This window comes from Anabrus simplex, chromosome 5 (assembly GCF_040414725.1).
Source record: "Anabrus simplex isolate iqAnaSimp1 chromosome 5, ASM4041472v1, whole genome shotgun sequence".
In the NCBI taxonomy this organism is placed as follows: Eukaryota; Metazoa; Arthropoda; class Insecta; order Orthoptera; family Tettigoniidae; genus Anabrus; species Anabrus simplex.
This window is the reverse complement of record NC_090269.1, coordinates 361,732,612-361,876,790: the sequence shown is the minus strand read 5'-3', so window position 1 is coordinate 361,876,790 and position 144,179 is coordinate 361,732,612. Positions and strand designations below refer to the sequence as shown.

The 144,179-nt window shown below is 40.3% G+C and overlaps 1 protein-coding gene across 1 annotated transcript; it reads left to right on the top strand.

The window, feature by feature from the left end:
• Positions 1-48,260: 48,260 nt before the first annotated feature.
• Nup37 (nuclear pore complex protein Nup37) lies at positions 48,261-113,402 on the top strand. The gene is made up of 6 exons (XM_067148621.2): positions 48,261-48,763; positions 56,125-56,346; positions 77,083-77,233; positions 92,656-92,887; positions 111,623-111,791; positions 112,488-113,402. Exons 1-6 carry the CDS (start codon positions 48,500-48,502, stop codon positions 112,596-112,598), a joined length of 1,149 nt encoding a protein of 382 aa, XP_067004722.1. The 5' UTR covers positions 48,261-48,499; the 3' UTR covers positions 112,599-113,402.
• The last annotated feature ends 30,777 nt before the right edge of the window (positions 113,403-144,179 follow it).

Here is a 144,179-nt window from a genome sequence, read left to right as displayed (position 1 = left end):
CAAAGTTTCAGACCCATTGGATTGTTGCTACAGGTCTCCCCACGTGATTTGTCGCGGAGGAATCAACTCCAGTATACGAACTCTGGTGTAGCGTAGTTGACTTGCAGTCTATGTAGTGAAGTGTTCCCCGTCAAACATGCCTCGACGACAGAGATGAACACGCTATCAACAACTGTCGCCGTTTGAGAGGACTCGGATAATTGGGCTGTGTGAGGCTGGATTATCGCTAAGGAGTGTCGCTGCACGTGTTGGCCGACAGGCATCTACGGTACAACGTGTATGGCAGCAATGGTCAAATGAAGGTACCCACACTCGCAGACCTGGCACAGGCCCAGCGCGACAGACAACTGTGAGAGAGGATCGCCGCATCATTCGGATGTCCCGGATGGAACCCCATGCAACAGCAGCGCAAATTCGAGCAGCTGTGGCACCCCACATTACACAACAAACAGTTGGTAATCGCCTGCGTGCAGCTGGCTTACGAGCCCGTGTCCCTGCAGAAGGTGTTCCATTGACCTCACAACAGGGACGTGTAAGGCTGGCCTGGTGTCGAGAAAGATCGACGTGGGTCGACGAATGGCATAAGGTCGTCTTTAGTGATGAATCGGGCTTCTGTCTTGCCCGCAGTGATCGCCGGAATCGTGTGCGCCGACGTACCGGGGAGAGGGGCCGCCCAGATCTTATTGTCGAGAGGCAAATAGGGCAAACACCAAGCATTATGGTTTGGGGAGCTATTGTCTTTAATGTGAAATCACAATTAGTGCTTGTTGAGGGCACTATGACTGCGCGACAGTACGCTGATAGGGTACTCAATCCAGTGGTTGTCCCTATGATGGCGAACATTGCTAATGGGATGTTTCAGCAGAACAATGCCCGGGTTCACACTGCACGCATCTCCAGAGAAGCTCTCCACGACATCACAACCTTAGAATGGCCTGCCAGATCCCCGGACCTCAGTCCTATTGAGCATGTGTGGGACACGATGGGTCGACAACTGGCCAACCGTCCTCAGCCACCCAAAACTCTGGAACAACTGACCCGTGCAGTGCATCAAGCATGGGCCACAATTCCTAAGGAAGCGATCCAGGGCCTTATTGACTCCATGCCTCGACGAATTCATCAATGTATTGCAGCTCATGGTGGGCACATGCTGTATTGATTGTTGTCCAAACTTGCGGTCAGAGGGACCTGAAAGCGTAATCATCGAATCACAACCGAACACTCGTCCTGCATGTTCAATTGCAGCAATGTACCACCAATCCTTCTGGGTGTTGCAATTTCCATTTTCTTCAGTGTATGTTCTAAATAAACATTATAACCTTTATTTGTATTGAAAAGGTGAACCCTTTAAGATACCTATCTTAAGTACTTCTACAGGTTAACACTAACAATTGTCTTTCATCCTTGCTTCAATTCCACCTTCCTGTACTCTTATCACTGCTCCCTAGTCCACCCCCCTCCCCGTAACCCTTCTAAACAGTTCACCTACCTTATACGGACCATTGCGGTTCAAGAGAGAACCTTATCCACTACTCACCCATTAGGATCACTCCCAGTTTCTCATATACAAAAACCGGGCGAGTTGGCCGTGCGGTTAGGAGCGCGCGGCTGTGAGCTTGCATCCGAGAGACAGTGGGTTCGAGTCCCACTGTCGGCAGCCCTGAAGATGATTTTCTGTGGTTTCCCATTTTTACACCAGGCAAATGCTGGGGCTGTACCTTAATTAAGGCCACGGCCACTTCCTTCCAACTCCTAGGCCTTTCCTATCTCATCTTCGGCATAAGACCTATCTGTGTCGGTGCGACGTAAAGCCACTAGCAAAAAAGAAAAAAATCATATACACACTCCATTGTCCCATTTAACCCTGAGTTGGTCGCTCGTTGGTCCTTTCGCAACCGTTTTCCCTTAATCCAGCGATAACACTGGTTAAAGTCTCCTACAGTGTTTTTTCCCATTGTAGCTTCTGTTCCTTTGTTAAACTATAAGTTGTGGTCGATATTATTTATATTTGTTGCTCTGTTCTTGAGTGAAGTGTTGATAAACACAGTGCGGGTCGTTTAGGCCGTGGAACGCCCTGCAAGGAAGCTGAGTGTTTTGTAGCAATGAAGGTTTAATTCTGCGATTCCGAATTGTACATTGTATATTTTCTTTATAGCTGGCCGATTTCTTAATTTTTATGAACGCTTAACGAGTGATCCTTGATAAAGACGAAATTAGTGGGTATGGGGCGGGAAAAGAAGAAATTTTGCAAGAATGGGATCATGACACGGACACCGAGAATTAATTTTCTGATGAGAAAGCTAACGTGGGAGTGATTTGCCATACACCGATGGGACTTTTGTTTTACAAAAGGATAATACGACAATCTGGACAAATTTACTACACCCAACATGTTCTAGTTTACTAACGCACAGAGGAGGAGGGGGTAATATCAATCCTAAGGGAAAGTAAAAGTCGTGCCAATGTCTGAAACAATTTGTACTTCATTTTTTCAGTCCTCTTTATGACTTTACAAGGCTCTATTAAACATGGATAAGATTTACCCGGCAATTTCGACACAAGAACCAAGGGTGGGAAACGACCGACATGCGACCACTGGCGTTATATAGTTTGGTCCTTCTCACTAGGGGTTAAATCCCCGATAAACTACCACCTTCTCGTTACTTTCCTCCTTCCCTTCCACATTCGTGAGCATATGGCTTAACCTAATTACTGGATAACACTCTTCCCTGGTTCACTTTCCCCACATGGCTAATAATGGAGTCAATCACCACCATCACCTCCCTCATGACTAGAGCCTTAACCTCACCCACCTCATTTGGTACCTCCCATCCTGGTCTCCTCTATCAGTCCTGACGGCTGCAGAACCTACTTTCTCTTCCCTTTCTTCCCTCCTATGACTTTTTTCAATTTCCTTTTCCTATCTTCTACTCTACATTTCCTTTCCAGCCAATTCCTTTCCTCTTACCTCTCCCGTCCTCTGCAACACTTCCATATTCCTCATCTTCCCTTTGCTGTTCTACCTTCAGTGACCCATATCGTTTTCTCACTGATAATTGTCCTGCATTCTGCCCCCCGAACTGACCTTTTGGCCGCAGTTCCTGAAAGTTACCAAATGAATAATATTATCGTAAAAATTTAAAGGTAAATTTTATAAATTATATTTCATTAATTTTATAGAGACATAGGGAAAAATGTCTTCGGATGGCATACTGCCTGTGGTTTCTTCTCAATTCCTTCACTGATTGTAATGTTTTAACCACTGACACAAAAGAGTCACCTTTCAGTGGCATGTCATTATTAGATGTGCTCTCTTAATATTTTCAAGTAACCCAAACTATTTAAAAATGCGAAAAATACACGAGAGTTTTTAAATGTACAATACAACAGGCGCTTCAAAATTGTGGTGTGAAAATTACGCCACTATATACTGAACTCGCAACGCTATCACGGTATTCTGTGTTTTATTTGAACATCCTTTATAAATTAATAGTTATGAACTACTCGACATGTGACAATGCTCTATTGTGATTTCAGATATAGTACTGAGATCTTAGACAGCTGCAGACAACATTCGAGGGGGTTTCCCTGTAAGCAAACCTCAACAGTATGAATCCCGTCGAACTGAAACCTAGAAACCTACTCGTTACTTCAACAAAACTGTATATCTTTTTATAAATGTCATGTATTGTCTTAAGGTGTATTCAACGTGATTAAAGTATCATTTATTTATACAAGGCGGTAAGAGTCGGTAGGTATGTATATTATTAATTAAGAGTTTGTTAGGCCTAATTATATGTGTATTTCAGATCATAAGTTTTCTGTTATTAGTAAAACGTGTTATAGAAGAACCAAGTTAGTAACGAATCTATATAAATAAATTTGTAGGGGTCCGCTGTCTGTAACTTCGTTCTTTTTGCCTGTATTTGAGATATTTATTCGTTTTAGGTCAATTCATTAATGTATCAGTGGGTTTTAGCTTTCGTGGCTGTCTGTAAGTCTGTTTTTTGTTTGTTTGTTTGTTTGTTTGTTTGTTACTCCATCAAGGCGAAACGTACAGTATGTACCTATTCTATTCGTACGGGGCTGTTTGCGTTAGTACCTCAACGTACTGCCAGAAAATAATAAACCAGAAAGGATTTTATTCACTGAAGATATATTCAATAAAGCTTACAGAAAACGTATATCTACTATATCTCTTTACAATTATGTTTACAAAACATGCAGCTTCTAATAAAAAAGCGCGCCCATAATCGTGTGTCTTTCCTATTCGTACAAGCGAATTGAACACTTGAAATAAACATAAAATAAAGGGTTCCTGGTACCTGTTAGTATCTAGTGGAATGTCCGCTAGCCTTTATAACTGCCTGGCATCGTCACCGCATAGAATACACTAATTTCTTGCACATGTTCGGGCTGATTTTCTGCCATTCCTGAAGAATCAAACTTTTAAGTTCCTCCTTCGTACGCACACGTTGTCTACGGATATTCCTCTTCAACGTAGCCCAAAGATGTTCGATGTGATTTAAATCCGAAGACTGGGGAGGTGTTCTACGCTGCTTAGGTGTGTTCCAGATCAACCATGCCTTATCAATGTCAGCAGTGTGTTTTGGGTCGATATTATCATGTTGGAACATATAAACAGGTGACAACCCCATTTTTTCAGAATTCTGCTTCACGTTTGGCCTCAGGATTGCATTATAGCCCTCTTTGTTCATTATTCCGTTAATGAAATGTACATTATGTTGCCCACACCTCCGGCTGACATACAGCCCAAGAAGCATTACAGACCCACCACCGCATTTTACAGTTGGGAATGTATTTGCCACATCACTGCCCGTACCAATTTTTCTCCATATTCTGTGGATGCCATCTGACACGAAAAGGTTTATTTTTGTCTCATCAGACCAGATAACTTAATTCCAGAATTCGTTTTCCTTATTTATATGCTCCTTAGAGAATGCAGTTTTAAGCCGTCTGTTTTTTTCTACTTACGTATGTCCTTTTCCGAGGGATTCTTCCATAGTATCCATGCCGATACAGGATCCGACGGATGGTGGAGTTGCTGATCTTCTTTCCAGTTCGTACCTCCCTCAGTACTGGTGAATTTAATATGTAATCTGACTTTATCAGCCGAACAAGAAACCGTTCTTCCCTTTCAGTTAAACACCTTCTCCTGGATTTCCTTGACGTGTTCTTAATATTTCCTTTGTACTTACATTTATCAACCACATATTGCACCGTAGAATGTGTGCTATTAACCTGCTGCCCAATCTTTCCTCTTTAAAATCCTTTAAGTGCCAGTTTAAGTATAGTGTTCGTAAGCTTTGTACTACCTCTGCACTCCTACCCATGTCTACCACAGATACACTAGGAAGAAGACTAATGCACTTGACCAGTCGTATGTCGTCACTGGGACTATTCCGTGCATCGCGAACAAACGGTGCGCATCGCCAAGACCATGTGTACGAACACAACTGGTACACCCGTTTGTCGATGCCGGCACATTCATATCAAATCTTCCTGCCTGTATGTAAATAAGTATGGTTTTGACTAACGAATTATCATTGACAAACCATATTTTTACCCGCAATGTACGTTTTATTTCAGTTTTTCAGCCGTTAATGTGAATACACGAGACTTAATAAGAAATTGAAGCCTGTACGAATAACAGAGCCACATACTGTATCTCGACAAAACTTCATATTTAGACTTCACTCATCCAGGAAGTAGACTTTGATAAGCATATGACTCAAAAATCACTGACTAGAGAGGGGATTTATAGGAAGACAAGCCAAATTATTTGATATTTTCTCATACACAATTGATTTTCTGTAAAATCTGTAGACTATATGCGAAACGCCTCTTTATTTTAAATCCGATTTTGTGTGTACAAAATGTCACTTATTCTTCAAATGACGGAGACAGTTATTATTTTGTACGGATTTAATGCTCTGCCGTATATGACGGCCACCCTTGCAGACAGTCAGTGAATAAGAAATTGAAGCCTGTACGAATAACAGACACTGTTCAATTACAAGAATCTTCCAGCTGGCTTTGATTTGCCCCGCAAGACATGGGTAGCCCTCAACAGAGTACGTACTAACCACGGGAGATGTGGATCAATGTTGTTTAAATGGGGTATGAGATCATCTCCAGCCTGTGGCTGTGGTGCAGTTAAGCAGACCATCAAACATATTGTCTCCGAATGCATTGGAAGGGCATTCGCTGGATCCAGCCAGGACTTTGTGTTGGCTTCTTCTGACGCCATACAATGGCTATAGAACTTAGATCTAACTCTTTGAAACCTTTTGCTTGCACGACTGTTTTCAATGTTAAGTGTTTATCTTGTAATTAGGTATATAATATTTTGTGCTGTATATTTAATCTTTGTATTGTTTTGTGTACGTTACCATACGTTAATAATAATAATAGTGAATCTACTGGTTGCCATGGCAACGTCTCAGTGTGCTTGACAGCAGATAAGTCACTAACGCCATTTTCGTCATCTATACTAATATTATAAAGAGGAAAAATTTGTATGTTTGTTTGAAACGAATAGACTCAAAAACTACTGAACCGATTTTTTTTGCTATTGGCTTTACGTCGCACCGACACAGATAGGTCTTATGGCGATGATGGGACAGGAAAGGGCTAGGACTGGGAAGGAAGCGGCCGTGGTCTTGGTCAAGGTACAGTCCCAGCATTTGCCTGGTGTGAAAATGGGAAACCACGGAAAACCATCTTCAGGGCTGCCGACAATGGGGTTCGAACCCACTATCTCCCGATTACCGGATACTGGCCGCACTTAAGCGACTGCAGCTATCGAGCACGGTGAACCGATTTACAAAATTACTTCACCTATAGAAAGCTACACTGCCAGTGAGTAACATGGGCTGTTTTTCATTTTCAAAACAATTCGAGAAGGGGGCACGGGGGGGGGGAGGAGATATAAAAATAATAGGCTAATATAGGCAAAATATCGAATTTGTCGTATAAGGACGAGACAGAACTCAATTTAATCCTCTTGACGCAAAGAACAAAACTCGGTCAGCCCTACGGGCCCGAAAACCATGTTTTAAGGCCCTGAAACTAACCGTTATGGAGATATTAGCACCACACTACCCCTGTTCTAGGAATCGGATAAAAGATATGAACTGCCGTAACCATGGCAACGTCAACTCCAGTATTCTAGAGGAGTGAGATTATGCATGTACGTCTGGGCATAGCTGCCAACCAAAATTGGTACACATAAGACTGTACTGTTGTGTAAGGCACTCATAGGACTCCTTTGGGCGGGGATGGAAAGAAGGTGAAGTATAAAAATCTTACTATATATAAAAATGGATGTATGTGTGTGAATGTGTAAATGACACATCTCCTAAACCACTGGAGCAATTTGAACCAAACTTGGTACTCGTATTACTTACTATCGGGAGATGAGCACTGCGGGGGTAAGCCATCCCTAGCGCCTTTAAGGGAGGGGGTAAGGGGGGGTAGTTATAAAAACAATCGAGAATAGTGTCGAATTCATAGTTTTCGGGGTCGCTGAATTGAAAAGTAATACTCCAGAATTTTTTAAAATCCAAGTTCAGCCCCCGTTTAGGTGGGGAGCGAAGGGGGGGTGATATATAGAAATAATTAAAAACAGTTTCGAATCCATACATTTCACGGTCTCTGAGATGAATAGTAATACTCCGGATATTTTACAAGTCCAAGTGGGCGGCGAAGGGGGTGAGATATAAAAATAATCGAAAAACTATATTTAAAATCGTATTACTATATATAAAAATGGATGTACTGTATGTGTGTGCGTGGGTGTGTGGGTGTGTAAATGACACATCTCCTCCTAAACCACTGGAGAAATATCACCCTTATGGGCAGTGGGTTAGTATAAAAATAATTTAGAATAGTATCGAATCCATAGTTTTCGTGGTTGCTGAAATGAATAGTGACACTCCGATTTTTTTAAAATTCATGTTCAGCCCCCTTTGGGGTGTGGGTGAGGGGGAGTGAGATATAAAAATAATCGAAAACAGTGCCGAATCTACAGTTTTCTGGGTCACTGAGATGAATGGTGACAATCCAGATTTTATATCTCTTAGTGGTGGAGGGCGGGAGGGGGGCAGTCTCATTGACAGTTGAAATCCTGTACATCGTATCTACAGTGCGATGCCTAAATACATATAGTTATCACTTATTAATTTTTTAAAGGGTCAAATACTTCCCAGTCGATTCGAGCTTCCATAAGGACGAAGATTTACTCGAAAATTAAATAATCTAAAATTTGAAATCCAGCACATCTAAATAATTCTAAAACTACATAATAGATCGTAACATATCAATCTGCAAGTCAAAAAGGAATTCTATAAAAATTCACTTCACACATAACTAACTGGTAATGCAAATCTTAAAGGTAAATATTCAGAAACTATCCGGGCAACGCCGGGTACTACAGCTAGCCATTCCTATAAACTCGTGGTTGTCCGTTGGATAGAAGACGAGAGATGAGTCAAGATAACATTCTGCGGGTTGTTTGTGGAATGCCGTAGGAGAAGAAAATCGTCTTCGAATAGTGGTAGGGGTGGCTGTTAATATTTGAACAGTGCCGCGGAATTTAGCCCATTATTTCAAACTCTAAGGTGTTTTCGGACATTTACTACAATTGTTAATCTGATACTCACGTGCTTCCATTTCCTGTTTTAAATTTCTTGCCTATGTTTTGCCTCTTTAGGCGTAAGTAATAACAGCATCTGAATACTTGGCATGCCCCGCGCCTAAATTTCTCCCTTGTTACCGCTTTCAAAAATCCGTAATAAATATGATCAGAATTTAGCGAGGGACATTTCATTTTTCCACATGCTATTTACATATTTGTCCTATGCGGCTGTCCCCAGATAGTATCCTATCTTCAGTTATTGTCAACTTTCTTAACTGCCTTAATTACTCCATATGTGTGGGAGTGTTAATCCCGAAACCCCCACTCTCCCTTCTTTGAGTGATATTATGCACTGTTTCTTTCGTGCATTTTTCCTTCGCAGGCTGTGATTTCCTTGATTCACGTAACGCATCGTCAACTGGAACTTATTAGATGGTTGTGACACTTTTGAGAATTGGTGTCTTATGTTACGGCCATCAAAAACGACCTGCTCTAGAAAATTATCGTTCAAAGCTGAAAAACACCAGTCCACGTCTAGGACGTCTGAGAATGCTTCTGCACGTGAAAGTGATTTGAATGAGGACATATTTAAGAAAACAGTGATGCTGATAGCAGGCCAGGTTCAGCTCTCAGAGAGAAGATCATTTTAAATATAAGGTCTCTGAGTGCTTTTATTAATGTTGATTTACGTCCCAATGTTTCCGAAAACGCCGAGGAGCCGGATATTTTGTACCGCTGGAGTTCGTTTATGTTCCAGCTTTTCAGGAGTGACACATCTTCACACGCCATTGAACCGAGGCAGGATCAAACTATCTTGGGACAGCTAGCGAACTCTCTACTATCTACCCCGTTTAACGCAGCAAGACTGCTTCAGAGCGCGACGCCAGGTACCGGTACTCTGCCGACAGACTTAAAAAGACCGCTGCTCGTTATTCAATGTGTGATGCTGGTCGTGTGCCAAAGTTCCGCTCTCAGGAGTTAGTACCGTTCAAGCGAAACATGGTTGGATGGATTCAGTAATACTGATAGAAAGGTCATTTAATTTAGACGAAACAACCCAACCACCGAGGAATAGGCATTGGCAGAACGGCGAGTTAGCTAAATGTCATCAAACGAAATAGAGATTGCTCAGCAGAAATAGAAAAGACGTCCGTATGAGTAATACAGACCAGAGACAACTGATGACCACAAACGCTTAAAAGGAGACAGAGCAATTGTTAGAAAATTAAGCTCAACCATAAGTGAAGCTAGATATCTTACAGTTCCATGAAGTAAAAAGCACAGAGGTGCATTGTTTGGCATATGCACATCTCATAGATTGCATTCAGCATCTCAAAAGAGATCTCGAAAGCACGAATCGGAAGGAATTTCCTGTTCCTATAGCAAAATTGATTGGATCCCATGGTTCACACATCAGAATATCAAACTTCTCTACTACAAGGGGCATATGCCAACACTGAACATTTCCTTCAGAGTGTGACATCCTGCAATTTTACATTTCAAATCAATGGCTGCCCGCACATGAAGCACCTGAAGATTCCTGCAAGATATACTGATGCCGCTATATCCGGTCGTCAACGGACAAGGTACTCGTGTTGCTGGCGTGGAGGGAATGTGACAAGCGAGTCTTTCCGGAGTAAGAAAGACTTCTCCAAAGAGTATATATGTCTCTTTGTTCCGTATCAAATTATGTTAAGACAGGGCGAGATGAACTACTGACATTTACTGTATTTCACCTGTCTGATCACTTTTGGGAAGACATTTTTGCAACTGTACGGTCAGTCTATATGAGAACTCATGACAAGCGCTTTAACTTCAAGATAGTCGGGACAAGAGAGCTTTATTTTCAAGCAGTTTCACCGGACGACCTTGCTATATATGAGTACATGAATTAATTCAATATGTTAGAAGGTTAAATATCCTTGGTCTGATCTTTGCATTCCAAGTACACGAAGTGGGAAGAAATGTCGTTTAAAAGTGTCAATCACATAATGATCGACGCAACACTATATAACGTGTAAATTCCCTTGAAATTGAAAGCTCTCATGGACTTACTGAACAAAGGTCAAATATTTGGACAAATTTTGTGTTTGATGTCTTCGGCTAAGTGGCAGATGCGAGGTTTGCCCGTACTGTTAAGGACCGAGTTTAGGATACCAAGTCCCAACATTAGTAAGGCCATTAGCGCTGAATTGACAGAAAAATATAATGATACAGGGCTTTCCAGCTTTGTTGAAAATGCCGTATACTGTAGTGCATAGACTATATGGGTCTCTGAAGTGGCAATCGTCATATACTGTATGAACGACGAGCCACGTTCATAACGGTCCAATTAATACTTGACTGGTAGCTTCTACACTACGATTTATTGTTTCTAATAACCGCTTACACACAGTTACACTCGTTAGCGCTTTCTAACTCTCTCACTCAATTCTCACTGTTCAATCGCACTAGTGTTGCAGTCTAATACTTATAGGCTAAAACAGTTACGTTACGCAGTTCACGTACACACACTGTACACTATCACTTATAACCTAGGGCATTTTCAGAAATAAGCTTGCCGTAAATATGCGCATTGTTCGCAATTTAAGCGCACGCGCAACAGTCTAATAAGTCCGCATGAGACACACGGTTCGCACTCACACTGCAGTTACTCTTCTGCACTGTAATCCCTCTTTGTCCACTTACAGATCTCTGCAGCACGCTGATCCAATATTCAGCGGTACATACCTCACAGTACTGTCTCGATGGCCGAAATTATCCGCTCAACTATCGGTGGCACACTCACTCAACACAATGAACTGTCACGATCGTTCTCAATCGCTGACTGACTGAGCTCACACTGAACTGAACTATTTATCACTCTATCTCGCCCTTATAAATGGCACCGAGCCTCCCAAATTAATGGGGCACTAGGAACCCGTGGTTACCTCTGGAACCTCGGTTCGTGATTCTCGTTGTTTCCGCACTGTCAGGGCGGTAAATAAATTGGCAGCAATGCCAGTCCATATCGTCTCTGATAGGTTGTCTGAGTGCAACTCGGCGATTCGCCAGCTGTTGAGCCAGCGTGACTTGCTCCACCCAGGCTCACTCCGTTAAAAGTCGTCTGAAATCACGCAAACCACCCTGGACTGATTTTGAAAGTATCAGTTCTTTCGACATGATCTCTGAGTGGCGACAGCGTTGGCATGAACATCCACCCAACAACGCTCACTTGGTTCAAGATCCAACAAAGAAGGTTGAAGGATTCCAACTGCCGCGTCAAACCTGGTCGAAGCTGAACCCAATTAGGACGGGTCAAGGGAGGTGTGGCTACATGTTGAAGAAATGGGGTTTCCGTTCGTCTGCTGACTGCGACTGTGGAGCGGAGGAGCAGACAATGGAACACATCGTTAAGGAGTGCCCACTTCGAGCATTTAACGGTGATCTGAGGCTTCTACATCAAGTGACTCCGAGTGCTCTGGACTGGTTGTCAAATTTGGACATTTCCATTTGATATATTTTTTTGTGTACTTGTAAAGCCATACGATATATATATACTCCGTTAAAATGCCGTCAGAGACCTTCTGTACCACAATGCCCCTCTCATTAAGGTTGCTCATCCCGAGCTGCTCCGCGATATCAGGCGTACCAGATGAATAACCATAATCTTCTTCCGAGGAGGCCGCTGGATCCAGTAGACAACGTCGTTGATCCTGGTGGTGATGGAATACGGGACTTCCCATGGAGACTGGAACTTCGGTGACTTCCCCTTTGTCCGCACCGAGTACAGCCAAACCCGCTCGCCTTCCTGAAACCCAGCAGTTATAGCGAGCTTTCATCCTGTTACTGGCTACCCTCAGATGTCGGGCATAATCGTGGATGTTGCTGAGCCGGTCCACCAACTCTCCGTCGCTGGCTGTTCCTGACTCGAAGCCGGCCCGAACATTGGATTGCATGGCAGTTGGAGTTCCCTTCCGAAGTCCATGTTGACAGGTGTCATCAAGTGTCATGCCCATCACCTCGTGGGTGGACGCTCGATGGGCCATCAAGAAGAAGGGACCCTCTCATCCCACTCGCTCTGGTGGGAGATACTCCTCGATGGTATTCAAAAAATCTCCGCCATACCATCCGATTCAGGGTGGAGAGGCGACGTAAATCTTACATCAGCCTCGACTCAAACTGTTTGCCTTGGCCGGTTTGCAGTTCCCTCTGTACACAGAAGCGACAGAAGAAGTTCTTCACCAAACACCGGCAGTGTCGACACTTCTTGGTTAGGGATGGCGTAGAACTCTAGCCACTTGGTGAGGTATTCCATGGCCAGGAGTAGGCAATGATTCCCGGCGTCGGATTTGGGGAATACTCCAGCGATATAAATGGCGATCCTTTCGAAAAGTGCTCCAACGCTGTACTTCATCATCTGGCCCCTAGTCTTGGTACGTGGGCCTCGGCTCGCCGTGCAGGTGTCACACAACTGGCACGAGGTCCCGACATCGTTCCGCGGGTGAGAAGGTGGTGGTGGTGATTTTTGTTTTAAAATGAAGTACACCCAGTAATAACGCTGTCGAGCACCGTCTAGCGTCTTATTCACTCCCAGGTGGCCAGCAGTAATGCCCACATGCAACTCGGTCATCACTTCTTTTCTCATGCTCCTGAGAATTACCTGCCGGGCAAGCCGTTCCTTCCGTCGGTAGACTCCCATACATGGGTAAGCACCCCGTCACTAATCCTGAGAGGTGAGCAGTGGACCCAGTACGCCTTGTAGGTGGGACTGAGTTCGACGACGACCTTTCATTCCGGCCGCTGCCTAGACTAGACTTCCCGTAGGATCTTCAGCTGCTCCCACCTCAAAGCGGCTCGTTCCCTTCCTTCATAGGCGGTGGCCCTCACAGTCCGGACGTCCACGGTGCCGCTTGTCTCTCCACTTTCTGGCAATATGCAGAGTTCTCCATCCTTTCTAGTTTCGGATGCTTAGGAACCAGGTCAGCGTGGAGTGGTCGATGAGCGGATGGAAGGGCTCCCCATACAGATACGGTACTTATGGAAGAGCTCCAAGTTCTTCACGACGGCCAGCAACCCTCTACGCGCCACACAGTAATTTCGCTCAGCTTTTGATAACGTCTTGCTAAGGTAAGCGATCATCGCCTCCTGGCCATCCTGCACCTGTGACACCACACCACCAATTCCCACGTCGCTAGCGTCGCTGTCCGCGATGAACTTCTCCCCAGGCTTGAGGTATCCCAAGATAGGTGCTATACACAGGGAATCCTTCAGCGGACGGAAGACAGCTTCCACCTCACTTGACCATCGGAAAGGTATCCTCACCTTCGTGAGCCGTGCGAGTGGATTTGAGATGTCCGCATAGCCGGGTAAAAACCTACGGTAATAAGTGCAAAGGCTGAGAGAACTCGTGAGGTCTCGCTTGTCCTTGGTTACCGGCATGTCCCTGGCGACTCCTAACTTCCCCGGATATCCGTGGCTACTCCCTCCGATCACAAGATTGGACCAAGGTAGCGTACATTCTTCTGGAATAGCTGGCATTTTTCAGGGTTTAGCTTCAGGTGAGCCCCTCGTAGTCTCTGGAACACTCTCCGCAGGACCAAGCTTGCCGCGAGAAATCCTAGGGCCTGGTACCTAGTCCCCGATCCCGGAGAACGAGGCCACGCTCGCCAAGGCGTGGACCTGCAGGATGGTGGTGGCATATGACCCGGGGACTACATCCTCTCCGCACGTGCCATGGTCCTGTATGCCGGGAAACTGCAATGAAAGGCTGGAAGACGACCCCCTCCCTGCAGCTGGCGCACAACGGCGCCTCCCTGTGAGCGGATCAAGCTGTATGGTGGTGGTCACAAGCGCTGCGACTGCAGTGCACTTGGGACCACAGCCAACCTGACGGTGGCTCCACCTCATACAGAGGAAACGTACAAGAGCTTAGAGTTTAGAGGAATGCGAGTTAGGCTAAGTAACATATTTATTTGATGAAAGATTCCAGGTTACAGATTGAAGTATGCGCGAGAAGACATGTGACACGGTGGTACATTAATACCCCTGTAGCCACCAAGATTTTGAGCGTAAGCATGCAGATGTGCCTGCATTATGTCATAGAGGTGCCGTATGATATTTTACGAGATTAAGTTCCACGCTTGTTACGCTTGGTCAGTCAAATTAGCAACGGTTAATGCTGGTAGTAGTGGAGACGCTGGATATGCTCCATACGTGATAGATGGGCGAAACATCGGATGATCTCGCAGGCTAAGGAAACTAGTCGAAAAACTGTAGAGCACGTTGGGTGACAGCAGCGTTATGAGGACAAGCGCTATCATGTTGGAAAACACCCCTTTGAATACTACGAATGAATGGCAGAACAACCGGTACAGCCACCAGTCTGGCGTACATAGCCTGTGTCAATTTTCTTGGGATAACGGCGAGAGTGCTCCTGCTGTGAAAAATAAATCGCTCCCCATACCATTACTGCTGATGTAGATCCAGTGTGTCAACGCCGCAGGCAACTTGGTTCGAAGCACTCATCTGGCCACATTCTTACAAACCTATGGCCAGCAGTGGCATCAAGACAGAAGAATGGCTCATCTGAGAGCGCAAAAGATCTCCACCCCGCTCTCCAGTGAGCTCTAGCTTGACACCAGGAGCTATCCGTCATGTAATCGATTTGTTACAGTTCGCTGTGACCGTCTGGTGGCCACTGAAGCTGCAATGACTGCTACAGATGCAGTACGAACCACCACAGCTATTTGGCGTAGAGGGTGGTCTTCCCTCACCGTAGTGGCCCCTGTAAGGCCTTACCCCGGTCTTCTTGAGACAGTGGCTTTCCGTAAACATTGTTGTCAACACAGATGCACTGGGAATACATCCCTGCCAAGTCTTTCTGCAATATTGTGGAAAGAACTTCCACCTCTCGTGACCCTATTATACGGCCTGAAGCAAACTCAGCAAGCTGCTGATACTGCCTTCTTCGTCCCCTTAAAGGCATGTTTGCCTCACACTTACCGTACAACGTCAATAGCGGACGATGACTAACACTCACGAAGTATAGAGAACGTGCTTAAACAAATTTGCTCTGCAAGGTCATAGTGACAGTGCTAGCAGTATTCTTCGTCGACTAGCTCGCAAATTTGAATAAGCGTCATCTGAAAGATGTGCAAACACGTCTCCCGAATTTCATTCGTCTAGCACAACTCGTTCTTGGTGTTGGGATTTCATTTTCCGCTAGTGTATGCCAAGGACATAACGCGGAGTATTGATTCATATGCGAGCAGTTTGTTTTACAGATGATACTACACACTTAACAAAAGGTAAAACGAATGCAGCTCTTCAGTACGCGGTTGATTTTGTTACAGAAGAATTATCTGAATGGTTTCAAAACAATTGTTTCATAATACATTATGAAAATGCTTAATCGCCTAAGTTCCATACCAATCAGAAGAGTAATCTTGCAACTTCAAATAAAATTTCAAATGACCATCAAATAGAAAACTTAAAAACATTATTTTTAAGGATAGAAGTAAGCATGCTCTCAAACGGAATAAGTAGATGTCGTATTTAAATCAGAATACAATGCATTTTGCTTCACACATTTTGAAATCTTACACAACCATGCTAACATTAAGAAATTCATATTTTGCGTATTTCCAAGCACACTTAAAATATGGAATAATATTCTGGGGCATGTCGTCAGATGTCTTAAGCTCTTTCAAGATTCAAAAGATAGCAAGTAAAATAATGATGAATTTTAAAACTATTCAGTCGTGCAGACCTCTATTTTCCTCCCATTACACTGTACTGGTATATATACCGTGGAAAGTATTCAAATCACAGTACAAGAGTGAATTGCTCTCAGGCACAAACTATATAAATTACCATGCTTTCGGACACACTGATCACGAAAATAACATTAGTTTTTTCGTATCACATAACACTGTTGTGATATTTGTATCGCACCCTATAGCGGGAGTGTTACTTTCTTCGGGAACGGAAGACGCTAATGTCTTTCTGTCTGGGCAACATTCTTATTATAGCTCTTGGTTTAATTAACCCCCTAGTTGCCTATTAATATGAAAGAAACATATGATAGTATGGAAACGATTCTTAAGGCTTTGAACTATACAGAATACGGGTGATAGGTATGCTGACAGGAATTCAGCCAGGATTCACATAATTTGGTTGTTTTCTCTGTGAGTGGTACAGTCAAGGTGAGCGTAATCATTATGAAATTAAAGAGTGGTCATCAAGAGAAAGTGTAGTATTAGGACAAAAAAGTGTTGAAAACTTGCTACTTGTTGATGCCACCAAAATAATGTTACTCCCTTTGCGAATAAAACTGGGCTTGATGAAGAACTTCGTTAAAGCAATAAAAATATCAGGAACGGCATTTGAATATTTAAGGAGAACATTTCAAAGGTTGAGTAAGGCAAAACAAAAGGAAGGTATGGTATCTTTATAGGGCCTCAAATGTGCGATCTCTTACATGATTCTCTATACGAGGGAACTCTCATTCCTGTTGAAAAAGGAGTCTATCTTGCTTTTAAATCCGTTTGTGTGATTTTTTTGATACTATAGAGCAGACAATTGCAGAGATATTGAACCATGTAGTAATAGGCCTGGAATTATTTCTAAGATCACTGTGGCATAATTTTATTGAGCGCGTCATAGTGTTGCAAGGAGTGAAGGCAGGAACCCAGGATGGCCGTGCCATAGGCCGTGAGAACCCGCATTGGTCCGGAAGGAACGAACTCCCCGAGTTGGAATTGAGCCGCAAGCCGTGATTTCATTCGTACGGACCCCTACTGTATCACCAAGCCCAAGCGCAGAAACATGGAGGGTGAGATTTAAACGAGGGGATCTACAGAACAATTGTCACAGGTTGACAAACCTCTCTTTCCCAGGGCTGGAATCATGTGAATATAAATGAATAATCCGCCACTATGCTAAATTCCACAGATCTCCACACATAATTAAGAACAGAATTATCGAATGCCAGAAGTCGATAATATAAAATCAGAATCTACGGAAACACACATACCGCACAGCTAACACGCTCAGTAACTGCGAATACATCACAACACGGGTTGTCGAGCAGAATATATGCATACACATCACTCCTTTTTTCGAAACACACGCGGACAAGAACCTTGTGAAGTAGCACTTACGCACACACAGATATATGAATTTCCTAAGATACCTGAAAAAAGGGGAAGGAAAAAGATTAAATCATAATTTTTTATATGTAGTCTGCTCGAAGTTATAGAGGCAAATGAGATCAGTACTGCTCCTGCTTGTGCGGAAGTGACATGTTATCTCAGCCAAAACAATGCACATTACTTTGTTCGCCTTCTGCTAGTGCGTGAACGGAAGTGACACAGTAAAAATATACATTACCTTGGTCGCCCACACATGATGGATACTGCGATTCAAAATCCCGGTGACTTAACGTACTTAGACCTTTGGTGTCAGGAAAGGCATCCGGCCGCAAAACAGATTCTTATGTTTGTTTCTGTTACTTGAAAGACTTAGTTTCCAGTAATTACATCTTTGCGTTGTTGACAGCTAGGACACAGCTCAGGGGCCCGAGGATTGCTGCTTTCAAGTTAAGAGTCCTCTGAGGTGTCTGCATTAAATTCGAAACCACCCTGCAGTGCTCATAGGACATATGACGCTGTTGATCCGTTGGATGGGGGCGTTGAGCAGACCCCTTGGTGCTGGAGCAGGCTATGTGCAAACCGCTACGACAGATTTATCTTACTTCACATCCGTCTCCGTAGGGAAACGGGACAAGACATGAACAAAAATTTGTTATGATATTACGGTACTGAAAGTTACTGAGCGAATTAGCTACGCGGCGTAGCTGTAGAGTAAAGTTCTAGTTGTAAAGATGCCTTTCCGTAGTTTTGCATTTTTGCTAGCTAAATGATAGGAAGTTCGCCTCTGTAGTTAGTGTAATTAGCTGCTACCCGGAGGCGTGTGTTCGATACCCGGCTCTGCTACGAAATTCGTACGAGGGCTGGAACGGGGTCTGCTCAGCCTCGGGAGGACTGCTAAGTAGAGGTAGGCTCGATTCTCTCCTCAGCTATCCTGGAAGTAGTTTCCCAGGCAAATGTCGGTATAGTACCTAACTTAAGGCAACGACTGCTTCCTTGTTTATCCCAGAAAAACTAACCCTGAACGGTAAGCAGATTAAGAAATAGTAAGAAGCTATACTGAGCGAATTGGCTACGCATCGTAGCTGTAGTGTAATTCTAATCGCTAATGATTCTGGCTTAGGAACACCGTGTTTTAATTCTGGCTTGGGAACTCAGTGTTTTGTTCAGCCTCTTACTAGCACATAAAAACTTCAGTTTTGACAAGGTTCTTGTTCAGCATAGCAGGTGAGGCCGCCTGGGCGAGGTACTAACCATTCTCCCTAGTTGTATGCCCCGACCTAATGTCTTACGCTCTACGTCACTGCACTCCCGTAGGAAAAATTTCGTACACCTCAACATCTTCGAAAACCGCGTAAAAAGTTAGTAGGACGTAAAGACAATAATTATCGCTCAGGAACTCAAGTTTGTTTATGTTCAATAGTAGGGTCTGTGTCAGGAAGGACATCCGGGTGTATAGTCGAAGATATACAGCTTTAGCTTGTAAAGGCCCTTGTTCAGCATAGCAGGTAAAGCCGGCTAGGCGAGGTACTAGCTTTTTTCCAAGTTTTATTTCCCGACCGAAAGTTAGAACACTTTCTTTGGGGAAGTATCTGTACGTGTTACCGAGTTAGTCAGAGCTAGAGTAAGGAAATGTAGTACGCGTCAACAGAAATTGTACACTCTTCCGGCTGTCTCGTTGTCAGCGAGTAGCGAGGACTCTGTGTGTATGATTAATCATAATGCATTTAGCTCGTGTAAAACGACGGCCTAGTGCCGGCACATAGCTTACTCCAGCATCAAGGGTTTTGCTCAACGCCTCATCCGACTCGGCCCGGTGCCGGCACATAGCCTACTCCAGCACCAAGGATTCTGCACAACGCACCCATCTGACGGATCAACAGCGTGATATGCACTCGGGCAGTGTAGAGAGGATTGGAATTTCATGGAGGCTTTTAGAAATAGTATACTACCACATCCCATACCCTGCCAGCTAACATTCTGATGCTTCGACCAACAGGACTCGAACAGGCTAACCTCGGTGTTAGATGGTTAACGTCCCCATCTGACGGTTCAGCAGCGTCATATGCCCTATGAGCATTGCAGAGAGGTTTGGAATTTAATGCAGACACCTCAGGGGACTCTTAATTTGAAAGCAGCAACCCTCAGGCCCCTGAACTGTCCTGGCTGAGACAACGCAAAGATGTAATTACTAGAAACGAAGTTTTTCAAGTAACAGAAACAAACATAAGAATCTGTTTTACGGCCGGATGCCCTTCCCAACGCCAAAGGTCTAAGGACGTTAAGTCACCGGGGTTTTGAATCGTAGTACCCATCATGTGTGGGCGACCAAGGTAATGTAAATTTTTGCTGTGTCACTTCCGTTCACGCAGCAGCAGAGGGCGAACAAAGTAATATGCATTTCTTTTGCTATTTGTTTTACGTCGCACCGACACAGATAGGTCTTATGGCGACGATAGGACAGGGAAGGGCTAGGAGTGGGAAGGAAGCGGCTGAAGCCTTAATTAAGGTACAGCCCCAGCATTTGCCTTGTGTGAATATGGGAAACCACGGAAAACCATATTCAGGGCTGCCGACAGTGGGGTTCGAACCTACTATCTCCCTAATACTGGATACTGATGTGCATTATTTTGCTGAGATAACATGTCACTTCCGCACTAGCAGGAGCAGTACTATTCTTATTTGCCTTTATAACTTCGAGCAGACTACATGTAAAAAATATTTTTAAATCTTTTTCCTTCCCCCTTTTTATGTATCTTAGGAAATTCATATATCTGTGTGTGCGTAAGTGCTACCTCACAAGGTTCTTGTCCGCGTGTGTTTCGAAAAAAGGACGAAATGTATGCGTATATCAGTGTTCTGCTCGACAACCTGTGTTGCGATGTATTTGCAATTACTGAGCGTGTTAGCTGTGCGGTATGTGTGTTTCCGTAGATTCTGATTTTATATTTTGTAAATTATCGTTTACCGAGCGAATTAGCTACACGGTATGTGTTTCTACGGTTTTTGATGTACACATAAGCAAATGATAGAAGGCAAATCATTTGAAGTTGTACGTTTGATATATTCATATTCTCGTTTACCGAGCGAGTTGGCTTCGCAGTATGATTTTTGTTCTGTACTTCTTGATTTTCGCACAAGACAAATGATAGAAGGCAAATCATTTGAAGTTGTAGGTTTGATATATTCATATTATCGTTTACCGAGCGAGTTGGGTACGCAGTATTGATTTTCGCACAAGACAAAATGATAGAAGATAAATAATTGAAGTTGTACTTTTGTTGTATTCATATTATCGGTTTCCGAGCGAGTTGGCTACGCATTATGTGCACTGCCTTATGCATAAGATCCCGTTGTTATAGTAATGTATGTTCGATAGAGATATGAAGCTATGCCTTAACCGAGCTGAAAGAGGAGGAGGACGTTATAACAGCCGCTATCTTGCGCAAGCTGTTCAGAATTTTAGTTTTATTACTTTTTCTCTGTTTGGAGGAGGTGCCCTTTCGTCCTTTTGCCAGGAAGAGAAGCCCTCTTGCCCTACAGATGAGAAGGATCTGTTCTTTCTGCCCATTTCCTAGGAAATGTCCTTTTGCATTTTTGTCAGGAAGAGTAGCCATTTTGCCCTACAGATGAGGAGGAAGTGTTCTTTTTGCCCACTTGCCCTTTTGCTATAAGGAGGTGACCTTTTGCCTTTTCTAGAAGGAGGTGCCCTTTTGCCCTTTTGTCAGGAAGAGTAGCTCTTTTGCCCTACAGATGAGGAAGAAGTGTTCCTTTTCCCCATTTTCCCTTTTTCTATAAGGGTACCCTTTTGCGCTCTTGCTAGGAGGAGGTGCCCTTTTGCCCTACAGATCAGGAGGAGGTGTTCTTTTTGCCCATTTGCCCTTTTCCTAGGAAGAGGTGCCCTTTTGCTATACGAATGAGGAGGAGGAGGCTGGCTGTGTCCCTTTGGAGGAGGAAGAGTCCATAAGAGCCTATGTATAGCTGCCATCTTGTGCAGTAGCCCCCTGGGCTAGCTTTCTCCGTAAGAGCAACCGCCATCTTGCACAGTAACTTCTGACTAAGAGCTAGCCTCATAAGAGCCTGTGTATAGCAGCCATCTTGCACAGTAGCCTCTAAGCTAGCTTTCTCCATATAAGCCGGTGTATAGCCGCCATCTTGCGCAAGCGCCCTTGGCGTCATCTTTTTCCATAAGGGCTCATGTATAGCTGCCATCTTATGCAATCGCCCATGGCCGGCATCTTTCTCCATAGGAGCCTATATATATATATATATATATATATATATATATAGCAGACATCTTGCGCAAGCACACCTTGGCCGTCTCATAAGAGCCTATGTATAGCCGCTATCTTGCGCAAGCGTCTCTATGGCGTCTCATAAGAGCAGCCGCCACCTTGTGGCCGCCATCTTGAGCATGCGCCTCTAAACCGTCTTATAAGGAGCTATGTATAGTCGCCATCTTGTGCACTTAGATAGCCGCCATTGCGCATGCGTCCCTATGGTGTTTCCTAAGAGCTTATATATAGCGGCAATCTTGCGCGAGCACCCTTAGGCCGTCTCCTAAGAGCAGCAGTCACCTTGCGCAAGCGCCCTTAAGGCGTCTCATAAGGATCTGTGTATAGCCGCCAAATTGTGATATACGCGTCGAGAAGGGCATCCGGCTCTAAAACTGGGGCGAGGCTCCTCCATGCAGTTCGGTGTGCTCTCTTAAGCTAATCTCCATTGCCCTACTACTCAAAATAACGTCTCGAGAATACCCATTGCGCTACTACTCAAGATTGCGTCGGGAAGGGCTTCCGGGCGTAAAACTGGGGTTAGGCCCCTCCATGAGGTTAGGCTTGCTGTCTTGCGCGTACAAAGTAACGTTAAGCCCCTCCACGATAGAGGATGTGAGGTTAAGCTCTCTCTCTTAGGCGTCAGAAAAGGCATCTCGTCGTCATTTCGTATGGCAGTGTGTTCTCCATTGTTCACCAGCACCTTGGCTTTCTAAACCGTGTCAAACATCGGTCCCACGTCTGCTCACAGATGTTCACAAGGGAGAACGTTTCCAATCGTCAGTGGCATATTTGCAACTGTATTCTGTGGAGGGCAACGAGTTTCTGCGGCGAATCATCACGGGGGATAAAACGTGTGTCCACCACTTCACCCCCAAAATAAAGACAACATCGATGGACTGGTGCAAAACACATCACCGCCACTAATGAAGGCCAAGGTCCAACTTTCAGCAGGAAAGGTAACGGCTACAATGTTCTTTGGCATGGAGAATGTGCTGCACGCGGAATTTATGCCGAAAGGCAGGACAGTCAAATCGGCTCCGTATTGTCAATCATTGAACCGGCTGCGTACGGCAATTAAAAAAGAAAGCGGGATGAGAAAAATGAGAGTCGGTGTGATTTCGTTGCACGATAACGCAACAACTCACACGACCAGCCAAACGTCTGAACTTCAGCAGCGATTCAAGTGGGAGGTATGGCAATATCCTCCGCACAGTCCAAACATAGCGCAATGCAATTATCATGTGTTCGGTAAGCTGAAAAAGGATCTCGGTGGATACGTTTCCGAAACGATGAGGAGGTGAATGCAGTTGTCTCCAGGTGATTACATAACTCTGGAAGTGATCTCTATGCATCCGGAATCGAAAAGCCGTTTGACAGTTCCGAGAAATGTTCACTGTCTCTTCGAGATTATATGGAAAATTGGTCTGTTGAGCTCATAGCCATGTTGCCTATGTGTAGGTGGTTTCATGAAAAGCCGTAACTTGGAGCCTCCCACAAGGCCAACCCCTCGTCCACGTCGTGGGAGGTGGGCAACGGCATGAAGTAGGGGATTGCCTGTAGGGGTGATGTACAGTGGGGACTGTGTGTGCCCCATGACCGCTACGGTAGCTGTGAAGGCGGTAGCAACGGCGGAGAAGGTGTCCTTTGGTACGGCGAAGCTGGCGGACGAGGCAACCCTTCATCTTGGGGATAAATAAAGAAGAAACCACTGCCTTGTGGTAAAGAGGAATCTTTAAAGGCTAAGGGAAATAACCCCTACAGAAAAATCCTGCGGTCTAGCGCAGACAGGAAGCAGCCCCTCCACTGGACTTAGGGTGCTGTGGGCTAATAACTCGCACACCTGAATTAAACTTATTACACAAACCAGACGAAATTTATACCGGCCGGATTTTATGTAGACGACGTTTGCAATGAAATACAGAACACGTATTGGATTCTGGAATGTTAAAACTATGTATGAAACTGGCAGACTGAGAGAAGTAGTGGCAAAAATGAAAAAGTATAAACTGGAGATACTTGGGTTGAGTGAAACAAGATGGACAGGCTACGGAGAGGTGAGGACAGAAGAGGGAGGGTGTCTTCATTTACTCTGGAAGAGAAGAAAATGATCAGCATTCAAGTGGAGTGGGTGTTTTACTCACAAAGAAAGCAAAGAATAGCATAATGGAATGGACGCCTGTATCACACAGGATAATTACTGTACGAATAAGAACCAAAGTTAGACCTATGACCATAGTACAGTGCTATGCGCCAACAGAGGTAGCAGAAGAGGAAGAGAAGGAGTTTTATGATAGGCTGACATCAACACTGGCAGGGATAAAGAAGAAGGACATTGTTGAGTTGATGGGGGATCTAAATGCAAAAATCGGTAATGAAAATGAAGGAAGAGAAATCATCATGGGTAGACACGGAATAGGAGGAGAAAACAATAATGGCCAGAGATTCATAGACCTATGCAGTAATTTTGGATTGGTTATAGGTGAATCATTGTTTCCACATAAGTAAGAACTGCCACAAGATCTCATGGTTGTCACCTGATCTCCGCACAGAAAACCAAATTGATCACTTGGAGATAAGTAAAAGATGGAGACATTCAGTCTTAGATGTGAGGAATAAACGTGGAGGAGATGTAGGCAGCGACCATCACCTTATGATTGCTGATGTTAGATTGAAGGTGGCAGCACCAGTAAAACAGGCAGCACTACGAATGAAACTTTTCAACTCCGGAAAATTTGGGAAACTTGAAGTGCAAAATGAATTTAAGGTACATTTGAAGAACAGGTTTGAAGCCCTTGCCGAACAACCAGATCAAGATGTAAATACCAAATGGAACACAGTCAAGGAACTCTTTCATGACACATGTGAAGAGATAGTGGGCTACACAGAGCCAGGGGGGAAAGAATGAATATCGGATGACACTTGGGAATCAATCCAAAAGCGAAGAGAGTGAAAGGCACTTGTCAACTCCAATAGAACAAGAAACCAGAAAGCAGTAGCAATGGAAAAATACAGGGAGGCCAACAAGTAGGTTAAGAAGAAAGTGAGGACAGGTAAACAAGTGTTTACAGACCAACTGGCAACACAAGCAGAAGAAGCAGCATGAGTCGGCAACAGCAAAGAGGTATATGCCATTACGAGTAAGCTTTCGAGGAGGAATTTTAAGGGCAGAAACCAGTCAGAGATGCAAACGGAGTAGCCTTGACATCTGAGACACAACAATTGGAAAGATGGAGACATCACTTCATGGAAGTACTCAATAATCTTGGTGAGGAATCGAGAACTGAAGAAGTTGAAACCATTTTGGAGGATCCAGATATCTCGGTAGAACCACCAACACGACAAGAGATTGCACAAGCAAATGAAGAGTGGCAAAGCACCCGGTGTAGGTAACATTATCCCAGAAGCATTAAAGGTAGATCCAGATTTAACAGCGGAAATCATGGAGCCACTTCTAACACTAATATGGAACGAAGAACACCTCCCTGAGGAGTGGAAGGAAGGTGTCCTCATCAAGATACCGAAGAAGGGTGACCTCTCAGATTGCAATAACTGGAGGGGAATAACGTTGCTCTCATATGGGGGAAAAGTGATGTCAAGAGTCATACTGAACAGAATAAGCATAGCTGTTGACAGGAGACTACGTCAAGAACAGGCAGGTTTCAGAGAATGTCGGTCTACTGTGGATCAGATTAACACACTAAGGCTAATCATTGAACAATTTGCTGAGTATCAGACATCTCTGTATATACTTTTCATTGATTTTGAAAAGACCTTTGACTCTATCAACCGGAGGAAAATGTGGAAGGCTATGGAACAGTTCGGAATTCCACAAAAGATTGTCCGTCTTACACAGGCAATGTATAATGGATATACTTGTCAAGTAGAACATAAAGGGAAGCTGTCTGAACCTTTTGCTGTAAAATCTGGAGTAAGACAAGGGTGTCTACTGTCGTCAATCTTGTTTACCATGACAATGGATTGTATGCTGAGAGAGGCAACGAATAGAAAGCGTGGCATTCAGTGGGGATTAAATAACCGATTGGAAGAACTGGCTTATGCGGATGATCTCTGTCTTCTTGCAGAATGTTTTCGGGACATGGAAATCAAACTGAATGACTTAAAAATAGAAGCTAAGGAAGTAGACTTAAAGATTAATAACAAAAAGACTAAAGAAATGCGCATAAACCATCGTAACAATTGCAACTTGACTCTAGATGGATTGGATATAGAAAAGGTAGAGGAATTTTGCTACTTAGGAAGCATGGTAAGCCAGGATGGAGGCGCTTTTAGAGATGTGGTCAGTCGTATAAATAAAGCCAAAGGAGCTTTTGCACAGTTACGACCAATATGGAGATTCCCTCACACTCGTATAAAGACGAAGCTAAGGATATTCAACTCATATGTTAAATCTGTGTTACAGTATGGAAGTGAGACATGGAAAGTGACCAAAGACATTACCACAAGGTTCCAGACTTTTATAAATCAGTGTTTGAGGTACATTATGAGAATATGGTGGCCAAAAACTCAAACAAAGACCTTTGGGAGGCCACAAGTTAAAGTCCTATACAGGAACAGATAATGAGAAGAAAATGGAGATGGATTGGGCACACCCTGAGATGACCACAAGAGAGTATCACAAGGCAGGCATTGAGTTGGAATCGACAAGGCAGTCGCAGGCAAGGCAGACCGAGGATTACCTGGAAGAGAACCATAGATAAGGAGATTGCTGGAGTTAACAAGACATGGAGGGAGGTGAAAGCATTGGCGGCAGATAGAACAAGCTGGAGAAATTTCGTCGAGGTCCTATGTTCCACATGGAATTAAAGGAAATAAGTCAAGTAAGTCAAGTCATTACTTGGAGGTGTAACTTACTTTCTGATTCGACCTCGTATATCAAAAATAGTGATCAAATTGTACAATAAACCACTACACATATATTTTTTTCCAAAATGAAAACATCTGATCCAGTAAGTAAGTTTATTAATACTGTAAATATAAAATTAGAGTATTGAATGTACATAACAATTTATTTATTCCATATTACGTAGCTTTAACACTTGTTCAGTATAAAAATCTACTGTGTATACATGCATTTGATCCTATGGATAATGAGCAATTTATCCAGCGGTATAGTTTGTCACCGTTAATATCTCCCTGGGTATTTTCCTTAGACAAAGATTCCTTCGAATTTCATCCGCAGGAAAGGGGAATACCGGACATACGTCGTATTCTCCTTTATAATAACTACTCATGCCGCCAAGAACATAACAACTCAGTCCTATAGTTCCAAACCCCATCTTACCCCGAAAAGTCAAAAATTCAGCTAACTATACTACTGTACTCTATGACCAATAAGCATTATGTTATCTTACATAATATGCTCCAAAAGGTCTTCTCCAGCTTACTGTAATGTAATAGGAGAAATACGAATATACCGTACGTGATGTTCCAACATGCGCCTTATCCTCCAATTTTGTTCCATAACTTTCCTTCTCCATGCATTTCCAAAATTGGTCTTCCCCAATGCTACAATGGCAGCTAGTACTACAGTGTAGTTCCAAAACAAGTCTCATCATCAAACAGTGCATTTAACATTATTAGTTGCTGGATAAATAATTTCAAACGTTGGTTATCCTGTGTTTGCTTAATACTGAACATCTGATGCTTAAAGAAAACTTACTGGTGTATTTAACAGCATTGAATCACGATATAATCATTGATATTGCAGTTTTCTTTCAAAAATGTATGGAACTACATGTGGCAAGGAATCTAGTGGACAAGGAAGGAAATGGAGATCTATTTGATTATTATCACATTTGGTTCCTTCAGCGCGAAGAGCATAGGGCAGGAAGCTTCCTCCAAGGAGTCCTATTCCAAGCGGTGTTCTTCATATCGTCCCACCTGATATTAACTATTCGTAGTTCTTCTTCTTTGAATGTTTGATCTACTTTACAGAACTGGAATAAAACCTAGACAAATTGTAAGGTAACTTAATACGTGTTTTCTTGCTGCATATGATTGCTTGATTAGGCTAATCCCATGCATCAACAATAGCCTTGTCCAGTATAAAAATGTAGGCCTACTCTGTATACATGCATTTGATCTGACGAATACATAAATAATCTCGTCCTATGGAGAATGTGCAATTTACCCAGGTGGTGGTAGAAGTCTGAAGTTTCACCTTTCATCCAAAGACTTTTATTTACTGAAATGTATTCATTTTGTTGTAACATAGTAGTTAAATATATAGTTGAGCCCACCAGAGTTGGAGTCTTACATTTGAACATATTATAGCAGACAGTTGTAGACATATAATTGTACTATTTACGGAGGTCCCTCAAAAAGAAACATTAGATTTAAAAAAAAATATCTTCATCTCTAACTAGCTTGAGAGTGGAATATGCGAAATGTGCTAACGAAATTGCTAGTACTCTCTTCTATTATTTGAAGACAATGATAATCGGAACTGAAATAACAATAGCAGTAGCTACGAAGTAGATGCGCCTCCATCTGCGACGTATCACCCTTCGTAAAAGGCTGAGTGTTTAACAAAACATGTTGACCAAATGCAATTCAATAAACGTTGACCCGTTCCTAAGCTCATGCTAGTAATTCCAGCATTTAAGGCAGAACACCTCATTGCCGATAAATATGGGATTTCATAATCACTAACAAAATAGTCAGTTTCTTATAATAACTTCAGCAAATTCACATGTTAAAATATAGAACAGAACACTACCAACACAGAATGTTTTATTTACCGCCAATTGTTTACGGTACCGGTACACTTCAGGAACTACGGCATAATATGCACAATAGAAAGGCAATACTTTATCGAGAAAATAAACATAATCAGAATATGAATGAATGAATGAATGAATGAATGAATGAATGAATGAATGAATGAATGAATTTCAGAAAATAACAATAAAATGTGCAGACATGTAATGGTCACAAAGCTCTGAGTTGGAATGTTCGTAAAATATTTGTACTCACCGCTCTGCCCACAACAGTCATCTAGAAAAGCTCTATCCCATCCATACCTTCTCCTGCACTATCGCATTCGTTTGTCTCTGTCACTTTACTTCCATTGGAGTTTGAAGAACTGCCTAAGTTAATAATTTAATCGTCCACACTACTGTCAATAAATCCTTCCCGTTAGGTACTGCGCCTTTTCTGTTTCCTTCTCCATATGTCCTACGGCTTTCTTCCAGTTTTCCCGGCCTACACCATCAACGCCGTCAGTGATGAGTCTTGCGACCTCTGCCATGGTGGATGTTTCGTTGTGCTGACAATTTATTTTTTACTTGATTTCAAGTCATGTCTATGGGATTGAATTGGCAGTGGTAAGGTGATGCACTAATGACTTCGTGGCCATGCTTCCTAGCATGTTCACCTACATAATACATAGGAATCCTGGGATTAAGCTAATCAATGACACTAAAAAGAAGTCCCTTGGATATAGTGCGGTGTACTTTAATGACATGCCTAATGAGCCACTCAAACATCTCATTCTTTCTACATGACATTGTAGATGCTTTGTCTATCTGAATAGAGCGGTATGGGGCATTGCCCATTATAATTACAATGTTCGCCTTTATGTTTGGCAGCAATTGTTGCTCGAACCACCTCAAAAACCTATCGTAATCTATCTCTTCGTGGTAATCTCTGTTCTTTTTTATTTAAATAGAAGGTGATCGTTGGTTGCAAAACCGTCAGTTGATCCGGCATGCACGACTACAAATCTCCTTCCCTCCCGAAAGCACCAGCGACAGTGCCTTGTAAAGTGCCATCAGTCCATCTCTTTTGACTTTTTGTGTCCAGCATGCTGCAAAGTTTCGTCTAGCCAAACGATGTTCCTATACTGTTTGCCCCAAATTTTCCTTAATTTTCCTTAAAAATTCACATCGTTTGGACACAATGTCAACTCTGTTGAGTAAGATATTCCTCCCATTAATTCGCCTGTACTCGAAACCAATTTTATATAATAATCTCTGCAGAGAGTTTAAACTTCCACGAAATAAACTGCAACGTGTGAGATAGGAAAGGAATTTCTTAACAGTGGGATACTTCCACCTAAAATAAATCATAAAGATGGCGACGAATAGCATTCTCCTTGAATGAATCAACCTTTCAAAACATGCTATTGTGTAGAAGGTCTAGTAGAATATATTTGTCATTTTATACTTCACTTAACAGACTGTGGCGGTGGTACACTGCACAGTGTGAAATTATTGACTCGAGAGTCAAGAAGTACTATTTAGGAACTATGTAAATCATACATACAATATTTGATTTAGACAACCAACAACTGATACGTACTCATACTGCATACAACTAGCAGTTCAAGTAAGAAAGTCAATAATGAAGAGGAAAAACGAATTGTGACAGATAAACGCATTCATGTTCTTAAAGACCAGTCTTTCTTTAAGACATTGAAGTAAAATTAAGATTGCGTTCTGACACCTTCGTATGGCTGTCAGGAATATCTTGTTCTGTCAAAGTAATCGAACGGACACAACATTATAGCAGACAGTTGTAGACATATAATTGTACTATTTACGGAGGTTTCTCAAAAGATCCATTAGGTAAGAAAAATATCTTCACCTCTAACTGGCTTGAGAGTGAAAATATGCGAAAGGTGCTAACGGATTTGTTAGTGCTCTCTTCTATTATTTGAAGACAATGACAATCGGACCTGAAATAACAAATGTCAGGCTTCTGCATATAGGTGTGGTGGCCAGAAAATAGTACCTTTATTACTGGAATGATTTCTAATTAGCTTCTTTTTCATACGCCTCCACATGTAGAAACATTGGAGTTCTTTCTGTAACTGGTGTTCCTTTCCCACCTACAAATAATGTTTGGTTGGATTTAGAAGAGGAAGAGGGAAAAGAAGAAATTATAAATCCTCAGGAGTAAGTAGATATGTTTGAAGAACATGTGCAGTTTAAGGCTTGTAAGAGGAATAACTTACAGTTCAATACTGTACCATTACGCTATTAGTAAAACGGAAATATTAAAGAGACCGAAATAAATACAATGGCCCAGTAGCGTAGCCAGGATTTCAGTTTGAGGGAGGGGGGGGGGGCATTCATCCAGAAATTTCTTTTGATAGGTGTCCAAACTTCCATCGTTTAGGTGGTGTAGAATACCTAAAAAGGAAATGAATGTCCTTGGATCCAAGTAAGAGTGGTGGATTCGTGCGGATTCCGGAAGCTAATAGTAATCTCATTCTTCTTCTTCTTCTTCTTCTTCTTCTTCTTCTTCTTCCCCGCTTTTCCCACATGTGTGGGGTCGCGGGTGCGAACTGTGTCGCACATGTGGATTTGGCCCTGTTTTACGGCCGGATGACCTTCCCGACGCCAACCCTTTATAGAGGGATGTAATCAATGTTGTGTGTTTCTTCGGTGGTTGGCAGTGTAGTATGTTGTCTGAATATGAATATGTTGGGACAAAAACCCAGTCCCCAGCCAGAAGAATTAATCAGATGCGATTAAACTCCCCGACCCAGCCGGGAATCGAACCCGGGACCCTATGAACCGAAGGCCTCAACACTGATCATTCAGCGTATGAGTCTGACTCTGGAAGCTGATATTAATATACATTATATATAAAATGCTTAATAAAAGTACATTCGTTAAAACTCCTGGGGTGTCTGGACTCCTTGAACGACAACCCCGCTCCCCTCCGGCTACCTCTGTTACTCCCATCCCAACATAACTGCAGCATTTCATATATTCCGAGTACAAGTGAAATGAATGCAAGAATAAACAGTTTGAGTAAGGATACAATATCCTGGTTTAGAATAAATACGGTAATGTTATTATAATAATGGCCATGTGATAAGCAATAAAGAAGTGACATTTTATACAAATAATGCGGCAAAGATATATACACACACACGCATCAAATACAGGTTTCTCATCCTTCTTGTCCATGGCTAGATGATGAAGGCAAGAGAATGATGGCCCACCGTGGCTCGTTATTTGGACATTATAAACAAACCCTAGATGACACAGACTTCGAATGTAACCGCATCTTAAGAAATCGCACAAAGCAGTTATTCAGAAATAAAATATTTATATATTTCCGGAATTTAGCTAACAACTTAAAAATTCTAATCGGGCATGGCAACTTAGAGCTCTGGGAATTGGAAAACATCAACAGAGACAGACAACTCCTGACATTCCACTTGACGAACTGAACGATTACTTTAGTAGAATAAATATTCAACCTACCCAAATTAACTGCACCGACTCACACCGCCCTCCCCTCCAGCCAATCCACCATTTACGTTTCACAGTGTCACAGAAAATCAGGCTTTGTACTCGATTAAAGCAGAGACTACAGGTGTAGATGATATTCCTATTACTTTTATACATAATATTATGGGTGCTATCTTGCCTATACTGACGCACATACTGAACTACTGTTTATTAAACGGAACTTTCCCTACTGTCTGGAAAACAGCCAATATTATATCGATACCTAAGAGTTTAGACCCACAATCACCCTCTGACTATCGTCCTATGTCCATACTATCTGCGCTTTCTAAAGACTTTGAACGTTTAGTATACGAGCAAGTTCTGGAATACCTAAATAAAAATGCTCTTTCGGAACCTTTGCAATCTGGATTTGAGAAGGGTCACAGTACCGCGACAGCACTTTTGAAGGTTACTGAAGACATTAGAAACGCTATGGACAAACGACTGCTCACTATACTTGACTTCAGTAGCGCCTTTGACACTATAGTAATTCCGACTATGATAAAGAAAATGGAACTGCTAAATTTCGACCTGGCTGCGCTTAAGATTTTTAGTTCTTATTTGAGTAACCGTCAACAGCGTGTAACAGTAAACGACAAGGCCTCTAAATGCAAAATGAAACTTAGTGTTGCCCCACAGGGCAGTATTCTTCGGCCCCTAATTTTCTGTATTTATATCAATGACATATCATCTGTGTCAGGAAATAACACCCATGACCTCTGTTATATTAACAGGGACCTCCGACGACTCAGTGTAGGCCTATATGCACTACGAAGCTCTCTTACACTAAACTGCAAAAAATCTCAGACAATTATAATTGGATCACGAAAATTACTGAGCTGCTGAAACAATGTCCCAATCCCGCCTATCCTACTAAATGGTAACATTATTCCCTACAATAAAACGGTTAAAAATCCCGGCGTAATGATGAATGAAACGATTGGTCTGATCACACGAAAGAAATACGTAAAAAGATTTTTGGAGTTTTTCACCCTCCTAAACGGCAGAGGGATGTATTTCCATTTGAGCTACAGTCCAAACTAGTACAGACACTCATTCTCCCTATTCATGATTATTGTGACGTTGTTTTAGTTGACATGACGAGAGAAGAAACACTTAAACTTCAACGAGCACTGAATTCCTGCCTGCAATTTATTTACAATATCGGGTACGATGTTCATATCACCCCATACTATCAGGCTGTCTCATGGCTGAAGCCTAATAAACGTCGGCAGCTACACATTCTAACGATGATGTTTAGGAGTGTTAGCTGAAAGTCAGCCACTGTATATTTCTTCTAAATTCATCTTTTTTATCATCATTTCACAACTTAAATACACGTTTTAGATTCATTATTTGTATTCCACTGCACCGCACAAATAAAATTAATAGATCATTTGTGGTGACTGTCGCCAGGTTATGGAATTCCCTGTCAGTTCAGATCAAAGAAACTAGCTTTTCTTAATCACGACTTAAGGTCACCTGCCGAGACTACCTGCTGAGGACAGCGGACTGAAGGGTTGAAGTATGAATTTGTGCGTTCCTGAGGATTAGTCATTTTTAAGAGTTTTTAATATTAATTAGTTCTAATATTAATTTAGTTAGTAGTTTATTTAAATTTATTTTCAATTCTATTAATTTATGTAGTTTTAACTATTTTAAATATCTCAGTATTTTATTTATGATTCTAATTAGTATGTGGTTAAGTGTACGAGAGGGCCTGGAGCCCTAACTTCGCCACTGTACTGAAGGCACTAACAAATAAATAAACAAATAAATATATAACGGAAAGCGTATGGGTATAGATATTTTGTTAGTTGGTAAAGAAAACTACACGTCACAATATATGCTATGTAGGGTTTACCTTGTCCTATTAGTTTCCATCGCGGTTAAGGCCACGCAGCTGTGAGTTTGCATCTGGCAGATAGTGGATTCGAACCCCACTGTCGGCAGCCCTGAAAATGTTTTCCCGTGGTTTCCCATTTTCACACCAAGCAAATGCTGGGGCTGTACCTTAATTAAGGCCACGGCCGGTTCCTTCCTACTCCTAAGCCTTTCCTATCCCACCGTCGCTATAAAACCTATCTGTGTCGGTGCGTCGTAAAGTAAATTGTTAATTAGGTACTTTTCCTCGCAAGCCTGGGATACAGAATATAGTAGTATAAAGTTAGAGTTTTGTGGCGCTAATATTCGTATGTATAATTTTTATTAACGTGCCAGAAACCAACGACACTGAGCTGTTGCCATTTCAGCACCGTTTTAAGAGCCACCGACCCAAGCCGGGATTTGAACCTGCGAACTCGGACTCAGAAGGACAGAGACCCAACCAACTGAGCCGCATGAAAAGAAGGCGTTTGTGATTATTGGTATAAATAGCTGCAGTTAGTATTTTTTACAAAGGTATTATGAGGAGCAATTATTAAGGCGTACGTTTTCTTACTGTCCTAAATGCACGAAGCCGGACAGAAGAACTAGCTGGAAGCTAAAGAGCTTTGCAGGGGTGTCGCTTCCGTCTCTATTCACTTTTCCAAACCAAACTCCATGGCGTAATAGCCCCGAAGGGCCATCGCCTGCCAAGCGACGGCTGTTCAGCTCCGAGGCCTGCAGATTACGAGGTGTCGTGTGGTCAGCGCGACGAATCCTCTCCGCCGGTCTTCTTGGCTTTCTAGACCGGGGCCGCCATCTCACCGTCAGATAGCTCCTCAATTATAAACACGTGGGCTGAGTGTACCTCGAACCAGCCCTCAGATCCAGGTAAAAGTCCCTGACCTGGCCGGGAATCGAACCCGGGGTCTTCGGTAAGAGGCAGGCACGCTACCCCTACATCGTGGGGCCTGCTGGTTACTTTTAGGTCTCCTTATTTTATAATTTGACTTAAGGCATCCTGCATTCGATTCCCGGCACTGACAGAGTTAAGAAAGTCATGGGATGGGGAGGATACAGCCTTGTTTGTGGGTGCAGTAGAGTTGGCCTTCAGTCTCCCGTAATCGAAATATCTACGACCTGGAAGGTAGTCAGTCACCTTCACGGGGCGTAGTACCAAAGTGGTTCCTTTTTTTAAGAAGACAAATTAAATGAAGATTCTACTTCCTCACAAACGAAGAACGATATTATCAATTTTACGAACAGTTTCAATAATGCAACCGGTTTATGTTAAGAGTACAGAAGGTATCATTGTACATGGTAACAATCAAAACCTACAATATCTACTGACGATCCGTCACCGCAATCGGTAGGACCAGCTATCTTTTCATATCCACCGGGCGAGTTCGCCGTGCGGTTAGGGGCGCACAGCTGTGTGCTTGTATCCTGGAGATAGTGGGTTCAAACCCCACTGTCGGCAACCCTAAAGATGGTTTTCTGTGGTTTCCCATTTTCACACCAGGCAAATGCTGGGGCTGTGCCTTAATATTAAGGCCACGGCAGCTTCTTCCCACTCTCAGCCCTTTCCTTTTCCATCGCCGCCATAAGACCTACGGTGCGATGTAAAACAAATTCTAAATAAAAATTAAAAATCTTTTCACAGCCTCTTCCAAGGAAAAGTTTTATCCACACTACTGGCCTGGACTTTTGAAATTATTTTGTGGGTACGCCACTGCATCCACTCACCATTTACTGTACAATGTAAGCCCGAAGAGTGGTTGGATACTCAAAATACACCACCATAAATGATGCGGTTCTGGCTCAAAAGTACCCTAAGGAAAGGTAAAGGACGGGATCTAGTGCTTTAAGTAGAATCCGTATCAATAGAACGTGATTTCCCATTTTAAAAATGTTTCATGTATCGACTGCGATTCAAGCCTGGGCCACCTTGATGAGAAGATAGAACCATTGGAACTGAGTTATCACGCTCGCCAATTACAAAATAGTTACCCGCACTTTTGATGGTGCCATTTGTGGTTCCAATCTGTCCCCGCGCATTTGACAAAATATATAGGCCTAGCTATCGAACTTAGGCACGTGTCCGCGATTGTCTTGCTACTGTAAGAATAAAAAAAGGTTTTCCATAACTTACTGAGGATGCACACAGTGTTGGCTTCTCAGTGACAAAACGGCCCCTCTTCAAAAAATGTTACTTATATGGCAAAAAATGAGGAACTAACGTGAAGTTCACAATCCTGCCACAGTCTTTCCTGCGCTGCAACTTAAACACAGCACACCTCTCAACCACGGCATAACCCGAGGATCCCTAGGATATTGTTGTTTCCTGGAACCGATATGCAAAATCTGACATGATGTAAGCTTGCAACTGTTTATGGACGTGGCCCCCGTTATCTCGGTGGTCACGTTCCGGCCATCTACTGAGAAATCCTTTGCTAATTGCCCCTTTCTTCATGTCTTGACATTTGTCAATACACGGTTACATTCCCAATACTGAGGCCTCTACAGGGAAATATCTCCGCGCATCGCAATCCTAAGTGTTTTCCTTTCATTCAAACAGTACAAATATTGAAAATTATGTACGGCCCTACTGAGCCTTGCTAGTAGATTCTTTGTCGCTACGCTAAATTAACATTTCGGCGTAAGTTTTTAAGTTGTTCGTACCGTACGTAAAACAACGGCTGATCCTCGCTCTAGTTTCAGGAATTTTTTTTGGGGGGGGGGGAAGTGCAATGGCCGGCAGTGGTATCAAACAGAATAAATATGTACGCAATGTCACTGAAGTCCAAACTAACATCATATTAGAACGCATAGAATCATAACGGCCATGTAAAAGACAAGGAAACGGGAGCTAAATGGTTAAAAACAACAAATGAAAGAAAAAATTACTTCTGAATCGCTTTTTTCTAAAAGACACACGCAAGTAGGCTGGAAGGATAAAAATGACATTAAATCATCGCTGTAGAACAAGAAAGCTCCTGTAGGAGAAGACTAACAAGAATCTCTAATCCAATGGACTATAAACAGCGAAAATTACGTGGTGAAAATTCTAACATTCCAGAAAAATTGATCCATAACATCGGAAGGAAACGAGAATGCTATTCGCAACTTCAGGCAATCCACCAAGAGAAGAAAAAGTTGAACAGACTGTTTAATGCTCATACTAACTAAGAAAATCGAAGGCAATACTTAGAAATCTCATATTCACCATAATATACTTGGAGAAATAACTGTATTAGAAATTGAACAGCAAATATGTTGGAAGATACCATCTTCCAACATATTTACTGTTACTAAGTCAATACGGATCCAATCCCGACCATCATGGTCAAGATTATTAATTAGAAATTTAATGAACGGCACCAACATGTATTATTTCATACAAACTGTATCTTATGATTTCATGAATGAGATCGTCACCACGGAGTCCCTCTAAGTCGAGGGATTGGACTGCCCAAGATTGCATAATTTAGCTCAAGATGATCGACCATGATCAGAGATGACACTTGGAGGAGCATCTGCCAGCCGCGAGGGTTGCATGTAGCAGCCGATGAGAAGAGACCATCCCAAAAAAGGTGGAGGAAACGAGATAAGTTTCTTGTTTTTCCAAAATTTTATGTATCATTTGGTAGAGAATAATTTCAATAGCTTAATTGCAAGTGACATATAATCAATGTGCCAAATGTGATCTTCAAAGCTAACCTATTTCATTTGAACTTACGAATGATTATTGTGCTAATCCATGTATATTGGTGTAGGAAGTCATAAGGTTACAAACGAATTCCAGTCCTAGCCACGGTTCTGTTCATGCTATTGGAGAATATGTTATGAATAGATATATAGACCCCAAATCATATTGGAGGTATAGATGGTTGTCATTGAAAGAGTGTTGGAGAGATTACATGCTGTATGAAATTAAGATGGATTCTAGGATATAATAACATTAATGGACAGGACGATGGCTGTATAATACAAAGAAGAAAAAGATCCTATGTGAATTATGGGCAAGTGTACAAGCAATAACGTCGAGGGACGTTATATGTTATGAAGAATGAGAAATATTAAGGAAAGGCATAGTCTACGAAGTGATAGATTTGAATAGAGTCAATATGGGAACGTAAAAGATATGAAGGTGTACCCGTCGTCGATTTTGAAGAAAAATGGAATAATTGTGATATTAGATGAGACGAGAATAGGATCACACTTGGTAGTTATTATATCGCAATGGTTTTGTTGAGAAGAGTGTATAATACTGTGATTACAGCGTATTCCAACCTTATAATAGCGGGATAAAATGTATCAGAAATAAAGTATTAAATTTTTTTAGAGTTGGATATCATTGCCGTAATGGGTCGGATGGAGACCTCCATCAGTGAGGTCAAGTTTGATGACATGATAATCGGCACATCGAATACTTTTTCGGATCCCACGCTAAACTGAACCAAATTCGACATTCCCCGATATGCTGGCTGGGAATCCTTTACGTTCACCAACCTGGACACAGGAAGGGTGTACTACGGTATTCAATAACATATCAAAATAGGTCCTTATTCGTGGTAAGTCTTATTTTAGATCAAACTTGTGTAAGTTTAGAAGTCTTGTTAAGGAGGGCAACACCATTTCTGAAATTGAGCCTGAAGTTATTTCCAAAGGGAACGACATTAGAAAGGAAAAACCGCGGCAACCACTTTACGAAACATTTTGATGCTGAATGGAAAGATCAGGCTGAAGTATCTTTCTACATGTGTTTCCTGGATGAAAATCTTTCTGACAAAGCCTCGGCGTTGAATCAGGTGTTGATTGTCGTGATAAACCATCCTACGAATCATTGCATTGTGGTTAAGAACATTTGGAATTACCCCTTCGTTAGGAGAGTATTATGAGCAAATATAGGCAAATACACCATAGAAAATACATGCCACTTTGCGAGATATAGCAAAACATTGATTTCCACCGCTCTTAGCGGTCAGTCCTTGTATTAAGAAAACGGAGTGAAGTAGTGATACCGATCAGGTGGTGGTGTACGAATTTTTTTTTTGTGTGTGTGTTTGCAAAACGAAGATTTTCATGAAAAGTTTTTGAATTACAAACACACAAGCATCGAACCATGTCTTGCAAGGTTTGTGCTGTTTTTGGCTGTAGTAGCTTTGAATTTGAAACATTTTTTTCCACTTTCCTCCAGACAGAACAATGGAAGTGTAAGTAAATTCCGTTATTATAAAATATTAGTGTACACAACACATTAGGTTTAGCATTTCGTTGTTCAAAAATTTCTTATATTAGATTTTTATATAAATTATAAGTGGACAATGGCCTGAAATTTGCTATAATAAATAATGTTACAGATTATATGTCCCAATAGCTATTTTTATTGTTTTCGGAGACACCGGGGTGCCGGAAATTTGTCCCGCTGGAGTTTGTTAACGTGTCAGTAAATCTACGGACACGAGGCTGACGTATTTGAGCACCTTCGAATACCACTGAACTGGAACCTGCCAGGTTTTGTTCAGAAGACAAGTGCTCTACCGTCCAAGCTGGTACCTAATTAATTCAGTACAGGGTAGTGATGATATCCCTCTAAATATTGTTCAGCAATGTGCATATTCATACGTATACAGCTGGATATGTGCAGAATTGCCTCATGTGGAACATAGAAGTAGATTGGTATACTTTGATGGGTCTATTTATTTGTCGTTCGGCTTTTAGGGTGGGTGGCATTTTCCATGTATGGAAACTGCGTGAGCTTGTAGTGGAGGATTGTATTCTGTATGAGTTGAGGGAATTTGGGGGATAGGACAAACATTGAGTCGTCGATCATTTCAGGGTAAAATCTCCATCTCGGCTGGGAATCGTACCCGGATCTCTCTGAACCGAAGGCGGTTACGATCACCATTCAGCTAAGGAGCTGAAAAAAGTGATAAATTGAATGATGTGCACGTTGCCCTGAAGCAGTATGAAAATACTGTATTCATTTCTCACAGTGATTCTGTTCATATGATGTACAAGGGAATTAATAATTTGTTTATTTACTATATTTCTGACAGTAAACCCAGTTTGAAGTTAAGACTAAAGAATTCTGTAAATTGAGGTGTGTTACTCTCTCACGTACGTGAAAACTGTACATATGTGTTAACTGACAAATAATTCAATGTTTTAATAAAATGTTATTTGAATGAAGATAATGAAAGAAGAAACGGGATTCGAGGAAGAAACATTAAAGAAAAGAAGATCATGCAAATACCAACAATTGCATTGGAATATTCGTCTCGGCGATGATGGCTCAGTCAGGACATGCCATATATATTTCTCTATTATACTGAGAGAGAGAGAGAGAGAGAGATTATTGGAGATATCATAATTGACAAAGCATAGTGTGTTAACATACCGGTATTGTTATTTGACGAAGAAAAGAAAACAACAATACATAAAACAAAAATCATTATTGAGTTCCCTTATTTCTATCAGTATTAACGCCAACTTCCGTAGTTTCAAATCTGCCGCCTGTTTTACAAGGTCAGTCAGCCTGGTGCGCCACTATCAACATGTCTCTCAGTTTAGTACAGGAAAATGTGGAAGCGTCTAGCATTGTCTGTAGTCTATTTTTTGAAATTATTTCAATATGCTTTCACTTGTTTTACTATTCTTTAACATAAAATTACTTCCTTAACATTGTATAAATAACCAATTTTGAGTTATATAATGAAAATTTTCACTTATACTGAAGTTTCTTTTTCAAATCATGTCTTATCTAACTATTTATTAAGAAGAAGGGTTCGGCCGAATGGGCATTAGATTATGAACTAGGTTTTACAATAGTCACTTAACTATCCTACTATGACGTTTCCAAAACCTGCCTTCTGCTAGGCATAGTTCTAAAACTTACCTGATACAAATTTAAAACTTACATGAAGAATATTTTGACTACTGTACAAACAGGCCCCGATTTACAAATGGGCGGACTGGGCATTTGCCCAGGGCGCCAGTTTTTGAGGGGCGGCGGCCGGCGGAACGAGTAATTATGGCCTGCGTAATTACGTCTTAAATTCATTACACTCAAATTAATTTTACATTCCACAAATTATTCCAATTATATTATTAGCCTATATAAAATTCTTTAAACTATTCTAACTTTAAAACCTGAATTTAATCTATATATTTAAATTTTATGAAGAAAATGTGTCTTATTTCTAAAATTATTTACTTACATACAAACTATCAAACTGAACCAACGGCTTTTTAAATAAAAATAAAAACAGCCCGATTCTTATTTGGCTGTTACCTTTATTTGGCTTGATAAGTTTAATTATGAGAATTAACTGTATTTGCATCATGTGCTGTTTTAAAACTCATAATCTTGAAAATTGTAATATTTAATTTGTAAACTGTTATTTTTTAGAGAAACAGGAAAACGAGCAGAGAGGGGGTGGGGGCTGATAAATATAGTTTGCACAGGAAGCTAACTACTTGAAATCGGGGCCTGTGTACAAAGTGACCTAATGAACTTCTAATCCTGACTTGCTTGACATGCAATGTTTGTTTTAAAAGGAATACGTTTTGTTACTGTAACAGAAGAAATGGGTAACGCACTTCTCTGGATATGTGAAAAGAAAGAAAAGGAGACACATTTTCAAAATCAAAATCTCTTTATTTGCAAATGAGGTGTCTACCTAGGTGGCAAATGGTACACTAAAATACATTATTGTGAAGCACTGAATTTTAAATTAACAAGAGAAGAACAAAATTTTTCTAGAATACAATAATATACAATTTATGCTAACTTTTTTAAAACAAACAGATCATCCTTAATATATTGTTTACAAAATTATACTTTTAATATCTCCTATACTTACAATCATAGTCAACTCATATACAGTATGTGGAATACTTCAAATAATACTATGCAACTGGTATAAGATTAAAATTTACATTGCATTTATTTACTTTTTCTTTTACCCATTTTGGAACTCAAGTAGCATAACGACCTGCTGCGACTTAACCAGAGCCCCTTTTGCCACCACTTTTCAGAGTTCCTGAAGGGCCTTAACAGATACCGTAGCGGTCCCAGGGCCCTCGAAGTCCCCACTGTACTTCACCCCTACAGGCAGTCCCCTAGTTTGGCTGTCCAGACTCCATGGACCAGGGAATGGAATTAATTTTTTCACACACATTTTTTATTTACAATAGCCTGCACTGGTCGAATGCCCTCGGACATTTCATTTATTTTCCCTGTTGTTTATTCTCTTCTTGAATATCTGTACATATTTTGGAAAATGATCAAACACTGCCCCTGGTAAACTGTTCCACTCCTTCACGCCCTTCCCAATGAATGAAAATTTACCCCAATCGCTTCTGCTAAAATTCCTTCTAATTTTATACTTGTGGTCAGTTCTGCCGATATAATTATTTTCCAACTGAAGCCTCTCACGGATTTCTCCCCACGCTTCTTCTCCTGTATAGGCTCTATATAATCATATAAGTCTAGTTTTCTCCCTTCTCTTAGAGTTTCCCACCCAAGTTCCTCTAACATTTCTGATACACTACATTTTCTCCTGAAATCCCCTGATACAAATCTTGCTGCTTTCCTCTGCACACTATCTATTTCTTTTATTAGGTACTAGCTGACCCGACAGATGTCGTTCTGTCAAAAATAAATGACAATGGAACGAACTCAAATTCAGTTCGTACTGCACGCAAAAATCAGAATAATGCAAATGACTACATTATCAACATCGAATGAGTTAATTTTCTACTGCTACCAAAATTTAATAACAAACTACTGGAAAAACGTGTTTTCATTACCTACAATCACTGATCTCTATACATGGATCGCTGATGGCAGGTCTCCGCTACAGGAGAAAGTACGCCAAGTTGAGCGCGTGGTTCGCCATGTTGGCGTACCCAACCTAGAGCTCTCCTTATGGGGAAGCAATGATAATATAGTCAATTTTAAGTCTCAATTAATGGCGCATTGGAATAATTAAAAATATAGAGACATGTTCACTCAAAGCATAAGGACATTGGGATCACTAATACGTCATTCCGAGGTCAGTAAACCTCCGGGATAGCAATAAACATGAGTGTATTGTAACGGCCGACAAATATTAACTTAGGTGCTGAATACATGCAATTAGCGATCGGTAACACAATACGAGTGAAAATCAGTTTCTGGAAACATTGCTGCAAATTGTATACGTGTATGCCACGAAATTATGCATTCTTAAAATGATGTACCTATAAACGTAGCTCACTATACAGGCCTAGATTCGACATATCGTAATCGGTGCTTGATAATGAATTTCTGTTTCCTGTTTCCATGAAGTAACGCGCATATTATCAAATTAAAGTATCATTGAAGCAAATGTACACATTTATAAAACCAGCAAATATTCAAAACTTGTCAATATATCACATTACCTGCAGCTTAATTTACTATTACAGACCTCTTTAATTAAATTCAGCTAGCAAAGCGATATTGATAGTCATCATCAGAAATATGTAACACCAGTTAAAAGAGTCCCAAATACCACGAATAGTATAATGGGATAGCCCCAAACACCCACCACACTTTCCCATCTCCCACCACTCCAGCGTCTGAAACCCATAATTATTATTGATGTAAATAAGGTCTACAATTCCTCCAGACTTAATTTTCTAAGATTGTTATAAAGTCACGTCAATTATTTCATCGAAACCGTCAGTTTAATTATGAGAAACAAAAAAAAATATAAGTAAATCTTTACTTGCAGTTAATGTTCAGTAAAATTGAAAACAGTTGGCTGTACAACACTTCTAAGGTGTACAATTTGTCCATTTCTATCAAAACATTCTTCCTCTAAGTGATCCGAGCAGAGAACAGCTGTTTTAGAAGACTCCCAATTCTCCCGCCTGATACTCCTAATCGATGATCTTAGATGTTCGGGTCTCGAGAAAGGAAACCTACAAAAATTAATTGCCATTTTGCTCCCAGAATGTGTGAAATAAGATACAATAAACCTAAAACTCAAAACACAACGCTAGGAAGATGCTTATGTACAGTATAAAACTCCCCAATGAAATGATTTCTCCTTCTCCTGATCGGTTCTGTTTGTACATCATAAGCTGAACACTGTGGTATGTTAACACCCCGCAGAATGTTTCTTCATTCATATTTCAGATAAACACGTACATATTTCAATTGAATCTTGTAATCCACAAGTATACTACAAGGCAACTAACCTAGATTCGTAAAATACACTACTATTTACTTTGCAATAACACAGCACACAACACTCGTGGAACTACAATCAAGAGGCCTGGCGTCACTGAACTAAGCATAAACAAAGCAAGCGCGCTCCTCGTGGTCTATTGCACCATGAGCTCGCTGCCATCTTACTACGCCAGTCATCTTCTATTCGGCTTACTGCTACCCAAGCTACCAGCCATCCAGGTATAGAGATCAGTGCCTACAATATTAATATTTTGACTGTGAATGAGGAAATGCTGAAATAGGTAACAGCATATCACTACCCAGAAATAACCCTGATAGATTATAACGTAGATGGGAACTGTTAAGTAGGTCTTCAAATCCCTCACGGAGCCATGATTTATCCCCCGTTGTAAATCAAGTAATCTGATAAGTTGATGGTGTGAAGATATGGCAAAACTTACTCCTCTTTCTTCGTAGGAAATAACTATTATAGAAAACACTGATTCCTATCAACACTACGAAGATACACAACATTTTTTGTTTGATTACCTGGCGCGTAAATAAACAAAGTTGATGGTTTTCCAATACGGGAACAGGCAACATACAATTGGCCATGCGAAAAACATGGGTTTTCAAGATTAATGCTGCAAACATTCAATGGCTGCCCCTGGGATTTATTTATGGTCCTAGCAAAAGCGAGCTGCACTGGAAACTGCAGTCGTTTAAATTCAAATGGGATGTCAGTCGGAATCATAGGGATGCGTGGTATCAAAACGTCTTCTCCTTTATACTTCCCCGTTAGAATGGTTGCTTCTATCACGTTGTTCAGTAATGTTATCACCGCTAGCCGTGTGCCTTTACAAAGACGCGGTTGGTTGATATTTCGCAACATTATGACCATTGATCAGACCTTTAATTGAAGAATGTGAGGCGGCAATCCTGGCAAATCCAGCGAGTTCAAAAATTCGGATGGATAGTTCTGATTACAATTTTGTGATTAGGCCTATCAGATGGCATGAGATCCAGGGCAGTTCTGAACACTGTAATCAACTGATTGTGTTGATGAAAAAGTTTGTAATTGTTCTACAATAGACCTCTTCACTGAACTTTTATGAGCACAACGCAGATCAGTTTCTTGTATTGAATTGCCCATGAAATAAATTTGCAGAAATTTGTAGTCGCCATCTAACACCGACAACGGTGAACCTGCTCTATGATATATTTGGCCTTGTATCTGTAAATTAAGAAGGACAGGTTTATTATTTTTGTCACCAAATCTATAAAATAAAGTAAACAAAGCAACATGGGGGATAAGTCTGCTTGTTGTATGTTACCTTGAAAGTTGGCATGAAATTGTCCCGAAGTACATTTGTTTCCCCAAATGAAGTCATTTGAAAGCAGTTGTTATATTTTTGGATATTCGTAAGGAAATATATGAAATCTGTTCCTGTTTCTGAAACCAATGAGGACAATGGATATGGTGGTGGAGTCAATGGCACTAATTTCACTTTGCCATTTGCGCAACACAATCCAGCGGATTCATTTTTGTATTTCAATGCCTTACAATATTGGCAAACTGAGTTCATAGATCCAATAGCAACGCATTGATAGGCACTGTAGTCAATTGAAACATAGTAACTGAAAGCAGCTCGATTCAAACTTGCAAGATTATTAGCTGAACGACGCGCTGCACCGGTTTGTGATATCCGAATCCTTCGTTTCCTTTCGCTCTTAACGTTGTTGTGCAGTTTTGATTAGACTGAAAATTAGCTTGGCTTGTAGCATTTCGAGTTCTTCGACCGAAGTTGCTCCGCCCGCGTCTTGTAGGCGGCATGAGTCTTGAAATGAGTATACTGTGTATGGAAGCACATACAAGATAAATCAGTCAACCAAAGACATCGATGAACTTGTTTGTTGAGAAGCGAAGATTTAAAAACAATCAGGGTAGACAAAGGTCTCCAACTGTAACAAAATACGACACAGCATGCGACTGTCTGGAGAGCGTACGTTTGGGTGATCCGTACCGGCAGTCGAGGCAACGAGACAGTCAGCCATCCGACTCTCGCGCGAAACCAAAACCCAAGGAGACGTTCTTCCTGTCACAAACTGAGAACTAAGCGAGATAAGAACTTGGGGTTTGTTTTAAAAATAACTTCCATATCTGAAGACCAGTTGCTTCGCTTTGACCACCCATGAAAATTCAATAGCAAAGAAGTTGGCCAGCGACTGACTTTTTCGTGCCTGAAAAAAAATCTCTGAACATGACTAAAAGTAAACACAAATAGTGCATGTTCTTATCATTTAAATTTCAAAACAAACTTATCTACGTCGAGCTGAAATGTTCCTTTACCAGCAGTGAAAAAATTACAAATATAGTGAATATTAAATAGGAGTTATGGCATGATAGGTTCTATGCAATGAAGATTTTGCATTTGAGGTAACATTCCATTATTTTAACATTTTCACACTCGATCATTTTGTAAACTCCTTTTTTTTTGTTAATGGCGTCAAATGCGACTTAAAATTTTGTACATAATCCGATATTCACCCATTTTAACTGATAACATTAAGATTTACGGACATTTGCCAAACGCGCTGGATTAGAGGAGGGCAGCGCTAAGCGCAAACGTGGGAGAAGGAAAGAGAGACGAACAGTTTGAATGGAAAAAGAGAAATGGGGATTTTACGTTTTTCCTGGCATTTTTCCAGTTTTTCTCTTCGTAAAAACCTTACTCGGACTTCGACGAATATTTAAAAAAAAAGAATTAGCCGAATTGGTCCAGCCGTTCCCGAGTTTTGCGCTTAGCAACACATTTAGCGATTCATTTTTATTTGTATAGATTCTTGGTGAGGATTCCAAACACTGTTTGCATATTCCAATAATGGACGAACCACACTTAAGTAACTTTGTTCTTTTAGTTCTTTGTTGCATCCTTTAAGTAGCCTCATTATGACATGTAACTATCTGTATGCTTTCCCAACAATGTCATCAAGATGACCCTTCCAGTGCAAATTACTTTCAAATCTCACACCTAAGTATTTGCACTTGCCATCTTTTGAGATAACTACCTCATCCAAAGTATATTCAAATTCAGTTTTAAAGCTCCTGTTTGTAAATGTTGTAACAGTTGATTTGCTTCCATTAACCTTCATATTATTTTCTTCAGCTCATTGATGGATACTCTTAAGGTCCCTTTGTAATTCTGAACAATCCTCAATGTTATTTATTTTCCTATAAACAATTATGTCATCTGCATACAATCTTATTTTTGATGTTATATTGTTCCCTAAATCATTTGTGTACATTAAGAAAAGTAACGGATCGATTACACTACCCTGTGCAATTTCCTTCCAAACTTTCTCTTCCTGTGATATATAATTTCCTACTTTGACTTTCTGAAGCCTTGAATTTAGAAATGTTCTTATCCAGCTTATAACCCTACAGGACTGCAGGACGCATATTCATTTAATGAGGCAAAATTATATATTTACAAGAATATACGTGGAAATAAAATATCATCACTAAAACCCAGCCTCTTTCACTCTGCGCTTTCTCTGCCGTCCATTATATAGCTGACTTTGTTTTCTTAGTCACTACCTGACGGCCTTATGTATTATCAGGAAGGCAGTGTTTTGTCCTATTCTAATTTTTTTGATCCGGTGTGCGAAAATTTGTGGCATTGCTCCAGGTGAACTTGGGAATCTCTGTAGGCCTATTTAATTTATGACTATCCCGTGCCTATGATTCTCATTGCCACTGCCTACTAGATACGCACCCGGTGGCTTTTATAAGCAGCCATTGAATGCAAACAGCCATCGGATACAAATCGAGCAGGCAGTGCTCATTCCATACCGTTTTTGGCGGGTATCTTGGATTTTAAATGGGGGTAGTGACGATATTTGAGAAGAGCTGTCAAACGATAGACAAAAGTTGAAGTTTCTGACAGATAAATTTAGCTGTTGAGCTATTGTGACTGTTTAAATTTATTCTGTGCCTAGAAATCGTTTATAAATATTTGCCCAGTACAGGACAGTGTTTTACACCACGTGAAGTGAGGTTGTGGTTGTAGTAAGTACCGGTTAGGCGTTTGAATAATATGTTTTACTCTTCATCAGCCCTACACGTTGAGCGAGAATGGTCCACAGTAAGTGTGGACAAAGAATGGGGAGCGCAAGAAGACGTGGAGGGATCAGAGTCCGATATCCGTGACACTGTTTTCATTTCAAATCAGAAACCTTCGTTTGCATTATCGTGCACAGACCCAGTTTTGTTTGCTGAATTCGCTCCATTTGATTGGTGTAGTGATTTGATATGCATTACTTTTGAAGAGAGGATTGTTATAGGCCAACTTAAGAAACAGGTAGGTATGTTCAGGTCTGTCTGCTAACAAGACTCTTAGAGGTTAAAATATAACAATTAGCTCTCCATCTGGTAATTTTATAAACTTTCAAGACTGATCATGTGTATGAAATTTGTGTTCTTAGCGTATATGATGAGCAGATGTCATCTTTTGAGAAAACTAAATAATGATGTCACTGAAGTAGTCAAGGTAGGCTTACTTGATGGGATGGTGTTCTAGTTCCGCCGATAGAGAGGGAAAAACTGGGTTGGTGGATGGCAGTTCAATGTCACGAATGCTGAGTATTGCATGTCGCCAAAACAATAACAATGAGTTTGTGTGGAGCGCCTGAGTATTGCCCAGCTTTCAGTAGTCCTATATGTGCTGAGCAAAGTGAGTTATACATTGTTGTCCTATATTAATTAAGTTCTTGTGAGTAGTTTCTTTTTTTTTCTTTGCTATTGGCTTTAGGTTGCACCGACACAGATAGGTCTTATGGCAACGATGGGACAGGAAACGACTAGGAGTTGGAAGCGGCCGTGGCCTTATTTAAGGTACAGCCCCAGCATTAGCCTGGTGTGAAAACGGGAAACTACGGAAAACCATCTTCAGGGCTGCCGACAGTGGGGTTCGAACCCACTGTGTCCTGAATACTGGATAGCCTACTGGCCGCATTTCAACTGAGCGAGTTGGCCTTGCAGTTAGAGGCGCACAGCTGTGAGCTTGTATTCAGGAGATAGTGACTTTGAACCCCACTGTAGGAGTGGACGTGTATTTCGGGGTGTGCAGTTGTGAGCTTGCACCCGTGAGATAGTGGGTTCAAATCCCACTGTTGGCAGCCCTGAAGATGATTTTCTATTGTTTTCCATTTTCACACCAGGCAAATGCTGGGGCTGTACCTTAATTAAGGCTATGGCCACTTCATTCCCACTCCTAGCCATTTCCTATACCATTGTCACCATAAGACCTATCTGTGTTGGTGCGAAGTGGAGCCAGTTGTAAAAGAACTTCCCGTTTCAGATTCTTTAACCTTTCAGGACTCAAATGTCTAACTTTCCACGCTCCAACTTGCAGAATGTTAGCATTCGTCTTCCTGATGATTGCCCCTCCCCATCTCACGTTATCCCCACCTGGAGATCCAAATTCGGGACTATTTTACCTCTGGAATATTTCAGATGGGAGGAAGCCATGATGAGTATATTATTCATTCATACAGATAGAGACGCATGTTTTCGGGAGTTAGTTATGGCCGTCCCTTTCAGCCATGTAGCAGTATCAACACAGCTAGGCCATGTTAAAAATTATTAGTGGTCCATATCAGTCGATTGTCCAGACTGCCGCCCTTGCAACTTCTGAAAGGCTGTTACCTTCCTTTCAATAAATAATTTATTTGTCTGATCTCTTGGCAGATACACTTTCCATATGGTTGCACCTTTAGCTTTGTTACCTGGTTCATTGGGATCCAGAAGCCTGCCCACTGTGGCAGGGTTACATGGTTCACAGAGGAAGATATCATCATCATCATCATCATCATCATCATCATTGGAAGATGCAGTTTACTGCACTGTAAACTTTCTTATCTTACCAGGGATGAATCTGCAATAAAATTTTAATTTTGTTTACCTGTAAACTATGAAAAAGTGACACCAGGATTTCCCATTAACTCTTCTGTAGACTATTTGTTAGAATGTTTGTGATGGTTCTTCTGTAATTGTAAACTGAAGACTACCACTACACTATTACTGAAAGAGACAGAGTGCTATGTGTTATTTATTAGTAGGAAGTATGAGCTGAATTAGTTGGTCAGAGGAGCTCAGCGACTTTGAACTTGAATTAATTATTGGTTGTCTCATCAGTAATAAATCTGTAAGGGACATTTCAATGCTTCTCAGGGCCATTTTTTAATAAGAACCATAGTGTTAAAGATAGTGGCTATTTGTAGTCTCCCAATATTGAAGCTGTCTACTGTGAGTTCCATAGTGGTATTAATTTGAAAACCAACATAATGACTGTGCATTATTTGTTGAGAGTAATGGTAAACAAATGCTAAATATCACTCAGAGTTATGTACCATACAGAGTGAGTTCACTGGAGAGAAGGAAGGAGCAAATGTGAGATTGGGAGTGGTGAATCATGCTGTACAATGTGACAGTTCTGTGGGAGGGTTTGAGTGTGGCAAGAGCCTCGAGAATAATTTAATATGGAGGGCATGGCATTATAGTGTATGGAATGGACTTGACTGCACAGAAATTACAGTTGGGCCCACGAGAGTTGGAGTCTGATACTTGAGTGGTGAAAAGATTAATTGCGAAGTATGCTGCGTTGTCATAGTTACCTTCATCTGCGGCATATCACCCTTTCATACCGGCTGAGTGTTTAATAAAACATGTAGCCTAATGTAATTGATTAAACTTTGACCCGTTCCTTAGCTCGTGCTAATAATTCCAGCATTTACGATGGAACACGTCAATGCCGACAAATATGAGATTTTGTAATCACCAACAGAATCATCAGTTCCTGACAATACCTCAACAAATGCACATGTTCAATACAGAATAGAACTGTACAACTAGCCACTGATTAACTTACAAAAAAATAAACAATCAACAAAAATAATATCCAGAAAACAAACAAGTAAATACATACAGCAGCAACAGCTAACACAGTACCATACCAAATAATATCACAAAAGCAACTTAGAGCAAGCCAACCCATGTGGCGATAGCTTCCTTAAATGTGACATTGTTGTTATCGTTGCCATAGCAACAGACCATTTTCGAGCAGCGCTAGTCAACTTTTTCTTGCCAGTGGGGCTGATCATCAGACTCCGTCAACTCTTGTGGCTTTAGTATAAATGTAGAAGGATAAAAGGTAATTTTGCTCAGTTGCATATAGGCCCTATTGTTGTTGGTAGAAGACCAGTTCTATAACGTGACTATTTTCTATATCAGTATGACGATGCTGCTTTTTGAAGCAAAGTCTGTGTGGGAATGTTTTGTGGGCAGTAAGGCCATACATACGGCTGACCTCAATTTCAGGTGCATATGTGTTATATTGTAATCTATGTCAACTCTGCTCCAAATATTAATCATGCAGTGTTCTAGGTAAAGCTCTTCAGGAAGAATGGGCTGGCATTTCCTTAGAGACATCAGATATCTGGTAGTGTGTTCCCAGTAGAGTTAGAGCTGTTTAGGGTAGCCTAATATGTATTAATGCCCACTACTGGGAATAATAATTATGAGGGGAATTCCTCAAGGCAGTATTATTGGACCTTTATGTTTTCTTATATATATCAATGATATGTGTAAAGAAGTGGAATCGGAGATAAGGCTGTTTGCAGATGATGTTATTCTGTACAGAGTAATTAATAAGTTACAAGATTGTGAGCGGTTGCAGGGTGACCTCTATAGTGTTGTGAGATGGACGGTGGGCAATGGTATGATGATAAACAGGGTTAAAAGTCAGGTTGTGAGTTTCACAAATAGGAAAAGTCCTCTCAGTTTTAATTACTGCATTGATGGAGTGAAAGTTCCTTTTGGGGATCATTGTAAGTACCTAGGTGTTAGTATAAGAAAATACCTTCATTCGGGTAATCACATAAATATGATTGTTAATAAAGGGTACAGATCTCTTCACATGGTTATGAGGGTATTTAGGGGTGGTAGTAAGGATATAAAGGAGAGGGCATATACGTCTCCGGTAAGACCCCAACTAGAGTATGGTTCCAGTGTATGGGACCCTCACCAGGATTACTTGATTCAAAAACTAGAAAAAATCCAAAGAAAAGCAGCTCGATTTGTTCTGGGCGATTTCCGACAAAAGAGTAGCGTTACAAAAATGTTGCAAAGTTTGGGCTGGGAAGACTTGGTGGAAAGGAGACGAGCTGCTCGACTAAGTGGTAGGCCTATGTTCCGAGCTGTCAGTGGAGAGATTGCGTGGGAGGACATCAGTAGACGAATAAGTTTGGATGGTGTCTTTAAAAGTAGGAAAGATCACAATATGAAGATAAAGTTGGAATTCAAGAGGACAAATTGGGGCAAATATTCATTTATAGGAAGGGGAGTTAGGGATTGGAATAACTTTCCAAGGGAAATGTTCAATCATTTTCCAATTTCTTTGCGATCATTTAAGAAAAGGCTAGGAAAACATCAGATTGGGAATCTGCCACCTGGGCGACTGCCCTAAATGCAGATCAGTAGTGATTGATTGATTGATTGATTGATTGATTGATTGATTTTTGTAACGCTATTCTTTTGTTGGAAATCACCCAGAACAAATTGAGCTGCATAGTTTTTTGTGGATTTTTTCCAGTTCTTGAATCAAGTAATCCTGGTGAGGGTCCCATATGCTGGAACCATACTCTATGTGGGATCTTACCAGAGACTTATATGTCCTCTCATTTAAATCCTTACTACAAACCCTAAACACCCTCATAACCATGTGCAGAGATTTGCACCCTTTATTTACAATCCCATTTATGTGATTTCCCCAATAAAAATTTTTCCTTATATTAACACCTAGGTACTTACAATGATCCCCATAAGGAACTTTAACCCCATCAATGCAGTAATTAAAACAGAAGATTTTTCCTATTTGTGAAACTCACAACCTGACTTTTAACCCTATTTATCATCATACCATTGCCTGCTGCCCATCTCACAACATTATCAAAGTCATTTTGCAGTTGCTCACAATCTTATAACATATTTATTACTCTATACAGAATAACATCATCTGCAAAAAGCCTTATCTCTGATTCCACTTCTTTACTCATATAATTTATATATATGAAACATAAAGGTCCGATAATACTGCCTTGAGGAATTCCCCTCTTAATTATTATATGGTCAGGTAAAGCCTCGCCTACTCTAATTCTCTGAAATCTATTTTCTAGAAATATAGCAGCCCATAGGGTTGCTATTTTGTCTAGTCCAGTTGCACTCATTTTTGCCAGTAGTCTCCCATGATCCACCTTATCAAATGCTTTAGACAGGTCAATCGCGATACAGTCCATTTGACCTCCTGAATCAAAGATATCTGCTATATCTTGCTGGAATCCTACAAGTCGAGCTTCAGTGGAATAACCTTTCCTAAACCCGAACTGCCTTCTATCAAACCAGTTATTAATTTTGCAAATATGTCTAATATAATCAGAAAGAATGCCTTCCCAAAGCTTACATACAATGCGCATGTCAAACTTACTGGCCTGTAATAGTATACACAGGGCTACTATAGCTATTCTCACTTCATTTGGTATAGCTCCTTCATGCAAACAATTATCAAATAAGTACTTCAGATATGGTACTATATCCCAATCCATTGTCTTTAGTATATCCCCAGAAATTTTATCAATTCCAGCAGTTTGCCTAGTTTTCAACTTTTATATCTTATTGTAAATGTCATTGTTATCATAGGCAAGTTTTAATACTTCTTTAGTATTAGTCTCCTCCTCTATCTAGACATTATCCTTGTAACCAACAGTCTTTACATACTGTTGACTGAATACTTCTGCCTTTTCAAGATCCTTACATACACACTCCCCTTGTTCATTAATGATTCCTGGAATGTCTTTCTTGGAACCTGTTTTTGCCTTAAAGTACCTATACATGCCCTTCCATTTTTCACTAAAATTTGTATGACTGCCAATTATGCTTGCCACTGTGTTATCCTTAGCTGCCTTCTTTGCTGGATTCAATTTTCTAGTAAGTTCCTTCAATTTCTCCTTACTTCCACAGACATTTCTAACTCTATTTATTTCCAGTCTGCACCTCCTTCTTAATTGCCTTTGCTTCTCTGTTATAATATTGTGGTTCTTTGCCATTCCTTACCACCTTTAAAGGTACAAACCTGTTTTCACATTCCTCAACAGTTGCTTTAAACCCATCCCAGAGTCTGTTTACATTTTTATTTACCATTTTCCACATATCATAGTTACTTTTTAAGAACTCCTCATGCCTGTTTTATCAGCCATGTGGTACTGCCTATAGTCCTACTTTTAAGACCTTCCTTTCTATATAATTTATTTGTAAGTATGATAAAAACAGCTTCATGATCACTAATACCATTTATTACTTTGGTTTCTCGATAGGGCTCATCTGGTTTTACCAGCATCACGTACAGAATATTCCTCCCTCTAGTTGGTTCCATCATTTTCTGAATCAGCTGTCCTTCCCATATTAACTTATTTACAATTTGTTGATCATGCTTCCTTTTGTTTGCATTAGGCTACCTTCCCAATTGACATTTGGTAAATTCAGATGTCCCACTACAATCACATTCCTTTCCATGTCGTTTCCCACATATGATTATATCACCAAATAGTTCTGAATCAGCATCAGTGCTACTCTTTCCCAGTCTGTACACTCCAAAGACATTAAGTTGCCTTATTGTCTTTAGAAATGAGCCTTACACCTAGAATTTCTTGTTTGTCATCTTTAACTTTTTCGTAGCTTACACATTCTTCTTTGAGCAGAATGAATCCTCCCCCTCCTACCATTCCTATCCTATCTCTACAATGCATACTCCAGTCCCGTGAGAAAATTTCTGCATCCATTTTATAATTTCTCCGCCATGATTCATTTCCTATTACAATATCTGGTAAGTATATATTAAACTACTTAATTATATTCCTTTCTTTTCAATTTTATGTCATCCCTACTTGACTTCCAGATCCCTGTAACCATATCACCGCTCCCTATGCCACCCTGGTTCCCTGAATGTACCTCCCTATAACCCCTTAAACTAATTTCCTAACTTATATGTACCGGTACCACTACAGTTTAATTGAAGGCCATCTGAACGCAGATCCCTATCTCCTCTCCACCCATTAGGATCTAGAAATCTCACTTCCAGTTTCCCACATACCCAATCCGTAGCCTCATTTAAGTTCCCAATCACCTTCTAGACAGTATCCCTCCTACACGGTATTCCGCTGATAATCTCTGCTTCCTTAAACTTCACCTGTGCTGCATTTACCAGATCACACACATCCTCAAGTATGTTGGTACTTATACCTGCTTGCTTTACGTTGTTTGTACCAACTTGAAAGACTACCACCTTCTTCTTTCCCTCCTCCTTCTCTTCTACTTTCCTCAACATCTGCCGCTACATAATTCCTGAATAACACTCTACCCCAGTTCTCTTTCCTACACACACACTCACACTTGCACTTGCACTTGGGCACTCTCTCTCTCTCTCTCTCTCTCTCTCTCTCTCCAGCCCTATCTTTATTGACAGGGCAGAATCTACTTCCGCCCTTTCCTCCATTAACATAATGAACTACAATAGTGACAACACATTTATATTCCAAACCCATCCTGTCCTCCTTGCAGGGGTAGTTCAGAGTGCAATGAGAGTAAAATGTGTGTTTTCTTATCTTACAGGATCGTAATAGTGGTACGGAGGGTGGTGGTGAAGGCAAATACATCAATTTTTTACGTACTTTTGTTCATATCCACGGAAGTCCAACTTGTCTTTGTTGGAACCCAGCAACTCTAAGTCATGCAGAACCATCTAAAGTCTGTCTGTCTGTTTGCATAGGGTGTAAGGATCATAAGTTACGAGTCTTCAGTAGTAATTTGGGTGACAAGGAGCATAATGTGGTGGTAAGTTTCACTTTTAACCATGAAAATTTTAATTTCATTAGTACTGTACGTATTAAGCTAGACAATTAACATTGTAGTGAAGTGGTTAATAGAAATAGTAATTACTTACTTTTGTTGTGCTATTGCTGTAAGTTTTGAATTACTTAAAGGTATTATTTGGATTAATGTAGAAATTCATGTCTTCGTGTCTTGTTCAATATTTTATTTCATCCTGTGATGTAATTACCTTCCACCTGAACTTGGAAAGTATGGAAAATGAATCTTTACCATGCTGTAATTTGGAGGATTTCTGGCGAAAACAACCAGTGTCAAAAAAAAAAAAAATCAGTTTATTAGTAAAATGGAAATAACAGATTCTCGTCTCTCTATGTACATCACAAATTCTACAAAAGCAGCTATAGTCACTGAGATACTTGGTACTTCTGTAAAAACAAACAATGTTGGTTGGCTTTCCAGCAAGAACATAGTCAAATGACATTGTTTGTTTTTGCTTGCAATCCATAACATGTTCCACTATGTTGTGTTGCAGCCATCAGCTGTTACCATTGCATTATGTCGAAAGCTGAGAGGGATTCTGAGCGCATTGTAGAATGGCCTCTTAAAAGGCGGAAGAAAAAGAAGAGATGTGTTGAGTTAAAAAGAATATAGAGTGAAGGGAGTGTTTCATCAAAGCAACAAAAAGGAATGACTGGAGATGATTGCAGTTATTTTGCTTGTTAACTTTAAGGTTGTGTGTGCTCATTTACAAAGCTCATGGTTCAGTATTGAGCGAGTGCTTTTTGCTTTTGGGGATTTATTTATCAATAATCATTGCGTTTCACTTACAGTAAAACAATATGATATTAATTATTACTAACGGTTCTGATACATTTGCAGCTGCAGAAGACTGAAATGCTTTTCATGGATAGGTCTTGAGAACAGAGAAAAACTCCTGACACGTGGTGGTGATTACTGTTTTAAGAGGAAGTACAACTAGGCAACCATCCTCTGTATAACACTATGATTCAGTGGTATGTCATCTAAGAATGAACTGAATTTTTACCTCTCAGAACTCATAATTTTCCAACATAAAACAGAAAAGGCATTGGTGTAAAGAGGAAACTGGCCTTTCTTATAACTTATAACCATGATGTCATCTATTCTTATAAAGTAAGAGTTAATGGCATTGAGGACGAAGTGTGCCACAATTCTATGATTGCTTTACATGGAATAACTAGAGCTAGAAATATTCTGCATTCCTTAAAGGTAACGGGTGTTTCACCCAAGGATATGAATGATAAGTACCATTCACGACCAAACAAGGGCACATAAAGTAATTCAGGGTCAGACAGTCTCAATATTCCTGTCGTGATAACCCAAACAGAGTATATTTACCGGAGTGTTTGAACGTGAGCCGTATGCTCAAAATGTTCTTTGATGAAGTAAGACTGAATGTGCCAGACAAGCTTTATTATAGTGTTTTCAGTGAGCTGATTGCAGAAACTATGACTAGTTTTAAGCGTTAGAAAACGTCTACCTAAACAACGTCTAAGTCACGCATGATACTCCATTGCATCAAGAGTGTTCAGCTGGTGTTCAGCTAAAAATCATTTAAAGTTTCAATATTGGTTTGAAAATGGAAATAGAAGTATCCTCCATGTAATTCTTTGCTTGTCGCAAACAGTGAAATTCGTCGTTAGTCAGCTGTTGTCTTCCTGCACATTACACAAATATGGCTAAGCATGAGCATGAATTGCCGACAGATACGGTAAGACCAATATAAATGGTCCGTTATTGGACATTATAAATTTTCCAGCTAGCTCATTCCAGGTTGCCAGCGTTTCGCCCCCGTGTGCTAGGCTGGGCTCATCAGTTGGTACCTAGCACACCTACCAAGACGCATGGCCAGTGCATACCGTGCAGGCCACTGCGTAGGCTAATTGTAGCCACCGGCAGTGCCAATGCACTATGAGACACTGTCTCACTACTAAAAATTGATGCCTGCTTGGCCATCAGATGATACAGATGTCGATTCCCATAGGGGATATGTAATATTTGTTCCGAATGAGTAAATTTATAATACCAATATAAATGGTCCGTTATTGGACATTATAAATTTTCCAATTAACTCATTCCAGGTTGCCAGCGTTTCGCCGCCGTGTGCTAGGCTGGGCTCATCAGTTGGTACCTAGCACACCTACCAAGATGCATGGCCAGTGCATACCGTGGAGGCCACCTGGAATGAGTTAGCTGGAAAATTTATAATGTCCAATAACGGACCATTTATATTGGTATTATAAATTTACTCATTCGGAACAAATATTACATATCCCCTATGGGAATCGACATCTGTATCATCTGATGGCCAAGCAGGCATCAATTTTTAGTAGTGAGACAGTGTCTCATAGTGCATTGGCACTGCCGGTGGCTACAATTAGCCTACGCAGTGGCCTCCACGGTATGCACTGGCCATGCGTCTTGGTAGGTGTGCTAGGTACCAACTGATGAGCCCAGCCTAGCACACGGGGGCGAAACGCTGGCAACCTGGAATGAGTTAGCTGGAAAATTTATAATGTCCAATAACGGACCATTTATATTGGTATTATAAATTTACTCATTCGGAACAAATATTACATATCCCCTATGGGAATCGACATCTGTATCATCTGATGGCCAAGCAGGCATCAATTTTTAGTAGTGAGACAGTGTCTCATAGTGCATTGGCACTGCCGGTGGCTACAATTAGCCTACGCAGTGGCCTCCACGGTATGCACTGGCCATGCGTCTTGGTAGGTGTGCTAGCTGCCAACTGATGAGCCCAGCCTAGCACACGGCGGCGAAACGCTGGCAACCTGGAATGAGTTAGCTGGAAAATTTATAATGTCCAATAACGGACCATTTATATTGGTATTATAAATTTACTCATTCGGAACAAATATTACATATCCCCTATGGGAATCGACATCTGTATCATCTGATGGCCAAGCAGGCATCAATTTTTAGTAGTGAGACAGTGTCTCATAGTGCATTGGCACTGCCGGTGGCTACAATTAGCCTACGCAGTGGCCTCCACGGTATGCACTGGCCATGCGTCTTGGTAGGTGTGCTAGGTACCAACTGATGAGCCCAGCCTAGCACACGGGGGCGAAACGCTGGCAACCTGGAATGAGTTAGCTGGAAAATTTATAATGTCCAATAACGGACCATTTATATTGGTATTATAAATTTACTCATTCGGAACAAATATTACATATCCCCTATGGGAATCGACATCTGTATCATCTGATGGCCAAGCAGGCATCAATTTTTAGTAGTGAGACAGTGTCTCATAGTGCATTGGCACTGCCGGTGGCTACAATTAGCCTACGCAGTGGCCTCCACGGTATGTACTGGCCATGCGTCTTGGTAGGTGTGCTAGGTACCAACTGATGAGCCCAGCCTAGCACACGGGGGCGAAACGCTGGCAACCTGGAATGAGTTAGCTGGAAAATTTATAATGTCCAATAACGGACCATTTATATTGGTATTATAAATTTACTCATTCGGAACAAATATTACATATCCCCTATGGGAATCGACATCTGTATCATCTGATGGCCAAGCAGGCATCAATTTTTAGTAGTGAGACAGTGTCTCATAGTGCATTGGCACTGCCGGTGGCTACAATTAGCCTACGCAGTGGCCTCTACGGTATGCACTGGCCATGCGTCTTGGTAGGTGTGCTAGGTACCAACTGATGAGCCCAGCCTAGCACACGGGGGAGTTAGCTGGAAAATTTATAATGTCCAATAACGGACCATTTATATTGGTATTATAAATTTACTCATTCGGAACAAATATTACATATCCCCTATGGGAATCGACATCTGTATCATCAACAGATACGGTAAGTGTATCTCTTTCGTTGGAAATGAAATCTCATAATATTATCAAGACTAAACTGACGTGCAACCGAACAAGGAAGTGTAGCCTTGATTATAATGTTGTTACGGTGAGTGTAGCCTAAATGACATTGGCGAAGGGAAGATGAAATTGTAGTACTGTGTAACCGAATGAGTTGTATGGGCCATATAGTTGTAGCTTGCTTTCTCGAGATCATAGGTTCAAATCGCACCACCAGCAGCCCTGAAGATAATTTTCCATAGTATCCCCATTTTTACACCAGGCAAATACTGGGGCTGTTAATATGGCCACAGCTCTTCCTTCCCACTCCTTGACTTCTCCTATCTCCTAGTTGCAGGAAACTTATCTAAATTAGTATGACGATTATCCAGAAAAATACATGCGCAACCTACTTTATAGTGCCACTATTATGTGTGCTTGGCAGTAAACATAATATAGCTGTTTCTCTCCTGGTTGATGTATGTGATAGCCCGCTGAAGATCGAGACAAGTTATTCTGATATGGATGTAGTCAATGTGACCTGTAATTCCTGGGAAATTATCCCAGATATAATAAAATATATCGGTTGCCAAGAATTGTTGTTAAGTTGACAGTTACCGGACTGTGCCTTATGTCAGTGTCAGGCTCAAGAAACAAGTTCCTGGTCTCTTGAAAAGTGAAATCATATTTTAAAATGTATCTGCTCGATCATTTCAGATGAATTGCTGCATTTTCACTGCAGACGATCCACAGGTTGCCATTGGACTAACCTTTCTTCCCGGAATCGTCTCAATATGATAATAAAAATTATAGGCTATGTTTCATGGTACATAACCTCTGATTGTGACTCACTCCTAAAATTTGAGGTTAAACAGTGTCCTCAGCAGTGTTTAAACATGGCCGGTTGAACATTGGTTTTAGACAGTGTCTAAGTGATAAATAACGTCTTAGCAATGTGGCAGCCGTACTTCAATATTGTTTAACCGTTAACATTGTCTAAATACCGTTTCTGCAGTCGGCCCAATGAATTTAACATCAAGTTCGGTATTCCCAGAACAGGTACTTATTGCACATGTGATGCATTACAGTTACAAATAGAAAATGCATCAGATCATGAAGAAAAGAAAGTACTCATGCCAGTGGAGGAGTTGCATCAGAGGAGGGCAGATCCATTTTTTGAAATGAAGAGAGCATACAAACAAGCTGTTAGAGAAAGGACTTGCAAGGTAATTTAATTTAATTTCATGCAGAACCTGCCATTGCCTCATATAGATACTAATGACGTACTCTTCTGCAGGCAACTCTAGTATTATGTGTTTGGTGTACACGATTTGGCAGGTGACAGTGGTACGAGATATGTTTACAAAGAAACAGTAGGAAGAAAGGGGGAAAATGAAGTCATGTCTATGTTGTTACATTATTTTAATAGCAAAGCCATCACTGCCAATCATTTAGTTCTGCTGAGTGATGGGTGCTCTGGACAGAATAAGAATCATACATTGGTCTGTTTCCAATACATACTAGTTCACTGCCTCCATCTCTTCAAAATAATAACTCGTGTTTTTCCCATTAGGGGCCATTCCTTCCTTCCTTCCCAGTGACTAAGACTTTGCACTGATTAAGAAGAAAAAAGAGAAGTACTTCACCAGAAGTACCAAATGGCTGGAATGAAATAACGAGTTCAGTAAAAGTACAGTAAAGTAAAAGTCCATTTACACAGTCTACAAATTCCAGTCATTCAACTAAATGGCGTTGCTATCCCATTCTGTAAATCAGTAAAAAGCCTTGGAGTCACTGTAAATGAAACTTTAAACTTGGATGAGCATGTCACTAACTATGCAGGAAAGTTCATTCATCACTTCATCCCCTTAAGATTCACCAGACCGTATTACCTCTCAACTTAAAAATAAAACTGGTTCACACATTGATAGTTCCAATTTTTAACTATTGTGATGTTGTGTTGCTGGATGCTACCAGTGAACAAAATAGGAAATTGCAATGAGCTTTAAACTCCTGCATTAGATTTATTTTTTCATTGCATTTTGCCTCGCATGTATCCCCTTTTTATGCACAACTTTCTTGGTTAAAAGTAGAGCAGCATAGAAATCACCATGTATCAACCCTTATTTATCGACTCTTGACTGAAAATATACCTGAATATCTCTCCGGTAATTTCCGTTTTTTATCTTCCTTTCATAACCGTGACACGTGATCTGGGTCAACAATTGCAATACCTCCACAACATACATCTGCCTTCAGTAATTCTTTCCTTGTGTCGGGCGCTAGAATATGGAATGCTTTACCCCATGAAATTAGAAATTGTTCCTCATTAATTACCTTCAAAAGACAGTCTAAAGATTTCCTCTTGAATACGTAGGCTATGTGTGAATGTGTGAGTGAATGTCTTGAGTAAATTGTTCCCAAAAGTTTACATAAATTACTGTTATATTATATGAATTTCACCTAGAGCAGTTAATATTGAATTTATTTTTCTCATTTTAGACTTAGGATGTAATCTTTTAGTTTTAGTCTATATTAAGTTATATTATTATAATATTATATACAGTGTGTTAAGTTTGAATATTAAGTTTGTATTCAGTATTAAGCCGCATAATGTGGTTAAGTGTAAGAGATGGCCAAGAGCCCTAACTTCGCATTAAATAAATTCATCAATAAATAAAATAAATAAATAAATAAATAAATGGTTCATGTTTGTGGGTTACTGTAGTCACGTCCTAGTACGTGAACCATGGGAAATGGCCGAGTGGCCTAGTAAGTGGTCCTGAGAGTTGGGATACCAGTTGCTATGGAATGGGAGTGGCCATCTCGGACATGTGAGTCGTGGCCCTCCTTGTGCTTAGGCGCCTAGGACTATACAATTCACCGGTGGTCCATAACCCGTTAGAGGAGAGATCCTCACTTGGACTATGTGCAAGTAGGGTAGCATCCTGCTTCATGAATTTACCGAGCTCAGAACATTTTAAGCAAGCCTCGGACCTGTGGGAGTAATGGAGTCCCATTCCCATTTGACAGGCGAGGGACTCCTTGGAAACAACTTGGCGAACGAAATGGAATTCGTTGGGGAGCTATCAATATTAATGGGGCTTATGGAAGAAAGACGGTAGAACTGGCTGTGTCAGCAAAGAGGATGCATCTGGATGTGCTAGGAGTAAGTGATATTCGGGTAAGGGGAGATAATGAGGAAGAGATAGGAGATTATAAAGTGTACTTGACGGGTGTTAAAAAGGGAAGAGCAGAGTCTGGGGTAGGGCTCTTTATCAGGAATACCATTGCACGCAACATAGTTTCTGTTAGGCACATAAATGAGCGAATGATGTGGGTAGACTTGTCAGTTGGAGGAATTAGGACAAGAATTGTGTCCGTGTATTCACCATGTGAGGGTGCAGATGAGGATGAAGTTGACAAGTTTTATGAAGCATTGAGTGACATCGTGGTCAGGGTCAACAGCAAGGATAGAATAGTGCTAATGGGCGATTTCAATGCGTGAGTTGGGAATAGAACTGAAGGATACGAAAGGGTGATTGGTAAATGTGGGGAAGATATGGAAGCTAATGGGAATGGGAAGCGTTTGCTGGACTTTTGTGCTATTATGGATTTAGCTGTTATGAGTACATTCTTCAAGCATAAGGCTATTCACCGCTACACATGGGAGGCTAGGGGTACCAGGTCCATAATAGACTATATCTTAACAGACTTTTAATTCAGGAAAAATCTGTTAGGAATGTATGAGTTTTTCGTGGATTTTCGATGATACAGACCACTATCTGATCTGTAGTGAACTAAGTATCTCTAGGCCTAGGGTAGAGAAAGTGAAATCTGTCTGCAAACGAATAAGGGTAGAAAATCTCCAGGATGAGGAAATTAGACAGAAGTACATGGATATGATTAGTGAGAAGTTTCGAACAGTAGACAGTAAGCAGGTTCAGGATATGGAAAGTGAATGGGTGGCATACAGGGATGCTGTAGTAGAAACAGCAAGGGAATGCCTAGGAACAACTGTGTGTAAAAATGGGAAAAGGCGAACATCTTGGTGGAATGATGAAGTAAGAGCAGCCTGTAAACGTAAAAAGAAGGCTTATCAGAAATGGCCCCAAACAAGGGCCGAGGCAGACAGGGATTTTTACGTAGATGAAAGAAACAGAGCGAAACAAATAGTTGTTGAATCCAAAAAGAGGTCATAGGAAGATTTTGATAATAACCTGGAAAGTCTAGGTCAAGCAGCAGGGAAACCTTTCTGGACAGTAATAAAGAATCTTAGAAAGGGAGGGAAAAAGGAAATGAACAGTGTTTTGAGTAATTCAGGTGAACTCATAATAGATCCCAGGGAATCACTGGAGAGGTGGAGGGAATATTTTGAACATCTTCTCAACGTAAAAGGAAATGTTCTTGGTGGTGCCACGAACAACGGAGCTCATGCAGAGGAGGAAAATTATGTTGGTGAAATTATGCTTGAGGAAGTGGAAAGGATGGTAAAAATCTCCATTGTCATAAGGCAGCAGGAATAGATGAAATTAGACCTGAAGTGGTGAAGTATAGTGGGAATGCAGGGATGAAATGGCTTCATAGAGTAGTAAAATCAGCATGGAGTGTTGGTAAGGTATCTTCAGATTGGACAAAAGCAGTAATTGCACCTATCTATAAGCAAGGGAACAGGAAGGATTGCAACAACTATTGAGGTATCTCATTGATTAGTATACCAGGCAAAGTATTCACTGGCATCTTGGAAGGGAAGGTGCGATCAGTCGTTGAGAGGAAGTTGGATGAAAACCAGTGTGGTTTCAGACCACAGAGAGGCTGTCTGGATCAGATTTTCAGTATGCGCCAGGTAATTGAAAAATGCAGCGAGAGGAATAGGCCTTTGTGTTCATGTTTCGTAGATCTAGAGAAAGCATATAACAAGGTACCGAGGGAACAGATGTTCACTATACTGGAGGAGTATGCAATTAAAGGTAGATTATTAAAATCAATCAAAGGCATTTATGTTGACAACTGGGCTTCAGTGAGAATTGATGGTAGAATGAGTTCTTGGTTCAGGGTACTTACAGGGGTTAGACAAGGCTGTAATCTTTCACCTTTGCTGTTCATAGTTTACATGGATCATCTACTGAAAGGTATAACATGGCAGGGAGGGATTCACTTAGGTGGAAATGTAAGCAGTTTGGCCTATGCTGATGACTTGGTCTTAATGGCAGACTGTGCCGAAAGCCTGCAGTCTAATATCTTGGAACTTGAATATAGGTGCAATGAGTATGGTATGAAAATTAGCCTCTCGAAGACTAAATTGATGTCAGTAGGTAAGAAATTCAATAGAATTGTATGTCAGATTGGTGATACAAAGCTAGAACAGGTCGATAATTTCAAGTATTTAGGTTGTGTGTTCTCTCAGGATGGTAATATAGGAAGTGAGATTGAATCAAGGTGTAGTAAAGCTAATGCAGTGAGCTCGCAGTTGCGATCAGCAGTATTCTGTAAGAAGGAAGTCAGCTCCCAGACGAAACTATCTTTACATCGGTCTGTTTTCAGAACAACTTTGCTCTATGGGAGCGAAAGCTTGGTGGACTCAGGATATCTTATTCATAAGTTAGAAGTAGCAAGTAGCAAGAATGATTGCTGGTACAAACAGGTGGGAATAATGGAAGGAGGGTACTCAGAATGAGGAGATAAAGGCTACTTTAGGAATGAACTCGATGGATGAAGCTGTAGGCATAAACCGGCTTCGGTGTTGGGGTCATGTGATGCGAATGGAGGAGGATAGGTTATCTAGGAGAATAATGGACTCTGTTATGGAGGGTAAGAGAAGTAGAGGGAGACCAAGACGACGATGGTTAGACTCGGTTTCTAACGATTTAAGGATAAGAGGTATAGAACTGAACGAGGCCACAGCACTAGTTGCAAATCGAGGATTGTGGCGACGTTTAGCAAATTCTCAGAGGCTTGCAAACTGAGCGCTGAAAGGCATAACAGTCTATAATGATAATGTATGTATAAATAAATAATAGAGAGAATTCTTAATGGCAAAAAATTTACTCGCTATAACAAATTGTCATTATATCTGATTTTTCGTTAAAGTAGGGGGGAAAAAAAACACACATTAAAATCAGTATGAAATGGCATTCAGTTTGTTCAAAAGTTGCATTTTCGCAGATTTCCATACTGCAGCTTACCTGTTAGTTATCTTCTAATTCCGAGAAACCTTAACCCGTATTTTCAATCTCTTTCTGAAAATTGGACTATTATCACTCCAGTGGGGTCTGTGACAAACGTTTCGGTTTACTTATTCAAATTGCATCATCTAACCTAACCTTATATGCATAATGAAAACAGATTTCAAGCAACAGTAAAGTAATGACTACCTTTTCGCTATAAATTTACATGGGAATAGTCTTTCCACGTTTAACCACACACGGGAAAATATGGTGGTATCTCATTAGGGATTTCCTCATAATGACGATTTCTAGCTTACAACGCTGTAAATTCGAGGTACCAATTCAAGTCGTATTAAATCTGCGGTATATAAAAATACATCACTTATTGCATCACAAGTTTTCAATTACTGCTTTGTACGGTCACATTTTTTTGCAACTTGTTTTTACATTGCACCGACACAGGTAGGTCTTATGGCAACGATGGACAGGAAGGGCTAGGAGTGGGAAGAAAGCATCCATGGCCTTAGTTAAGGTACAGCCCCCAGCATTTGCCTGGTGTGAAAATGGGAAACCACGGAAAACCATCTTCTGGGCTGCCGACAGTGGGGTTCGAACCCACTATCTCCTGAATATTGGATACTGGCGGCACTTAAGCGACTGCAACTCTCGAGCTCGGTCTAATCACATTTTTCCTAACCCTGAAAACGTTCTTTGTCATCTCTTGTCAAAGAAAGGTGATTTCCAGCACAGATTAGAGCCTTCGCCAATGGAGGCCTGTTGGAGAAAGTTGCGCGGGTGCGTGAAAACGAGTAAATGGCCTTGAAGTCCTGATCTTTACAGGGTAAATTACACCTTCGGGAAGCAAGTCATTAGCCTCACAAAAGTTTAGTTTGCTCTCTGGTTTTTACTGATATTGCTAAATAACTCAGAAAGCCTCTTTGTGCTTGTATGTCACGTTCCATTCAGAAGTTAGAAATTTATTGTGTTGAGTTATACAGTGAAAGGTACTGAATATCTGTCACGTGATAGCCTATGTACCGATTGGGAACATAATAGTTGGAAATTGACTGGCGTGGTCATATTATTGCGTAGACCCGTTATGGATACTGAAAAAGTCGTGATATCGCTTACTAATGAAGACAAAATTAAAATCCAGGAAGTGGACAGGCATCCGCATTTTTCAATGGTTGTTTATGTGTTGAAACTCGCACCTCAAGTTTCGACTCGAGTTGATCCAATTGATATATATATATATATATATATTGATTCTCACAAGGAATCTGAAATATTTGTTCCGAATGAGTAAATTTATAATACCAATATAAATGGTCCGTTATTGGACATTATAAATTTTCCAGCTTACTCATTCCTGGTTGCTAGCGTTTCGCCCCCGTATGCTAGGCTGGGCTCATCAGTTGGTACCTAGTACACCTACCAAGACGCATGGCTATTGCATACCGTTGAGGCCAGTGCGTAGGCTAATTGTAGCCACCGGCAGTGCCAATGCACTATGAGAGACTTTGTCTTATTACCAAAACTCGATGCCTGCTTGGCCATCAGATGATATATATGTTGATTCCCACAGGGAATCTGAAATATTTGTTCCGAATGAGTAAATTTATGAATTTAAAATACCAATATAAATGGTCCGTTATTGGACATTATAAATTTTCCGGCTAACTCATTCCTGGTTGCCAGCGTTTCGTCCCCGTGTGCTAGGCTGGGCTCATCAGTTAGTACCTAGCATACCGTGGATATTTTTAAAAAAAAATTTTATTTACGGGGGGCCCCATAGTCCGCTCCCCCGCCGTGGCAATCGACTCAATCTACATTGCCTCTGACATGCTATTAACCCATTAGCGCCTGAATTAATTTTTTTTCTGAGATTTGCTTATTTATTGTGTTTTGCCGCATGTTTGAGACCAAAATAAACTAATAAAACAAGTTTCAGAATTTTGGAATCGCTAGGTCATAATATATTTGATGTTGCCATATGGCAACGCTAGGCGCTTGCACTACCTATTTTTAAACAATGGTTTTGAAAGTCGAATTTAGGTTGCAAAGTGTTTTTTGTTTTTGTTTTCGTGCAATAACAATTTTGAAATATCTTAGCATTATTTGTTGTAAGAATATGGAATATCAGTTTTTATTCACATCACAGCAAAAAGAAAATAGAATTATTGAACAAGGGAGAAAATATTTGTTTGCAGTACATAGACACATATGTACAGTTCATTGCCTGTCAAAACAAAAAATCATTGGAACAATATAATAACATCAAAAATAAAGAAAATGAAGAATCAAAGAACTTCAGGTGTAGTTGCAAACTATAGAGTAACTACAGTAGTCTATATTTTCGGAGGCCCACCCTCAGTACTTGCACGTTAGCCACAGAGATAGAGAATGACAATCTTTCACTGTCTTCATATCATTCTGCATGTCCCAATAAGAATGCTTGGAGGGCAACCTATTATATCCAGAAATGAAAAGTATGGCGATAAAGCAACGAATTTTATCAGAAGTTATTTGTGGGTACGTACAATTTAAATACACTGCATATGTTTTAGTCTCTCGAACTAAATGTTCGATCAGCTGGTTATCTAAGTAATAATAATAACAACGTAAACGTTTCCACCTTTTCAATACTAAAATATATTCACAAAATTATAAATTACACGGTACTAGTTTCGACCCATTATTCTCAGTTCAATACGGACCAAAAACATGAAATTCATAACCATTAACAGCTGGTCATCTGTAAACAATTCAAAAATGTCAACAACAGTCAAGGATTTTCACTTGCTATAACTAGGCTCCAGAAATGTCAACAGTCGCCCAGTATTGAAATCATCCCCATAGGTCTATCTTAGTTTATTTGATTTATTATTTCCTCTATCAGTTATCCGCTCTTTCGCAGCATCGGGTATTAAAACAGATCTTGCATCAGTAGACAGAAAAGGCACTTCGTCCTCTGGTAACACACCTTCACCATCGTAACTAATCCCAATTCTTTCATTATTTACAAGCTTCATTTCAGCACTGCCACGTAACTGTCAAGAGAGATATTATCATTAAGCCCACCATCATCTTCATCACCAGGAGCCCTCATCTGTAAGTACATTTACATAGGGCGGTTCCACAAAAATATCACTATCGAGATCTTCAGTCAGTAGCATGTCCAGTGCTTCTAAAAGGGAAAATCCTTTCCTGAAGATGTATGAATCAGTGTAAATTATCATGATCTGACAGCTGCAGCAATTTTACTGAGTATAAACGCCTAGCATTGCCATATGGCGATTTTGCAGGAATCTTAAAATAACCAAGAGTCCACCAGTCTTTGTGTCACAACAATAGATTTTTAAATTAAATAAACGTGATTACTCGATTCTATAAACTCTTCTCTAACTGTCGGATGACACAACAATCTTGCAGATTATTTCTTGTTGCCAACAGTATTAAAAGAAAAAGGTGCGAAAATCGTTACCATATGGCAACACAAGGCGCTAATGGGTTAATTTTGAAGTAGAAAAGAGAGAGCAGGGAAGAGCGGGAAGTGATATAAGGAGTATCTGCCTGTTTCCAGGTTAGACACGTTACCAGGCGAGTGTGTATTGGTTGGATGGTGTTAAGGTGTACATACAGAAATATTGAAGGGTCGGGGAAAAACCACATAGGCAGAAAAAGAGAAAGAGCCTACATGTAAAACCTGACATCTTTTGATAGCACATGCAAGGATGTAGGCTGGAAAAGTCCAGAGGTTTTGTAAGTTAGGAGTACGTGTCATGCAATCATAACCATTTTCCTAGCTTTGTCAATTAATATGGTGAATCAGTCCTTTTTGTCACTGCCTGGTGTGACTTGGATCTGCTGGCATCTGGGCTTTGGGCCACGGGTTAGTCCCTTGGTCCAATAGCCAGCGGTCCCTGGTGCCAAGTGTCCTTTATGGAGAAGGGGAGTAGAGCCAAGCCTTACTTGGGGGAAGGGGCTTCTTCTTCTCGCCTGCTGACGTCCCTTCTTTGCGGTGTTGGTGGCACACACTTGTCTCCTGCAACTATACACACACATATACTCATACATACATCATTATCATATATACATTTATACGTTTCTTGGTAGAGTGCGGGGCGCTCCTCCGCTCTCATGTCCTGTAAAACAAGTAAACAATTAAGTAGTTAGATGATAGCTTCAGGGATGGGTTTTCTGTCCACTCCCTTGTCACTGGCGGGAGGCATAGCGAACATCATCAGCCGTTAATGTACAAAGACTAGGCCCTGTGCTTAAAGTGTTCAAAATTGTTAAAAGAATAACAATGTCGTAATAAAAAGTAATATGATAACATTAGACTTAGATTGTAACAATATATACAGATTAACAGCGAGAATTTGTCGTGGAATACATTGAACGATTTGTTGTTTTGGTGCTTGGGGTTATTCTCATATTCCTCTGGGTTCGCTTCCAGTGTAAATATCACTAGTTGATGCCTCGATCCTAGGTCGTTTATGACTTTTATGCTGTGTCTTTGAGGAATATGTCGCAGTAGGGCTATGTCTAGTATATCGGAGACCTGATCTTTTGGCGCTAGGAACGTGGGTTTGCTGGGGGCTGTTACCACAGTCCTGGGATAGCATGTGGTTGTACAGCCTTGTGCCTTCTGGGTTAGGTCTCAGGCAGCCCCAGCTGGCGTGTTTCAAATTTAGGTCTCCTCCTAGGATCGTGTTTCGAATTTAGCCTTAGTACCGTTTCAATGTCTTTTGTGTTAAGGCTTTCCAGTCTGGCGTATACCGATATGACATTGATGAGTGTTCCTTGCACTGGCATGGCAATTCCGCATGCCTCCAGCTTGACTGGCTCTGGTAAGTCTAGTTCCATATGTTTAATATCCTTCCTTACCAGAACTGCCACCCCTCCGACTATTAGCCTTGTCGCTTCTGTGTGATTTGTAGCCTCTTATGGTGAACTTCCCCGGTGGGAGGAAGGTTTCTGTTAGGAGAACTACGTGTATCGTATTCGCGGCTAGTAAGGCTTCGAGTTCGTATTTTCTTGACCTGACGCCCTGGCAGTTCCATATTAGAACTCGAAGCCCTTGTGTGTTGTTGGTGTTATTATTATTGTTATTATTATCATCCTCATTGGGTTGTTCAGCCATCTAGGGTTAGGAGTTCGGAGATCTCGTTCGCCAAGTCCCCTAGCCATGGGAGTGATAGGGTCGCAGCCAGCAGGTTATGATCGCGGTTAAGTTCAAGTTCGGGAAGAGGTTTTCAGAATTTCGTCTATCTTTTCCTTGTGAACACCCTTCCTGCCATGTTCCTTCATGGCTGTTACACCTGTGTTAGTGTTTCAGTTGTAGGTGGTGAGATGGGTGGGACTGTTGTTGTGCCGGGGGCGGGTGTTGGGGGGGAGGGGTGCCTCAGATGCTGGTTTATTGGCGGCAGGTTGCGTGCGGGGGTGGAGCTGGCATGGGGCGGGCCCTGTGGCAGCTCGGGGGGGAGCTAGCATGGTCTTAACCTGCCTTTGGTTCTTTAGTTGGGGCTGGGCCTTCTTTCTGTTTTTGTCGGAGGTCTTGGCTTGGACGGTAGTGGGGGCTGGTTGGGCTGAGGGCCCAGGGTTGTGTTCACCCTCCGTCGGTATAGGTTTAAAATTTAAGATGCCTCCACCTGATGGATGCTGCGTGCCTGAAGGGCCATGATTTTGGCCCTTTGTGCCTGAAGGGCCTGCAGGACCTGAAGAGTCCTTTTTGCCTGAGGGGCCTGATTCCTGCTTGCTTGAAGCGCCTGTGCCTGAAGGGCCTGCTTGGGCTTTAGGGTTGCCACGCTTGTCGCCCTTTAGCCCTTTGTCTTGATAGGCGGCTTCGAAGTCCCTGCGGCTGGGACAGTCCTTAAAATTAGCCGCGTGTTTCCCCCCCACAGTTAGCGCACTTGGAGTATGCGGGGTCGCTGCCGTGGGGGCAGTCGTGGGACAAGTGGGAGGCGGCGCATCTGCGGCATCTGGGCTCCAGTCGGCACGCTGCCCCTGGATGACCATGCCTCTGACACACTCCACATTGAGGGCCAGTGGCTGGGGGGCGGTATGGCTAGACCGACACCAGCGTGTTCGCGATCATCCGCATTTTCCACAGGTTGTCCGCTCCTGGGGTGTCCGCCACAGCAACTAGGAATAGGTTACCCTTGGCTGGCCTATTCCCTGTTGGCATCCGCACTATGGAGAATGCGGGGATATCCTGCACTTTCAGAGCTAGCTGGAGTTCATCCGCATTACTTCCGTTAATGGTAGTCCTCACTACGAAGCACTTCATAGTGCTGTTGGGCAATACTTTTACAAAATTAATATTCAGCCCTTTTAGCACTTCGATAGCGATTTCATAGCTCTCAAAGCTGGTCATGTGTAGCTGGATCGCTTCATGTGCATCTACTCTCGGCCTAGAGAAGTAGTATTTTCTCTGTTCATCCAGCAGCTTTTTGAGGAGCTCCATTTCAAGTGTCTTTTTGTCCTTGATGTATACCGTAAGGGGTGGGGGGGTTGACCCATTGCGGGTGATTGGTTTTGTTTGTTGTGGTGGTTGAGGTGGGCTCTGGCGAGTCTGCCTCTTGTGTGTAGAGTGCTGTGGCTGGGTTGAGCCGATAGATGTTTCTGTGCTACTATCGGCTTGGGTACTTGGTTTATGTGTCCAATCCTTCTGGGCTTTGCAGCTCAGGGGCTGGGCCACTTTGCCTTTCCCCTTCCCCCTCTTCCTCCCTTTGGCCTCCCTGAAGCCATCGCCCTGGTTTCCTGGCTATACCGTGGAGGCCACTGCGTAGCCTAATTGTAGCCACCGGCAGTGCCAATGCACTATGAGAGACCTTGTCTCTCTACCAAAACTCGATGCCTGCTTGGCCATCAGATGATATCTATGTTGATTCCCACAGGGAATCTGAAATATTTGTTCTGAATGAGTAAATTTATAATACCAATATAAATGGTTTTTCAAGGGACAGAAAACATCTGTCGTTACAACAGAATTCTCACTATATGCTGCACTCGCTATAGCAGACTTCTACTGTAGTTGCCACAGCAGACCATCTCTATTTGATGTCGTTGTGACCCAGGACATGCTTTATGGTGTGAAACTTACAGTAGCTCCTTACTTCTTAAAAATGTCAAGACCATCCTTGACTCTAAGAAATCTTTGCTTGATGGAAATATCAGATGACTGTCCCTTTGTTTTGAAACGGATACGTCCTGTGGCCACTGGGACGAGTATAATGTTCTCAGTAAAGTAGTGTTTCCTCAAAGCGTAGAACTAACCCCACTGTATGGAGGTCCCATTTGTCTTCCAACAGCAAAGTTCCAGGACTTAAAACGATTGTGTGCATTCCTTCACAAGCCAGAAAGTAGGCTATTCTACACACAGCTGGAAGAGAGACCAGAGTATACGCTATGTTTATATTGATGTAGATGAAGATGACAGCAGTGATGGATGCACTGAGTGAAATCATTCTAGTGAACTATGACATTACTGTGTTATTTTCTTAATCCATATTCAGTACCACATGATGTAAGGAAATTAAGTTAGAAAAATGATCAAATATCTATAACACATCAGGTTTTGTTGAAAAAATTGTGATAATATTGCCTTTGAATTAAATGTACAACAACAATGACAAATATTGCTGTAATAAAAGGTGAATGTAAGGAATGTTATGTTTTTCTTTGGTGACAATTTCAGGCAAAAACAACCAATGTCAGAATATTTTTTTGTATTTTAAGAAGACAGTTTCAACATCAAAAACTTCAAGAAATTGTTTCCTTTTATGGACAGATGTATGACAATTTTGCCAGGTTTCAATGTAACACAGAAGCACATTTAGACTGTTTGTTTCTCCTGAACATTTTATTTTTTTTGACATTGATTGTTTTCGCCAGACACCCTTCAATTACTTTCTGCATTGTTTTATTAAAAATAATCTCTAATTGGTTGAACTCCACATCACAGTTGTTGAACTTGTTTCTGTGCCTGATTGCAGTGCCATGGTTCCGTACCCACGTACACAGAAAATGTGTCTGCATTCCCAGCTCAAGTAATCTGCTGCCATCACAAAACTCGCTAAAGTATAGGTTAACCCATTTCCAAGGATAGATATAGACTTGTGCACATAAGGAGTGTCCTTAGTGGCCCAATAAAAAAGAATTTTCACTGCCAGACATTGTGTGTTTTTAATACGCGCCTTTAACCTCATCAGATGTGGCGAGAAGCTTGAATGATACAAAACTGTTCTAGCTGGGAATACACAGAGCTTTATTTTTGAAAACTTGAAAATACTGCTTGTGCGTTGTAATGCTAAAGTGTAGAAAGAAGCATCTGTGACATTTAAAAAAAAAATTATTAAATTAATGTCGTAAAGGTCCACCTTTTCAATACTATAATATGCAGTATTATTGAATAACATTACTAAACTAGAGACTAGTTTTGGCCTTGGCTGGCCATCTTTAGCCTTAATGTAATACATCTAATAACTAAACAAATGTACAAACACACAATTGACATAAAAATGAATGTACAAACACATAGTTGACATTAAAATCTGGGATGAGCTATGTGTAGAATTTGAAAATTCTTAGCATCTGGAGTATGCTCATCATCCAGACTCTTTCTTGCGTTAATATTCATAGAATTGTTAGTTTCATCATTGCTTATCATTACAATTTCAATTGCAGAACAGGAACTGGTAAATGTTTATTCTGTAGTGGCAAATTTATACCAGCCACAAATTAAGAATGTGTCAGTTTTAACTATATCTTCTTGTGCCGTCCTGACAGTGTCCAACAGCATTTCACCATGATTTTAACAAGCATTGCGGAAACATTTTATTTACATTGGTTGATGTGGAAACACCATCTAGCAGTTCTGCGTCAGCTGGTGGTTATTTACAGTGGCGTCCAGTGGCTTGCATAGTGCTAACACCACTCAAGTAGATTTGGTGATTGATGATCTGACTACAGAATCAACATTTACCCATTCCTGTTTTGCAATTGAAATTGTAATGATTAGCAATGATGGAACTAACAGTTCTATAAATATTAATGCAAGAAAGAGTGGATGATGAGCATACTCCAGATGCTAAGAATTTAGAGCCTAATTTATTTTTCAAATTCTACACATAGTTCATCCCAGATTTTAATGTCAATTGTGTGTTTGTACATTTGTTTAGTTATTAGAAGTATTACATTAAGGCTGAAGATGGCCAGCCAAGGCCGAAACTAGTCCCTAGTTTAGTAATGTAATTCTATAATATTGAAAAGGTGGACCTTTATGGCATTAATTTAATGATTGTTGTTGTGATCACAATTCAATACAAATCAAAACCATGAAGTTATTATTCTATGATATGTATTTTTTTCATTTGAAATGACAAAGAGGGAGTACTTCTTTTTACGTTAAGTATTGCTTAATTTGTAAAATCAAGCTAGTTTGCTCTGCGTGTATTTGTTTGTTAGACACAAGCAAAATGCTCTGGTATACGCAGTTTGTATAGGCCTATGGCACAGAGTGCTGTAAGTAGAGTTTTTTTCTTTTGCATCATTTAGTTCTAAATGTTGACAGTCAGCTGGTGGAATTAACTGGTTTTTTTTTGTGTGTGTGTGCGTGCGCGCGCGCGCGTGTGTGTGTGTGTGTGTGTGTGTTGCCACATGGAAATTGTCAAAACCTGTGTATTTTTGTGTGGATATGTTCTATTTGTCTTGCGTGTGAAAATGCTCTTGTGGTATTTTTTTTTCTGTATGAATGCAAGTTGCTGATGAAAACCAAATAACGAATTTTAGTGCATTTGAGGGCTATTCATGGGTAAAGGTGGTGCTGCATTTAACTGTCTATCTGTGCATGTTTGTGTAGATGTGCTGGGGGCAAATTTTAATTTACTTCGTACGTCAGTCGAGCATATTTAGGTATGCTTGTAACAATGTAAGACCAGAAAATTTTGAAAACAACATGTAACTTACATGTTTTTGTATTGTGCATCCGCAGTAAGTGTTGTAGGATTCGAAAACTGTGGGAAGTTCATCTGAGGGAACTTTTTCTTTTATAATATGCTTTGTGTTGCACCACCATAGATATGTCTTATAGCAATGATGGGATAAAAAAGGGCTAGAAGTGGGAAGGAAACGACCGTGGCCTTAATTAAGGTACAGTCCCAGCATTTTCCTGTTTTGAAAATGGGAAACCACGGAAAACCATTTCAGAGCTGCCGACAGTGGGATTTGAAATTGCAAAGCTGATAACTACGTGACCCAAACCACGCAGCCACTTACTTAGTTGGAACATTTGTACTCTGGACTGGTTTATGCAAGTAGCTGGGCGTTTTCAACTATATTTTGCAGTAATGGGGACGGGGTATAATTATAGTAGAACTGTAAGAACAAATTTTGGAAACGTTATCTCGTATTTTCCACTTTTGAAGCACATATACAAATACATATTAATGAAAATTAAAATCTCATAATAATATTTATTAGTACTATTGAGAACATTTTCTTTTTATGTACAGTTTTCAGAAATGTTCATGTGATTGCTTTGTTCCATTACAGTTTCATTGAAATGTACTTCAACCAGGCTTGCTTGTGTTTTTTCTGCAACTCTAAAGGACGAAATAAATGATTAAGACATCAGTTACTTGAACTGAATTGCAATGCTATCTTCTGATTTCATTAAAGTATTCTTTTTTTACTTCCTTCACAGGTATTGGAGGGCCATACTGATTTTATTAATACTGCAATGTATCATCCAGAGGGACACATTTTGGCAACCGGCAGTGATGACTTCACTTGTAGGATTTGGAATGTCAAAAATGATTATGAGTGTCAAGCTGTATTGAATTTGCACACAATGGGTAAGTTTCTTGGTTTAAAATAAATTTGCACTTTACTTGGTCTGTGAATTATGTTCATTCATTCATTATTTATTTACCATAAACCTTTACAGTATCTATGGAAGGCCAGGGGAAAAGGACAAGCCCCCCCTACACATAGTGCACCTTGACCTTTAAAATAATTACCTAAATCCTAAACTAAAACAGTCATATACGCTTTTTACAGGTAAATAAACAAAGTATAGCCTAATATATACATATTTCTCATTTATACAACCTTTCACCCCCTCATTCATTCTTCCACATATTCTCATGCATTTTCTCACCGTAGATGCTTCCTAACACAACATTTAACTATATTTACATTTCTACATTTAATGTTGGCGGGTAGATCGTTCCAAAGCCACGCTGAACGAGCAAGGAAATTCAATGTGTAATATAAATTGCCCATATTGTCTACAACACAGCCAGGTTCAATTTGCATCATTCAACATAAGTCCAACGTTCAACTCCTCACAAGAAGCTATTTCGTGGCATTAATATTGCACTATTTATGTACACATTCAAGAACATATACAATATGTTCACAATGTCATGATAACTACTGTATATGATGTCACTTTGTTTACACAAGAAGGCGATTGTCGGGTGGGAAGACAGGCAGCTGTTCTTGTTCTTGTTAATTAGTCATTCAGCGCGACAGATTCCTTCTAGTTTGTGAAGGTTAGCTGCAGTGGTAGGGTGCCAGGCAGGTAGACCATACGTTAGTATAGGTCCCACTAGTGTCAGATAAGCTGTCCGTATAGCATTCGACTTGCACCCACGGAGGCTTCTGTGCATAAAACCGAGCAGCCTGGCAGCTTTGCATCTAACTTCCTCTGTTTGTGTGTTCCATTTTATTTGTTCAGAAATGGTTATTCCTAACAAATGCATGGTTTTAACTCGCTCAATATGTTCATTATTAATGTTATATATACATTCTACTGGGTGTCGAGACCTACTTAACCTAATGTATTTACGTTTTCCAGCATTAATGTTGAGACCATTGACGTAACACCACACCGCTATAGCGATTTAGTCAAAAGCTTTAGCCCAGTCCAAAGCCATGCAGTCTGCCTGAACAATTTTAGATTTCTCCAGAGAGAACTATTAGAAGTATTACAGGATCTTCCTGGAAGAAAACCATGCTGGCTTTCACTTAGCAGATTACCTTCCCGGAAGTATTCCTATATATTAGAGGCTACCAGTCGTTCCATACATTTACATACGTGGGATGTGAGAGACACTGGCCGATAGTTGTCAATGAGTGCTTTGTCCCCTTTCTTGAAAATCGGAACTACATCAGCACACTTCCAATCTTGAGGCAGTGATCCACAGTGAAGCGACAGGTTGAATAGTTCGCAGAGAGATGGTGCCACTGACTCAGTGCAGTCATGGAGTATACGGCTGTGTATTTCTTCAGGGCCGCTTGCCGCATGGGATTGAAACTGACTGATTACCTCACTCACATACTTCCTGTGAGGGAATAGAGATGTGTAATTTTTAACCTTGTAGCCTCGTATAGCAACAGTCGGGCTTTAAGACAATAAGTGTTATAAATGTATCATAGTACTGTATTGCGAAAGACATGTAGAATAAGCAGTTTTGATCTCCTGATTTTTCCTGATTTTCACATCAAAATCTCCTGATTTTTGGTTTTGTAAAGTTGGCAGGTATGCATTTTAATTGCCTTGTGTTTTTCAATAAATTAATTTAAATAAAAATTAAAATCCCATTTAGATTTGATCTCCCCTCTAATTTCTTCTAAATTGTCCAATTTATTAATGAACTTGCAAACGTAAAACACCATCTAAGACATTTTAAGGGAGAAACCAAAATCATCTCTCTATTAGGAGTCATCTTGCATGGTTCTCCATTGTCATGAGCCTTTTGCAGTCCATCCCAAGACTACATTTTCAATCAATTTTCAGAAGAAAACATATGTTCACAGTATGGTAAATCGCCACATTTACCACCTCTCACTGTTGCAGACTTCATTGTGAGCCATAACTGATGGGCTCATACTATGAATATAACTCCTGCCGGTGTCGGATTAGTTTTTGATGTGCTGTGTTGTTCAGTAATGGCCCCTGCGGCTTCTCGAAATGAGTTGGTAACTTACCCCTATGTCGACAGGTGGCGACCTTGCGTAACTTCTGTTGTGGAAATGTTCTGTTTTCTACCAGATACGTAATTTTTATCTCCTTGACTTAACTTACTGTATTATTACTGTGTTCGAAGATGGAGCCAATGTATTTTGGCATGACGTTCTTAACTTACAAACTTCTTTTTAAACTTTTAAACATACCGTTATTATCTTTCGCACGTCAAGAGATTTAATTTTTTGTTCTTATCTTTAGGATACTCATGGGGATGGTATCCTTTGAGTTTATAATCTAAGGTAATTCATTTCCTTACCGCTGCCAGTCCCTAGTATCTTTCCGTAACTTTAATAATTCGTGTTTGCCATATTTATCTTTGGAATGGTTTTCGTAATACCTTAATATTTATTGGTATCTTGAACTTGAGAGGTTTCACCTCAGTTGATGGATGATTTTCTTGTTTTTGCATTATTTACATGAGTTTGGTATGTGCTCCGTTATTCTGTACATGTAATTGAGCGGATTCTTTCTTGTGGTTTGAGATCGAAGTTTTATGTTTGGATTGTGTGGTCCTGAATTGTGTGGTCCGAATATTGCTCGTGCTAGAATATTCCTTGTGTGGATATTCTGTTGTCTGCCATACTATGTCAGTGCAGGGTTTTACTTGCGTTGTATGGGGAAAACATAGGCGGAGTTTGAGGGTGGTGATGAGATGACTCTGATAGCGGAATAGGCCTTGGTTGTAGACCATATTATATTGTGTGCTTCTTTCTGGTCTATCAGTTGGGCTTTCTGGTCTATGAATTGAGCATCTGACTTGACGATTTAGTCCTACTGGAGGCTGTAGGTTGATATGTGTGGCCACCAGTTTATATTCGGTTGTGACTCATATTTGGGTGTCTGCATGTGCGTGAGTGGGTAAATGAGAAATTTAACAGGCTGTATATCACCTTTGGGGTTCCTTAGATTTTAATTATGATGTCTTTCTTTTATTGTTGGCATGTTCCACCCTTTTATCTGATCCATTCCTCGTGTTTGTGTTTTACTCTTTCAGTGGTTATTTGAAGCTAAAGATGGCGAGCAGTTGTTGACTTGATATTCTGTTCTCTTCTATATTTTTTGTGCGCTTTGCACATGCCTTGAACTTGACCCTCTACTTACGTTTCCAGTTAGGTTTTGTTAATTATTACCTACCTGCTCCTTGAGGTATTTGAGGTCCTTTCAAGTCTGGGTAATGGTGATATGCAAACAAAAGTCTGATGTGAGTAAGAACTGCATATGTACTGTATGTGTATATACAGGATGTACCAAAACTCGATGGCAATAATTTAGGAATGGATTCCTCACATACAGAGAAGAAAAAAAGTTCATGACAACATTGGTCTGGAAATGTATACTTACAGATTTATTCAAACTTTTGTTCATTTACACCGTATGCCTGTAACAGTAGCTGAAACACTTTGAGCATATATCAGAGAAAATTTTCAAAGTGATGACCTTCAGCTTGAATACAAGCCTCCACTCACCATCGCATGGAGTTACGCGCACGATCAAAAATGCCTGGTGTAGTGTGCACTGCCTCACAGGTTGTTACAATGCGCTCGCTTAAAGTTGCTTCATCAGGAACAGGAGTCGCATACACGAGAGACTTAACGTGTCCCCACCTGTAAAAGTCCAGGGGGTTCAAGTCAGGAGAGCGTGGAGAGCAAGCAATCGGTCCTCCTCTACCTATCCAGTGCTCAGGAAAATTGGTAATCAGGTAGCCTACCTGCGGGCAAGTACATTGAAATGTGCTGGAGCACCATCATGCATGAAAAACATTTCATTCACAATTAAGTATTTATTTATTTTCCACCTAGTCGATACAATGATTGCTTAAGGTAATTTTTAATGGTCAAAAGTGGCACATGTTTCGCATATTATCAACATCTTCAGCCACATAACACTGTCCAGATGAAAAATATATAAAATTGACAAAGCAATGCTTTAGAGGAAGTGTCCTTAAAATCAACATAAGATTGACAAGATTAAAACAAACATTTGTCGACAGAATGCAAGTGGCATGTCTTCCAAGTAATCAGGCAATGCAGTACGCAAGAAATTTTTGTAGTTCTCTCCAGTAAGCTTATTCAGAAGAACGTATGGTCCCAACAAGGAATAACCAACAATGCCTGCCCAGATGTAAATGGTGAACCTTTGTTGATGAGAAGATTGGATGATGGCATGAGGATTTGTATCACTCCACACGTGTTGATTATGGGCATTCTGTATTCCGTCTCTTGGGAATGTCGCTTCATCTGTGAACAACACAGAAGCTGCGAAGTTAGGCGTCATGCCGCATTGTTGTAGGAACCACCGGCAGGGCGTTACTCTTGCAGTCCACAGGGGACAAGGCTTGTACACGCAGATGATACGGATACAACAGGTTTTTTTCGTAGCAGTCTCCATATGTGTGAGAGCTAAGGTATTTTAAGACTCACATCAGATTCATTCACAACATGATTACTTATGTAACAATTGTAACCGGTGTCTCAAACTTTTTTTGCAGCATAAAGGACATGTAAATCATTACTAACATTCATTTGTGTCACAAAGTTTGAATAAATCTGTAAGTATACGTTTCTGGACCCATGTTGTCATAACCTTTTTCCTTCTCTCTATGTGAGGAATCCATTCCTAAATTTTTGCCGTCCAGTTTTCGTACACCCTGTATATTGTTCTCTTTCCTTACTTGGGTCATTAACCCATTTCTTGATGTTTTTCTGAATAAATCTTTCAGTTTTCATCTTGTTTGCATAGTTTATAGATTAGTTTCTTACGCTTGTTTCTTTTGGCTTCCAGCTCATGACCGGTTTTCTTGTCATTTCCAGTCACAACCCAAATTCAGCATTATGGTTATCATGATTATAGTTATGAAAATAGACTTCCACTGTGCATGCAACTAGATTTATGAACATGATTTTCCTAGGCAGTAAGAAAAGTAATTTTCTAATTGGATCTTAAGAGGAGTGAGTGGTGCAATGGACAACACATTATAGGGAGGAATAAAGAGGTAGCATTGGAGACATGGACGGCAATGCAGCTGTTTCAGAAAATTGGCCTGTATGTTAACCTGAAACATCCACAAGCATATGTATTGAAAAAGTGGAAAGTAAAGGGGAACAGTCTCATGATCAGAGAAAATAGTAATTTAAAGCGAGGAGAAGAAATCAAGCACAATTGCCATTATTTTCTTTGAATGCAGTCACTGTTAATTTAAACTGTGCACTATAACTCCTGTTTTCCTTACCCATCACTATGTTGCAAGTGACAACTCTCATGTATTGAGTAGGTGGTGTATTGAATGTATTGAATCGGTGGTGATAATAAATAAATTATTTTTGTGATAATTTTGCTTACCCATCACTAACAACAATTCACTTACATATGTAAAAATAATTAGCACAGAGACCTGTATATGTTATAGAACAAGTGTGCACCTCTCATGTGGTAACTACTAGCTTGCGCCATGCATAGACCAACATTATCCATGGCTTGCCGAGCGGAGCGGTCTCGTTACTGCATTGTTGCAGCTTGTACCTCTTAGTCTCTGCATGAAAACTGTTGACATATCATTGAAATACATGAAATGACAGAGATTTTGGATTGCGCCGGATTCACAGTGCGTTTTTAACAGTTACCTTTCGTATCCCTTTCAGACCTGAAAGAAAACTGGAGGTGAGAATTTTTGTTTGTACGTCAAAAACTGATTAAAATTCTCTTATATACGTATATTTTTAGTTTATTTTACAAAGTAAGAACTATTGCCTGAATAACAGCATCCACACAATTGAGCGTGTCAGGGCTTAATTTACTACTTGCAGAAAATAAATAATTAAAAAATTCAGCTCAGTATTTGTGAATATTCTATTTTACAGTGTGGAATGATTTAGGACAATTTGAAGAATGGTCCCTAACCCATTAGAGAAGAGGTCCTCGCTTGGTCTATGTGTAAGTAGGGTAGCATCCTGCTTCATGAATTTACCAAACTCGGAACATTTTAAGCAAGCCTCAGACCTATGGGAGTAACGGAGTCCCACTCCCATTTGACAGGTGAGGGACTTCTTGGAAACAACTTGAAGAACGAAATGGAATTCGATGGGGAGCTATCAATATTACTGGGGCGTACGGAAGAAAGAAAGTAGAACTGGCTGAGTCAGCAAAGAGGATGCATCTGGATGTGCTAGAAGTAAGTGATATTCGGGTGAGGGGAGATAATGAGGAAGAGATAGGAGATTATAAAAGCTACTTGACAGGTGTTAAAAAGGGAAGGGCAGAGTCGAGGGTAGGGCTGTTCATCAGGAATACTATCGCACGCAACATAGTTTCTGTTAGGCACGTAAACGAGCGAATGATGTGGGTAGATTTGGCAGTTGGAGGAATTAGGACGAGAATTGTCTCGGTGTACTCATCATGTGAGGGTGCGGATGAGGATGAAATTGACAAGTTTTATGAAGCATTGAATGGCATTGTAGTCAGGGTCAACAGCAAGGATAAGATAGTGCTAATGGGCGATTTCAATGCAAGAGTTGGAAACAGAACTGAAGGATACGAAAGGGTGATTGGTAAATGTGTGGAAGATAGGAAGCTAATGAGAATGGTACGCGTTTGCTGGACTTTTGTGCTAGTATGGGTTTAGCAGTTACGAATACATTCTTCAAGCTTAAGGCTATTCGCCGCTAGACATGGGAGGCTAGGAGTATCAGATCCATATTACACTATATCTTAACCGACTTCAAATTCAGGAAATCTGTTAGGAATGCACAGGTTTTTCTGGGATTTTTTTTATCAAACAGACCACTATTTGATGTGTAGTGAACTAAGTATCTGTAGAGAGAGTGAAATCTGTCTGTAAAGGAATAAGGGTAGAAAATCTCCAGGATGAGAAAATTAGGCAGAAGTACATGGATATAATTAACTTAGTAGGAAGTTCCAAACAGCGAACATCTTGCTGGAATGATGAAGTGAGAACAGCTTGTAAACATAAAAAGAAGGCTTATCAGAAATGGCTCCAAAAACAAGGGCTGATGCAGAGGGGGAATTGTACAAAGATGAAAGAAACAGAGTGAAATTAATAGTTGCTGAATCCAAAAAGAAGTCTTGGGAAGATTTTGGTAATAACTTGGAACGCCTAGGTCAAGCAGCTGGGAAACCTTTCCGGACAGTAATAAAGAATCTTAGGAAGGTAAGGAAAAAGGAAATGAACAGTGTTTTGGGTAATTCAGGTGAATTCATAATAGATCCTAGGGAATCACTGGATAGGTGAGGGAATATTTTGAAAATCTTCTCAACGTAAAAGGAAATCTTCATGGTGGTGTCGCGAACAATGGAGCTCATGGGGAGGAGGAAAATGGTGTAGGTGAAATTACACTTGAGGAGGTGGAAAGGATGGTAAATAAACTCCATTGTCATAAAGCAGCAGAGATAGATAAAATTAGACCTGAATGGTGAAGTGTAGTGGGAAAGCAGGGATGAAATGGCTTCAAAGAATAATATTAGTATGGAGTGTTGGTAACGTACCTTTAGATTGGACAAAAGCAGTAATTGCACCTATCTATAAGGAAGGGAAGAGGAAGGATTGCAACAACTATAGAGGTATCTTATTTTTAGTGTAGCAGGCAAAGTATTCACTGGCATCATGGAAGGGAGGGTGCGATCAGTCGTGGAGAGGAAGTTGGATGAAAACCAGTGTGGTTTCAGACCACAGAGAGGCTATCAGGATCAGATTTTAAGTATGCGCCAGGTAATTGAAAAATGCTACAAGAGGAATAGCCAGTTGTGTTTGTTTCGTAGATCTGGAGAAAGCATATGACAGGGTACTGTGGAAAAAGATGTTCACCATACTGGAGGACTGTGGGATTAAGAGTAGATTATTAAAATCAATCAAAGGCATCTATGTTGACAATTGGTAGAGGCATGATTTTTTCGCATTAATATTTGAACGATTTCACGAGAAGGATACTAATTTTCGTGTTATTTTGCGAAATAGACATTGCCGTATCGCTTTAATTTCGCTTTAATGAAATTCTAAAATTAATCATTGTTTGCTTAGTTGGTTGGCTGTGGGAAGGTCTCCAAATCCTAAGCAATAGAAAAAAGAAAAATCTTATATCAGAAAGAGGTCTTAGAAAACCTAGTCTTACTATCACTGATCGTTGATTGTGGAGGTTTAATTGATGGACTCTTACCTGGTACATACTTTTGAAGCTATTTCCGGACTGCAGGGTCGTCTACCGTCTCCAGCGGGATGTTGGCTTTGAGTAGCATGGCTGTTGTTTCGTGAATAAATTCTATTTTTTCACTCTTACCTTTCTTTTGCATATCTAATGGGAGTTCTATTGTTGCCTGCCGTTTCACTGTTGGAGTGCTAAATTTATGTTCTAAATGTTCCTTATTTTTAAAACAATGTTTTGAGACAGTATCCCTTTTCTCCCACTCGATACGAACATTACAAAATCTACACATTAAAATATTGCTTTCCGAAAGGTACAAACCTTCACTCGCAAACTGTTTAGCTCTGCTGTGCAGCATAACACTTGTCGAGCGACCCATCTTCGCTACTGTCTGTGATCACTTTCTTAATTTTACCCGACCACGAAGCCGAAATACACAAGTCAATTGTGCTGCTTGTAGACGTCATTGGTGATTCCAGGATTGCACAATGCCGTGGGGAGACAGGCTGGGGTGGGATTACCAGCCACCACAAGAACAACATTCCAAACATTTCGTTTGGCAAGAAGCCTGGAGCCAACCCCTTTTCTTTGATGCCATATCTTAAAGAGATTTTCCAGAACATTAATGATAACATATTTCTTTCCTGTTGATGAATCCGTGTTCGCTGTTCCTTTTCTTTTCATACATAATCTTGTAACAAAGTGTCAAGTTCGTTATTCACTACAGATTTTGCTGTAATATCGCACTTATCGCGAAATAATCGAATTTCGCTTTAAAATGGCCTTATTGCTTTAATTCGCGAACATAATATCCATATTTTCTTAACCAGAAACATATGATTCGTGAAGATATCGCAAAATCGCTTCAAAATTATTTTTTGTCGCGTTTATCGTTAATGCGAAAAAATCATGCCTCTAACAATTGGGCTTCAGTGAGAATTATGGTAAAATTAGTTCTTGGTTCAGGGTACTTGCAGGTGTAAGACAAGGCTGTAATCTTTCCCCTTTGCTGTTTGTAGTTTACATGGATCATGCTGAAAGGTATAAAGTGGCAGGGAGGTATTCAATTAGGTGGAAATGTAGTAAGCAGTCTGGTCTATGCTGACGACTTGGTGTTAATGGCAGATTGTACCAAAAGCCTGCAGTCTGATATCTTGCAACTTGAAAATAGGTGCAATGAGTACGCTATGAAAATTAGCCTTTCGAAGACTATATTGATGTTGGTAGGTTTAGAAATTCAGAAGAATTGAATGTCAGATTGGTGATGCAAAGCTGGAACAGGTAGATAATTTCAAGTATTTAGGATGTGTTTTCTCCCAGGATGGAAATATAGTAAGTGAGATTGAATGAAGGTGCAGTAAAGCTAATGCAGTGAGCTCGCAGTTGTGATCAACAGTATTCTGTAAGAAGGAAGTCAGCTTCCGGACCAAATTATCTTTATATCGGTCTGTTTTCAGACCAACTTTGTTCTACGGGAGCGAAAGGTAGGTGGACCTGGGATATCTTATTCACAAGTTAGAAGTAACAGACAGGAAAGTAGCGAGAATGATTGCTGGTAAAATGGGTGGGAACAATGGCAGGAGGGTACTGGGAATGAGGAGATAAAGGCTAAGTTAGGAATGAACTCGATGGATGAAGCTATACACATAAACCAGCTTCGGTGATGGGTCATGTGAGGCGAATGGAGGAGGATAGGTTACCTTGGAGAGTAATAATGGGCTCTGTAATGGAGGGTAAGAGAAGTAGAGGGAAACCAAGACAAGACGGAAGATGGTTAGACTCAGTTTCTAACGATTTAAAGATAAGAGGTATAGAACTAAATGAGGCCACAGCACTAGTTGCAAATGGAGGATTGTGGCGACGTTTAGTAAATTCCCAGAGGCTTGCAGACTGAATGCTGAAAGGCATAACGGTGCATAATGTTGATGTATGTACATTACATTTCTCACGCAGAGTACAAATTCTGCTTTCACAGTCCTTTTGGTGGCAGCACCCAGCACTCCTTCATGCATTGACTGTAGGGAAACCTAGCCCGCACAATCGTGCACATCAACATTCAAAACCTCGTGGTATTACGTATGATGTTGTAAGTCCACAATTTACGTTCACTAAACAATTTACACACTTCATTGATTACATTCTGATATTCAGTAAAGCTTCTAGATTAATATGAATGCAATAAATAAATAAATAGGCCTACTTACTTTAGGCAATACTGCTTCTCACCATCTTGCAGTGAACTGTATTTTTAAACTCTTCTTCCTGTCCCCTGGTGATCAAGCACTAAATAAAAAGAACTGAAGTACGTGCTATGTGTCCCGCACGAGCACTTCAGTCCGGTATAGTGCCAAGAGAACGTCAAATAAGCTCAGACATGAATAAAATACGAACCTGCACAATTGTGCGTAGACGGTCTGAAAGGGTTATAGACCTTTGGTGTAGACCGTTTTGTGCATTTTTGAAGAAATGAATTGTTTTCAAATGTCATTACAGAATTAAGTGTAACATCAAACGTAATTGTTCCATTATCGGTTTTCAGATGGTGGCATGAACAATAACAAAAGAGAAACTATGTTATTGGACGTACACGTAGCCGCTAAAAGTTGTGTCCTTTACCTGAAGATTATGAACTGTGATCTACTCGGTGGTGCTGTGACTTTCAGGACAGCTTTGTACTTCAGTATTGTGTGATAATTTCCGTAGTGTCTAGCTGTGGCATACTGTACACCTCTGTGTGTATTCTTGCATTATTCAATGGATAAATATTATGTTTAAAAATGCTTTTCAGCTGTACCCTTAGCCTGTTCCACGGACTATCTTTCACTCACTGTTTGGCGAAACCTAGAGTAATAATTTGCTTGTCAGGTATAATTGTGTTTGTACCTTCACTAAATAATTTATTCTGTAAAAACCACTTAAGAAATGGGTTTCAAATTTTGTAACAAGGGAAAATACACTATACGTATTCTAAAACAATACAATGAGATCACCTAATTACATGCAGGAAACCCCAGGTCGGAATGATACATCAAGAAGCATCCAACATGGTGCGAGTTTATGTTAAATTGCTTGTTCTCAAGGTCAGTCTGAATTGCTTGACCTGATGGGGCTTTTATTTTCTTGTTGGTAATGCAGAGAACACAGGACTTCACCCTGAATCCCCCAATTTATTTCATTTCTGGGATTCGTCGGATAAAGATATTTAGATAGCAAATCATACTGCCTCTCGGACATACAAATTATAAACCACTTTTCACTGAATGGGATTGGAAGATAAATTTACATTAGTTTAATTATATGGAGGCCCATAGTCCAAAAGAGAATTAACTGGAGGATTAAAACTGATAATTATTTTAAAGGGAGACGGTACCTGAATGAGCATTTCCTGTCTTGTGCAGTATGCTGTATTTCGATTTCCCTCAGGTTCATCTTCTGTCCCAACTGCTTCCCACACCATTTCTATTATCATACCTACAACTTGAAACTCATTACCATTGCATTTGTCAACATATTAATCTAATTTAATTAATGCGTATCTGCAGCCATCTTGCTGCAATGTGTTTACTTTCAGTCAGCTGTCTGTTCTAAGAAAACCTATACAAAAACCCTTTATTTTAGCATTCTGTGCATGTCAGTTATATCTAGAATGTGTAGGGAATTCACTGGTTCCAAGAAGTTATTTGTTTAGCAGGCAGATGGCAGAGGAAGTCGGTTTGAAAGTCGAGTACGCTCTACTACGCAACCCGCAGGAGACAATGTGCGACTCCAGTGTGCTTTGCTACACAGCCCGCGGGAAAGAGTTCATGTTTCCACAACCGCATATTTCAAAAAATAATAAATAGAAGACCCACTGATGAATAAAAAATGTCTACATAATCGTGGTGGGTAAATTATGCAAATTTTTATTTCAAAATTAAGAGTGGGAAAATTACATGGGTAAATATTGTATTTCACGTTTGTTAGCTTTCTTACTAAAGCAATTCTTCTTTCAGTTCGGCCATCTAAGGACCATGTCATTTCATTTGTTTCTTGCTGCATCGAGCTTTAACATCGTTTCAGTACTTTTGCATTAGTTCTCGATGCCGTTGCTTCCTTTCTACAATCCACTTCTTGCCTGTTGGAAGCTTAGGTTTTTCTTGGAAACATCGGTGTCATGTATTTTCTGTTTAAAGGGGGCACATTCCCAGATATTGTTGTCTGTAATTCCCACTTCTTGTAAATCTTTGTCCACCTCAGTGAACCAAGCTCCCTTTGTTTTCTTCTTGAGAAAGTAGGTGAAAATCCTATTTGTCAAGTGCATTGGGTTCATTCTTGTTATATGGCAGTAAAAGGTAATTTTCATTTTCCTCATGGTGTCAGTTATTTTTTCACATGGGTGTAAAGTTCTTGGTTGTGCCGTCTCCTATCTTTCCCATTTTATTTTACTGGGCCGAAGATTTGTTGAAGAATTTTCCTATCCTTCACTTCCTGTTTCTCTATTAGTTCCTTCCGATGCATTGCAAGGCACTCTGCAGCGTACAAGGTCTCTGGACAGATGACTGTGTGGTAATGTCCTAACTTGGCATTTGTAGATATGGATTTATTGTTGTAAATGGCCTTTGTTAGATTATATGCCATTTCCATTTTCCCTATTCGTGACTCGAAAGCTGCCTTCTCAGAGAGATTGGGGTCTATCCACTCATCCAGATATTTAAACGCTTTTGTTTGCTTGATTTTTCCCCTGTCCTCTTTGGGCGCTTGCTTGATATTAGTGATGAATTCTGTTTTCTCCAAGGAAATCTTAAGGCCCACTTTTGCTGCTTGAATTTGGAGTTTATTAATTTACGTTGCGGCTGTGTCTAGAGAATCCGAAAAAAATTGTGAGGTCATCTGCAAATGCTAGGCAGTCAGCTGTCAAATTCTGTCTTTTGTAGCCCAATCTGACCCCATTTTCAGTCCTGTTAACGTTCATTACTTTTCACCATTCTCGGATGACTTTTTCGAACATGCAATTGAAAAGCAAAGGTGATAGTCCATCTCCCTGTCTTACACCAGTCCTGATTTTGAAGGGCTCTGAAATTTCTTCTGGGCGAGTTGGCCGTGCGGTCAGGGGCATGCGGCTGTGAGCTTGCATCCGGAAGATAATGGGTTCGAATCCCACTGTTTGCAGCCCTGAAGATGGTTTTCCATGGTTTCCCATTTTCACACCAGGCAAATGCTGGGGCTGTACCTTAAGGCCACGCCCGCTTCCTTCCAACTCCTAGGCCTTTCCTATCTCATCGTCGTCATAAAACCTATCTGTGTCGGTGTGACGTAAAGCAGCTAGCAAAAAAAAAAATTCTCCCCTGAATTTCACTTTGGAAGTAGTGTTGGTTAAGGTTTCCTGAATAATTGCTCTTGTTTTGTAGTCCAATCCCAGCTCTTTCAGTATTTCAAATAGGATGGGTCGATCATTGGAGTCAAGCCTTCTTGAAATCAGTGAAGGTCACTACAAACTGTTTGTTACTAAGCTGCAGATATGAAAGAATAGATTTAAGTTTATAATCTGTTCAACACATGATTGTCCCTTCCGAAATCCCCCTTAATATTCTCCTAATTGTGGATCCAACTGCTATAGTTTGAAGGGCTTTTGAGAGGATTTTGTAAGTTACTGCGAGGAGAGAGATGCCACGGTAGTTGTTCATATTTGTTCTGTCACTTTTTTTGTGAAGAGGGCGACGCAGAGCTGATGTCCAATCATTACGAAGTTCCTCCTTTTCCCAAATTTCACTGATTATTTCTGTTAGCTTATTGATAGCTACATCACCACCGTGCTTCCATAATTCGGCGATTATCGAATCTTCGCCTGGTGCCTTGTTTTTAAGCAACTGAATGATCTGCATAACTTCTTCCTTTGATGGTGGTGTAGAGTCCGGGTTTATCTTTGGATTGTCTTCAAATGAGAATGGGGATTCTTGGCTTTCACAGTTAAGGAGAGTCTCAAAATTTGCCAGGATATTGCAGTTGTCGTCATTATACGCAGTTTTCCCTCAGGATCTTTGAAATGTAGGCTAGGTGGAGTGTATTTAGTGAGATTGTGCTAGAAGGTTCTTTAGAAATCTTGAGTGTTCTTCTTCTTGAAGTCTTGTTGAATCTTTTCCAATCGATTTTTATCGTAGTCACGTCTTACCCCACGAATGGTTTTTGTGGTATGTTTCCTCACTAACAGGAAACTCTCCCACTTCTCTGAATTCTGAGAGTTCCATATCTGCCATGAGAGTTGTCTCTGCCTTATTGCCGCATCGCATTCACTGGTCCACCAGGGATGTTTCATTCTTTTTGTTAGCGGGACCTTTTCTTTAGCTGTTCTCACCATGCCATCTCGTAGTTGTTTCCAGTTGTTTGGATCCAAGGATTCAAGCTTCTCGGTAAATTCGTGATTCAAGTGCAGCTTCTCTGTATCAAATCTGTTTATCTCTCTTTGGCAGAACCTGCTGCTGTTGGAATGAGTTTAACTTTGATTTTGGAAAGGTAATGGTCAGAATCAAGATTTGTGCTTCTAAGGACTTTTACATTCTGGATCTCTCGGTGTGCCTTGCATGAAATAGCAAAATGATCGATTTGGAATTCATTGAGGTTAGGATTTGCGGAAGTTCAAGTTTTCTGCTTTCTTGGCAGGTGTTTGAAAGCAGTAGATTTCATAACAAGGTTGAACGCCTTATAGAGCTCCAAAAGTCTCTCCCTGTTGCAGTTGGTTTAGTGATGAACACTGATCGGCTCCCCACCCAGTTTCCTACTGGGATTGGTTACCCAACCTTCCACTGGGTTGCTCGGCTTAACACGGACACCTTGTGTAGGTTACGTGCTGGAGTTGGAGTGAAAAAGGCTAAATTCGATTCTCTTGCTGCATCCAATATGTTCAGGTTGTAGGTGACATTCAACGATGCATTTCACTCCCATTTGCCCGGGGCCACACGGACTCCTCGCAGGTTGATTCCTGGGACCACTCATGCAATTATTATTATTATTATTATTATTATTATTATTATTATTATTATTATTATTATTATTATTATTATTATTATTATTATTTGGATATCAGTTTCTTTCAATGCCTTTTATGAATTTTCAGTGATGGCAGTGCGGTTCACCGTTCACTGTCCAGATCATTTCTTAGTGGCTGTTAAGAGTGGGAAAATACATTTATTTTCATTAAATTCTAAACGACCTCTGAAAACTTTCTACTGTGAAGAGGAGCCTCTTTTGATGGCAGACTGGTCATTGGACTCTCGGGATTATTTGGCTGCTGCCATAGGCGATGATCTCTTGTGGTGGGATATGTCAGGATCAGAAGCTTCATCTAGGTAAGCCTAAAAATTAAATTTATTACTTTACTTCCATCCATGCTTGTATGTTTTTTGATGATTACTTCTTTGTCAGAGTTCAGTAAAAAATGTGTTAATTGGCATTTCTATTGTGATTCTGTAATGCTGTGGCTCTTTCTAAAAGTATAAGTTAATTCTAGAAATGTTGGGATGTCGTAAAATGACATTTTGGGAACGTATGATAACTCCCTTGAGTCCGACTCATTGGCTGAATGGTCAGCGTTGAGGCCTTCGGTTCAGAGGGTCCTGGGTTCGATTCCCGGCCGGGTCGGGGATTTTAATCGTCTCTGATTAATTCTTCTAGCCCGGGGACTGGGTGTTTGTGTTTGTCCCAACACTTTCCTCTTCATATTCACACAACACACTACACTACCAACCACCACAGAAACACGCAATAGTGATTACATCCCTTCATATAGGGTTGGCGTCAGGAAGGGCATCCGTCCGTAAAACAGGGCCAAATCCACATGTGCGACACAGTTCGCACCCGCGACCCCAAAGGTGTGGGATAAGCGGTAGAAAAAGAAGAAGAAGATGATAACTCCCTTGTATTCCTAGGGTTAACTTTAATTACCTTATGTTTATTTAGAATATTTGTTTTATTACAAATTCTTCCTCCACCTAGAGACTGCCCGAAGACAAAGAATACACAGTATAGTAAATATTGATTAAAAATTAAATACCGCATGCCTGCCAACTTTCCTGATTTTCGACAGTTTTTCTCGTCTTCCGATTATTCTATTATTTCTCCCGAATTTAGTTTCTTTTTTGGTGAACTTAAAACATTCAAATCCTGCCATTTCAGCTTTGTATGCCAATGCCCGGAAGTCCTTCACTCTTTCGCCGTTTTCAAATGAAATATCGACGTTTATTAATATGAGAAACGCATGCGAAAGTGCGATGTTTATTGAAACCTGTATGTCACGACGCATACATCGATTGTTAATCTCTCGTTCTTGCTTGCTATGTTCGTGTTCATTCGCATTAGTCTACTCGATTGATTTGAAGTCTTTTTTTAGTAATTTAGTGACAGAATTTCAAAGAGAGCGGCTAGTGACTTTTCTAGAGATATTAGGAGCCATTTGGAGGCAAATCTGGCGAATTTGAATTTATTACTTGACTGGCTTCGCTCGCGTGGATTTCGTAATTTGATAACAGTAATTGTTCCTCGGTACTGCACTAAGACAATATCTGAAAATTTCTAAAGTAGGAATCTGTAACATCTTCACTTTTCGAGATGTATGTATCAGAATTCAACTCCTCCTTCACTTCTCCCCCCTCTAAGTGGATTATCCGAAAATTAAAATACATGTTTCTTTATTTTTAAAGGAAATTCCAAATACCAATTTTCACGTTTGTAACATTTTCAGTTTTTGTGATATATGTATCCTCATAAAAAGAATTCAACACATTTTTGGTCCTTTTCACCCCCCTTAAATGGATTTTCCAAAAACAGTAAAAAAAAGGTGTTACTTTACTTTTAACCCGTGAGTGGTCGCTGGCCGAAATGTAATGTGAGTGGTCGCCTCACATTAAAATAAATATGACTTCATTCACAGTTTTGTGGGGCGTAAGGCTGAAATTTACAACTGAAATGAAACGCAAGTTCTACCTTTTATATTTTAGATAAACATGAAATTATTAGCTGTGTGAGAGAGAGATAGCGTATGGCTTTCAGCGCCGGGAGTGTCCGAGGACAAGTTTGACATGCCAGATACAGGTCTTTTGATTTGAAGACCTGCGCGTCATGATGAGGATGAAATGATGATGAAGACGATACATACACCCAGCCTCCGTGTCAGCGAAATTAACCAATTAAGGTTAAAATTTCTGACCCCACCGGGAATCGAATCTGGGACTTCTGTGACCAAAGGCCAGCACACTAACCATTTAGCCATGGAGCCGGACATGATTAACTGTTTATTAAAGACACAAATTACTACTTGAAATAACATATTGAATGTACATAAAAATAACTTCCGTCCTGAAGTTGTAAAAAATAAAATCTCACACATGCATTAAATCTAGTAATATTTACGTACAAAGCAAGGTTTATGAACACAATAACATTTTCAGAAACAAGAAGTGCTCATAATACAAATACTAACGCGTACAACAAGAGTAAGTTTCCCGCTCCACTTCAAAATAACACCAACGTCATTAGTCGCGCGATGAGAGAATCCTTTGTTCTGACTAAGGGAGGGGGTGCTTACGAAAGTTATAAATTCAGCTAGACGAGGGAACAGTCACCTCCCTTTCATCACTGTGCAGTAATATCACAATAAAAAATAATGTGAGAGAAAATCTCATATAGCGACCACTCGCGGGTTAAAGGAGGTATCAAATACCAATTGTCATGTCTGTACCTTATTCTGTTTTTGAGATATAAGTATCGCCATTCAAAGATTCAACCACTTCTTCAGTCCTTTTCACCCTCCACCACTCAAATGGATTTTCCAAAAAAAAAAAAAAAAAATTGTTTTTCATAATAAAGATGATTTCAAATAGCAATTTTTACACCTATAACATGTTAAGTTTTTGAGATATACTAATTTCCAAAATTCACCCAATTTTCACTTCTTTTCCCCCTTAAGTGGATTCTTTGAAAACAAACAAAAAAAAATGTGTGTTTCTTTATTTTTAAAGGAGATTCCAAATACCAATTTTTACACCTTGAGTTTTAAGATATACTCATTTTAAAATTTCATTCCCATTTCCACTTCTTTTCACCCCCCCTCCACACTTTTTTGTGCAGGTATTCAGAAAACAAAATTGACAAGTTTTATGAAGCATTGAGTGACATTCTAGTCAGGGTCAACAGCAAGGATAGGTTATAATTTTTGGTTATCACGTTCTCTCAAATAAATCTATTAAAAACACTACTGAACTGATTGAGAAATTAAAGGCATTTAACCTACAACCTAACCACTCCCTCCACTCCTTTGACATAGAAAATATGTATCCAAGCATACCAATTTCTAAACTTCCAAAAATCATTGAAAATAATTTAAGTAAATACAGTTCTTTCAGTAAACTAGAAATACAAGATTTCATTCAGCTTCTAAAACTGGTCATCAACAATAACTTCTTTGTTTTTGACAAAATTATCTATCAACAGTATGGACTGGCAATGGGATCACCTTCTTCAGGAATTTTGGCTAATATCTATTTAGATAACTTAGAACACACAAAAATCAATAATAACAACTTTCCAAATATTCTCATATGGGCTTGATATATGGATGACACATTCATCATTATGGTTGAATTAATCAAGAACGCAGACTCCACTCTTCAAGACTTGAATAGTATTGAGCCATACATTAAATTCACACTAGAGTTAGAAATCAATAAAACAATCAATTTTCTAGATATAAACATTATCAGAAATATCTCTGGTTTGTCTTACAAAATCTACAGGAAACATACACATCTGCTAACACGATCCACAGAGATTCCATACATCCCCTAATGCACAAACGTGCAGCATATAATAGCAGGGTCTATCGAGCTTTTGCCATACCCATGACAAAGAAAGATCTTAATATTGAACTTAACACCATAAGGGCAATTGCCAAGTTCAGTGGGTACAACAGACCGTTTATAGAACAAATAATCAACAAATATAGGCACCGACCTAAAACCAAACTTATAAAAGGAAAAGAAAAAAGCTCCTATTTCAACCACCTTCATTTACAGTAACGACGTCCACAAAATCACCAACCTTTTACGGAAACACAATGTAAGAATTTTATTCAAAACTAACAATAGAACCTCCGAAATTTTACACAACTCTGCATCAATCAATACCCCCAATATTTACTCCAAATCTGGAATATACAAACTAAAATGTAATGAAAGCAGCAGCTCTTACGTGGGTCAAACAGGACGTAACTTTACGATTAGGTATTCAGAGCATGTCAACGCGATGAGGCACAATAAGTTTTCCGCCATGGGTCAACATATGCATGACACTAATCACAACTTTACTGACATCGAACAAGATATGGAAGTTCTTCAAACAGCAAATAAGGGACCCATCATGAATATTATTGAAAGTTGTTACATTAACTGTGATCAATACTTCAACCCCAATTATAATTTAAACGAAATTTACGAGAGACCCAATATCCTTTCCGATTTTTTAATCAATTGGCTTCAAAATACCAAACTATCGAAAAACAGTTCAATTTTCAAAGTAATCCATAATACACACTCCCGTCATTTACTCCCACTACCCCATCATGCCGCCCCGCCTTAGTTCCATTCCTCCGCAGATGCCCCGCGTCCTTCCTTCCCCTCGCCTCCTTTACCGCTGCCTACCTTAGCTATCACACACACACATCGTCTGGCTCCGTCTGTGTGACAAACATGTTCAGCATGCTGTTCAAGGTGAGTCAATCATCATTTATGATTCTAATGATTCTAGTAACTTCCATACATTGCTTCCAATGTCTAACTTGGCTTATTTCTTCTTCAGGTTTAAATTGAAGTGGGAATTCATCTCTATTTATATCACGATCTTACATGATCAAATTAAACTTCCCTGGAACTACCTAGTATCAAGTGAACAAGTGTCACCCATATAGATAGGAAACCCCCCCCCCCCCGCACAAATTCACTTATCCCGGACGTACACAGACTGGACTATTTAATGAATTGCCGGAATTTTAAGACTTTTTTATTACAGCAATCAATTGTAACATAATTTTAACTTATCTCATGTATCATCACAGAAATGTATTTGAGAATGTGTTAAAATGTGTTTTAGATGCTTTAGGCATATGTATATAATTGTTTAATTTGTACTTACGGCTGAAGATGGCACATAGATGCTGAAACTAGTACCATTTGACATGTGATTCAATGATATAGATGTTGATTCCCATAGGGAACTTAAAATATTTGTCCTGAATGAGTAAATTTATAATACCAATATAATGGTCCATTATTGGACATTATAAATTTTCCAGCTAACTCATTCTTAGTTGCCTGCGTTTCGCCCTCGTGTGCTAAGTCCCAACTGACGAGCCCAACTTAGCACACGAGGGCGAAACGCAGGCAACTAAGAATGAGTTAGCTGGAAAATTTATAATGTCCAATAATGGACCATTATATTGGTATTTTGCCTGCTGCCATTTCTTGATAGATACAGTACTTTTGTATCCATCCCTTGGCACAGGCCAGAGTAAAGTGTAGCTTTCACCAAAGTCCCAGTCTCATCCATGGCTGTTGTTGTATACAAGATAAGGTATACTGGAACACAACATAAATTTATTGCTTCAATATGACTTTATACAATATATACATGAATTTAACTTAAACTTTTCTTGAAGCTGAGTAAATTCGCAAGTAATTAATCTTGATAGTAGACTGAGAGTCTGTAGAAATGTACACTTTATACACATTAACTTTATGTACACTCGAAGCTATCTTGATGAGATAGTTTGTAAAAAGGTAGAGTTCATGATAATTGAAAACTATCGGTTTTATAAGTGTAACTTGCCATGAAAGTTCCTACTAACATAATGCAGTTATTTCTATTGGCTTGTCATGAAATGACATGAATATTCACAATTAGAGAATCTAATGTAGGTGTCGGAGCCTGAGTGAGGACTGAGGATGTGTAAAATACAGGCATCGGGGCTCGACGTGGCTGCGGGAACGGGAACTGAGGCAGTGGCCTGAGGTGAAACCTCATACAACCAGAATTTAGTCCACCTGGCCGAGATACGTGTTTAAGAGGGATAACCTCTGTGTTCGACGTTCAGTGTAATCTGGTGCTGGACACTGGGGAGTCCTACTAAGTGGCTGCAAGGTGCTCCTTTTATAGTGCAGACTGACGTCACAAGCAAGCGCACTGGAGTCGTCTCGTAGAGTCTCGAATAATCCAAGCTGCGGCGTGCGCGGTGCTGGCTGGCGCAGAGCTAGGAGCGCGAAGGACACACAACACCCTCCCCTCCTAATTACGCCGATACGGCGCTGGCGGCGGCAGCGATGCTGGGCAGGAGAGTCGGCTGTCTCTGTTGTGTCGTCCGGAGCTGGGACTGGGCGGAGGGGCGCTGAATCGTCCTGAAAGGAACCCATGTTAATTAAGTGATCTGGAGTTCGTTCAGCAATAGACTTATCAGGTTTGACAAGAGAATCAATAGAAGGATATGGACGGTAGCGGAGGCATATCTGGTTCTGGTGGCGGCAGATGCGTTTCTCAGCAGTCTGAATCTCGTAGAGACGATGGCCCAAGGAGCGGCAGATTACACCAGGTAACCAGAGCGGATTGGACTTGAATGTTCTTATGTAGACCTTGTCGTTGACGCTGAACTTCGTTTGCGAGCGCTTCGGCTGGGCCGGAAGAGGCTGCAACAGAGAAAGTAAAGTTCTGTGAGGGCGTCCATGGAGCTTTTGAGCGGGAGTGACATTGTCAGCGCTGGGCAGAGTTCTATAATTTCCTAAGAGTTGTAACAAGGCTTGCTCTTTACTTAAACCTGAAGATACGGCTTTCTTCATACTTTTCTTAAAAGTTTGCACAAAACGTTCAGCTTCACCATTAGATTGAGGGTGAAAAGGCGGTGCTAGGATATGCCGAATGCCATTATATGTACAGAAGTTCTGAAAAGCAGTAGCCGTAAATTGCGGTCCATTGTCAGAAATTAGCACTTGAGGTAATCCTTCAGTTGTGAATATTTTCTGAAGTGCACGAATGGTAGCTTCTGTAGTAGTAGTGGAATGCATGTCCACTACATAGGGAAAGTTAGATAGAGAATCTATTACGATGAGCCACATGGAGTTGAGAAAAGGTCCGGCGAAATCGATGTGTACTCGTTCCCATGGAGAAGTAGCAGGAGGCCATGAAGCGAGGTCAGAGGACGGGGCGTTCTGATGAATTTGACATTGTTCACAATGGCGGATGAGCTTCTCGATGGCGGCATCAATCCCGGGCCAAAAGCAGTGTTGACGGGTGAGTTGCTTGGTGCGTGATATTCCCCAATGACTTTGATGTAACAAGGCGAGAACTTGTTGTCGTAGACTAAGTGGGATAACCACTCGGAAGAGGGTGCCGGTTTCCAAGAGTATAACTCCGGCACGAGTCGTGAGACGATGCTAAAGACGATGATAAGGCGCAAGGTTGGCAGGAAATTTGTTTTGAAGAGGCCAACTGCTGCGGATGTAAGTACGTACTGTAGCAAGTGTACTGTCCTTATCCGTTGCCTTAGCGATGCAGGTAGCGTCAATGGGAAAGCTGTATATGGTGTCTTCGAGGTCGATGTCCAACTGAAGACATTCTGATTCTTGAGAATCGAAGGCAGTATCAGGACCTACTTTTAAGCGAGAGAGGGCATCAGCATTACAATGCTGGGATGTGGCACGATAGGCGATCTGATAGGATTAATCAGAAAGGAACATGGACCATCTTTGAAGTTTTCTGAGAGAATGCTCAGGAATCTTATTACCAGGATGGAATAAGTGCACTAGAGGCTTGTGATCAGTAATGATCAGGAAATGGTTTCCATAGAGATGTTTATTGAAACAGCGAATACCAAAGATGATAGCTGAAGCTTCTTTTTCTATCTGGGAGTAACGACGTTGATGCTCATTGAGTATCTTTGAAGCGAAAGCTATAGGACGTTCCTGTCCGTAACGATCCTTCTGGGAGAGATCGGGGAGGCATGTTGGCAGTGATGAGACCAATGAAATTTAACACCTTTCTTGCGTAAGGCGTTCAATGGAGCTGCAACTGAAGCGAAGCGTGGAATGAACTTGTTATAGTAGTTCGCTTTGCCTATGAAGGATTGGAGCTGCTTGATGTTCTGCGGTGCAGGCATGTTGATAATCGTCGAGACATTCCGTTCACTAGGTCGAATGCCGTTTTTATCGAGGATATGTCCTAGGTAGTGAACTTGAGGTTGAAAGAAGGTGCATTTAGCGAGGTTCGCTCGGAGGCCATTTTCTTTCAACTTAGTGAGAAGGAGGCGCAGATTATTTAGATGTTCTTGATGATCTTTGCCAGTCACAAGAATGTCATCAAAGTATTTAGCACAACCGGGAATGGAGGCGGTGAACTGTGCTAAATAGCGCTGGAAAATAGCAGCGGAGGAAGAGACGCCGAAAGGGAGGCGCTGGAGCTGGAGCAGTCCAATAGGAGTATTGAGCGTGAGAAATTGCTTGGATTCTTCATTTAAAAGTAGCTGTAGATAGGCTTCTTTAAGATCCACTTTAGAGAAGAATTGACCACCGGCTAAACGGCGAAATAAGTCCTCAGGACGGGGAATAGGAAAGACGTCGGTTTCAATCTGTGAGTTGATCATAGATCGAAAATCACCACAAAGTCGTATATTGCCATCAGGTTTCTTAATTACGATGAGTGGAGTAGCCCATTGACTGGAATTGACAGGTACTACTATACCAGCTTCTACCCATCGTTCTAACTCCTTAGTAATTTGGTCTTGAAGTGCAAGTGGTACCGGACGGGCTTTGAAAATGCGAGGCTTACTGTAGCTCCTGATTTCAGCTGTATGTGAGCTGTGTAGTCTTTGGCGGTGCCTAGCGTAGAGTCGAAGACTGCTGGAAATTGCTCTAGGAGATCTGTAACATCAGAGGTAGGTTGCAAAGTAGAGACTACATTGATGTTGTCATGAATTTGGAAGCCGAATAAATTGAAGAGATCCATGCCAAGAATATTAGATGCGGTGTAGTTGTTGACTACGAGGAAGAGAATGACCTTCTAAATACCTTTATAACTGGCTGGAAGAGTGATTTGGCCCTTAATGTCAATCTTCGTCTTGTTAAATGTAACAAGCTGCATGTCAGCCGGAGAGCACAAAGGTGAACCTAAGTCGTGATACGTAGCAAGGTTAATGATAGAGACAGGTGATCCAGTATCTAACTGAAAATCAATAGAGCGATCAGAGAAAGAGAGTGGAACGATTATCTTGCTAGAATTCGTGGTAGGAAGAATAAGATTGAACTGATCTATTTCCATGTCCTGTCGGGGCTGTGTACGATGCGGGCGTGCCGAAGGAGTCTTGGCGGGGCGGAGCGAACTCTTACATACTGTCTTGATGTGCCCAACTTTATGACAGCGATCACAAGTGGCTTTGAAGAAACGGCAGTCACGGTGTTTGTGATGCTTGAAACATCCTCTGCAGGAAGGCAGGAGTTGAGACGTGTTCTGAGAAGTGGGCTTTCTTGTAGAAGAACGAGGGGGAACCTGGCGAGAACGCTTGGCAGAGAGCGACTTGGCTGTGCGGTTCAAAGGAGCAGACGACTGGCGGGCTGGTTCAGAGACTTGAGCGACCTCATGTTTAGTAGCTATTTCCGCAGCAGTCTTGGTAGTTAGTTCGTATACTGTGGCAATACGCTGGACGTCTTCCAAAGAAGGGTTACCCTTCTTGACAGCGTCGAAACGAACTTTGTCCTGGGGAGTATGGAGAATGACCATATCCCGAATGAGCGAATCTGTATAGGGCGTGCTACAACTGTCCTTGGAACATATAAACTGGCAGGGCTTGGCTAGACCCCGTAATTCCGCTATCCACTCGGCATGAGTCTGGTGCGGTTGCTTCCTGCTTTGAAAAAATTTGTAGCGAGCGGCTACGATGTGTGGGTTTTTAGCATAGTGTTCATTGATACGAGCTAAGAGCTGCGCAAAAGGCACTTCAGAGATTTGCTCCCCCGGGCTTAATTTTTGCAGTAATTTGCACGTAGAATTTCCAACCGAACTGAGAAAGAGAGCACGTTGGCGCTTTTCATCCGTGATTGAATGGCATATGAAGTGTTGCTGGAGGCGGGCGAAATAGACGGACCATTCTTCTTTGGCCGGGTCAAAGGCAGAAAATGGAGGAACGGCTGTAGGCTGTGCAGAAGCAGAAAGAGCTTGAATAACTGTAAGCGATGATGCTTGCTGCTGCTGCTGCATGAATTGCTGTTCTCGCTGTTGTAAAACTTGTAAGATGGCAGCTAATTGTTCAGCCGTTGCCATGTTGGGATGTGTGAGAGAGAAAATAACTTGCGAAGCAGCGTGTACGGAGCGGGCTGTTAATTAGACCTTCACTCGAGCGGCTGATAGTGAGAGAGAGCAAACGAGCTGGCGCGTGCAGAACAGGTGCTGCGAGAGAGAGAGAGAGAGAGAGAGAGCCTGTGAAATGTCAGCTGACTGTCCGTAGTTCGAATGAGGCGGATAGTTGCGCTGTAGAAAAGGCGAACTGCTGGCAGAGTTTGTACTGGTTCCAATGTGTACTGGTTATAGGTACAGAGTATTGTGCCGTGTTGCCAAATGGTGTTGATGTGTGGCGGGTGCACGGTTGACGACACACTGTAAGAACTTTTCCTCGTCGCTAATTTGTTGACGACACACTGTAAGAACTTTTCCTCGCCGCCAATTTGTTGTGTTGTATACAAGATAAGGTATACTGGAACATAACATAAATTTATTGCTTCAATATGACTTTATACAATATATACATGAATTTAACTTAAACTTTTCTTGAAGCTGAGTAAATTTGCAAGTAATTAATCTTGATAGTAGACTGAGAGTCTGTAGAAATGTACACTTTATACACATTAACTTTATGTACACTCGAAGCTATCTTGATGAGATAGTTTGTTAAAAGGTAGAGTTCATGATAGTCGAAAACTATCGGTTTTATAAGCGTAACTTGCCATGAAAGTTCCTACTAACATAATGCAGTTATTTCTATTGGCTTGTCATGAAATGACATGAATATTCACAATTAGAGATTCTAATGTAGGTGTCGGAGCCTGAGTGAGGACTGAGGATGTGTAGAATACAGGCATCGGGGCTCGACGTGGCTGCAGGAACTTGAACTGAGGCAGTGGCCTGAGGTGAAACCTCATACAACCAGAATTCAGTCCACCTGGCCGAGACACGTGTTTAAGAGGGATAACCTCCGTGTTCGACGTTCAGTGTAATCTGGTGCTGGACACTGGGGAGTCCTACTAAGTGGCTGCAAGGTGCTCCTTTTATAGTGCAGACTGACGTCACAAGCAAGCGCACTGGAGTCGTCTCGTAGAGTCTCGAATAGTCCAAGCTGCGGCGTGCGCGGTGCTGGCTGGCGCAGAGCTAGGAGCGCGAAGGACACACAACAGCTGTGACAGTATGGAAGCTGCTGGGGTGTGGGTGGTGCTGAGTAATGACATTCAGACCACGACTAGTGCATCTGAGTGTTATGAAAGGTGTTGCTCATAGGGTCAGTCGTGCTGCAATAGCACTTTCTGACCCAGTGAGGAAAGCAATGACAAACTACCTCACTCCTTGTCTTGCCTAGTACGCCTCATTTTGGTGCTGCCATTGGTTTTTGCGGTTTCCTTATAACCGCATAACGTTTGGTGGTGCTATTTGAGGATCCAGCCAGCCTCTGGGCTGATGACCTAACAGACAGACATATTGGTATTATAAATTTACTCATTCAGGACAAATATTTTAAGTTTCCAATGGGAATCAACATCTATATCATCTGATGGCCAGGCAGGCATCAATTTTTTGGAAATGAGACATAGCTCTCATAGTGCATTGGCACTGCTGGTGGCTTCAAGTAGCCTATGCAGTGGCCTCCACGATACGCACTAGCCTTGCGTCTTTGAAGGTGTGCTAATTTCCAACTGACGAGCCCAACTTAGCACACGAGGGCGAAACTCAGGCAACTAAGAATGAGTTAACTGGAAAATTTATAATGTCCAATAACGGACCATTACATTGGTATTACAGTAGAAGTCCGATAATCTGGCATGTTCGGGACCGGCCCATTGCCGGATTACCGAAAATGCCAGACTATCGGGCGGTACCTCTTACCACGATGTAGGTTAAGGCGTACAGCAAAAACACGTGTAACATTCCGTTTTGCAGTAAAATGTTGATCAGCAGAATCATTAGTTTAATAACACACTCCTCTTTTCAAACTTATTGTTTCTTATTGCCATTCCATAATAATGCCGGAGTTCATCGATGTTTTTAATCTCCCTTTAACATTTAGAGTCTTTCCATGTACAACTTATCTTTTCCTTCTGTCCACTTCAATTTTTGAAGGCATGTTACCGACCGGTTTTGCACGTGGCCCATACATTCAATTTTTGAAATCTGTTTTTTTTTTAATCATATGGTTGGCTTTCCAGTACTCAGTATAGCACACAACCTTCTAGGCTGAATATTTCCAGAGATACTGTAGAGATATTTAAGTAAGTCAATGCATAACAAATGGATTGTATCAGATACATTGCACTGTTAACTTTGAAATAATAAAATATACACTTTGATTGGTTTCGACAAATAATGCATCAAGTTGTTCACGAGAGATCATTATTAAGAGAAAATCCTGGAATGGTGCCGGTTCATCGGGCGTTCCGGACTGTTGGATGCCGGACTAATGGAATTCTACTGTATACGTGATTCAATCACAATAAAATGTCATTGTATTGAATAGGTGGACCTTGAAAGAATTTTAATTTACTCTAGTAGGAAAGTCTACTACTTCAGTAAATCCATCATCCCTAATTACTGTAACTTGTTTACTGCGGCCTGACTGTAGCCTCTTCCCGTAGCCCTGCCAGACCAGTTTATGTCTGGAAGATTTAGATCACCTGCAATTATAAAACTTTTCTGCTATATACTGTGATATAGTTTATGATGACTACACGGATGAATTACTACAGAAGTTGCAGTGCTCGCAAAATGCACGTGTGAGGTTCATCTTCAACCTTAAATACACAGACCATGTGACATCATACTATACCAAAATAGGCTGGCTCCGTCTACAAGACAGACGTAATCTACATTGCCTAACGTTACTATAACAAACTTTAAACCTCAATTCTCCTTCTTATGTTAATGAATGTTTCTATAATCTCCATATAATACACCATGAAGAAAAAACACAAGAGTACAGAACATGCATATTCTTACCATACCCAATCGCAAGTCCACAGTATATGCTATATGCTGTCTTCTCGATATCAACACCCAAATATGAAAGAAAATGGATCACATTTAGGGATTTCCGCAGTTTTAATCCTGAAGATTTTCGAAAAGATGTAATTTCTGCTCCCTGGTATGAAGTATTTTCTCAGTGTAATATCGATGATAAAGTCATCAAATTTAATTGTTTAATTTCCGCGTTGTACGACAAGCATGCCCCATTAAAACTAATTCGAGCCAAACACCCACCTAACCCCTGGATAACGTCTACAATTAAGAAGTTAATCTCCGCGAGGGACAAGGCAAAAAGAAAGCACATCAAAACCAGGAAACCTGAAGACTTTGAAACCTTTCACGTCTTGCATAATAAAACCAAACTCGCGATCCGTGATGCTAAAGTCAAACATATGCATTCTTTGTTCACTAAGAGATCAACTCCGTCTGCTCTCTGGGGATCTATAAAATCACTAGGTATTGCCAAGAAAAATTCGCAACATACTTCCTCATTCATATCTGCAGAATTGCAAAATGATTATTTCTTAAAAATCTCACCAATGAACAATTCTCACAGAATATCCGAAATTATTCATACTTACATGAACACAAATGTACCTCAACATGATCTTTTTCACTTTTCGTACATTTACCCAGAGGATGTAGTCAAAGTATTTAAGAGCATGAATACCAAGGCTGTTGGACCAGATGGTATCTCACATCCCCTCCTAATGAACTGTTTGGATATAATCACTCCGATTATAGCTCACCTGTATAATTTCTGTTTACAATCAGGAGTCTTTCCAGCTGTATGGAAAATGGCCAATATCAGACCTGTTCCTAAAGTTCCTTCCCCTCAAAAATTTGATGATTTCAGGCCAATCAGTATTTTGTCAATATTAGGTAAAGGATTAGAAAGGATTGTTTACCAACAACTCACTTCGTATTTAAATACTCATTCTATTCTTAACACATTTCAGTCTGGTTTTCGAACAGGCCATAGTACTACGACGGCACTTCTCAAAGTCACAGATGATATCAAGTTTGCAATGGACAGAAAGGAATTGGTACTATTCGATTTAAGCAAGGCATTTGATAGAGTTCATCATGACCTCCTTCTGACTAAATTACATACAATGGGCATATCTCTATCAGTTCTTTCTTGGTTTGAATCGTTCTTGAAAGGGAGATCTCAGCGTGTAGTATTTGACAAACAACATTTTTCTAAGTGGTCTAATGTACATTCTGGCATTCCTCAGGGGTCCGTGTTGGGTCCCGTTTTGTTTTCGCTGTATATAAACGATCTGCCTGGAGTTTTACGCCACGAGACATCATATGTATGCCGATGATTTACAGATCTATTACCATTTTCCTGTGAATCATGTTGTCGAAAGTATTAGTAAAATAAATCTATATATAGAAAGACTACATCAATATACACTAAGACATAATTTACTATTAAATGAAAACAAAACTTTAGCTATTTTTCTAGGATATCGAAGAAACTTATCAAATCTTTTCAACAGGGACATTCCTCCAGTAATTGTTAACGGTTCTGTAGTCAAGTATCAGGAATCTGTTAAGAATTTAGGTATTCTAATGGATAACACTCTGTCCTGGACCTGTCATGCCAAGCACTTGGTCAAGAAAGTGTCTGGCATATTGCATCAGTTTCGACGAAACTTGCCGTATCTTCCTTTCTCGGTGAGAAAGATGTTGATCCAAACTATGGTATTTCCTATTTTGGATTACGGCGCTGTAATTTACAGCGATATCTCCGAGAAATATAATAGCAAACTCCAGCATATTCAGAATGCCTGTGTTTGATTCGTCTTCAATATTCGTAAAGACTTGTCACGTAACACCTTACTACAAAGCTGCAGAGTGGTTGAAACTCAGGGATAGACGATCATACTCAACTGCTTGTTTACTTCTGAGAATTTTAAAATCTAATGCTCCCTCATATTTGACCAAGTCCTTTGTTCAGATGAGTCAAGTGCATGACCGGGACAATAGCTTTACAGCTAACACCCTTCAGGTTCCACAGCATCGTACGGTAAAGTGCAGTAAGTCGTTCATTGTCACTGCCTCTCAATTATACAACAATCTTAAACTATATGAAATTTAGCAAAGTAGTGTGGGAACTCAGAAAAAATCTCTTAAATACCGCTACCTTTCCACTTATTAAGCCATGTAAATGAATTTTCACCAAATTAATAAAATAGTACGAAATATCATAACCCCCCCTAGATACATTTTAGATGCTCAGTTTTACTCTCAGTTCACCCTCGACTTTAAAATTCTTAGGTTTCTGTTTCGTCTTCTCTTCCTTATTTAGTGTATGTTTATGAAATGTTAAAAGTATTATTGTAACCTCCTAGATGTTTAGTTTTTAATCTTATTCTTATATCCTCAGTAGGAAAATGTATCTTACGCTTTTTATGTATTCTTTTATTAGATTTTGTTTGTTAGGTGATACATTTAAGTTAAAATGGCAGTTAGTTACAGCCAAAGAGACCTCTGGTCCTACTTGTAATTAACTTAAATAAATATATTTCTATTTCTATATGGCAGTTTTTTCACAGTTACTGCAATTCATGAATGGAACAGTCTGCCACAAGACATTAGAATGATATCAGTGTCCAAGAAATTTAAATGTGCATGCACAAAATATCTGATGGAAAGACACAAATAGCAAATATAATCACTTTCCTAGTTCGTCATCCTCTTTTCTTTTTATCCTCTTTCCCTCATCTTTATCCTTCCCCTGTATCTTTCTCAACTTGAGTGGAAACTCATAGTACAAGAGTAACTTTTATTTCACAGATAATTCTCTTTTTAACAACTTCAAATGTTAAAATATATCTTTAAAATTATACTCCTTTTCTTCAACATTGTGCTCTTGGCCTGTGAATTTTATATCTTTTAATGTGTAAGTAGTACTGTTAGCTATAGTTCAGTAGTTCTACATAGTTTATATAAATTACTTTTTAATGATTCAGTTATTTATCAATCTAATTCTGTTACTGGTTAAGTGGAAGACAACTGTTTGTAACTTTGCGAGGATAAATAAATTTATCTATCTATTTATTGGTAAAGAGAATTGTGAGGGGAGAAAAGGTCAAGAAATGGAAGATGTTTACAACAGAACTAGAAGAGAATTGTAAAGTGAATCAGAAAATGTTGTATAGAGTACTGAAGAAAAGATCAGACAGAGGTTATTAAAGCAATAATTGAAATAGATGATTGTACTCTTATCAGGAATGTAGAAGGGATGAGAAAGGAGATGAAGACATAACATATTTTAGCAAGTGCTGTATGAGGAGGAAGAAGAACACGAAATCCCTGAGTTTGATGAACGTGGGGAGAAAGAATCCTACGACATGGGCTGAAACAGAAAGTGCCCTGAAACTGATGAAAGGTGGAAAGTCACCAGAAGCAGATGGATTGTTAGCAGGTATGATAAATGCAGCAATATAGCACACTAGGAGCAGTATAGAAAAATAATAAAATACCAGATGAATGGAAGAAAGGGCTGATTATACCATAACTTACAAAAGAAAGCAGGAAAAAATGAACCAACTGTAAGGGGATTACCCTGGTGATACTTTGCCATAACATAATGGGGAAGATAATAGAAAAGAGATTGAGTAATAGTACAACACCAATTTGAAGAACAACAGCATGGCTTTAGATTCAATAAAGGGACTGGAGATCTTATCTTTGCCATTCACACAGATAGTGGAAAAATACTGTGAAAGAGGGAAAAATCTATTTTTTTTATTTTTACTTAGAAAAATCTTATGACAGCATGCCAGAAGGAAAGTAAAGTAAAACTAAAGGTCCCAGAATCCAAATGTTGTGTGAAGGATGCGAGAGCAATGTAAAACTGGGAAATAGCAGTTGGGAATGGTTTTGAACAAAGAAAGGAGTTTAGCAAGGCAGTTCAGTGTTCCTGCTATACTTCATCATACTCATAGATTATCTTTACAAAGGAAATTAAAGCTGTGGATGCTGGTATTTTGAATGCATTTGTTTTTGCTGATGTTGCATCTGGGAAGACAAAGCAGAAGGCACAGAAAATGGTAGATTGTTGAAACAATGAGTTTAAAGAATATAAGTTAACTGTGAGCAAGCAAAAGACATTGGCAGTGAAAATGAGTAGAACATGTACTCAGGTGTAACTTCACACATGGGGAAGAGAGAACTGGGAAATAGGCAAAGACTTAATTGTGTTTCTGGGCTTAGAAAAGCTTATGACACCAGTTTTAAACTAGATATGACCAAATGAGTTGACCATGAGGTTAGGGTCACGTAGCTGGCAAGGCATTTCCTCTAAGACCAAAACAGGCAATGTTCAAATCATGTCTTCTGCCAGTCATGACATACAGCTTGGAGAGTTAGTGTATTGCATGCAAAAGACATTAGTAAATTACTCTCATTTGAAATGAAGTTTCTGAGATCAGCTATGCAGAAAACAAGAGACAGGATCAGGAATGATTACATCAGAATAGACATGCAGGTGAACTTAACAAAGGAGGGAAGACTCAGAGATCACTGCTGAAATGGCCATCTAAAGTGAATATAGCAGGTGCAGTTTTCCAGGAAGTACTTAATGAGGATAGTGCCTGGAAAGATACTAGTCGGACATCGCAGAAGAAAGTGGTTGGGCCAAATTAAATATGATCTAACAATAAAGGGAGAGGAGCACATTGGAAGATATAATAAGAAGGAAAAGACAGAGGCCTTCCTTAAAATGTTTAAGATCGGGGCATATTGTTCTCACAAAACCTACGTGGCCTTTTGGATGGATCGAGAGATATGATGATGATGATGATGATGATGATGATGATGATGATGATGATGATGATGATTGAAATGTGGATAGTGGTTTCATGGCCCCAGCCAAGTCTGACAGGGCCTTCATTTTTTTTTTTTTTAAATACATCGAGTTGAGCCATCAGTGGACTGCGTGGTAACAACCAACTTCATTTTAGTGTCTAGGTCTTGTTCTTGTTCCGGTTTTGACTTCCTGCCAGTCTCTTCTGAGCCCAGCGACGAGTGCCTGTTTATGCTCTACAGACAAAGGTCCTTTCCATCTTCTGGAAGTTGATGCCATTTTGAAACCTTGATAGTTGTTCACCAACCTTCTGAATGCGTTCCTGTCAGGAATTTCTTGGTCTGGAATACCAATCTGCCTCAGATCTTTTTTGCATTCCTGGAATCATCTCGGCCTTGTTGCCGTAGATTGAATTAAATTCCATATTCTTTTTGTCAGTTGATCATCAGTCATCCTCAAGAGATGACCGTTGAATAGTAGCCGTCTCTTCTTAATTGACGCTGTGAGAGGTTATGTCTAGCTGTACAAATCCTCATTTGGTCTCATTCGCCATTGTCCATCAACCCATCTATTACCTACAATTTTTCGTAGTATCCTGTGCTTTCTTTTTTCCAGCCAGTCAGGTTGACTTTTACTACTTAAGGTCAAAGTTTCAGACGCATGTAATCCCTCAGGTTTTACAGCTGCGTTATAGTGTCGGAACTTGGCCCCTATACTCATAGACTTTTTATTATAGATATTCTTTGTCATTTGGTATGCCTGGTCTAACTTTCTTCATATAATTTGTACCATTTTCTTTTTTGATTTTATACCCCTGTTCTTCAAGGGTTTAAAACTCCTCTCTATCCTGTTGTAGGGCTGATGACCTAGATCTTAATGTCCATTGTACTGAAACATTAATCATTCATTAATGGAAGTGTATACCATTGAAAATTCACTTTTCTGATTTTAGTTTTCCTGTTGAGAAGCGGCCCACACTCCTGCAGCGAGGACAGTATGTATGCTTTGCACCTTGGAGTCATAAGATAGTGGCTACATTTGGAGGACCTGAACCACAGTTCCGAATAAAAGTATTCAGCTTAACTGAGCTCAAAGATCCACTCTTCTCGACAACAGTTAAGGTAAATACTACCATTATTATTATTATTATTATTATTATTATTATTATTATTATTATTATTATTATTATTATTATTATTATTAACAAATACATTGCAAATGGGAAATATCCCAGTGACAATGATCACTTACAGTAATGTAATAATAAAGTAAAGTTAATTACCCAACAAACAAACAAACAAACAAACAAACAACAAGAGTACAAGAAGCCAATCCATGGAAAGAAAATATTACAAGAATTACTACTAGTTTAACATTCTGAATTCAGCATCATCATATACAAATTCACACACAACTTAAGTATTTCCATTCCTTAACACTTGACCTTAATACTAGCTTAACATTATAAGTGAGAATAAAGTGAAGTTAAACCATAATTACCATAATTACCCTACACCCTGGAAGTGATAACTGGTCATAGTTTATTACAGACACAATTTTCACATAAAATTCTCAAGAATACGAAAGATGGAATAGATTGAAAGAACTTCCCAAAAGAGGTAGTGTAAATATTTTGACTGGTAAAAAAAGTTTTCTGCTATGAAATTCTGCAGTATGCGGGCATGTCTGTTGCCTTACTGTTGTTAGGCCATTATTATTATTATTCATTTATTGTTGATCTTCAAGAAATATATGTTTATTCTCTCATTGAAGTAATAATTTAGTTGTATAAAATTAAATGTTGATTCTCTTTTCAGTGGAGACCCTGGAATTTATCTTGGCATAAAAGAGTACCTATACTCTGTGCTGGTGTTGGCAAGAGACTTTGCTTTTGGGAGCTTTCTCATTTGCGTATGCTAGGTGAATAGTAATACACCACACAACTGACAGTTACTTGAAAGGAAATTGCAAAAGGAACATTGTGAGTTTGTTGATGTGAAGTCATGTTATTTTAAATTAGTGATTATATGAGCAGTTTAATATACAAGGCAGAGTATATGAGCAGTTTAATATACAAGGCAGAGCCTTATTAAACTGACTGTGCAGCAGGAACTGGTTGACTTACCGTCACTGACTGGAAAAGGAATGATGTTGAGCACACTTCACTGCTTTAAACCTAAAGTAATGCTTTTTTTCTCTTGAAATATGGCATCCTAAGAATTCAAGAAAATGAAACCATGACTAGAAGATGAGCAAATACAGAAAAGTAAAGAGCCTGCTTGGTAAGAAAAGTCGCATCAGCTCAGGAAAACTTGGAACCATTACATCGTTTGTAGTATTTTATTGTGGAAGATAAGTTACTATTTATACTAATAACCAACTTCTTTGACATTTACAATGTATGTACCATTTTATAAAAATAAATTTAAAATGTTTCAGAAAAAATTATCAAAAAAGTGAACAGAGGTTAAAAAAAAAAAGCTGTTGTATATTATGAGGCATGTCTTCTTACAATATGCAGAGATTGATGAAAAAAGATGACAAAAGTAATGTACACACTTCTCTCTCTATCTATCTCCTTGAGAGAGGGATAGTACCAGTATGATAGCTGCCTCAACCAAGGGTTCGTAATTAGTCAACTTGTTGATCTTGGAATAATTGTAATATAAACAGGTTGAATTCTATAAATACTGTATAATCTGGTTGATTTATAGCTACAGTAAAACTTCTTTTATATATTTCACACTTGTTTTTTTTTCTATTATTCATTTTTTCAGCAGTCCCAAAAAATCCTATACATACAATGGCAAATGACAGTAGTCTACGTTTTTATCATATCAGTGAAAACGAGTATATTATGTCAAGATTTATGAGCTATTAATGAATGTGAAGATGAAAATGTTCAATCACCCACCATATTCTTGTAAATCATGAAAATATGTTTGAAAACAAGCAAAAATCAAGTTAGTGAACCAGTTTTCACCAACAGTTCTTCTCGTTTCAGTTACATAGGATTTAGAGCTTAACTCTAGAATGGTAGCGCTTGCCTCTTCGACAAACACATGATACACTTAAACTTCCCCCAATTCTCCCTTTTATTCTATCTCCACTTACATCTGGCAGTGCCTTGCGCAACATTTAGCCTCCTTCCTGCTGGCCAAGAGAGTGGACAGAAAGTTGAGGTAAGTATTGTTTGGGATAAGTTTCTAAAATACCAAGCTCGATAGCTGCAGTCGCTTAAGTGCGGCCAGTATTCAGGAGATAGTGGATTGGAACCCCACTGTCGGCAGCCCTGAAGATGGTTTTCTGTGGTTTCCCATTTTCACACCAGGCAAATGCTGTACCTTAATTAAGGCCATACCGGGCGAGTTGGCCGTGCGCGTAGAGGCGCGCGGCTGTGAGCTTGCATCCGGGAGATAGTAGGTTCGAATCCCACTATCGGCAGCCCTGAAGATGGTTTTCCGTGGTTTCCCATTTTCACACCAGGCAAATGCTGGGGCTGTACCTTAATTAAGGCCACGGCCGCTTCCTTCCAACTCCTAGGCCTTTCATATCCCATCGTCGCCATAAGACCTATCTGTGTCAGTGCGACGTAAAGCCCCTAGCAAAAAAAAAAAAAAAATTAAGGCCATGGCCCCTTCCTTCCCACTCCTAGCCCTTTCCTGTCCCATCGTCACCGTAAGACCTATCTGTGTCGGTGCGACGTATCACAACTTACATGTGATAAATGTGACAACTTGTAAAAAAAAAAAAAAAAAAGGAGTTTCTAAAATTGTAGTTGTCACTGATACGAACTGCTACATATAAATGTTTGCTATTTCTTTCTTCTCTAACCGAGCTTAATTGTGAATCTCGATAGCTGCAGTCGCTTAATTGCGGCCAGTATCCAGTATTCGGGAGATCGTGGGTTCGAACCTCACTGTCGGCAGCCCTGAAGATGGTTTTCCGTGGTTTCCCATTTTCACACCAGGCAAATGCTGGGGCTGTACCTTAATTAAGGCCACGGCCGCTTCCTCCCCGCTCCTAGCCCTTCCCTGTCCCATCGTCGCCGTAAGACCTATCTGTGTCGGTGCGACGTAAAGCAAATAACAAAAAAAAAAATTTCTTCTCTAAGGCAAACTGCTACTAATGATCACTGTATAGTTTACATTTAATTACAGGAAGTGGAATATTTCACTTAGTAGTTGTGTGGAAATATACACTGGAACTGTATCTATATTTTTTAGGGTTTTTTTTGTATATGGTCAACAGTCTGAAATGGATGGAGATCTCACGGAAAAAGAAATCCAGAATATTCTCATTGATCCTTCTGATGACGAAGGAGAAATCAACTATGTTGAACAGGATGATGAATTTGAAGAAGACGACAGTGACCTAAATCCGGACTTTATACCCGATGCACAGTAGTTTGATACAGAGGAAGATGAAAATTAAATGGCATATGGCTTTTTGTGTCGGGAGTGTCCGAGGACAAGTTTGGCTCGCCAGATTCAGGTCTTTTGTTTTGACGCCCTTAAGCGACCTGCAAGTCGTAATGAGGATGTAATGATGATGAAGACGACACATACACCCAGCCCCCGTGCCAGTGGAATTAAGCAATGATGGTTAAAATAGGAATATATGATCTCTCAACATTTGTGGTAAGCTAGAGAACTTAAAAAAGGAGATGGCTATACACGACATAGACATATTAGGAGTGAGTGAAATAAAGTGGCCTGAGAAGGGGGACTTTCGGAGTGGTAACTTTAGAATTACATACTCTGGAGAAAAAGGTGTAGGAATAGTATTAAGTAAAAACGTAGGTGTACGAGTTCAGAGCTATGTACAATACAGTGATAGAATAATTATGGTGAAAATACAAAATGAACCAGTTGACATGATAATAATACATGTGTACATGCCAACAACGAATCATTCAGATGAAGAAGTGGACCAGGTATATGATCAGTTAGAGGAGTTGATAGATACAATTAAGGACAACGAGAACCTCATTTTTCTTGGAGACTGGAACGCTTCTGTTGGTGAAGGAGAAGATGGGAAGACTGTAGGTCAGTATGGTCTTGGAGTAAGAAATGACAGGACAACAACTAATAGACTTTTGTAAAGCAAAAGGACTAATAATACAAACACCTTGTTCAAACAGCCCAAGAGAAGAAGGTATACCTTGGACTGCACCTGGAGATAAAGCGAGATTTCAAATAGATTATATTTTGATAAGGGAAAGGTACCGTAACCAAGTTAAACAATGCAAAAGTTATCCAGGAGCTGATGTAGCGAGTGACCACAACCTAGTATTGTTAAAATCTGATGTAAGACTAAGAAAGAAGAGGAAGAACGCGGAAGAATATAGCAGATATAACGTCAGGAAACTAAAACAAGACACAATCAAGGAAAACTATCAAACACTGGCAAAACAGAACATCGCAAATATACCCAATGGTACAATAAATGAGAAATGGATGGGCCTTAAACACTCTATCATAGAAGCTGCAAATCAGGTAATAGGGAAAACGACGAAACAAGCATGAGAACCATGGGTTACAGATTATGTGCTTGAACTTATAGGGGAAAGGAGGAAATTTAAAAACTCAAAGAGTGAAGAAGGAATCAAAAACTATAAAAGACTCTGAAACCTAGTCAATAGAGAAGCAAAGAAGGCTAAGGAAGAATATATAATGAGACAATGCAAAGAAATAGAAGAAAGAATGGAGAAAGCAAACATGAAAACTGCTTATGAATTGATTAAGAAACAATTCAGAACAGTCACTGGCCGTTGTAACAGCATATTAGGTGAAAATGGGAAACTGTTGTCTGAGAGCAAAGAAGTGGGAGAAAGGTGGAAGCGATACATTGAAACATTATATGAAGATCCTACTGACATAAATGACCTTGAAATTGAAGACAACATAACAAGTGATCAATTCGGACCCTCTTTAACAAAAGAATATCATCTTAAGGCTGTGAAAGAATTGAAACCTAATAAAGTGCCAGGATGGGATGAAATAACTGGAGAAATGATAGAGACTGGATGATGAAACACACGGCTATATTTTTAAACTGATCGCGGAAATATATGAAACCGTAGAAATTCCAGAAGATTTTAAAAAGTCTCTCATAATCCCTATACAAAAGAACCTGGAACTCTAAAATGTGAAGAACATCGCACCCTGAGTCTACTGTCGCACATGTCAAAAATATTGAGAAGAATAATATATAACCGAATAAGCAATAAAATTGAACCACATTTGGCTGAAGATCAGTTTGGATTTAGACGAAATAGAGGCACACGAGAAGGTATTCTAACGTTACGACAGGTTATGGACAAAATGCTAGACATAAGACAACCATTGTTTATTGCATTCGTGGATTTAGAAAAAGCTTTTGATAATGTGAACTAGAATATGTTAATGAAGATTATGACTAGTGTTGGTTTAGATTTTAGAGATAGACGGATAATATGTGAACTCTATAACAACCAAAGAGGTATCATAAACATAAATGGTGAAGTATGGGAGGCGTATATAAAGAAAGGAGTATGACAAGGATGTAATTTGTCACCAGTGCTGTCCAACCTGTATATTGAGAAAGGCATTGAGGAATGTAAAGAGGATATGGAAGGGATAAAGGTAAATGGAGTGGAAATCAAAATGATAAGATTTGCTGATGACATAGCTGTCATAGAGGAGAACAAAGAGAAACTACAAAGTGCATTAATAAGAATGAATAAGAATAAGATATTGAGAGATAAGTATAACATGAAAATCAATACAAAAAAGACCGAAATTATGGTATGCATCTGCCAGCATATCCAGAATGGACTCAAATAGGTTATCCCATAGGATCTTCAAGGCTGCTAACAAAAGCAAAGCTACTGGATTCGTGTGGATGAAGCAGTGGAGAAGGATCTTTCGGAACTCCATATAAATCAAAACAACATAGCTGATCAGAGTAACTATCATACAACTCTTGAAACTAAATCCTTTGTAACATCCCTCACAGAAGTTACCCACAGACCACAGGACGAGACCAGGAAATGGTCTGAGGAACGTAAGATTGAATTTAGCCAGAAAATGAAGGACTACTGGGCCATCAGGAAGGCTCGAGGTACCAACAAGAAAACAGCTGCCAAACCAACCACTAAGAACACCAATTGTGGCAAACGACGATGATGACATTAAGAAACAGCTAAAACACAAGCACCGTGGTCCATAGATGGCCCTAAAGAAAAAGGAAAAAAAAAAAAAAGAAGAATGAATGAAAATAAAATGCGGCACATCTGATTACTTACATTCTCGCCTACCCAAGAATGACTAGCTCGGCGTGGTATGGATGTTTGTGGCTAACTGGAGGCGAACTGTGGAGGCCGTGCGTGATGAGAGCTGGTATCGGGAGAGTAGGGAAAGGCTGGAAGCGACTGCGTGGAAGCTTGTTAGAAGGTTTGTCAAAATAGGAACTGTTGAGCAATGCCTCGAAAATTATGTTTACATTTTCTGAAATTTCATTCAAATTGTAAGCAGGATTGCATTTTTGGTCTATATTAATAAAAATGTTTTCTAAAACGTTGAGTAAATTGCCCTTGTTATGAAAATAAAAAATCTTTAAGTCCTGTTCTATGGAAGTGAAGGAATGATTGGACTCTGTTATATGAGTGCTCATGGCGGAGTATATTTTGTGCTTGGCGGCGTTGACGTGCAAATGAGTAAGAAAAATTCCATATGACCTGAGCTCCCAGTTTCTAGCCCATTTTCACATTTAGAAGAAATGTGTAAATGAAGAAGTTGACAAAGAGAATTGTCAATAGCATAGTAACTGGAAAAGTGCTCATGCCTCATTCTAAAAAATTAATTTCTGGGATTAGGAGCTAGTAAATTCCACTGTTGCTGTCACGATCCCTGCACTTCAGCCCACTGTTTTGCAAGATTCACATCTTTCACAAGTCATTTACTCTGGACTGACAGATCATGAGGAGTTTATTTTCAGATCCTGGGTTGTAATCTGAAAATAAACCCTCGTGGTGATTGGCATCATGAGTTGTTAACATGAATGAAAGGAAGAGGAAGTGCTTTACAATTGCTGAAAAGATAAGTATTTTGAATGTTGTGAAGGAAAGCAGCAACATCAACAAGTTGAAGTTGCTAAGAAATTGGGAATTGCTCCATGGGCGCCTGCAAGGGGGGGCACTTGCCCCCCCTTGGAATTCTAAAGATGTTGATGTTCAATTGTTTAATATCATACCAGATTATTTCATAAACTGAAATTACTGACAAGTCATCTAGCATATGTTATAACTGGAAATTTCTGTAAACAATTTAATGTTGCTGACGTTATATTGGTTTTTTTATTAAAGAAAATTGTTAATGTGCCCCCCCCACCCCCCTTGGAAAAGATCCTGTGGGCGCCCATGGATTGCTCCATGTACCGTAAATACAATTGTAGCTAAAACGGTGGAAATTTGAAGAAAGCATGCATGTTAGGTCTTATGACAAATAAGCAGACCCATATTCAGGGTGTAAAATACAGAACATCTGGAAGATTGTCTATTACAGTAGTTCAGGCAACATAGCGCAGAAGGCATTCCAATCAACGGACCAATGCTTTGCGAAAAAGCAAGTGAACTGCCGATTGGACTTCGTGTAGAAGATTTTAGTGCATCATTGGGCTGGCTACACAAATTTGAGGTTATGCACGGTATTGGCGGTCACAATGTGTGTGGGGAAAGCAGAAATGTCAATTAAGAGATATAAACTTCATGTTGAATGGTCCGTATTGAACTGTGATTCCATATAAAATTAAGAGTTTAGTTTAACAATTCCACCTTTTCAACACAAATTTTTTGTAATGTGTGTTACATTACAAATGAAACATTTATTTGGTACTAGTTTCGACCTAAGGTCAAGGTCATAATCAGCCAACAACACGAATTGCACAACATATTAAGTAGTCCATAAACAATGTACATATATCGTAGAAACTTTGTGGTTTCACGCTATAAAGTTAAAAGTTAAAGATGAAATAGTCACAATGGAGATAAGTTTTAAATTATGCATAAATTGCATTAAAGTAAGGCATTTAGCTGCCGTTGAAGGATGATTCAATTTGATCAATCTGGATGCCGAAAATTCTTGAAAATTTGTGCATCCTTCGCTACAAAGTTCTGACAGCTCTAAGTCATCATACGGTAGCAGTGGCATTTAGAAAACAGTTTATGCACACACAGTGAACAATGTAGAAACATGGTACATTGATGTCCAAAGAGCTTCTAGTTTAATGACCGTAAAGAACTGAAGGCGAAAGTTGCGCTTGAAAGTCAAATTATTTCTGTGAAGTAGGTGGAGAAGATTCGCAGTTCAGTGCGGAAAGAAGTGAATTGTTAAATAATAATAATAATACTAACAAACAGCCAAATTAGTACAAGGGCTGTTGAAAAAGGGGGCCGATCGAAAAGTAAAAAAAATAATAATAAAAAATATAATATGTGACTCACCTTGCGCTGCGATGTGTTGGATGCATTGCATAACTGATATGAAGGGAAGGGAGGGGAAAAGTGGGGTAGACCAGATTGGAAAGAACAGGGAAGGGGGGAATTGAGAAGGGGCTGTTTTATGGCAGGGGTGTGGGAATAGGGGTAAATGCTGCAGAAAGGTACCATGAATTGAATGGAAAATTGATTTTTGAGTTGTTAAATTAAAATTTCTAAAAATAATAATAAGAAAGTCAAATAGAATGTTGGATTTCTCAGAAATGTCATTAAGTTGTAGTTTGAATTGAAATACTGATCTAAATGTATAAAACACTTTTCCGTTATATCAAGTAGGGGGCCTTGTGTTTAATATCTTCCATATGTTGCTCTATGTTAGTAAAATTATGATTGTAATCTTGCATGTGTTGACCTGTTGCTTTAATATGTTTTGAATATCTTGTGTTGAAACTTCTCCCAGTCTGTCCAACATACAAAAAATTGCAATTATTACACTTGATTCTGTAAACTCCTGATTTTGAGGAACTATTAATTCTGTTAACTGATGTGGAATTGTATAAGATATCTGAATTTTTATTATATATTTTAAAGGCTATTTTTACATTGTGTTTCTTAAAAAAGTTAGCAATTTTACAGATCTCTTTATTAAACGTGAAGGTGGAGATTAAGGGGATGTTGGGTTTTTCTTTCTTTAATGTGGTCGAAGGATGATGTCTGTATTTGTTTATTATTCTTTCAATGAAAAAATTATTGTAACCATTGGATTTTGCGATACCTCGAATGGTGTTCAGTTTGTTTTTTATATCATTTTTAGACACAGGAACAGTAAAGGCTCGGTGAACTAAGCTGTTGTAAGTTGCTCACTTGTGAGTCTGTGGATGTATTGAGTCTTGGCGGATTGTAGAAGCAGTTCGAGTGGGTTTTCTGAAGATCTTACAATTTAAAAAGGTTGGGTGTCTGGTGATGGTAAAATCCAAAGTTTACTTTTTTGTGGTCGTTTTTGTATTTCAGTGTGAATTTAATATGTGAATCAATGTTAATAAGACTGAGAAGGGCAGTAGCAGCATCAACTGTTTTTTCATCCATAATTACTAAGATATCGTCTACATATCTAGCCCAAAGGAGAATATTGTTGAATTTTTTGTTGTTGTCAATTTTAGTATGTTCTAGAAAATCTAGGTAGATTTCTGCTAAGATACCCGAGGCAGGCGAGCCCATTGCCAAACCTTCCTGTTGATAGATGATGATATCAAAAGTGAAGAAATTGTTATTTACAACAATTTTCGAATGGACATCAAATTCTGGATTTCTAATTTACTTAAATGGCTGTATTTATTTAAATTATTTTCGATAATAGGGTATAATTTTGATACTTGTATGCTGGGATACATATTTACGATATCAACACATCGCAGTGCGAGAGGAGTCACATATTATATTTTACTATTTGATTGGCCTATTTTTCAACAGCCCTTGTACTAATTTGTCTGTTTATTATTATTATTATTATTATTGTTATTATTATTTATCAGTTCACTTGTTTCCACATTGAACTACGAATCTTCTCCACTTACTTCACAGAAATGATTTGACTTTCAAGTGCAACTTTTGCCTTCAGTTTTTTAAGGTCATTAAACTAGAAGCTCTTTTGACATCAATGTACCATGTTTCTACATTGTTCACTGCATGTGCATAAATTGTTTTCTAAATGCCACTGCTTATCGTATGACGACTTACAGCTGTCAGAACTTTGTAGCGAAGGATACACAAATTTTCAATAATCTTCGGCATCCAGATTGATTAATTTGAATCATCCTTCAACGGCAGCTAAGTGCCTTACTTTAATGCAATTTATGCATAATTTAAAACTTTTATCTCCATTGGGACTATTTTATCTTCAACTTTTAACCTTATTGCATCAAACCACAATGTTTCTGCAATATAGGTATGTACATTGTTTATGGACTATTTAATATGTTGTGCAATTCGTGTTGTTGGCTGATTATGACCTTGACCTTAGGTCGAAATTAGTACCAAATAAATGTTTCCTTTGTAATGTAACCCACATTACAAACATTTTGTGTTGTATAGGTGAAACTGTTAAACTAAACTTTTAATTTTATATGTATGGAAGTGTCAGTGCGAGACTGTGCAAGATTGGAAAGAAAAGCATTTGAAAGAACTGACATCTCAGTTTTCTCCTAAGGGCATTTTCAATGCAGACGAGACAGGCCTCTTTTTTTAATTCAATATCTGGTCGTGCAATGGCATTCAGAATTGTCATGGCAGGAGATGATGCGTAACAGCTCTGTTGGGCGCCAACAATGATAGAAGTGAAAAACTTTCTTCACTGACAATCTGTAAATTTTCAAAGCCACATTATCTTAAAAACATTGCTACGCTCCCCACGAAATATACTTATAACAAGAAGTCTTGGGTCACTACAAAGGTTTTTTAAGGCTGGCTTTGAAGCATGAAGAGACTCTGTGGCTCCGGCGGCAGTGTGCCAGCCTCTCATTGCTGGGTTCCGTGGGTCAAATCCAGGTCACTCCATGTGAGATTCGTGCTGGACAAAGTGGAGGCGGGACAGGTTTTTCTCCAGGTACTCCGGTTTTTCCCGACATACTCCATTCCAGCAACACACTCCGATATCATGTCATCCATTTCTGTAATCAGCTTGATGTTATGTGCTGGAGGAACCATACCTACATTTTTTGTCAACTTCTGCAATACCTTTGGGCTGAATAGAGATTTTATCTATAACATCGCGATTACCACACTCAAGAAGTCCATCATGATCTTCAAGAACCATGCTTGTGGACCTCAAATAAATATTTGACATGTCTCACTCGATTGCCTACACTTAACATCATACGATCACATTATCTACTGTATCCATGTCCAGGTACTCTTTGTCTTTGGACAACCTGCAGCTGTTGGAGGAAGATTGTATAATAAATAAAACAAAATCCCAAACCCCATAGCATTGCAGGCCTTGAAGGGCCTTGGCCTACCAAGCGACTGCTGCGCAGCCCAAAGGCCTGCAGATTACAAGGTGTTATGTGGTCAGCACGACGAATCCTCTCGGCCGTTATTCTTGGCTTTCTAGACCAGGGCCGCTATCTCACCGTCAGATAGCTCCTCAGTTCTAATCATGTAGTCCGAGTGGACCTCGAACCAACCCTCAAGTCCAGGTAAAAATCCCTGACCTGGCCAGGAATCGAACGGGGCCTCCGAGTAAGAGGCAGGCACGCTATCCCTACACCACGGGGCCGGCGTACAGTAATCTCGGGATGAACAAACTGTCCACTTCACTTCAGAAACTATGTCATTAATTACTTCTTGACTAGTTCACATCTATGTTGCTTAGTTCAGTTAGAATGTTTATATCATTTGAAAGCTTATACCAATAATGTTGCCAAAACACAAAATCACACATACAATAGAAGATGTTTTAATTACTGTAACATTTAAAAGTGAATTAAGAGTCGCATCATAGCTGCGTCCCCTTGCACTATTTTCTCTGCACCCTTGCCTTTCCCCCCACTTTGCAGGCCACTCCATTGAGAAACACTAGTGATTCTCTTGAATTGCTCTATTGTGTCTTCAAACAAATTAAACACGATAAATTAATTTATACAATTTTCTTTTCTTCTGGTAGGCGATGTATTCAATTGCAGCGTCATGGCACTGTGTTTCAGAACTTACAGTTCGAAACTATTTTCGAAAAGCTGGATTGGGAGGTAGTTTTGATGGTGATGATTGTGATATCATCAATGATAATGGCTATGTTCCTGACAATGACAGCGATTGGTGGAAATTGGAAGAGGAGGTATCATTCAAGGATTGCATAAATGTTGAGCTAATCTCACCACTGCAGAAGCCATGACTATCTCCGAGATATTTGAAGGTGAACAGCGGGATCTGAGCGAAGACTGTAATGATGACAATGATATTGAAGAGCTGCAGCATACTTCAGTGCACTTTAATGATGCTGTCAATTCTCTATGGACTATCAAACCTTTTGTGACATGTCGTAACGTTTCTGAGGAAATTTGTTTTTATTTATTTATTTGTCTTCTTTCAAGTGGCAGAGTTAGGGTGCATGGCCCTCTCCCACACTTAATCACATTCACAATACTTTTCTGCAGGTATATTACCATATAATTGAGGAAAACTACAATATGCTAGCGGACATGCTCTCACTCTCGCTCTTATTTATAAAGGAATTGAAATATTATACTGTACATTAACTAATATGAAATAATATTGCTCAAACACATACACAAAATAAATGAACATATTACAAAACTAGAAGCCTCCATGGCTCAAGCAGAAGCGCACCGCCCTCTCACCACTGTGGATACCGTGGTTCAAATCCCGGTCGCTCCATGTTAGATTTGTGCTGGACAAAGTGAAGGCAGGACAGGTTTTTCTCCGGGTACTCCGGTTTTCCCTATCATCTTTCATTCCAGCAACACTCTCCACTAACATTTCATTTCATTTGTCAGTCATTTATCAGTGCCCCAGAAGAGTGCGACAGGCTTCGGCAGCCGGCACATCTCTTATCCTCGCCGCTGGATGGGGACTTCATTCATTCTGTTCCTGACCCAGTCGAATGACTGGAAACAAGCTGTGGATTTTCATTTCATTACAAATCTATTGGGGCCGATGACCTTCGATGTTAAGCCCCTTAAAACAAGCATCATCGTCATCACAAAACTATTAACTAGGTCTACATATACCAGAGAAATATAGACTATCGCCATTCACACATTCAGCTCTACAGTAGAGTACACACATCAGTCGGTAGCTTTCAACAGGTAATGTTGGCAAGATCTCTTGTATTTAGGTAATGAGTCACTGTCCCTGACCACTGACGGATAAGGAATTCCAAAGTCTGGAACCGGTCACAGTAAAAGAATTGTTATACATACAGGAGATGAATGGTGAAGGGGAATTACAAGGGTAGATTCAGTGTATTACAGTCATGAAATGAGGAGAGCTAGTGAACTAATGGCCAAATTCTACCGATTCGAGAATATTGTGTCTTTCTTCTGGATCTGGATCTTAAATAGACTCTCTTAAAGTCTATTCCTAACTCATTCTCGAGAAGCCTGATGTAGGTCCACCTGTAGTGCTTGTGCTGTAACTTAACAGATTCAGAGAGCTTGTAGATGCACAAAATGATCTTGACCAGGGGCTGTTTTTCTAAGGCGACCTGTTCCAGGGTGCTTGGCAACATTCCCAGTCTCCTGAATATGTTACCACAGATACCAAATTGTATTCGTAGCATACCCTTGCATTCTCGCTGTGTGCATCTGCGAGCAACATTTTTGAATCAGTAATAATTAATTTCGTATGGCTATTTCTAGCCGAGTGCAGCCCTTGTAAGGCAGACCCTCCGATGAGGATGGGCGACATCTGCCATGTATAGGTAACTGCGTGTTATTGTGGTGGAGGATAGTGTTATGTGTGGTGTGTGAGTTGCAGGGATGTTGAGGACAGCACGAACACCCAGCCCTCGGGCCCTTTGAATTAACCAATGAAGGTAAAAATCCCTGACCTGGCCAGGAATCAAACCTGGGACCCTCTGAACCGAAGGCCAGTACGCTGACCATTCAGCCAACAAGTCGGACTTTGAATCAGTGTAAGTGCTCAAGTAGCTTTATTCCATGACAACTGGCTCCATTACTTCCGCCACATCCATTTCAGCTTCTCTAATCCATCCACCTTCTTCTCGGTCTTCCAACTGTTCTCCTTCCCTGTACTTCTCTTTCCAATTCCCTTCTTGCTACCCATTCCTTTCCCATTCCTTTTACATGTCCGAACCATCCTAGTCTTGCTTTCTGTATGTTCTGTACTAACGGTTCTATATTTAGCTCTTCTCTGATTTTAATATTTTGAATTCTATCTCTTCTTGTCTTTATAAACGATGTTCTTAAAAATTTCATTTCTGCTGCTTGGATCTTACTATCTTGTCCCTTATTAGTTACCAGCGTTTCTAGTCCGTATGTTACAATTGGTATAAAATACTGTTTATACAATGTTAATTTTGTAAGAACATTACTAATGCCAAATTGCCACTGTAGAGCCTTACTGGAACCATGAATTGTTGCAGGTTTTCTGAATAAATAATCGTAGCTATGGTTTCTATTCTTAATTGTTAAAACATAAGAACCATGATAGAGAAGAAACTGTGTTTAATTGTGCTTATATTTATAATATTTGGTATATCCACAAAAAATGGGTTAGCTCCATCGCGCTTCAGAAGATACTTCCCAGTACAAGGATATTATAGGTCAGTGAAGTGAGATACTACAAACTGCATGCATAAAGAAGGGGTTGTGTGATAATATATCAGGACCTACTGCCAAGGATATCAAGAGTTTTAATTCTTCTTGTTTCCGAATTTGGCCGCCTATGGACCACTTAAGGCTTTATCTTCTTGTTCTTCTTCTCCTTCTCCACCTCCTCCCAGAACCTCTTCATCCTTTCACTTCTGACCTTTCTTTCTCAGATATGACCAATTTGGGTCTACATTTTGGTGGTTTCTCCTGGAATGTTTTGATGCTGTCCACTCGGCTTCTAAATTGTTTTCTGTTGTGAATCATATCCATTGTAAGTCCACTTTCTATTGCATCTCTTTTCACCTCTTCTACCCACTTCGTCGAAGCTTTCAGTCCAGTGATGTACTTGAGTATTTTCTTAGTTAGCCATTTCTCATCCATTCTTTCTAGATGCGTATAGAAGTTTAGCCTTCACTTTCACATGGTAACAGTGATTTTTTCGATGTATTTGTAGAGATCATCATTTCTTCTATTCCGTCACTCCCCATCAGCATTTTTCTGTGGTCCTAAAATTTTCCTTAAAATAATCTTTTTTTTTTTTTTTTTTTTTTTTTTTGAAGCTCACCCTTTCTATTCATTGTCAGGCTCTCTGAAGCGTAGAGACCCTCTGGCTTCAACACTGTGCTGTAGTGTCTAAGTTTTGCCTTGTAAGATATTGCTCTTTTGTTGTATCTGTTCTGAATTAACCTGTAAGCTAATTCTACTTTTGTAATACTTGCCTTATTTGCCTCTTTATCCAATTCGTTAGGTTCTATCCATTCCCCTAGATATTTAAATTTCTCAGTTCTTTTTACAGTCCCATGCTTCACTTCAAAGTGTCTCTCCCCTTGATGTCCATATTCCATGTATTCCATCTTCTCATATGAGACTTTGAGACCCGTTTTCTCAGCGATCTCATGTAGAGTATTCAGCATAATTTGGGCATTTTCTCGGTTGTGAGCCAAGAAGGCAAGATCGTCTGCGAAAGCCAAACACTTAATTTCTAAGTTCTGTCCTTTTCTCCCTAAATGTATTCCCCATATTCCTTTCACGTCCAAGGCTTTTTCCCAGGTTCTAAGGTTTTTCTCTAGAACAATGTTAAAGAAAATTGGTGATAGGTGGTCCCCTTGTCTGACTCCCATTTTTATTTCAAATGGTTCAGAAATTTCGGCAAAGAATTTGACTTTTGAGAAAGTTTCTGTCAGGTTTTTTTTATTAACATTCTTGGTTTACTATCAATTCCGAATTCCTCTAGGACGTTAAATAGAGTCTGCCTGTCAATTGAATCATATGCTTTCTTAAAATCAACAAATATTACCACGGTGTTCTGTCTTCTCAAAGCTCTTGTTCTGAGAATGCTCTTCAGGTTAAATATTTGTTCTGCGCATGATCTTCCTTTTTGAAAACCAGCTTGGTACTCACCAATGAGATGGTCTGCTTGTTCTTCAACTCTTCTCATTAGTACTTTAGAGAGTATCTTATATATTATTGGGAGTAAAGAGATGCCTCTATAGTTATTGATGTTCATTTGGAGACCTTTCTTGTAAAGTGGGTGTATAAGAGCACACTTCCAATCATCGGGGATCTTTTCATCTCTCCAGATTTCTCGTATGATGGCATGGATTGCTTTTGTTGCAGTTTCTCCTCCGAACTTCCACATTTCTGTAATAATTCCATCTTCACCTGGTGCTTTGTTGTCTTTAAACTCATTTATTATTTCCTTGATCTCTTCTAGACTCAGTGGCTTGGAATCTTGATTATCCTGAGATAGATCTTTTGTATCCAATCTTCCCACAGGTTCTGCACAATTCAGCAACATTTTGAAGTAATCTGTGAGAAATTGACAATTTTCTTTGTTGTTCGTTACTACACTACCATCCTCCTGCTTGAAACATAAACTTGATGGCTGGTATCCCTGTAGTTCCTCTCTGAAGGTCTTGTAAAATGCTCGAGTGGTGTTCTTTTGAAAATCATCTTCTATATTATCCCACCTACTTCTATCATAATTTTTTTTATCTGATCGTATGATCTTACTGATTTCTTCCTCTCTTCCCTGAAAGTTTTCCATCTCCCCTCAGTTTTGTTTGAATGCCACCTCTTCCATGCTTGTAGTCTTCTGTCCAAAGCTTCATCACACTTTTCATTCCACTACCTGTGTTTTAGTTTCCTTGCTGGATTCTCCAAACCTTCAGTTGCTTTAAACATTGACTTTTTGATCTCTTCCCAGCTGTTCATATTCATCTTCAACAATTTTTCACAATATGTCTCTGTTTTGTTTCAGAGTATATGTATCAATTCTGAGCTTCCTCTTGATTCTTTGTTTGGGTTTGTTTGGTTGGAATCTTACTTTAATCTCCAAGAGGTAGTGGTCCGAATCTATGTTTAAGCTTTTTATTACCTTGACGTTCAAGATTTCCCTTCGGTTTCTGGTCGTAATAGCAACATGGTCGATCTGAAACTCCCCCAGTAACGTGTTAGGAGATGCCCGTGTGTTTTCTTGCTCGGGAGTGCTTTGAAGTGTGTAGACATGAGTTTCAAGTTAAAATGTCTGCAGAAACTGATTAATCTTTTGCCATTTCTATTCGTTCTGTTATGTGCTGGGTAGTCCCCCATAATTTTCCTGTACCTTCTCTCTTTACCTATCTGAGCATTGAAATCACCAACCAAAATTTTCACACGGTGTTATGGAATTTTGGACATTATGCCTTCAAGAATTTCCCAAAAGTCATCTACCTACTCCGGGTTTTTCTTGTTACCGTCATTTATCGGCGCATGTGCACTGATAATCATGTATGCTTTATTGCCAGATCTAAAGGACAGAAATGAGATCCTCTCTGTTGGTGAGGTGAAATTGATGATGGACTCCAGAATGTTACTTTTAACCATAAAGGCCATACCTAGGATCGTTACATCTGCTTTGTTTTTTATTGCCAGTTTTCCTTTGTAAACTGGCACTAGATTCCATGTGATTTTCATCAAGGTATCTTGTCTCTTTAAGTGCAAGTGCGTAAACATCTCTTTCTCTCAAAACATCAGTAAGTTGTTTTACTGTTAATTCCTATTTTAACTTCATATTTCATGTTACATTAAATTTCAATCCCTTATTGTTTTTCATACATTTACATAATAGACTGCTATATCTTGCAGCGTTCAGTTTGGTGGCATGTGATTTGTGCAGTGTTAGCCATTGGCTTTCAACCTGGAAGGCTGTGGTTCAAATGGTGGGTTGAGATTTTCATCTCAAAATTCATGTGGTGTCAGGAAGGGCATCCAGCCTTAAACCACCAACCTAAACTAAAATTAATGTGGATGGCTCCAGAGACCCCAGAAATAACTGAGATAAGCTAAAGAATGTTTACCTTTCAGCATTCAGTTTGAAAACCTCTGTGTATTTTGTCTACTCGATGTTTCATTTGCAACCACTACCAAGTCCTCTTCTGTTTTATGCTTGCTTCTTACCTAAAGATCATTCATAGCCATTATCTCTTAATTTTGCTTCTCTCACCCTCCATGTCTGATTTCCATTACTTTTCTAGGTATTTAATCCTCATTTATTTGTCTCTTGTTACCCCAGAGTTAACAAAGCCTTATTTCAGTAATGGAAAGGAACAAACTTGTGCCAATTTCAGGTCATGTATAGAGAGATAGGAACTTGTAAGGGAATGCATTTCTTGAATCAGTTATTTCAAAATGTTGATTTAATTTGGAGCTAAACTGTATGGAGGGGATCTCACTGAGATTTCATCAGATTTATTAATTTTGGACTGGTATATTAGTGATACCTAGATGATTAGTGAAAACTTCAGGGAATTGATGATTTAAGATCTGATAGGCTTGTTTCTCAGTAAGGTGACTATAATCTAATTCGGGTACTTCAATAATTTCATCAACGCTTGTGGATAACACTTCTTTAGGAAAGCAGGACTCGTTACAGGCAAAGGAAAAATCAGACAAGAGGTAAAATTTAAAGGATAAGTTTCTGCATTGTAGATCTGGCTATAATCCAACATGGGACATAAAATTAGAGTCTAGTATGATGTGGCAAGTCAAATTCGTAACTAAAAGAAAATTAATGGACCTTGAAATGCAGACTTTAACAAGAATGGACCCAAACACATCCAAAGGGGTACCATTAGCTGCACAATAAGACAGACACACAAAATGCATCAAGGTAGATTACATATCGTCCCTACTATGGCAGACTAATGAATGTGCAAATTCTTTATTTTCCAGGAGAGCTAAAAGAAACTTTTGACTGCTCAAGTAAAATACATTTTTGTATTTACAGTTTTGTTTATTTGTGAAAAGAATCTTATTTACCATCATGCTTAAGGGTAGTTTTGCATTTTGTGCTTTTCTTAATTTTTAGGGCAGAAAAAGCAGTTTCGTTACTTTGCCTGAGTGAGTTTATTAAACTTCTCGCTGATGATCAGTGTAGTAAGGCGCTGATTCTGCACTACATTTGTTCTTGTTTTACTCATGTTTAAAGATAGTTTTGCATTTTTTGCTTCTCTTAGCTTTTAGAGCAGAAAAAGCAGTTTCGTTACTTTGCCTGAGTGAGTTTATTAACCTTCTTGTTGATTATCAGTGTAGTAAGGCCTTCATTATGCACTATACTGTTCCTGTTTTACTAATAAAGATCTATTAGGTAGATTCAATTGTACTTAAAAAATTTGTAAGATGTGTAACTAATATTTTTATTAGAAAATTTTTACATTAGGAATTGAAGGCACTTTCAAGTTGTAACAAAATAATTAAAATAAGTATTTGACAATTATTGTTTTACTAAAAACACACTTTTCCAATGTATTCAAAGTCGGACTACTCTGAAATGTTTGGCTCAGATAGAGGCTGATGAGGGAAGATTTTCATAAAACCCCTGGTTTGCCTTTGGGATTTGCAGGTCATTGCAAGTTTTAGAAGATTCTTCCATGTGGCATCAGAAATGGGGAATCTTGAAGAGCAAGGTTTCACGGGTTCAGACTTTGATGGGCGGCCCTTTCTACACTTGAAAGTGAACTTTCTTCATACCCAGTCTTTATGTGAACTGTGCATGGTTCACCTTTTGTGTACCAAAACCACACGGTTTGTCGGAAAGGCAAAGAAGTATTATCTTCCTCAGCTGTAAAATAAGCCTTCTTTGGGTTGAAATCAATGAAGTTGTTGTGCACAAATGAAGAAACATTGAAGGGTGCTGGATTTTTGCATGCATTTCTTATCTGTTTAACCCACCCTTCTGGAGTGTATACTGGGTTTTTTTTCTGCAGACATGAATATTTTTGGTGGATGGAATCACAGTCCATCAAACTATGCCCCAATTCAAAATAAATATGATCAATCTGCTGAAGTTTTGGGTGTTTTTGTACTGCTGCTATGCACATACACACAAAATTAGTGTTCTTTTTCTGTCCTCCACAACTGTCTGACATCATAATTACTGTCTCCGCATTAGGATATTTCATGAGGTAAGCGTAAGTGCTACTTGAAATTTCCAGGAAGTAGCAGGTGGTTTTCGTGTCCTACCAAATGGAGAGTGCTACCACTAAGGATCACTGTGCTAATCTGTCCTCTGGTGAGGGCTTGCTAAATTCAAGTGAACAAACAGCAATGTTAAGTCTGGTACTAGTAATCAAACATTCTATAATAGAACATAAACTCTTTTAATTCTAAATAAAATGTAGGATATAACCTAAACTTGGTAGCAATCCTCACGCATCCAGAAATAAAATGTGTATTGTTCCACAGCCCACCTGGCTGGCACTTTCGTTAGTTTGCCGCAGTGAATGTTCCAAACCTCAACTATGGTGACTAAGGCAAAGTAACAACAATGCAGATTCGCTACTTCTGCATAGTGGAAAATACTAACAATGCAGATTAGTGAAATCAACACAGTTGATTGTGGCCATATGGAATAAGATACAGATACAATACTTTGCCAGAGGGTAGATCATATACCAATAGTAAAATTTAGACCTTAAATGCAGATTCGCTATTTTTTCACTTTCGTTAGTTTGCCAGAGCAGGGACGATATATCACTGTACATACCTAGGCCTAGAGGGGGGTAATCACATAAATTGGATTGTAAATAAAGGGTATGGATCTCTGCACATGATTATAAGGGTGTTTAGGGGTTGTAATAAAGATGTAAAGGAAAGGGCATATAAGCCTCTGGTAAGACCCCAACTGGAGTATGGTTCCAGTGTATGGGACCTTCACCAGGATTACTTGATTCAAGAACTGGAAAAAATCCAATGGAAAGCAACTTGATTTGTTCTGGGTGATTTCCGACAAAAGAGTAGCATTACAAAAATATTGCAAAGTTTGGTCTGGGAAGACTTGGGAGAAAGAAGACGAGCTGCTTGTCTAAGTGGTATGTTACATGTAACTATTCTCATATTTAGGCCCTATTGAAATTCATTAGAAAATAATACAAATATTTATTTGTTTTCCACCTATTCAATGCATAAAATGTTATTATTGTTAGGGTTTTATCCTTGGCATAATACAAAAATTCGGACATGTTTCGCTCATCTACTGAGCATCCTCACCCATTACAATGTCTCAAAGTTAAGTTATAATCTTGGATGTACATATAATTAATCATAATTACTGCAACACCCCCTAACAATTATGGTAAATGATGTTAGGCTAGTTAACGACACAGGGTAGTGCGCACACAAGGAAAAATAAACCAAACAGACCACATCAGGCAATAATTCATCGAGCATACATAGAAACTAGGAAGAGTGCTGAAACTCACCTATATGGAAAAATAAGAGGCAAGGATCCCAAGGAATGCTGAGGCATCACCAAGAACAACACCAAACTTTCTAAACATTAAAATAAAACTATAATTAAGTAAATAATATTTACATAGAATGAAAATTTTAAAAAAATCTTTAAAACCTTGATCAATAACAAGGGGAAACTTGAAAAGAACGAATTATTAATATTATACTTAAAATTTGTAAATAAATAATTTAAATTTAAATAAATACAATATTATTAAACACGATAACATTTCATCAAATTTAAAGAATCCTGGTGCACCAGACGACCTAAAACATCAATATATATTAAATAAAATTTAATACTAGAATTAAAACAGTGAATAGCTTAATAGAGGGCTTTTGACAGAACCCAGTGGAAGCTCGTTCCCCACGAGGGGGCAGTGATATATAAAATTTAACAAAAATAGTATCAAATACATAGTTTTCGGGGTTGTCGAGGTGAATTGTACATTCCGGATTTTTAGTATCAGGAGACAAGCCACGTGGGGGTAAGACAGCCTAGGAGCCCTTAGGGGCGAGGGGGGTCAGATATACAAATTAACGAAAATAGTGTCGAATCCATACTTTTTCGAGTTGCAGAGAAGAATAGTGACACTCCGGATTTTTTAAAGCCCAACTTCAGACCCCTTTGGGGTGGGGGCGAGGGGGGAGTGATACATAAAATTAAACAAAAATAGTGTCGAATACATAGTTTTCGGTGTCGCCGAGGTGAATTGTGCACTCCGGATTTTTAGTATCAGGAGACAAAACGTGGGGGTAAGACAGCCCAGGAACCCTTAGGGGCGGGGGTGAGAGGGGTCAGATATACAAATTAACGAAAATAGTGTCGAATCCATACTTTCCGGGGTCGCTGAGATGAATATTGATACTCCGGATTTTTTAAAGTCCAAGTTAAGGCCCCCTTTGGGGTGGGGGGCGAGGGGGGATCGATATATAAAATTAAACGAAAATAGTGTCTAATACATAGTTTTCGGGGTCGCCGAGGTGAATTGTACACTCCGGTTTTTTTGTATCAGGAGACAAACCACATGGGGGTAAGACACCCCAGAAACACTTAGGGCGATGTCGAGGGGGTGAGATATTAAAATCATCGAAAGTAATGGCGAATCTATACTTTTCAGGCTCGCTGAAATGAATAGTGACACTCCAGAATTTTGTCCAAGTTCAGCCCCCTTTGGGGTGGGGGTCGATGGGGGAGTAATATATAAAAATAATAGAAAATAGTGTCAAATTCTTAGTTTTTGGGGTCGCTGAGATGAATAGTGACACTCCGGATTTTTAGTATCAGGAGACAAACCATGTGGGGGTTATAAACCCCAGGAACACTTAGGGGCAGGGGAGACGAGGAGGCTGAGATATAAAAATCATCGAAAGTAGTGTTCAGATGAATAGTGACACTCCGGAATTTTTTAAAGTCCAAGTTCAGCCCCCTTATTGGCGGGGGCCGATGGGAGAGTGATATATAAAAATAATCGAAAATAGTGTCGAATCCATAGTTGTCAGGGTCGTTGAGATGAATAGTGAGACTCCGGATATTTTATAAGACCAAGTTCCCCCTACTTTGGGGTGGGGGCGAGGGGGGAGTGATATATAAAATTAATCCAAAATAGTGTCAAATACATAATTTTTGGGGTCACCGAGGTGAATTGTACACTTCGGATTTTTAGTATCAGGAGACAAACCACGTGGGGGTAGGACACCCCAAGAACGCTTAGGGGCGGGGTGGGGCGAGGGGTGGGTGAGATAAAAATATCATCGAAAGTAGTGTCGAATCCATATTTTTCGGGCTCGCTGAAACGAATAGCAACACACCAGAATTTATTAATGCCCAAATTCAGCCCTCTTCGTGATGGGGGGGGGGCGATGTAGGAGTGATATATAAAATTAATTGAAAATAGTGTCGAATACATAGCTTTCGGGGTCGCCGAGGTGAATTGTACACTTCGAATTTTTAGTATCAGGAGACAAACCACGGGGAGGTAGGACTCTCCAGGAACTCTTACGGGGGGGGGGGGGGGGGCAGGGGGCTGAGACATAAAAATCATCGAAAGTAGTGTCGAATCCATTCTTTTCGGGGTCGCTGAGATGAATAGTGACACCCCGGATTTTTTTTAAAGTTCAGCCCCCTTCGTGGTGGGGGGCAATGGGAGATTGATGTATAAAAATAATAGTGTTGAATCCATAGTTGTCGGGGTCGCTGAGATGAATAGTGAGACTTAGTCCAAGTTCATCCCTCTTTGTGGTGGGATGCGAGGGGGATTGAGATATAAAAATAATCGAAAATAGTGTTGAATCCTTAGTTTTCGGGATCGCTGAGATGAATAGTAACACTCACGATTTTTAAAACTCCAAGTTTAACCCCCTTTAGGGAGGGGAAGTTGGGAGTGAGATATAATAATAATCTAATATGCTGCCGAATCCATAGTTTTCCGGGTCGCTGAGATGAATAGTAACATTCCGGATTTTTAAAGTCCAACCTTCAGCCCCCTTTGGCATAGGGGGTGAGAAAGGGTGAAAAAATAAATAGTCAAAAATGACCGTGATAATGGACGTGGGTATGTTCCAGTATGACTTTCAAGTATGACTTACTACCTGGAAAGCATACTGTGGGAGTAAGACGCCCCTAGAACCACTAGGGCAGCGGGTGAAATATATAATCCATATTAATAAATTGTAGTCAGTTTAGCGCGATCTATATGTACTGCACTTCAGGATCCATAGAAAAATCTATTCTCAAAATTCACTGAGGGGGACACGCTGGGAGTTTCAAATCTGCATAAGAACAGAGTCGGTGATATTTATCGAAAAACGATAACCTATAGGTTTTATGGGCTTAAAAGTTTCCTGAAAGTCCTAATTTTAAACCCCATCTTCCATATCAAGATGGCAGCACAATCTCCCAGACGAGTTAGAAAATAGATATTTGGCAAAATTATATCTTTTTGCCTGTAACCGATGGAAAATTTACAAGATATTTAAAAAATTTATTTTTAACCTCCCAAAAAGAATCGAAATATGGAGGCAATTTTAATGACGGTGCAGACCTTCGTTACGAGATATTTGGTGGCTAAACGGTAAGTCTATCACAAAACGGATGGCACAATCTCCGTTCAATTTGGAGTGATCTACAACTTTGGTCCTATGACTTTTTGTCGTATCTCTATCCCTTATACATTAAATTTGACTCTATTTCTGGATTTACGTAAATTTTGCACTTTGTACACGTATCATAGATGGTTTGATTCACTTATAGGAAAGTTGGGATCATCAAATTCTACACGAATATTGGCCCACCCAGTAGCCATATGTGAGCCAAATTCTATGTTTGAAGCTGTCGCATGAGTATCTGAAAAGTAATTCACTGTGTGGAAACGTTTCTAAAATAATTTTACCTTCAAATGGATGAGATATGAGGAAATATCATAGGGCGAGCCATTTAGATCGCTAAATGAGGCCAGAGGCGTCTTTTCGTACAATCCGTTTTTCGATATGATGCACCGTTTAGCAGCAGTTATTCTGTAAATGGAGGTGAACATGCATATACTTCCGTATGTCGATCTACATTTATTCACTTAAGTCGATTTGTAGCGATCTGGAAGTGGTGTGTCTGACATTGTAATTAATACTTTACAAATCAATAGTGACTGTCAGCAGAAGGGCGTCTGCTGTTGTAATCAGTACTCCCCACACCGACTTTAACTGTGAGTAGGGGATGGGGTCCTCCTCCAACGCCTGTGTACCATTGTAATGAACAATTCCTTTCTCGATTTGACTAGCAGAAGGCAAGGGAGCGTGCATTTTTTTCAAAACTCTTTTACCTGATTCTCTTTATCATTAGGTATAGGTGCCCCCTTGCAAGTGTGCCCCCGATTATAAACAAATTTACCCATCAAAATGTGACTGACGTTACGCATAGTGAATTGCGGTAGACAAGTGGACCTGTCGTTATCATCACAACTCCGCAACTCGCACTTTACATTGGAAACAACGTCTGCGGACCACCCTATGCTTTTTCTCGGATAACGCTAAGAGACATGCGATTTAAAAATTCTTATTCTCTTCATGTACAGTAATTTACTTTGATATCCGTATACAATGTAGAATACCGTAGCGAAGCACGGGTACATTTGCTAGTACTATATATATAAAAATGGATGTATGTATGTGTGTAAATGACACATCTCCTCCTAAACCACTGGACCAATTTCAATCAAATTTTTCACACTTATTATTTGCTATCTGGAAACGAGCACTGCGGGGGTAAACCACCTCTATCCCCCTTAGGGGTGGGGGTTAGGGGGTCAGGTAAAAAAATCGAAAATAGTGTCGAATCCATAGCTTTTGGGGTCGCTGAGGTGAATAGTGATACTCTCGATTTTTTAAAAGTCATATTTCTGCTCCCATTTTGGTGGGGGGGGGGGCGAGGGGGGACTGATACAAAAAATTAAACGAAAATAGTGTCGAATACATAGTTTTCGGGGTCGTCGAGGTGAATTGTACACTCCGGATTTTTAGTATCAGGAGACGAACCATGTGGGGGTAAGACAGCCCAGGGAACCTTAAGGGCGGGGGGGCAAGGGGTCAGATATACAAATTAACGAAAATAATGTCGAATCCATACTTTTCGGGGTCGCTGAGATGAATAGTGACACTCCGGATTTTTTAAAGTCCAAGTTCAGTCCCCTTTTGGGTGGGGGCGAGTGATATATAAAATTAAACGAAAATAGTGTCGAATACAGTTTTCGGGGTCGCCGAGGTGAATTGTACACTTCGGAGTTTTAGTATCAGGAGATAAACCACGTGGGGGTAAGGCAGCACAGGAACCCTTAGGGGCGGGGGGGGCGGTGAGTGGGTCAGATATACAAATTAACGAAAATATTGTCGAATCCATACTTTTCGGTGTCGCTGAGATGAATAGTGACACTGTGGATTTTTTTGAAGTCCAAGTTCAGTCCCCTTTCGAGTGGGGGCGAGGGGGTAATATATAAAATTAAACGAATATAGTGTCGAATACATAGTTTTCGGGGTCACCGAGGTGAATTGTACACTCCAGATTTTGAGTATCAGGAGACAAACCACTTGGGGGTAAGACAGCCCAGGAAACCTTATGGGCAGGGGGGAGGGCGGGGGTGAGATATTCAAATAATCGAAAGTAGTGTGGAATCCATACTTTTCGTGCTCACTGAAACGAATAGTGACACTCAGGAATTTTCTAATGTCAAAATTCAGCCCTCTTCGTTGGGGGGGGGGGGAGTGATATATAGAAATAATAGAAAATACTGTCGAATACGTAGTCTTCGGGGTCGCTGAGATGAGTAGTGACACTCCGGAATTTTAGTATCAGGAGACAAACCACGTGGGGGTAATACACCCATGGAAACATTAGGGGCGGGGGGGGGTGCGAGGGAGCTGATATATACACATAATCGAATATAGTGTCGAATCCATACTTTTGGGGGTCGCTGAGATGAATAGTGACTCCCCGGAACTTTTTAAGTCCAATTTCAGCCCCCTTCGTGGTGGGGGAGATGTGAGAATGATATATAAAACTAATCGAAAATAGTGTCGAATCCATAGTTGTCGGGGTCGCTGAGATGAAGAGTGAGACTCCGGTTATTTTATAAGTCCAAGTTCATCCCCCTTTGGGATCAGGTGCGAGGGGGGGGGGAGTGATATATAAAGTTAATCGAAAATAGTGTCGAATACGTAGATTTCGGTGTCGCCGAGGTGAATTGTACACTTCGAAATTTTAGTATCAGGAGACAAATCACGTGAGGGTAGGACACCCCAGGAACCCTTAGGGGCGGAGTGGGCGAAGGGGGGCGAAGGGCCTGAGATATAAAAATCATCGAAAGTAGTGTCGAATCCATACTTTTTGGGGTCGCTGAGATGAATAGTGACACCCCGGAACTTTTTAAGTCCAATTTCAGCCCCCTTCGTGGTGGGGGAGATGTGAGAATGATATATAAAACTAATCGATAATATTGTCGAAGCCATAGTTTTCGGAGTCGCTGAGATGAATAGTACAACTCTCGATTTTTTAAAACTCAAAGGTTAACCCCCTTTAGGGGGGAGGGGGAGTGAGTTATAATAATAATTGAATATACTGCCTAATCCATAGTTTTCCGGGTCGCTGAGATGAATAGTAACATTCCGGATTTTTAAAGTCCAACCTCAGCCCCCTTTGGCATAGAGTGTGAGAAAGGTTGAAAAAATAAATTGTCAAAAATGCCCAAGATAATACACGTTTGTGTGTTCCAGTATGACTTTCAAGTATGACTTATTACCTGGAAAACATACTGTGGGAGTAGGACGCCTCTAGAACCACTACGGAAGCGGGTGAAATATAATCGATATTAATAAATTGAAGTCAGTTTGGCGCGATCTATATATACTGTACTATATGTATATAAATTAAGGCATAAAAATGAAAACAAACGTGAATTAATGAGACCATTCTAGGCACTCTAGAAACTTAAAACTTGGTACCAGACAACCTGATGACTTCAGGATCCCTAGAAAAATCTAAAATTCTCAAAATTCTCTGAGAGGGACACGCTGGGAGTTTCAAATCTGCATAAGAACAGAGTCGGTGATATTTATCCAGAACGATAACCTATAGGTTCCATGGGCTTAAAAGTTTCCTGAAAGTCCTAATTTTTAACCGCTTCCCCCATATCGAGATGGCAGAACAATCTCCCAGATGAGTTAGAAAATTGAAATTTGGCAAAATTATAGCTTTTAGTCTGTAACCGACGGAAAATTTACGAGATGTTTAATCATTTTATTTGTTACTCCCGGAAAATATGGAAATATGGAGGCAATTTTAATGACGGTGCAGACCTTCCTTTCGAGGTATTTGGTGGCTAAACGGTAAGTCGTATCACTAAACGGGTGGCACAATCTCCGTTCAATTTGGAGTGATCTACAACTTTGATCTTATGACTTTTTGTCGTATCTCTATCCCTTACGTTAAATATGGCTCTATTTCTGGATTTACCTAAATTTTGCACTTTGTACACGTATAATTGATGGTTTGATTCACTTATAGGAAAGATGGGATCATCAAATTGGCCCACCCAGCAAAATTCTATGTTTGAAGCTGTCGCATAAGTATCTGAAAAGTAATTCACTGTGTGAAAACCTTACACAAATTTCACCCTATTCAACCTTTCAAAAATAATCTTGCCTTTAAATAGATGAGATACGAGGAAATGTCATAGGGCCAGCCATTTAGATCGCTAAATGAGGCCAGAGGCGTCTTTTCATACAATCAGTTTTTCAAAATGAATGCACCGTTTAGCAGCAGTTATTCTGTAAATGAATGTGAACATACATATACTTCCGCATGTCGATCTACATTTAAGTCGAATTGTAGCGATCTAGAAGGGGTGTGTCTTACATTGTAATTAATACTTTACAAATCAATAGTGACTGTCAGCAGGAGGGCGTCTGCTGTTGTAATCAGTAATCCCCACATCGACTTTAACTAGCAATAGGAATGGGGTCCTTCGCCAGCGCCTGTGTACCATTGTAATGTATAATTTCCCTTCTTGATTTGACTAGCAGAAGGCCAGAAAGCGTGCATTTTTTAAAAACTCTTTTACCTGATTCTCATTATCATTATGTATAGGTGCCCCCGATTATAAACAAATTTACCCATCAAAATGTGACTGACGTTACGCATAGTGAATTACGGCAGACAAGTGGACCTGTCATTATCATCACAACTCTGCAACTCGCACTTTAGATTGGAAACAACGTCTGCGGACCTCCCTATGCTTTTTTTCGGATAACACCAAGAGACATGCAATTAAAAAATTGGTATTCACTTCATGTACAGCAATTTACTTCGATATCAGTATACATTGTAGAATACCGTAGCGAAGCACGGGTACATTTGCTAGTCTATAATTATAGAAGGAAGTGTTTGTCTGTGTGTCTGTGCGATGGCCAGCAAAATCTACAGCACGCAGAGATCTGAAATTTTGAACATAGGTAGATGGAAAGGGGTCCGGATGCACCTCGAAGCCGGAATTTTCATTTTCGCTTTCTTTGGCGAGTTATGAATGAAAACCCATCCCAAAACGTGCATTGGGATATGACAATCCAACGTACTGTCTTCTTCTTCTTCTTCTTCTTCTTCTTCTTCTTCTACTTCGTTTTGCCTCATGACTAGGGCGTCGTGACTATCATAATATTCAGCCCTCTAGCCGATGAACCATACTCCGCCATTCTTCCCTATCTAAAGCTTTCAATGTGGTTACTCTGAGAGAACACTGTAGGGGGCCGTTCATCATGTCAATCTATCGCGTTGGTATTCGTCCTCGTTGTCTGGTTCCCTGGACTTTGCCCTCAACAATCAGCTTTTGTAGACTACCATCTCGGCGCATTATATGTCCAAAGTAGCGTACAATTCGTTGAGAGACCTTACACGATAGACGAACTTTTATCTGAAGTTGGTTCAGGATTGATGTGTTCGTGCGATGAGCTGTCCAAGGAATCCTTAACATTTTCCTCCAGCACCACATTTCAAAGCTTTCTATCCGTTCACGATCACGTTTGAGGATGGCCCACGTCTCTGCGCCATACAAGAAGACTGAGAAGACTAGAGATTCAACGAGCTTCTTTTTTGTCTTAATGGTGATGTTGTTATCTTTCCAGATCTTCCGCAAACGGATCATTGCTACCTTTGCTATTTCAATTCTGCGCTTTATTTCATCTTTGGAACCACCAGAATTGGATAGTAAGGAGCCTAGGTATACATACTGATGTACAACTTTACACCCTCCAATCTGTTTGATATGTGGACTGTTGTTGTTCTTACGATCAACAATCATGACTTTGGTTTTCTGTCGATTTAGGCGTAATCCAATTTCTAGGCTTGCTTCCTCTACTCTCTTGATCAGCTCTGTCAACTCCTCTTCAGATGATGCTATCAAGGTGGTGTCATCAGCAAATCTCAAATTGTTGATCTTGCATAGAGTTGCTGTCGCTAGGTAACGTACATAAGATAGGTAGAGAACACAATATTGAAGGAGCCATTTTAAGTCCAGGGTGTAGGGAACCGGTCCGTCGGATCGGGACGTAAAGTCTTGAGCTATTCGAGAGGAGTGGGCTATGTGCCGGCGCCGGGTTTCATCCTCTTCATTCTTACTATCATATATAATGTCATTCATTTCATCTCATTAACTCATCTGATTAGGTTGACGTCATGAAAGTCATCCGGTCGTAAAAATTCGCTACAACGATTTATCTCACTTCATACCCAAACCCCGTAGAGAAAAGGGACAAGGGTTGGACACTTATACATTTAGAGGAAACATATATGACACAAGATAGACGATAATAATAAACAAGGAATAATACATAAATCAGTCAGGATGCCATTGTAAGTCCGTGGAATAGGAAGCCATTTTCCTTCAATCCATGATGTCTGTCTGTCTGTCTGTCTGTCTGTCTGTCTGTCTGTCTGTCTGTCTGTCTGTCTGTCTGTCTGTCTGTCTATCTGTCTGTGTTCATGTGCGCGATGCCCAACCAAATCTACGGCAAACAAAGATCTAAAATGTTTGTCATAGGTGAGCACAGGTTTTCACCTAAGACGCATGGATGTGTCTGAAAGCAATTCTTGCTCCATGACATGAAGCTCAAGAATTATCCGGTTTGCTATAAACTGAAAAGTCTATCGACACGACATGTCATACAGATGAGGCTGTCAACTACACGACAGAGATTTTGAACAATTTGGAATCACCTGGAGTACCTTCGAACATCTTGGGGTGGACGATTGTGGCACCGATTATCCTTCTCAGGAATATGAATCCTTCGCTCTGCAATGAACACGGCTCTGAAACTGATGACAAATACACTGACTGACAGAGCAAATGCAACACCAAGAAGGAGTGGTCAGAACTTTATGCCAATTGCAGGGTAGACTGACGTCACTGAGGAATGCTCATGATGTGAAATGCGCCGCTGTGCTGCGCACGTAGCGAACGATAAATGGGACACGGCGTTGGCGAATGGCCCACTTCGTACCGTGATTTCTCAGCCGACAGTCATTGTAGAACGTGTTGTCGTGTGCCACAGGACACGTGTATAGCTAAGAATGCCAGGCCGCCGTCAACGGAGGCATTTCCAGCAGACAGACGACTTTACGAGGGGTATGGTGATCGGGCTGAGAAGGGCAGGTTGGTCGCTTCGTCAAATCGCAGCCGATACCCATAGGGATGTGTCCACGGTGCAGCGCCTGTGGCGAAGATGGTTGGCGCAGGGACATGTGGCACGTGCGAGGGGTCCAGGCGCAGCCCGAGTGACGTCAGCACGCGAGGATCGGCGCATCCGCCGCCAAGCGGTGGCAGCCCCGCACGCCACGTCAACCGCCATTCTTCAGCATGTGCAAGACACCCGGGCTGTTCCAATATCGACCAGAACAATTTCCCGTCGATTGGTTGAAGGAGGCCTGCACTCCCGGCGTCCGCTCAGAAGACTACCATTGACTCCACAGCATAGACGTGCACGCCTGGCATGATGCCGGGCTAGAGCGACTTGGATGAGGGAATGGCGGAACGTCGTGTTCTCCGATGAGTCACGCTTCTGTTCTGTCAGTGATAGTCACCGCAGACGAGTGTGGCGTCGGCGTGGAGAAAGGTGAAATCCGGCAGTAACTGTGGAGCGCCCTACCGCTAGACAACGCGGCATCATGGTTTGGGGCGCTATTGCGTATGAATCCACGTCACCTCTAAGCGTATTTAAGGCACGTTAAATGCCCACCGCTACGTGCAGCATGTGCTGCGGCCGGTGGCACTCCCGTACCTTCAGGGGCTGCCCAATGCTCTGTTTCAGCAGGATAATGCCCGCCCACACACTGCTCGCATCTCCCAACAGGCTCTACGAGGTGTACAGATGCT

Excerpts from the sequence above, each read along its gene's own strand:
- Nup37 (XM_067148621.2), top strand. The coding sequence starts at position 48,500 with ATGTTTTACTCTTCATCAGCCCTACACGTTGAGCGAGAATGGTCCACA. Across the intron at positions 48,764-56,124 it reads TAGGCCAACTTAAGAAACAG|GATCGTAATAGTGGTACGGA; the intron begins GTAGGTATGTTC and ends CTTATCTTACAG. Across the intron at positions 111,792-112,487 it reads TCTTCTCGACAACAGTTAAG|TGGAGACCCTGGAATTTATC; the intron begins GTAAATACTACC and ends TTCTCTTTTCAG.